This window comes from Euprymna scolopes, chromosome 28, assembly GCF_053919585.1.
Source record: "Euprymna scolopes isolate OS-2025 chromosome 28, ASM5391958v1, whole genome shotgun sequence".
Taxonomy (NCBI): Eukaryota; Metazoa; Mollusca; class Cephalopoda; order Sepiida; family Sepiolidae; genus Euprymna; species Euprymna scolopes.
The window spans coordinates 97926583-98070761 of record NC_136509.1 but is presented as its reverse complement, the minus strand read 5'-3'; the positions used below and the strand labels follow the sequence as shown (position 1 = coordinate 98070761).

Below are 144179 nucleotides of genomic sequence, written 5' to 3'. Positions count from 1 at the left end.
AATTGCTCCCAGCAATTTCGGATTTTGCTTAGAGTTTATAAGAATATCCCCAAGGAAAGAGATTTTGCTCCTATGAAGTAGTGAGGCGTATTTTGAAGTCAAACGGAACCATTGTAGAAATGATATAGAAAATTAATTGAGAATCCTAATCCTAACCCTAATCCTTACCCTAACCCTAACCCTAATCCTAACCCTAACCCTAATCCTAACCCTAACCCTAATCCTAACCCTAACTCTAATCTTAATCCTAATCCCAACCCTAATTCTAACCCTAATCCTAACACTAATCCTAATGTTAATCATAACCCTAACCCTAACCCCAACTCTTCTCCTAATCCTAACACTAACCCTAACCCAAATCCTAATCCTAATCCTAACCCTAACCCTAACCTTAATCCTAATCCTAACCCTAACCCTAATCCTAACCCTGATCCCAATCCTAACCCTAATCCTAACCCCAACCTTAATCCTAATCCTAACCCCAACCTTAATCCTAATCCTAACCCTAACCTTAATCCTAATCCTAATCCTAACCCTAATCCTAATCCTAACTCTAACCCTAACCGTTAGAATGCTCGAATCATCAGAACTATATTGGGGAATGGAATACAATTCATCTAGTTTTGCCATCGCTGCCAATCTACTTTTGACATGGTGCATTGTCTTGGTGAAAGAGCAATTTTTCTTCTTCATTTGTGACCGTTTTTTTTTTTTGCTTTTTTTTGTTTTCTTTTGCGATTTCTTTTTTCAAACGACAAAAAATTAGACAAGAAATGGGGACAAAAGTGGGGACAAAAATGCGGAAAAAAAGGCAGACAAAAAAATGGAGACAAAAATGGGAACAAACGATGGGAACAAAAATGGGGAGAAGAAATGAGAGCAAAAAACTGGAGACAAAAGAAAATGGTGACAAAAAATGGGGACATAAAATGGGGACAAAAAATGGGGACAAAAATGGGAACAAAAAATGGGGACAAAAATGAGGACAAAAATGGGGACAAAAAATGAGACAAAAAATGGGGACAAAAAATGGGGACAAAAAATGAGAAAAAATGGGGACAAAAAATGGGGACAAAAATGGGAACAAAAAATGGGGACAAAAAATGGACAAAAAATGACAAAAAATGGGGACAAAAAATGAGACAAAAAATGGGGACAAAAAATGAGAAAAAATGTGGACAAAAAATGGGCAAAAAATGAGACAAAAAATGGGAACAAAAAATGGGGACAAAAGTGGGGACAAAAATGCGGACAAAAAAGCAAACAAAAAAATGGAGACAAAAAATGGGGACAAAAGTGGGGGCAAAAGATGGTCATATTTAATGATATGAAGACAAACTGTTGACGCGTGAAATGCTGAAAACGAAAATTCGCAGACTTAACTCGTCAACAGAAAAAAGGAGAACGAAAATACAACCAATCGACCCACATAAAATAGTGGCTACCTATCTAATCAATATTCCTTTTAAATGGTTTCAGTACTATTAAAGATGACGTGTGTAAACACGCGCTTTGTTTTGCTTGCGAAAATCCAGGTCAGCATTGATGTGCGTTATCAACAATAAAACAAAAATCGCTATCGATCTTTGAAAGGAGGACAAGGACAAACGAGGATGCCTTTGTTTACATCTATATAGGAAAAAGGTGTTACTTTTTTATTTTTACTTTTTGTTTCTAAACAATTGTTTGATTTTCATTCGAGACTGTCATGGGTTGCTAATCCTTGTTGTCTGAAGAGGTGGGGCTGTTTACCTTGGTTGCAAACCGGATACTGTGAGTTGGCCTGGCCTTTACCTATCCTTCTTAATCAACCTTGTTAATCATAAATCGAACGGTGGCCAGCAAAAGAAAATTGCGTTATGCCAGCCACGCGACAATGGTTGTAAAGTATACAGGGAGTTCTTAGTACAGCAAAAAAAAAAAAAAAGAAAAAAAAAGATCAGCTTAAGAGGAAATGTTTATCCACGAAAAGGGGGTTGAAAAAAAAAATGAATGAGAGAAATTAATAAAATCTCTGAAAGGCCTCTTGAAAAGAGAAACGTCAGAAATGAAACCAATAAAAATTAAGAACGTGGAAATTTATATATTGAAGAGATAATTAAGAGAAGAAAAAAATGAGGGGTGCGAATTAATTGATACGTTTAAGTTATGAAAGACATCCAGCGGACCTGTAGTAGACGAAATTGCAAGGAACACAAGGAGAGGCGAATTCTCGCGGCTGGAGATTTTGAATACACTCACTTCCTGGCTTATCCAATCGTAAGCCAGCTCTCAGTCACGTGACCGAGTTTATAAAAGGTTAAACCGGCAACACACACACACACACTCACTCTCTCTCTCTCACTCTCTTTCTCTTTCTCTCTCTCTCCCTCTCTCTCTCTCTCTCTCTCTCTCTCTCTCTCTCTCTCTCTCTCTACCCAGATTTTGAACTGATAAGTCCGTGTGGAACGGGCCTGTTCACAACTTCTCTCTTGAGACTCAACAGAACTCATTGGAGTTCGACAGAGAAAAACCAACCACAAGCAAAGACAGACACCCTCTCTCTTTATCGCTCTCTCACTCTCTTTCTATCTATCTATCTATCTCTTTCTTCCCTCGTCTTCCAGTATCGACGATTTACCAGAAATAACTGTCAGTTGACACCACGAGAGAACCAACAGAAGTCCATGAAAAAACAAAAAACAACAACAACAAAAAAAAACAACAACATAGTCTCAAGAATGTTGGCGTGAAGGTTCGACCTGGCACAAATGTAAAAATGGAGAGCCAGTCGCCAGGGTAAAAGTTATCACAGGTATTTCTACTAGGCTAGTGGTTATCAATGGCTGAATGATCCGCCTGTAAGTTCCCAGATGTGCCAAGAACTTTATGCGCATGAATAGCATGAGGGATGTGTGGGGATATTCACATTTCTAATCTTTTAGTAGTTCTACCAACATAGTCCGCTCCACGCTAACAACAAAATTGATAAATGACAGAATTCTTTTGGATCTTAGGAAAACACACACACACACACACACACACACACACACACACACACACACACACACACACACACACACACACACATATATATCTAGTAGTAAGTTATAACAATGTATATGGGAATTAAGCTACACAGAATATTCCGCGTTTCATCCATGCTAGGATTCATCAGGCTTATGCCTAGCTCTACCTATGTATTGAGCACTTTTGAAGTAAATACTTAAAGTTTACGCATAAATTTAAATACGTAGATTAATTTATGTGATTAAATGAAGTAGTCATGTATATATATATATATATATATATATATATATATATATATATATATATATATATATTCTCACACCATTCTCAACGTCCACTGGAGCGACTATGCCACCAATGTTGAGGTCATCGAGCGAGCGGAAATCATCAGCATCGAGGCCATGCTGCTGAAGTCACAGCTATGCTGAGTCAGGCACGTCTCCAGAATGGAGGATCATCGCCTGCCCAAGATAGTCCTATATGGCGAACTCTCTAATGAGTGTCGTGACAGTGGGGCACCGAAGAAAAGATATAAAGACTCTTTGAAGAAGTCCCTCGGTGACTGCCACATTGACCACCTCGAGTGGTCTGCTCTCGCTGCTGACCGTGTTACCTGGCGATGTACTGTCCACCAGCCTGTCGCCTCCTTTAAGATCTCCCGAACAAAGAATCTGAGGGAGAAGTGCTGCAGGAGAAAGATTCGGGAAGCCTCAGCAGCCACACCTGACGTGACTTTTGACTGCAGCCGCTGTGGCCGAACCTACTTGTCCTGCATCGGGCTCGTCATCCACAAGCGTGCCTGTAGTCGACATGGAAAACACCCTTCATAGAATCTTCGTTTGCGAAGTATTGTCAAAATATATATATATATATATATATATATATATATATATATGTTATTAATCTCCAAATTCGAATATCCTACCGTTGGTGAGAACAAGTATCTATATTGCATGAGTTGCTACCATTAGTAGAATCATGTGCCTGTAAAATCCCAGATGTACTGAACACCTTATATATATATATATATATATATATATATATATATATATATTTATATATATATATATATATATATATATATATATATATATATATATATATATATGGATTCACCTGTCGATTTCGACGTATGAGCTTCCGCCACAAGGGGTAAGTTGCTCAGAAATTCACACAGATGATTTGTTAATAGTGGTGTAGGCTTTCTGTAGAACCAACCACTCTTTTTTGTAATACTGCTAACCTTTGGTGGTGCAGATTACTGAAACAGGACAGAATATACAGTAAACCGCAGGTTTTTTTACATCAGAGTTTCCTTCTCTAGATGCTTAACGAAGACTGAGGGTGCATCTCTTCCAGTGAATTAATGCGCCCCCAGATACCAACCTGGAAATTCTACAACTTGGCGTGTATGGCTGAATGGATTAGGTCCTTGCTAATGAAGCCAGAGTTGGCTTCTGTTGCCGGGTTCAAATCTATTGACTGGTGTTAATCGTGACACCCTGCACTGATGATTCCCGAAAGGATGAAACACTAGTGTCTGTAGGTATTTCATAATTATTATAGTAAATAATTATGTCAACCCTCTTTAAAAAACTTGTTTCTTATCATTGAGCACTTTCAGCTGAAGGTCCTGGATATGACCTTAAACTATATCCAGTGGTGAGGCCCCTGCTTGCGGGCTTTGGGGAGTGTTGAGCCACCCTCTAATTGCCATTGCTCCCAGGTCACTCTGACCCGGAGTGGTAGTACCTGTTAGGGTCCCAACTATGGGTTAAATAGAAACCGACTTAAAAACAACAAATATATTCTATTAAAAAAAATTTTCTTAAATATTTGGATTCGGCATTAAATAACCCGAAAAAGGTTGATATGCCGTAAAATAAAAACAACCAACCAACCAACCAACCAACCAACCAACTTTCAGTTGAAATAAAAAGTCGGTTATTATCATATAATGATTAGATCAATCTGACAGACGTTAAAAACATTTAAAAATAAATGCTTAAATTTCAACAATATTTCTCGCGGTTAACAATAGCCGAATGGATTAGGTTCTTGCTAATGAAGCCAGGGATGGCTTCTGTTGCCGGGTTCGGATCTATCGACTGGTGTTAATCGTGACACCCTGAATGAAACACTAGTGTATGTAGGTATGTAATAATGATTATAGTAAATATTCAAAACAATAAAAAAATATGAATTTTATAAGTTGATAAAACATAGCGTTCTGATTGGATGATAAAGTACTAAGTGAAATAACAGATGATGAAGATGTACTGCAGCAGTATTGTCAGCATCTTTCATGAACTTTTGCCATTGAAAAAGCTGTGTTCAAAATCGGTATCGTGTTTGCTTACAGTTATGGATGGTGGAAGGTTCAATCCCCAATTCGGGCGATACAAGAATTACAGTTGCGAATTACAGTCATGGTTGAAAGGATCGAGAGCATGCTACCCCCGTAAATGAAATTCATTTTTCCGTTTGAGATTCCGTGCAGTTTCTTGAGTTCGACTGAAAGATTCCCGAGTTCAACAAGATACACCTGAAGAAAGTGAGAGGTTCCATCGACCGAAACGTTGTCAGAATAACAAATAGTAATCCGAAGAATCCAAATAATAAAAGGGTGATTCCAAAAGTAAGCTTTTCTCGTTTTTTAACTAATGAACTAAAACGTTGAAGAGATACGAAGACAGGAGTGGTACTATTAAAACGAGCGACCTTTTCTGCTCCAGAGTTTTTCATCATAGTCTACACCATTCTCAATGCACTTTCGTTTGTCTTATATTATACCTCAGTCGTAAAACGTCCAGAGCGCACTTTGTCACTCACATCTCTGTCGCCATTTTGAAATCGATGATCCTATTTCCTAACTGTGCTAATATCAACTGCATCGGATTCGTAAAATGTTCAACAGATGCTGGTGAATGTTTATCGGTTCAATTCATTTCTGCATGACAAAGGTTGTTTTCTTTGAATCTCACGCAGTCAATATCTGCAACAGAGATATAAAACTTTCAGGTCATAAATGCATAAGGTCAGTCATCATAACAATTAAATTTGCAATCTCTTCTGATCTATTCGGGTGGAATAAAAATATGAGACATTACTTTTGGGACACCTCTCGTACAACTTATCAACCAGCAGAAATAGACATAGTATTGAAAGTATAATAAAGAGTCTAACTAATGTTGTATTTCGTATGTATGTCTAGTGTATATAAGGTACACGTTTTTCTGTAATCGATGCTCATGTATCGTCTAGTGGTTAGAATTATAAGGACAGTTACTTTTCTTTGTATATGGGGTGGTTGTACGTGTCGATCTGTTATGTGTATATCTAATAGTCGTTCTATATTTATGTGAGTGTTTTCACACATTCACGACAATAACGAACGGGACAATAAAACGGCCAGTCTTTAACAAAGACGAATAACACTCTTGTCTGCCTGACGCCCGACATGGTCACATACTTTATTTATTGTCTCCCCTTCCTCTGGCAGCAGACACCTGAAAATGAAAGCATCTTTTTTCTTTTTAATTTTCTTCCTTTGAAGATTGTAATGCTTGGTATGGGACAGCCAAACCAGCTGCCAGCATTGCCCCTTTTTTTATTGAAACCAACCGAGAGCTCTTTTTAGTATCCTCGCCGTTCCCTTAAGTGCAATTGTCTGGATCTCTTTTGCATTTAGTTCACCAGGAATATTAGTTAGGTAGGACTTCAGGTTCTTCTTCATAAGCCCTGTGGCACCGATGATAACTAGTATGATTGATATCTCCCTAAGATTCCAGTTTCTTTTCATATCATACATGAGACCTTGGTATTTGGTCGGTTTCTCTCTTTCAGCTTTGTTCAGACCGCCATCATTAGGAACACTCACTTCAACCAAGGTTGCAACTCTCTCTGACTTATTCCATATAACTATGTCAGGTTTCACAGCAGTATTTTCGTCTTCCGAATGGAACACCCAAAACGTTAAGTTATCATTTCCAGATCTTTATTTCCAAATGTTCCACGTCTTGGAGTCTGTAGTTCTTAACCTTCTTCCCTACATTTTTTTTAGTTGGTCAGTAGACGCTTCCATTGGACCACAGAGACAAAACCTGTCCGCTCTAATACAGTGGCTAGCTAACTCACAACTCATCTCCTCAACTTTCCGTTACAGACTAACTCCTGATTTCTCCTGACTTACGTGTCTCTGACGTCAGTCAGAGTGGACAATCTTGTTTGTCACGTAAGCCACATAATTGTTTACTAAACCAAATTCCAAACTTTGTTTATGCTTTTCTTCAATTCATAACATTTTTCCTTAAGCCAAAATCCCCCAGTTCCAAATATTTAAAGTAAATATTTTAACTAACATTCTTTTCTTTTAAAGCATTTGTCTGTATATTTTTTAACCTAAATAGTTTAACCTAAATGGCCACAACGTAACACATATACTACACTGTGATCTTAACCAAAGGGCCACCACATAAATTACCAGTCTAGCAACGAAGTACTGGAGAAATTATGGACTGACCCTTTTCGGGATTTTTCTCGGGTGATAAGGTGTTCGAATCTCGTGCGGATTACGTCGTCAGCAAAATGCACGCAAACAACGACTTGACCGAAATTCAATCTTCAATCGAATTTATGACTAAGTAAAGGAGAGATTTGTTTTTGTTGTTGTCATTAAAAACGTGGCATATCACGAGATTCAAATCTCGAGACATCTGTCGTTTTAGAAACTTACCTTTCGTCAACTTCTTGTTTGGCTGCCATTTAAACATTTCGCTGTTTCTTTCTAATAACCCCGTTATCTTTTTATCTATATAAATAAAACAATAGATGCATGTATGTGTGTGTGAAAATATTTAACCGATAAACCCGTAAACTACTGATCACATAACACTGAAATTAACAGGAAATAGTCATCATACACCAAGAATTGTTTATAACGATTAAAATCTTTGTTTGGATGGATAAATAACGTGTACAAAAATATGTCGACAAGTTGAAATGCAAAAAGTTCGTTTCAACTTGTCGACATATTTCTATTATTAGTTTTACGCATGAGCAAATTCATTCATAGCTTGAAGTGATTTAGTTTTCAAACTATCTGTCTATAGCTCAAACGGCTGGAGCGGTAAATGTATTGGTTTCGATTCTAGCTGATAACACTTTTGAAATCGGTACGGTAATCGTGACTCTTTGGACTGATTAAAAATACCGGTGTCTGTAGGTATTAAAAATACCTATAGTAATGATTATGTTTGCCACTTTAACGTACTTTATATGCCTGACAGTGTTCTTAGATAAGTTTTCTACAGAATATCTTTGTTAAGTATCGATAATCGATAATCGATAACCGAAATAATCCGATGAAAGAAGGAACAAGTGATTTTGACCAAAGTTAACACCTTATACAGCCTAACATTACAAGGAAATTTGAGAAATTTTATTATCACACAAGCCGAAAGGCTTGACATATAAAATCAACAGTAGGTTCTTTGATATGACAGAGGTGCGTTCGAAATGAATGTTCCTTTTTTACATTTTACTTTAGCACCTTAAACTTTAATGCAAGTCATCTTCTATAATATAAAAAGCAAACTGTGTGTTTGTATGTCTGCCAAAAACTTTCGACAGACACATCGGACTATGACAAGATCGGTAACGTTTTAAAGCTCGATATCTCGGACGACAAATATCCAAAAATTGTCCAAAACATTACTTCTTTCACCGTCAATTGGGCCGTTTTTATAAGAAATGGTCACTTTTTTGTCAACATTTTTGCAAGGTATTCAAACCTCGCGTCAATGACACGTCGCATAAAAGAAGTTATTTCAACTGCCCGTAACATCACAATCAGTGGGCGCATCGCTAAGACTGTTTGCTTTTTATTCCACCTCCGTTTGTTTTTTTCGACTTCCTTTTCCTCCTGAGCGTTACGGGTTCGAGCCTGCCTACTACTCCTAATTATTTTTTTTTTTTTGCTCAACCAACACCCTTACATACAACTCCAAACTCCGGGCAACGCCAGGCACCCAGGCTAGTCTATATATATAAAAGGCAAAATGTGTGTGACCATTTCGTGTATGTCCTCAAAAGGCTTTTCTCGCACACGGTTCCGAGGTCGTTACGATCGCTTACAACTGTTTATATGGGTCCTAAATAATAATATGTACGATTTGGGAAAGTGCGTCGCATCTAGATTTATTTACGTCGACTTTTACAAAATTATTGCTATTTTGGCTTCTCGCATGTTGATAAGGCTTTTTCGTATAAAAAGCGAAACTAATTGAAAGTTAACAACGAACAACGTTCTCGGCATTGCGCCGGGAAATGTCCAGAAGCAATCAGCTTTGATCAATGTTGTACATCAGACAATTGTTATTCAATCTGGACAATTGGGAGCTGGTTCCCGTCCCCCCAACATCTGTTTGGGGAAAAAAACAAAAGCAGTGACTTCTATTTGACCTTCTTAATTAGGTCAAATGGAAGCAGCAGAGTTAACTTTTATTGTGCACGCCTGTTTTTATAGTTCAATAAATAAATTCAAACCTGGGTATGTTGTATGTATGTCGCCTGGTTTTTTTTTTTTCACACATTAATTTCCAACTCAAGGGTACGGGTTCGATTCTCATACTTACCTACCAAAACATTTTTTTTTATTTAACTCCCCCCTCCCCCGGAGTTTTGATTTACCTCAAGACACCCGGGCATCGCCGCGTACACCCCCTCCCCGCTAGTCTATAAATATAAAAGGCAAAATGTGTGTCTGTGTGTTTGTATGTCTGCTAACAACTTTCGACACATGCGACAGATCCTGAGAAAATTGGTATCGTTACGAAGCTCCATCTCCCGGACTACAAATATCCAAAAATTGGCCAAAAGCATTCATTCCTTCACCCTCAATTGGGCCGTTTTTTACAAGTAGGGGTCGGTTTTTGTGTCGACATTTTCGCAAGTCATCATCTTTGGATTGATTACCTTCAATTTGCTTTTGACTTCGGATCAACTATTTTTCACTTTCTTTACCTCCTTCACGTTACGGCTTCAAGTTTGCTTGTCTTTTTAACACCTCTCTCCACCCGAGCTGCCTACTGTTGTTTTGATCCTCCCCTCCAAGGTTTCTTACCACACCATCTTTCCACACCTGTACAACGCCTGTTAACCCCGCTAGCCTATATATATATATATATATATATATATATATATATATATATATATATATATATATATATATATAAACAGAAAATTGTATATGTATATGTGTGTGTGTTTGTATGTCACACAAAATCTTTTGACAGACGGATCAAACAATGACAAAATTGGTATCGTTAGCAAGTCTGGTCTCTCGGATGACAAATATCCAAAAATTGGCCAAAAACATTAATTCTGTGTTGATTAACTGAGCCGTTTTTTCCAGGGGGTGGAGCAGTTTTTGCGTCAACATTTTTGCGAAGTCATCATACGCCTTTCAATGACTAATCTTATTTCGAACACCCACAACATCGAAAGTCACCGTGGGTGTGATGGCTAAACTATTGGCTTTTTTTTCACCTTTTTTTCCTCCTTCAGTTTACAGGTTCAAGCCTGCCTGCCTACTACTTTTTTCTTTCTTTTTTTTTTTTCAACACCTCTCTCCACCCGGGCTGCCTACTACATCTAATTATTTTTTTTTTATACAACTGGGTGTTACTTAATATCCTTACTACACCACCTTTCTCCACCTGGACAACGCTGGGTACCTCTGCTAATTATATATAAAAATAATTTTATAAAATCACCAGTAGGTTCTCTACGGTGCAATGTAGATTACAATGTATTATGAACTAAGTCACTACGAGAGGTATTTGAGCTTCCTTCCAGTGTACCACGATTAGTCCCCAGCTAGAGCAGGCAGTCAATTGATTTGATTGAAAAATAATCATCAGAATCAGGAAAAATATTAGAATCGTCCCATCACTAATATATATATATATATATATATATATATATATATATATATATATATATATATATATATTAGTGATGGGACGATTTTAATATTTTATATATTATATAAAATGGTATATATATATATATATATATATATATATATATATATATATATATAAAAAACGATACCGATACTGCACCAACCACACCGGGCGTCCTTAACTTCGTCGGATTCCACCCAATGTGACAGGTGTTCTTTCGATCGTACATTGTCCCGTAACAAGTTGGCCTGTTCATCGTCTTTACCCACTATGTTTTCATGGTAGGGAGCTTTGCCTCTCAATCAAATCATCTCCTACCCTGTGTAGGTAGTCTCCGGGTACATCAATTACTCCGCTGGTCCTTGCGGCTTGCTGCAAAATGAAGAGTCCTCACCACAAACAAACAGAACTCCGGTGTATAACAACAACAAACTATTTATTAATTTCATTACTTCATAACAGCTACTGTCTAAATTGAGGTGATTGACTATAGCAGTGAAACGATGTAAGACCAGACCAGTAAAGTCACAGATTTTCCATTAACACAGGGCTAGTTAACATCATAACATCAGACCCTGAGGGCTCCCAAAACGGGAGCGCTTGACCAGCCCAGCTGTTTGGTTTGCTGGCTACGACTCTTCTCTTTTTAGAATTCCTTTTTCTAAATCCAACCCCTTTTCCCCACTTATCCTTCAGAGAGTGGTTACAAAAACCCTTTCTTCTTCCTCTTAGAGCTTACCCTTCGTCTTGTCCATTCAGCACCTCTCTCTCTCTCTTTTATCCTATTAATTTGTACTCCCTTTTTCTTTTCTTTCTTTTGAACCTATCTCTCCCAAACCTCAACCCCCACCTGCACTGAGGTTTTTACTTATTATCAAATTAGGAGTGATTAGTCATTCTAGGTCGAACAATGCTTGGCGGCGACCTCTACCCTTGCCCCCCCCCATTCTAAGTTGTCAGCCTTAATCAGCTAAGGATTTCTGGATATCTTCATACCTCTTAACAGAGGTTTAAAAAATAACCTTTCATGTTAACAGATATATAAAGGCAATGCGATAAAAACAATTATTATTTGTTTTCTCTTTCTGACAAAATCCCATAGACATTTCTGTTTTGTCCCAATCAGACATAAACACCCCCCTCTTCTGCCCTCTCTTCCTCTATTTGGAAAACAAGACCATCTCTTTTGACGTGTAGATAATTCCAAATCTGTCTCCCTTTTTGAGGTAACACAACATCTGCTTTGCGTCTAACAAGCTTACAATGACACATCGGCAGCTGGTCCTATTTTCCTAGCTAAGGTTTTGCATCTCTCTGCACTCCTTCACACCATCCCATCCGGTCTACCCCCCCCCCCTCACCGCAATATGCACCTCGCTGCATGCACTCATGACACCAATTGTGTTTCATATATACAGTAGCGTCCAAAAGTTAAGGGCTAGTAAAACCTTAGCAAGTTTAACCATATATTTGAAACAAATACACACGAACAACAAAAAATTACTTCACAATTATATAGATAACATGTATATCTTCAATGGGTCATAATTTCGTTAGCCTACACTAAGTATTTTTTGAATAACTACCATTTTAAATAAAATTGTTCAAAATTTGTGTGTCCAAAAGTTAAGGGCTAACACAATTGCGGCTTTTGTCCTTGCTGTGAATGGCTGAAATTACCAACTAACTAGTATTTGGTAAACAAACCCTTGCTATTTATGACTTCTTGACACCTCTTGGCACAGGAATCCACCAACTTCTTGCAAAACGCTGGCGTTATCGCACTCCATTCAGCATGTAAGCACTGCCAGAGTTCTTCTTGATTTTTTGGGCACTGAAATTGAGCACGTTCACCAACTATTTTCCAGATATTCTCAATAGGATTAAAATCTGGACTCTGAGGGGGCCAACGTATCGTTTCAACTTCTTCCTCGTCTAAAAATGTTTTTACTTTCTTAGCAGTGTGACAAGGAGCGTTATCCTGCATAAAAATTGCAGGTTGATAGAGCGACGACCGAAGACTAGGAACTGCATGCTGCCGTAGAATCTGCTTATAAACTTCTGCATTTATTCCACCTTGCAGACGAATCAGTAGTCCACAGCCTGCAGCTGACATAACGCCCCAAACTATTACACTTCCTCCTCCAAATTTCACAGTTTTTTTCACGCACTTAACCTCCAATCTCTCACCAGTTCTTCGCCGGACATACGTGTTGCCATCAGATCCGATAACGTTAAACTTCGATTCATCACTAAAGTGCACACGGGACCAGTTTTCGGTTGTCCATACGTGTTCTTAGGCAAAAGCGAGGCGGAGTTTCTGATTCTTTTTGGAGATAAGAGGCTTCCTTGCTGGCACTCGAGATTGCAATCCAGAAGCATGCAACCGGCGTGTAACAGTTTGCCGAGACGCTTGAACAATAGACCTTTGCTTTAGTTCTCGAGATATTTTAGCAGCAGTGTTAAATCTGTCTTTAAGTGACATTTTAACAATAAGACAATCCTGTTGAGCAGTTGTGATTCGAGGTCTACCAGATTTTGGGGCAGCTGCCACTGATCCTGACTGCTTGAAATGTGCCACAATACGCTTTACTACACTAGGAGACCTTCCTACGGTGTCAACAATCTCAGAAGTTTTCTTGCCATTACTATGAAGATGAATAATGAGCTGTTTTTCTTCGACAGAAACGGGACGATGTTGTTTTGCTGCCATGTTGTACTAGTGCGATACAAGCACTCATTTCTTTTACTCAATTACAATAATTTTAATGTTCTTTAGTAAAAATTTGAAGTAGGATTATTCATAGTACCTGTCTGACACCTATACAGTACCTTACTGTTATAATAATTAAAGATTATACCGCCTAGCCCTTAACTTTAGACCACGAGAATTTGGACAAACTTTTGTGTTATTGGTCATAACTTTAAAAATATCCAACGGATGCTTATTAAATTTAGGCGAGACATGAGTGATGAGTATATCTATAAGTATATATGCATATTAAGTATTTTAAATGAACGGTTTTTCTTAAAAAGTACTTAAACTTGTCTTGAAACTACTAGCCCTTAACTTTTGGACGCTACTGTATATATATATATATATATATATATATATATATATATATATATATATATATATATATATATATATATATATGGATCTCTCATGAGTCGTTTGGTATACCATTTAATGAAACACGTGTATCTTTGTTATTTTAATTAGATTGAATTTTGGATAAGAACAGAAACTTCTACTTAGCAATCAGACGTACAAAAAGAAAAAGATCTAAAAAGCATTTCATAAAAGCGAATACACAAGTATCCGTCATTAACATTTGTAAGAGAAATACGTTCTCATTATTAAAAACGTGATTCTCGACTTGACTTTTCTGGCTTTAAATATTCCTGAATCATGGCCACAAGAAAATTGGTATTAATAGGCCACAAGAAAATTGGTATTAATAGAAACAATCGCAAACTTAAATCAATTTATAAAAGGATTGGCATTAGGTAAAGGGGCCCCACACACACCCACACACACACACACCAAAAGTACCCGGCAAAAGTACCCGTCGTTGACTGGGTTCAAAAACAGACTACAGAAAATGAACTCTGATTTATGAAAGTTTGATAGGTTATGAAAAGGAAGGGTTGTAAATTTGGGTTGAATTTTGGGGTATCAAAACCAAAGCAAAATATGATGAAAGTAAAAATAAAATAGATAAACCCCATAATTTATTATACCATACCTGTTCACACTGAAACACTTATCACAATATTCTGTGGATCTATATTAAAAAACCTTATTAAACTTTAACATATTTCCATTCTATGGAGGTCAGGCGTGAACGAACACCCAATAATTTTATTATACCATATTTCTTCAAACAGAAACATAATTATCAAAGTATACTTACGCAGATAGATATGAAAAGTCTTTATTAAAGTGTGTGCCTATTTCCATTCTATGGAGGCCAGACGAAAACGCAGACCCACAATTTTATCATACCATCCCTATTTAAGTTAAAACATACTTATCAAAGTATTATTATGTACATCTATATCAAAAACACTTGTAAACGTTTTTTTTTAATTTTTTAATTTTTTATTTCCATACTTTAGTCCAGGTGTTATATAGGGGGTCTTATTAAAAGAGAGAGTCTTATTGAGAGATGCTTTTTCTTGTGAGAGAGAGAGATTTATTTAGAGGGATGTTGAAGGAGAGACTTAGAGAGATAGAGAAGTTGTTGTAAGAGTTCTAAAGAGATAGTTCCTGTTAGGAGAGATTCTTATATATGAAAATGTTCATTTCTTTGCTTGTGTAGATTAGAAGGAGAAGAAAGCTCTTTGAGTGAGGACACAGTGTTCAAACAGTTCGGACATTATGATGTTGAGACGTGTATGTAAAGACATATAACACAAATATATAATACAATTGGACTTTACCTTTTTTTAAGAATCATGAACACAAGACGAGCTTTACAAAAAACACTTGATGGTTTATTCTTCACACGGCCGTGATTCCATCATCAAAAATTCAAAGTTTCACATTTTTTCTTGAAGTGACGTCTCGCTTCCAGACGTCTGACTGCCTCTGAGTTTTCTCACTGACTGTTTTCTAACTAAAGTTTTTCTCTATCCTAGAACTTTCTATTTTCCGTGACGTCATACACATGTTAAAACATGTGCATTCTTCCACGTGTCCTGTACATACGTGTCCAAAACTTTTCCTATTTCTACAAAAGGAATTTTAACCTATATTCAATATGTTAAAAACATTATCTTATAAGCTGCATTCTTTCAATTTAAAATTTTATAACAAACTTGAGAGTTCACATTCTTTCCTTGAAATATTTATCTATATTCTAAACAAATGTTTGTTTTACATTTTTAAATTCTCACACGTAATCTATTTCTAAACTAGATTACGAGGTTCGAATTTCGCCTATGCTCTTTCATTTTCATTTTAAACTAAATTCTCTATTTTTATACTTACATGAAAAGGGGACAGCCCTTATCACACAGGCGCGAACGCGGACCCCACAATTTTAATGAACCACTGTTCTGCCAGATCAAACATACCCATTCCTGTGTCTCGATACATCTTCTATCATTATATGTTATCAGTTTTGTAAAATAGTCAACCATATAGGAGCCTATTCGTGACACACACATACACACACACACGCACAGGCATTCAGCTTTATATTATAGAAGATATATATATATATCATTCAAACACTGAAGTGTTTTAATATATGGTTAAGTGACACTTTTAGTCATTTAGAACTGCTCCGAAAGCTTCACCGCCCACTCATTTTTCGACCAAATTTCAAACAATGATTATAGTTTATAGATCACCTTTTCAGCTATATTGTGAAAGAATTTTTTTTCAATTTTCGTTGAGTAAAACAAAAGTTATGATGAATTTACTGGTGTTCAAAAGCGTAAAAATATGTAAGGAGGTGAGCGACATTTTTTATAACTATAAAATAAGACTGAAATTAAACAAAGAACAAGTGAATTTATTGGAAGCCTGGAAAAAACATAGATTACAATAGAAAAATGCGAGCATGAATAGTAATATGCTTAAGCTTAAACATGGAAAAGTACAGGAAAAATTGATTATATAATGTTATAAATTAAATTAAAAAAATCTTAATGCTGCAATATTTTAAGTTGTAAAATTATATTTTTTTACTAGAATATCTTGTCCTTTTATTTTTCAGTTTTAACAACTAGTCCTTTACTTTTCCATATTTAAGCTTAACCATATTACTTTTCACGCTCGCATTTTTCTATTGTAATATATATATGATTTTTTATTTTCTTTATGTAAATACAGTCATATCTTGCTACGATGTGCAGACTATTTCGATCATTATATATCGATTTTATAAGGCAAGAATATTAAAATTTAAAAAGGTTTAAGAGCATTTTTAATTTTTGAGGAGATATTTATGCCGTGTCCGACCTGAGACATGGTTAACCATGAAGGGACTGACACATGAGCAGCGTTTCCCAAATTGCGAATAATACGATCTGATACTGAGTAAAACATTTGATCAACGAATAATTTTACGAAATGGATTCGTCAACTGGTCACTTCGTTCGTGCAATTTAACCTTATTAGATGTAGTGATGTTATTCAATATCCTTACTACATCACCTTTCTCCACCCGGACAACGCTGGGTACCTCTGCTAGTTATATATAAAAATAATTTTATAAAATTACTAGTAGGTTCTCTACAGTGCAATATAGATTATGGACAACGCTTGGCACCTCTGCTAGTTACATATAAAAATAATTTTATAAAATTACCAGTAGGTTCTCTACAGTGCAATATAGATTACAATGTATTATGAACTAAGTCACTGTGAGAGGTATGTGAGCTTCCTTCCGGTGCACCACAATTAGTCCCCAGCTAGAGCAGGCAGCCAATTGATTTGATTGAAAAATGATCATCAGAATCGGGAAAAATATTGGAATCGTCCCATCACTAATATATATAGCCGTGGTGAAGGCACCAACATCGGCTTATGTCGTTGATATTTACGTCCGCGACGCTGCTACAACGCTGTCGTCGCCTTTCGCCGGCTTTGCCACCCCGACCTTCGCTGACTTACATCTTGTCGCTTTGAAACACAAACCTCCACTGCCTGTTGACAACTTTTTTCAGTCCCCTCTCTCTATATACGGTCTATCTCTCTCTTTCTCTATACAGTTTATCTCGCTATATATACGGTTTAGTTCTCTCTATCTTTTCTCTCTCCTCTCTTTCTCGTCCATGAGCTTTTTCTCTTTCCTCTTCCACCCTTCGTTCACAGTATCTCTGTCTCTTCCTTCTGCTCTTGCTCGCACGCCTCCTCCTCCCTTTATTCTTGTTTTGTTTACAAAATGTGAACGAGCAGACAAGAATGGATCTTCTTGGTGCCAAAAAATGATACAGTAAATAAAATATACTGAAAATATATATCCTCTCGGCTAAAAATCAATAAAATAATTTATTATACATTTTAATAAATGTATCGGATGATTTATGTTTCATTACGTGCGTGCGTGTTAATTGCTCCAAATATTCGTTTCCGAAGCTCATCTAAGCCCTTGATTTATAGTAAAAATTTCACAGCCCCATTGATCCTTCCTTCGCTGGGTTCATTCTTTTCTTCAGTTAATATTCTAACTTTGACCGCTGATCAAAACAGGTTTTTTTACTGTCGCCGCCAACATCAGCTGGTGTCGTTGATATTTACCTCCGCGACGCTGCTACAACGCTGTCGTCGCCTTTCGCCGGCTTCGCCACCCCGACCTTCGCTGACTTACGTCTTGTCGCTTTGAAACATGAACCTCCACTGTCTGTTGACAACTTTTTTCAGTCCCCTCTCTCTATATACGGTCTGTCTCTCTCTTTCTCTATACAGTTTATCTCTCTCTATATACGGTTTAGTTCTCTCTATCTTTTCTCTCTCCTCTCTTTCTCGTCCATGAGCTTTTTCTCTTTCCTCTTCCACCCTTCGTTCACAGTATCTCTGTCTCTTCCTTCTCCTCTAGGATACTGAGGAAACATTTGATGAACGAATAATTTTACGAAATGTATCCATCAACTGGTCACTTCGTTCGTGCGATTTAACCTTATTAGATTATTTTCTTTGGGGATATGTAAATTCTTATGTCTATGCTGATAAACCAAACACAATAGACCACTTCGGATACAATATTCGATGCATTATTGATTAATGGAGTTTGTGAAATTTGGACCTCTAGATTATGCCATATATGCCTGAAATTATATTTAAATTATATGAAATTACATTTTAATCATATGAAATTATATATAAATCATAAATGTCACAAATTAATCTTTGGAATAAATCTCATATTTGAATAAAAATATTTTTCTGTGATTTTATTTTGATTTAAAGTTCGGCGCCTCTAAAAAAACATCCTTTAATAAAACGTAATTTCTCTGTCTTGCAAAATAAAAAATGATGTCTTAGTATAATCCTTTATCAATCTATCTAAATAAAATAATAGATGTATATGTGTGTCTGTCTGTGTGTAAATATTTAACCGATAAACTCTTAAACTACTGATCACATAACACTGAAATTAACAGGACATAGTAATCATACACCAAGGATGGTTCATAACGAATACAATCATTGTTTGGATGGATGAATAACGTGTACAGAATTATGTTAGCAAGTTGAAATGCAAAATGTTCATTTCAACTTGCCGATGGTTGGTTGGTTGTTTTTGTTTTATGGCATATCAACCCTTTTCAGGTTATTTAATGCCGAATCCAGTGATTTAAAAAAAAATTTTTTTAATAGAGTATATATTTTTTTTTTAAGTCGGTTTCTATTTAACACATAGTTGGGACCCTAATAGGTACTACCAGTCCGGGTCAGAGTGGACCTGGGAGCAATGGTAATTAAAGGGTGGCTCCACACTCCCCAAAGCCCACAAGCTGGGGCCTCACCATCGGATATAGTTTAAGGTCATATCCAGGACCTCAACTTGCAGAGATTTTTATATTAGTTTGTGCGTGCGTAAAACTAATCATAGCTAAAAATGGTTTAAGTTTTTTAAAATCTTATCTATCTGTCAAAAGCTCAAACGGTAGGAAATGCAGCTGGGGTGCTAACTGTTTTAGTTTCGATTCTAGCTGATGGCACCCATGTCATTTTTTTTTTTTTTTGGTTTTGGAATCAGTAGTATATATTAGGTACAATATAATAATCAGTAGCGAATTGATTATATAATAATATATACGAAATCTACATGAATTAAAATATATTTCAGTGTATTTTACGACCGGCAAGGTGCCCCCTCCCCCGCCGCTAGTCTATAATAAAAAAAAGTGTAATTTCTTGTTTGTCTTCTGATCTTGAACCTATAACTTTCTTTGCAAAAACTATCAGAGGTTACTAGGTTTCATCTGGATAAAAATCCAAAGACGTGTAAAACCTAACGAACGTGAACTGCAAATTCAGGATGTGTGTACCGGTTGCGAGTCCACTTGTACACCAGGTGTGGGTGTTGTATTATTCATGTTCGAAATTATTCATTCACTAACTTTCATCTCTTGTCTCACATCAATGCCATAAAAAAAGTTTTGCTGGTTAAATGTGCTTAATGCATGAATAACTGCCCTTTTCCTTCCCGTCATTTCCTTTGTTAAAAAGTAACGCCCCAATACCATATTGACTAGCGTCAGGGTTACTATTATTGCACCACTACGGTTGGCTAATTCTTTGAACTGAACAGATTATCCAACCCACAGCTCATTGTGTAGCCAGCAGACAGCTTGTTGTTTTGATACAAGTTGTTGCTCAGTGAATAGCGACGTCTCTCTATTCCTTTTTTTTTTTTCTTTTCTGTTGCAGTCATAGTCAGAGTGAAGCAACAGAAGCTGCATTGAATATTTGTTGGAGTTCTTACATTAGATCCATTGCTCTTTCTGCTTCGCATGTAGTCAGTTCTCTCTATTACCTCAACCATTTTCTCACATGTGAGGCTATTCTCTCTCTGTACCAATATACTACTAGACTAGGTATTGAACTCTGGTGTTATTTTGGAATTGGTAAATCTCTGTCCCGATGTGAGGGTTCTGGATAAAACGCAGAAACGTATCCGTAATTTGATTGGTCCGACCCTTTCTTTTTCACTGCGACCACGCTCTCATAGACGTGATGTTGCTAGTCTCAGTCTTTTCCATAAATACTATTATGGCATATGTTCTTTAGAATTGTTTGATCTATTCCCTGCTTCTTTTGTTCCAGCTTGTTCGACTCGTTGGTCTAGTGGTCTTCATCATCAATTTGCTGTTTTTATACCACGGCTTTCTATTCCAGTATTTTTTTTTCCAAGAACTATAAACTTATGTTATTCTCAAAGCAAGGAAGTTTTCCAACCAATGAAAATCGTTTCAACTCCAGAAACTAGAAAGTAGTAAGCAAGTAGGAACTCCCAAATTCTGGTCAACAAAATAAATTTTCTCCAGATTTCACCAGCCTCACCTGCATGGTTTATCCCTAAGAACGTATCCTCTACAAACCATCCCCGTATCCTTTTGGGGACGAGGATTGCAAGGCAGAAAGGATTCAATGACCTTAGATACCAGCATCTTTCATCTCACATACACGTTACACATTGATGAGAATCAGGGGAGCAGAAACGAATTGGTGCTAAGATCTATACAAGAACAAGGTGAACTAACATGCACACATACACAATGCCACGCTGCCAAATACTCACATAAGTATATTACTTATGCAACACACATTATTCTTTCATATGAACATATTGACTCGTAACTAATATTCACTCATCTTCAAGTGTTGTACTATGAACATGAAAATAACTTTTATATTTTTATTTCTTATATAAAAATGTTTTCTTATAAAATTTTGTATTTCTCCATTTTTTATTTACGAAACTCTGTCTATGTTTTAAGTAGCACTTGCTACCTGGTGACCTCCTCTATTCTTTTAAAGTTCCATTTATTTCCTGTATATATATGTTCTGTAACAAAGTGGTACGCTCTCTTGGTGACATAGCACATATGGGCGTAAGAAAATCAGCAGTGGCCATAGGATAGCTACTAGTGAAAATATTAGCAGCAGCAGCCGTTTTTATTTACCTGCTTGTAGATGTTTTTTCTTTTCTTTTTTTCAACTGTAGATGGTATTATACATAAATACTATGTACAGTTGAAAAAAAAGAAAAGAAAAAAAATAAATCAGGTAAATAAAAAATATTATTAAATTATTTATGATTTGTTTATTTGCTTACAACGATTGTACATTGCTGCATTGTCAAGTCTTTTTATTAGACAGACTTGTTGAAGAAGAACAGTATTCATACGCACTTGTATCTATAGCAGCTGTGGAAAGAGTTTCTGATGTGGAGATGTAGATTAGACATGAAAGGTTTAATGAAAAAGAAAGAGAAAAATGTTTACTGGATATGTGTGTTGGAGATAGTCGTGTATGGCTTGTATGTACTCATGCTAGCCCGGGGGTCCAAAGGATCCGAGCAAGGTCTGCTGCCAGCAAGAAAGAGAGAGAAAGAGAGAGAGAGAGAGAGGCTGTTGCCAGTTTCACGTTTTATACACTCTGTCACATGACTGAGAGCTGGCTTTTGATTCAATAAGCCAGGAAGAAAGTTAGATTCAAAATTTCCAGCCTCAAGAATCCGCTCCTGCAATTGTGTTTGTTGCAAGCATGCTATGATTAACAAAACGAAATTCTTACATAGAATTTATTTATAAAAATGTAATCATTTCCTGGCACCACGTTTTTTGATTTAGGTAATTCTAATTTATGACTTTGAGATAATGACTTTTTCTAAAAAAAAACCAAAACAAACTCTTATTCAACCCAAACAAGTGTTGCGGTTTAAATGTTGAAAAAAAGAACGAGAAGGCGTTTTCTACTCAGTGAAATGAAATATATATTAACAGAAAATACAGAAACGTATATTGATTGAGTGGAACTACGCTCAACTGGAAGGACTAAGTAAGGTTACAAGCCTCTTCTTCTGAGTCTCAGGTTCAAACTGCTCGATAACAGAAACTAGTTACCGGAAGTGACGTTAGGAATAGTCCATCATCAGAAACTGTAGGGACGCCACTCCAACAAGGCATACTTGGATGTAAGGGGCAACTATTTGGAACCATGTTTAAAGGGTGCTATGAAAGGAGATACAAGAGATGTCTGTTTATATTACACTGTTGGGGGGGGGATGCTTTGCTCAGGTGTAAAATATGCTTAAATATGTTATTTTAATTTGTCCAGATTTTGTATATATTATTATAGAGTCGTGATTTCAAAAGTAAAAAAAAAAAGAAGGTATTTGGGTGCCATCAGCTAGAATCGAAACCAAAACATTCAAAGTTGGTGACATTACCATTGTACCCACATGACACGCATATACACCAATTAAAAATTAAAAATAAATTAAGATAAATGCACAAAATATTTAACGATTTTTGCAATTTTTACCCTTTTTTGAACCCTTAAAAACTATTTTAACCGACTAAAGCTCCATAAAAGAATAGTCTGTAAAAAATCCAATCATTTGAGGCCCCTAGTGCCACTCTGTGACTTTTAGTTTCAGAGGAGATAGAGTTTGAAAATATGGAGATAGACGGACAGGCAGACCGACAGACAGTTTATATAGCCGTTTATATATAAGATTATTAACCAAGCAAAATGATGTTTAATATGAATAAGGACGACCTGATCCTAGCATGTAGGCAATTCATACTTGATCTAAATGCTGTTAACGAGAAATGAAATTATAAAATAATATATTTATCTTCAAAATGTTTTTTTTTTTCAGTAAAAAGATATTGTTTCTTTCTGAGAGTCACTTTTTTGTACGTATAAACCTATCTACAATTTGTACGTATAAACCTGTCCACAAATACTTTACAAATGTCCTTATGTCCAAGTTATTATTCAGAACTACACAAACAAAAAACCCGTTGCTAGATTATTTATTTTTCATTATATGCTACAATTTTCTTTCCTGTTTTCTTTTCTCAACTTGAGATGATTTATCGTTTAAACAGTCTATCCTCATTTCAATCATATAAAATATTTATACATATCTATAAAATGCGTACCCGTACCTATACTGAAGTAGCACTTGTCTTAGGCGGACTGAACAAGCTTACTCGAAAGGAGAAAATTTAATGGGAATAACTTCATTTCAATCATATACAAAGTGCCTGTGTGACACCATCGTGGAAAACTAACTTTTAAACGCTAACGTCCACATCTTAGTCATCTATTGAGTTGACAAATTCATGGCCCATCTGCTCCAAGCCACAAAGCTGCCCTCAAGTCCCCAAACTGGCACACGTCCATCAAAACTAGCTCCTACTACTCACCTGTAGATAAACTAACTTGAAATATATCAATCTCATTGTCCGGTGTTTTGTTGGTGAACAATTTTCTCCCTATCATCGGTCGATGAATTCATGGCCCATCTGCTCCAAGCCACAATCTGCCCTCATTTCTCCTAAACTGGCAACTACCCCTCTACTGTCACAAATTACAAAACTGACTCATTCCTAAAATTGTCCATAAACTCGAAATATATCAACCTCATTGTCTGATCTTTTGTTCTAGTTACTGCCTTGATTAACAATCCTATTTCAGCTTTCCTTTGTGTGCCTTGGTAAATAACTTTTCCCCATCATCTTTTCAATAACAATAACTGCTGATACAATTCTCTATCTACATAAGTGCCAGGCACGTCCAAGGATGTAGTATTGTTGCCACATCTGGGCAGGAGCTGCTAGAAAGACCTTGTTCTGCCTTGACAGAATTGACAATGGACTTTGTAGCCTTTTCTCTTCCCTGCATCCTCTTTCTCACAGAAGAGACATTGTGAGCCTGTCTGTTTTATTGTTATTTTCATGACAAGTGCTCGTCTGAGCTCCAATCTATGGTCTTCCTTTGCCAAACTTCCAGGAGAAACACTTGTTTAGCTGAAACTACTATCAATAATTCCCCCCACTCTTTATCTGTGCGGTAACCTAAACGTAGATTCCATGAACAAAGTTTCTTTCTTAGAACTGCATGACTGTGGAACTGTCTTGTTTGCCTGCTTTCAAGCTGACTACAAAATGGTTGTCTTCAAGTCCAACGTAAACAAGTTTTTGATGAGCCATTCCATTTAAGTAATCCAATTTACCAAATTTCCACTACTAACGAGTCCTATGATATTGTCCCATTGACTACTGTACACTCTTTAACCCTTATCCTTGAATGGCCTCTGGGCTTTGATAAGTGGTGATTCTGATGTAAAAAAAAAAACAAAAAAAAACCCAAAACATTTGGTTAGAGTAGTGGAAAATTCTATTAGAAGTGATTAGTTAGAGTTGGTATAAATATGACGATATATAAAGATACAACAACCAACATTTTGATTTATTCTAAATGGTAATTTCTACTACACCATATTACTACTAATAATAATGAGTTTTTTATGCGTTAGAAACTATCAAACAAATTTCAACCAAATTCAGCATGAAGCACTTTTAATGTAAACGTGTCTCATCATGTTGTGAGATTATATATGTGTGTGAAAGTAATCTTAAAAACGGTATATCCCAGATAAGGTTAACTTAGTGGAGAATTCCATTAGTAGTAAAAAAATCCCCAAAAAACAAAACAATTGGAGTTATATGATATCGCAGACAGGAAGTTTGAAATGAGACGTGGTGAAAAACAGAGGAGGTGTTTGTACCAAATTTTTATGTCTTCACCAAAGTGACACGCAATATGTTTATTTAGTTCTTGATAACCGAGAACTGGTCTGACTTTGTTTGGGTTAGGATTGTATCACTAGAATTCCTTCCACAAGCCACCATTTAACTTCATTATCGAAGTCACTGTTTTGTCTTTCAGTTAGCTTTGTATCAACGTTAATCTTCAATATTGAAGGTTCTGAAGTCCGCTTCTACTCAACAGCCCACCTCATCTCATCAAATTTCACACGGAAGTCCACGTCCATCACTTCACATTGAATTTTTTTCTTTAGTCACACTATTTAGGCGTATGCTTATAGCACAATCTTCTCTAATCTCCACATTACCATTTTCATCGATAATACCCCAAGTTGGTGGATAATATCCCTCAACACTTTCGATCACTTTTCCAGCACAATTGTCTCTGTACACAACAGTCATCCACATATTTCCAACGTCACGGTGCTAATTCCTCTGCATGCAACTTTCTGTCCATCCACTGCTCTTATGGTACTTTTGCCACTGCAATCACTTGAAAGATCCGATCAAATTAATGTGATAGTACAGTCAGTATCGACACTTTCTCTTGGGGCTCTATCTTCATTTAGCCTTGCATCAATGGCAAAACCACTAGACTTAGTTAGCCAAAGACGAGTGCGTTTGTTAAAGTTGGTAAAAGGACAAACAACTGTCACCAAATTCAGCATGAAGCATTTTTAATGTAAATTTGTTGTAAGATTATGTATGTGTGTATGAAAACAACTTTAAGAAACATTTTTCACATGAAATTAGAGTAGAAAATTCTGTTACAGTTGGTATATCACAACCATACAAAAATATCTTTAGTAACAAAAAATATTTTTATTCCAAAAAGCAGATGTTCAATTTATAAATAAAAAAAGACATTTTACACATTTTAAAAATTTTATAAAATGTATCCATTTTATAAAGTTTATGCATTTTATAAACTCCATAAACAAAGTTTAACATATAAAACAAAGTTTACGCATTTTATAAAATTTATGCATTTTATAAAATGCATGCAGTTTATAAAATTTATGCATTTGATAAAGTTTATGCAGTTTATAAAATTTATGCATTTTATAAAGTTCATGTATTTTATAAAAGTTATACATTTTCTAAGTTATACATTTCATAAAATTTATACATTTCATAATAAAAATTTTAGAGCTAATAACTAAAATTCTCATTTTCAGATCAACAGATTATTTCATTTTTATAGATATTTATTGCTGTTGTATTTCTTATAAGTTTCCAAGTCTTTTGCAGTAGGGGATCCAGCTCCATGTTTGCCGCGCCAAACATAAGTTGAGTAGATATCGTTGGAATACTTGCTGATTGGTGGTAACTCCACTTTATACATACTGTCCAATTTGAACGTGCTGATGACGTACCTAAAAGCAAAGATGAAAGATTTTGAAATAAAACATCTTTTGAATCAGAATTTTTTTTTCGAACATGGAAAAAAAAAAAAAAAAAAAAAAAAAAAGAAACAACTTTTTTTGAACAGAAAACAAAACTGAAGTGTTGAAATTAAAGTTTGCCTTTGAACTACGAAATACCGTTAAATGTCCGTGCAAAAAAGAACAGAAAGTTTTTCTTTAGCTTGCAATGTTCTTGGTACACGCAAAAATAATCCTTTTTCTTTTCCTGTTTCGACATTTGTAGAAAATCCGTCTTTCTTTCTTTCCTATCAGTCGGGTTTCGAGTTCGAGTGTCGATGACTTTTTACAATATGCACACGCCACCCTTGGACACTTGTTTCTATGACCATTGTCACAAAAACATTAAAAAAAATAATATTTTTAAAGAAAAATAATTACAGAAAAAACAGAAGGAAAACTTGTAAAAATTCCTCATCAAGTTGTCAAAATAAAATTCAAATATCGAATTACTTTTAATGTTGACATCAGGTTAAGCAGAAAAGGTTTTAAATGGCATCAAAATGATCAGATGCAGAAAGCGGATAATTTTTCAAAAAATCCTATATATATTACTACTATCATTATATTATGTTATCGCCCTTGGCACGTTGTATGCAGAAAAATATACATATATTATGGTTACACCTTCTCCTCCGTATATGCACATCATCTTCATGAGGAAGACCAAAGGTACAGTTGAAAATTTTGTTCTTGGAAAAAAAACAAAAAGAACTTTAACACATCACCCAATAAAGAATAAAGATATAAACTTATATTTTTCACATTAACTTTTCGTACCTACTTATGTGTGTGTGTAATATATATATATATATATATATATATATATATATATATATATATATATATATATATACATACATACTCTTTTTTTTTACAAGGTGGTCACCACTTATCAAGGCCCGGAAGCTACTCAGGGATAAAGGTTATTGTAAGTACAGTACGTTAGTGTGGATATTTAGAGTGTCTACTTAAGGGGGTAGTTCATCAGGAGTTTGTTTACGTTGGACATCCAAGTTGTATAGTCAGGAGGGAAGCAGGCAGACGGAACAGATTTCCACAGGCGTGCAGTTCTAAGAAAACTATACACACACACTTCAGAATAATGAAATGAAATATATCTACTGATATGCAGATTCAGTATTATTAGATGTAATATTTTATATAAGGCAAAGTTTGGACATTGAGCAAAGCGGGCAGTTTAACAGACTGTCCTCCCTTCACTGAGGAGAGGACTGACAGGTCTCAGAATGGCGACTTAGAATTAACCATTCAAACAAAGATATTCCCTTTCCATTCTTCTGCGATTGACATCTGGAAAGTGAATAAAAACTATATAAAACCAACCATTGTTCTTGGAAGTGAATGAATATTCGTCCAAAACAAGTTTCCAGCCTCCCCTCCAAGAACAAGATGAATTCCAGGTGGACAAGATCAACGATGCATGAAGTTAAGGTATGTCAAAAATACGTGTACCACACACACACACACACACGCAATTAGATATGAATATATCATAAATAGACTGCAATACAACAATTCTAGGGTTCAAACAGTGAAGAATCACCAACGAAGACATTTAGTGACATGAATATACACATCAGGATGAACCTTTCATCCCAAGTACACATATCAACATTTAGACGATTGTACAACATACTGTTTTGGTACCTTTTTGGTACACAAACAATCTAACACATGTCAGCATGATAAAAAAGGACATCAAATCGATGATGATGATTACAATAAACAAAAAAGTTTTAATAAAAAAAAAAAAAATCAAATTTTCGTAATGAAGAATAAAATATTACTTACAAGTCATTGTCTGCTTTTACTCTGTTTTTATTTGCGAGCGGCGAAGACTGAGAATGTGACTCGCCAAAGTTTGCATGCCTAAATCAAATTAATTGAAAATTATAAAAATATCAATAAAGAAAATAATGTACAGTTTTTTTACCCTTCCAAAAATTACTTTTCCATTTACAGTTGAAAATAAATATGGTGTCCATTAAAAATTTTTTTTTTTTTAAATCACATTGTTTAAAGAGTATTGGTGAGAGTATGTATTTGTGTAGGAGGGAGATTACCTCCTAGTTCCCATGAATGAATGCAATAAAATTTCCACCTATATGAAATAGGTTTTCAATAAAAAAGTTCATACAAATTTTTACATTCATTTATAAACATAGGTATTAATATGGAATCACTTATAATTTGTTGGCAAATCCACAAAAAAAATGTATTCTATATATAGGTTTACCCAGTGTTGCCTGGGGGTGGAGGAGTGTAACACATCTATTGATACTTTTATCTTTCTCTTCCCATTTCTTCTCCTCTGCCCAGTCCATTTATCTCTGGGTGGACACACACACACACAAATTTATATAAGACTAACAGGAGTACCCAGTGTTGCCTAGAGGTTTTATCATAAGGGTATTATATTATATTTTATCATAATATATCATATTATCATAAAAGTATCCAGCAACCAAGCCCCCCAAAAATTAGCCGCGGTAGCCAGGCTCGAACCTGTAACACTAAGAGGAAAAGGAAGTGAAAAAAGCAAATACTTTAGTCGTCTTACCTACGCAACTTGTGATGTCACAGGCCTTCGAAATAACGTTTTTTTATACGTACATCGAGATCAGCAGACACATGATTTTGCAAATATGTCAACTTAAAAACTGACCCCTCCTATCAAAACACGGTCCAGTAGAATTAATCTTTTTGGCTAATTTTTTTATATTTGTCATCCAAGAGATCGATCTTTTTAATGACACCAATTCAATTTTGTCGTTGCATGTGTCGAAAGTTTTTGGAAGACATACAAATGCTAACATGCATTTTGCCTTTTATATAATAGACATGCGGGGTGGGGGGGATGGGGGTCTCAGTGTTGCCCAGCCATAAAATACAGTTAAATATGATATTTTAATTTCATATATATTATAACAGGGCCAATTAAAAAAAAACAAAAAAAAAAAAAAACAAAAAAAAAAAAAAAAAAAGCGAGACTTGGGTGCCATCTTATCGTGTTATGAAAAGAAAAAAAAAATGCTGCACATAAAAAAGATGAGACTTGTAAAAGATAGAAGAAAGAAAACGTTATTAAAAGACAAAAAAAGTTGCACACTGGGTGCAAACTTGCAAAAGTTTATAAACGAACACGCTATAGATTGGACATCAATGTTATATTGCAAATTTAGCTTTTTAAAATGAAACAATAAATCGACTGTTTGTACAGACACGATTAACAAACAATCCAAAATTTTTACCTTCAAACAAAACAACATTTCTACATGAATTGATGAATTTTTCTAATTTTTCAATATTTTATGTCTGAGAGACCGCTCTTTCTAACAGTACCAGGTTCATGTCAGTTTGATGCGGATGACAAAAGTTTTTAGTGGACACACAGACACATAAACACACAGACAATTAAGACTTATAGAAGAGATTCCTTGTGGTATCAGTCTGCGTTTTCTTTCCAAATTAGTACATAATAACAGTGACCCCACCTACCCCAGACGAACCCCAGCCCAGTTGACCCTCCGAATAATGAATGAATGAATTTTGTCTAAATTTTAGATATTATTCATCCAGGGTAATGCCAAATCAACTTTGTGGATCTTTGTTTTGTAGTTTTTTTTTTTTTTACTTTTATCTGGACATACAGGTAAAAAAATAATAGGAGCAACTGGACTTATGAAAAAGAATTTCAAAAACTCTCAAGCAAATATACCCAGTGAATCAATTGCAAAAGAGATTCAAAGATGCAAAAGAGATTCAAAGAATTGCATTTAAAGAGACGGTTTGAATTTTTAAAAGGACTCTTGATTGGAATGTATGAGATAGTAAGTGAATGAAGATGCCCCACCATCATGCTCAGCTAAAAAAATAAGAAAATCGAAAGAAAAAAAAAAGAAAATTGAAAAAAAAAAAAGAGAAAAAACAAACAACTACTTTTTATAACGCTGATCAAGAATATACCAACTTTGTGGTTGTTTGTTTTGTAGTTTTTTTTTTACTTACTTTTAATTGGACATACAAACACACAGACACTTATATTCAGCATTTAACCGATTACTTCAGGGCAAAGGAATAAAAGATATTTACCTCTCATACATCCGCATTCCTCGTTTGGAAGGCTGATTGATAGTGAAGTCATATATCGATTGCGTCGTAGGAAATATATCCTAAGAAAGAAAAAAAAAGAAAGATAATTACAAACAAGAAATCAAATAATTCAAAGTCAACTTTTATTACTAGCAGGGAGACCCGACGTTGCCCGGGATTGAATCATGATCAATGAATGCTTCAAATTCCCATATTTTTGTTGTCATCAAAATCTGTGAAATCAACCATCTTTCAATCAAATAGATTGATTGCCTACTCTAGTTGGGAACCCATTTCCGTACACCTGAAGGAAGTTCACAGGCCTCCCCGCACGGACACAGTCTACAATACATCGTAGTTTACATTACATTGCACCGTTGACTATAAAATATATTGTGGACTCGGTCACATTAAAGTTTAAAATATAAAAGTCAAGTACCATACTTGAATCATGCTCTAAACGGAAACATTCATTTCTAATGCGCCTCTGCCATATCAAAGAACCTACTGTTGATTTTTTATATGTTTAGCCTTTCGGCTTGTGTAATAAAACTTGTGATGTTCAGCCGTGTAAGGTGGAAACTCTGGTCAAAATCGCGCGTTCCTTCATCGGATTATTTTGATTATCGATACTTATTGAAGACATTCTGATATGAAACTTATCTAAGAGGCACATAACGTACCTTTGTGAAGAAATTTCTAACAAATCAGCCCAGCTGTTTTCGAGTCCATAAGGAATGAACTCACAAAGTTCCTTTTATATAATAATAGAGATTTTCGTTCTTATTATTTATTACTACATATCATTACTATCTATATATCCATCTATCTATCTCTCATATATATATATATATATATATATATATATAGTGGAAATGGTAATTAATAAAAACTGAAGTGCTCAATACTGTTGTAGATCAAATATGCGTTTTATTTTTTTTTTTATTACCGTATCTTTCTGTTAAGTTACATTATTGTTTCAGCTACCCGGCCGTTTTTTTGGCCATCTGTAGCTTCCTCAGACTTAACAGAAAAATACAGTAATAAAAAATAAAACGTGTGTATATATATATATATATTAGCTTTTTTTTGGGAAAAAGAAATCCAGCAGAGTGCTCAATTAAAAGGAAAATCCAAAATCTTTCTGTACACAAAATACAATATATATATATATTTATTTCTATGGAAATATTCTTTATTCACTTATATTTCCATTTCATATATACCAAATCCTTTTTTAAGAAGCTCAATGTAATTACAGAGCATATAATAAATCAATGACAAAAGAAACAGATACTGTCAAGAACTGTAAGTGTCAACTGCATTAAAGGAATAAATTGTAAGATGGTCAACATCATGAAAATTGGAATATAGACTTATCATTTATTCATTATATATATATATATATATACACACACACACACATATATATACACACACACACACACACACATATATATATATACACACACACATATATATATATATACGCACACACTAATGCATATTGCTTTTTATTTTAGATTGAAGGACTTCGAAGACCACATACCTTGAAAGAAATGAGTTTGTTGCAAAGAGTAGAATTATCCGAGATGGAACTATCTGAGAGGTCCACGTCTCCTTCGATTTCATCGTTCTCGCTGCTACTTGCACTCTCTTCTAAATTCATCATATTTGAATTTGCAGACTCTTGCTTGGAAGTTGTGGCAGTATCAAGTCCGTTACTGGAAAGTAGATTTTTTTTTTTTTTGTTAGAAACAAGATATTAATTTGCACCATCACAGTTATTTCAAACAATCCATATTTATTTTTGTTTTTGCGATTGTTTTTGGAATATAAATAGATATACGAACATAAAAAAACCCTACAAGACATCAATTCAATACCTGATTCCCCGAATTATCCTTCTTGTGCACCTCCATATTTATTTACCAGCAATGCTTCAAGCAAACTACTTTTCTCTTACATTATATATATATATATATATATATATATATATATATATACACACACACATAGGGTGACCCCCCCCCCCCAAACGGGCCCCAACTCTAATTAGGCCCCGTTTCTTTGTGTTTTGTCCGAATGAAATGAAACTTTGGTCATAACTAGTCTATTATATTCAAAACATCACATCAAAACACTAGGGTCTTTGCCCTGTTCTTCAGATGCTGCACTTCCATTTCTTGTTCTCTTTCGGTGGAGGAGAAATCCTTCACGACTGAGACAATTTTTATTTTTGTACCTTTTCTCCACGTTAAAAAACGACCCTGGTGTCTAACTCTGTCCCGTGGGGAGGCATTGTAAATAGGTACAGCATATGTTCTAGATGGCCTCCATTTAGCTTTTGTTTTTTTTTGGATCACCCTGTATATATCAACCATATTTCAAACAGTATATATATAATAATTTCCACAGCCAAACAAATATGTATATATATATATATATATACACACTGTTTGAGATAATCAAGATGGCAGAAGTCTTAATTCAACTGACAGTTTCCTACAGTACTATAGTTTTCTAATACTCCTCCATATTTATTTACCAGCAATGCTTTAAAAAAAGTTTATTAATTCGGATGCTACAAGAAGCCCCCCCCCCCTCTCTTAACTGAATCGGTGGCTAACAACATAGACTGACAACCTGGGTGTGGCAAGTTCGAATCCAGATCGATCCACAGAAACACTTTCGCTTAAGGACAGCAATCTTCCAGTACATATCCTTGTAGAAAGAATTAATAGAAAGATGTTGCAATATGTTTTATATTTAAATGCTGCTCACCACAGCACTATGTGACACAAGAGCGAAAAAGTGGGATGTCAAGCTCGCCTAAAGGAGGGATACTCTCACTTAGCAAAAATTGTCTGAGCATTCCCAATCAGTATTACCTGGAAGGAGCGACTCAGACAGCAAGCAATGAACTTACCCCACCTAAAAGCCGGATGGTAAGGCCTGGGAGGATGGACCTTCTGGGTGATACCCAGACAGCATACTTCAGTCCAACAGGTACTGGATTAGTTCCTGGCTCCACACCTGTCGGGCAAACTGCCAAGAATGGATTCCTGACTGGTACTTTTCTGCCAAAGTCTCCAAGCAACTGCAGCAGCAAAGAGACTCATCCTACCATAATTAATGGGGTAAATAGTAAGAGGGTATGATTAAAGAAAATTGGAAGTTTCTACTTATAGACACTGGCGATAGAAACTGACCAATCAAATGGAGCCACATTCTGCGAGCAACCGGTCAGAAATTGGAATCACTCAACAAAACATACTAGCTATTTTAGAATTCCCGCACATAATCTTTTGTGTCCACATAAGAAGGAATCTTTTTGTCTGCAAAACTGTTAAAGTTCGACACTACTAATACACACTAGCTACCCACCAAAAACTCTACAAGATGGAACGATAAAGTTTTCACCCTAAAGAAAATAACACTGCAGCTTTATTTTAAAACTTTTATTGAAAAAAATCAATTCAGGTAATTCGATTATGTTGTAGAGCTGACATCTATTCAATGTAGTTGCCTTCAGCCTCAATCACTGCCTCAGATACGGGTTCGGTTTGGGAGCATGCCTTTTCCAAATGCGCCGGCGTAAATTTATCAAGTAGTTTTATTTTTATAAAGAAAATCATTTCTAATGATTAATGGGAATTCGTAGGCATTACGACATAAATCTATAAGTATGAATTATTGTTGAATTACCATCCTTGTTTTTTCTGATTTTTTTTTTCACATAGTAACTCCTTTGATACTCATAAAATTTGATTTTCTTATTTAAAAATAAAACTACTTGATTGATAAATGTGATGTTTGGAATATGCTATTTTAGCTTTGTCATGGGTACGTACATCATATAGATCTTTTTTACTCTTGTTTTTTAGTACAGGGGGAAATCTTGGACAATAGTAAAACTGATTTCTAAAGTAACCTATCTCGGGGCAGGTTTTTTTTTTTTATCTCTCTTCCTTTCATGTCCATTTTTAAGTTCATGTTTTACTTAATTTTCCTCTGTGAACTGGACCTTCTACCTCAACTGTCCTACATTTACTAACTCAAGAACTCTCATCTATTCTTTCAACATGGCCATACCATTCTACAGCAACAAGAGACAGGCAAAAGTAAAACTCACGCTTCCATTATTTTATCCTTTACTCCTCATATTCCATGAGAAGTAAATTAAAGATTGTTCACTTACAATGTGATTTTATTATTTGTATTGAACTATGTAGCACAATATTACTTTCTGAGTATTTATTAGTATTTATTAATTTATTTCAGTTGGGTTAGTTTATATTTCAAACACAGCGAACATTATTTTCATAAACTCATGATTAATGAACTCATATTTTATGCATGTTATTGGGTTTTCTAAACTAATTTTTTTTGCACCATCCAGAAAAATATCAGCTTTATCGAAATCATATTTGTTAATTAAATATATTTCTCATTTTGTGGAATTTCCATGGGTCGTGCTAGTTTTTAATAATGGTCATGTCAGAAAAATATATTTGTAACAGAGAGCGTGTGGGAAATGGCAGCAGGAGCTGTAGGATAGCGGGTTGGCAAAGATATTAGCAGCAGCAGCCATTTTGAGTACGTATGCAAATTGGCAAGAGTAAGTGGGCTTGTGTCAGAAAAGAAAAAAAAAAAAAAAAAAAAAAGGGAAAAAATGCACCACGTGGTGAGGAGTAGATAGAAAACGCGTGCTGGGCAAGATGAATGCTGTGGCCTCGCAGTGGCACCAAGAGACTTTTAAGCTGGTGTCGAGACAACAGGGTTTTGTTAATCTCCTGGCAGACAAAATGAACAGTTAGAAAAAACAAGAAGCAGATATTGTTTGGAAAGTAACAGCAATAAATGCCTTTTGCTAAAGCAGAAGGAAAAGCTGAGTCGGAGTTTCTTTATTTTTGCTTTGTTGTTCCTTTTCAATGGTTCCAGACAGCATAGGGGTCCGAGAGAGTTTTTCTTTTTTTTTTTTTTTTTTTTTTTTTTTTTACAAAGGAATCACCACTTATCAAGGCCTTAAGGCCACTCAAGGATAAGGGTTAAAGAATGTACAGTGGTCAAAAGGACAATTTGAGCCGTAACGAACACAGTTTGTGTGTAATGGCCATATTACATACTTACCCAGGATCTTCTAAAGGCCGATCAAGGTTTAGTCTCTGAGAGAACGGACTATAATCCGTTGCATGCTTAGGCATCACATTCCTAGCAAGAACAAAAGTGACAAAAATTAGTTCAATAGAGAAAACCATATATATACTTCAGAATAAAATTATCTAACAATCAACTGGTATGGAAACCTGTGATTATATATATATATATATATATATATATATATATATATATATTTTTCCCCCAAACCTCTGGTCTTGATGAGGGGAGACTAAAACTTGCTGCTATGGTTTCAAATGATCTGAAATAACAGCAAGGGGAGACTTGATTCCAAATATTTCTCATACATTTCCCCGCTTTTGGAAATAGGGTACGATTATGAATATCTCCAGTATCAAATAATCCTTATACACTGTGAAATTTACTTTATGTATGAAAACCAAAGAGGGGAGATATAACATATGAGAAATATTTGGAATCATGTTTGCCTTTGGGAAATATCAGATATTTTGTAATTCATATGCAAAACTAGGAAAATAAATGACTATGATTGAAACATTTTATGGCTGAAAAAAATGCCAAAAATAGACTCTGGATGATGGATGCTCCCCTTAATATGCGACCTTACGGGCAAATTTCACATTGCCCATTAGACAATCCAGGTCATTACCTTTCCAATGAGCCTTCATTTGTTAAATTCTGATCAATAGTTGCTGCGATTTTGAACTTATAAAATTGCCAAAAAAAAAAAAAAAAAAAACTCATTATGTTCATCAAAAAATATTTTACTGTTTATAGGAGCAAACAATGAGAACATTGAAAGGTCATACATTATGATAAAGAAATGGCGGCTCACCTCATTTGGACAAGCGATGAAGGCCAACTACAACAATGTCACTCGTTTTTAAATTAGAAGTTGCCTGAGAGTGTAACATAAAAACTCTTTGGACTAACATTTACATGCAATATGAACTGGAACAAATATATAGAAGATACTGCCAAGTTTGCTGCAAAGAAGGTGTGCTGTCTTTATTTGATTAGAAAGCTTCTCTCACATGCGAGCATCGTATATCTCTGCATTCGCCCATGCATGGAATATTGTTGCAGCATCTTGTCTGGTGCACTAATGTAATGGGTCTCACACCTTCCGCCAAGCTTCATTGCCATGTCTGATCACTGCAATGTTACATCTTTGTGGTTGTTTTACAATATTTCTGTGGAACGTGTTTCCATAAAGTTATCAAAATCATCAATTTTTAATTGAAGAACATAAAGTTGGTTGTCGGTTGTTTTTGTTTTACGGCATATCAACCCTTTTCGGGTTATTTAATGCCGAATCCAAAGATTTTGAAGAAAAAATTTTTTTAAGAGAATATATTTGTTGTTTTCAAGTCGGTTTCTATTTAACCCATAGTTGGGACCCTAACAGGTACTACCAGTCCGGGTCAGAGTGGACCTGGGAGCAATGGCAATTAAAGGGTGGCTCCACACTCCCCAAAGCCCACAAGCTGGGGCCTCACCACTGGTTATAGTTTAAGGTCATATCCAGGACCCCCATTGAGGGACTTTTACCCTTTGCAGGGGGGCAGTCGGCGTATTCTAATGCCCCACCGACTGGGCCAAGAACATAAAGTAACAACAAGACTTTTATTTTTTTTTCTATATAAGTTTAAAAAAATGTACAAACAAATAAAAATGAAAAACTGACTTTACCTCATCCTGGGAAATGCCAGGGACCAGTACAGCTGGCCTATCTATACATCTATAAAAGTGAGAATGTGTGTGTAAGGAGGACACTACTCAACCTATATACTTCACGAATTTTGAATCTACAGACTTGAAATTTGATATATAGGATATTCAGACATATGGAAAACTTTTTAATCAGTTTTCATCCAGAAAAAAAAAGGGCTGCTAAGGGATAAAAATTGAAAAATTGGTACGTGGGGGATCGTCAGATTTTAACTATTTGCCGTTTCACAAATGCGCATGCATGAATGGTTCACATGGCATGAAGCAAATTTTAATGGTTTAATGATAAGTATAAGTAGGTTTGAAAACACCTTTGAGATTGTGTCAAGCTGGCCTAATGGTTATCGTACTCGACTTACTGTTTTTAGGTCTTCGTTTTGATCTTTTTTTTTTACTTTACTTACAAGAAGAGAACTTTTTATAAAAAAAAAAAAAAAAAAAAGCATAATACTCGCATGCACATGTATTGATTTCTGCATTCATTAACACATAATATTTATGCATATTTTATGACTGGGCAACACCGGGCGGTCTACTAGTCTACAATAAAACAAAGTCTTACCTTATTGAATGTGTCAGAGAAAAGCTGAACAAGTCGTCAAGGAATGTTAGTTCGTAAGGGCGATAGTATTCGTAGAACTCGTCTACACATTCATCCGTGGCTTTCTTTTTGCTTATCTTTACTTCACCATCCTTGCCTTTTATTGCTGTCACGGGATAGGCGGGTCACGATATGAAATAGAAAAAATACAGAATAATATAATTAAATAAAATCATTACAAAAAAAAAAAAATATAAGATGTTACTAGCTGGCAGCCTGGCGTTGCTCGGTCATACAATATGCTTAAACACAATATTCTAATTTGTGCAGATTGTGTATTTATTATTAGGTTGTCGCATAAGTTCCCGCCATTTTTTTCTTTTAGGTAAATCAAAAAATTTTAACAGCAAAAGTAAGTTTGTGTGGGACTCTAGCTCCAAGTTTTTGTGTGAATCCCATCGACTGAAGATGGCGTTAAATTGTCGCAAAATCACACTTCATCTTTTCACCCAATTATCTACATGTCTGATAACCATCTTCTTTCAATAGAACCCTGAGTTGGTCTTCGTCTATCTTGATTGGTCTTCTGGAACGAGGAGAGTCACTGAGGTCAAAATTACCATGTTTGAATTTAGTAAACCAACCTCAAACAGTTCTCTCAGCTATAGCGTTTTCTCCCTATATGGCACAAATATCCTTGGTCACTTCACTCGCTTTTTGACCTTGATTAAAGGCACAAAGAAGGTGTCGAAAATGTGATTTTTTATCTACTTGACAATCCATTTGATGATTCTGAAAAATGATAAAAAATAATACGAGCAAAAAACGATGACCATTATCTTGTAGAACCGAATACGTGCTTTCTAAGGATATATAACATTTTGCCGAATATCAAAACATGTTTTGGCACAAAATTTTTATGAAACGGCGAGAACCCATGCAACAACCTGATATTATAGAATCAAGCCTCTATTGAATATTATATATTACAAGGAATAATTTGCCTGGTGAACTAATTCGCAAAAGCAAATTAAAAATTTTTTTAAATAATAATGATAATGTCATTCATTAAATTCCGTCTGTGTTTGTTTACAATATCATGTCAGCTGATATTTGGGCTTAACGATGACTGCCTTGGAGGGGCATAGGCCATCTACAACTTTTGTAGATGTTTTTATAGAGAGGAATTCTTTTTACAGGGTGAGGGTGCTGGCCCCACGCCCAAACTTCCCAGAAGGTACATACAGTGCCTAGCCTTCTCAAATGGTCACCCATCTGGTACTCGCCAGGCTCAATGTTGCTTAACTTCGGTGATCTGGCGAGAACCGGTGTGTCAACGTGATTGTGCCCTACACTCCCTGGAAAAGTCACTTCTGATTAATGTTTAATTTCAAAATATGCAAACGAAGAAATGATTTGTGGTGATCTTAAATCATACGTCTTCTTTTATTGTAAATTGAACTCATTAATTTAAATAAAATGGTGAGGTACACAAGGGCTTAAACAGGATATTCAATCTGTAGTCGAATGCTCTACCACTAAGCTATATCTCTAGATTAAAATAAATGTTTTTTTAAGAAGAAATTATTTGCTCGAATTTTATTATCTCCCTTTGCCGGTCTAATGTAAAATATTCTCTTGTAAAAATTATTCTTTTTATCTATAAAAGAGAAAAACTATTTTTAAGATCAGATTTTTTTTTTTTTTTGATTTCCAATATTTATCAGATAAATTTCTGTGCAAAACATATTTAAGAACACTGCCAAACATATAAATTGCGAAATTTGCAAAAGATATGAGGAAGGAACATCGTAAGAGATGTCCTTTTCTCTTCCCTGCAACCTCTATCTCATAGAAGGGATGTTGCAAGTTTGTCTCTGATGTATCGCTATTTTCATGGAAAGTGTTCGACTGAGCTTCAATCCTTGCCAAACTTTCACAAGAAACACTCGTCTAGCTGAAAACACTATCAATAATTCCCCCCACTCTTTATCTGTGCCTAAACCTAAACGTAGATTCCATGAACAAAGGTTCTTTCTTAGAACTGCACGCCTGTGGAATTGTCTTCCGTTTTCCTGCTTTCTGGCTGACTACAATATGTTTGTCTTCAAGTCTAACGTAAACAAGTTCTTGATGAGCCGTTCCATATAAGTTAACAAATTTACCGAATTGATTACTATATTGTCTAATTTCTACTGTACACTCTCTAACCCTTATCCTCGAGTGGCCTCTTGGCCTTGATAATGTGTTGATGCCTGTGTCAAAAAAAAAAAAAAAAAAAAAAAAGTCACATAATCCGACCAATCATCTCTAAAAATTAAACCCGGCAACAATTAAAAAAATAGTTTTATACTTAATTTGACAAAATTTCCACTACTTATGTTTATTACGCTATAATTATAGACAGATAACTTAGATAAATACTTTTACAGTTTTAACAAAAGGACTACAATAATATCATCAAGTTTCCACTGATGCTGAACGTCCACAGAATGGCTAGCAGCAATATATTACATATATAAAATGCCGATGTCGAATTTCTACAGCTACCACTAGTTATTATTCACTAGGACTTTTCACACAGGCTATCATCAAAGAATCTTCATTGAGAACAACCTGTGATATTCCTTGGAGTTTGAGTGACAACAAATCTTTTTTTTATTATTATTTATTTATATTTTTAATCAATTTTCACCCCAAACAAGTAGCCCCCTACTTTGAAGTAGGGGGCTACTATCCGGGACATAATTTGCAGGGGCATTATGAAGGGAGATGAGTAGCAAGATGTTTGTTCACATTACACTTGAACTTCTGGATATCAGTATAGTTGGGAAAGCAGAATCCCAGAAAGTAGTTCCAAAGTCTAGCAGTTCTGGGGAAGAAACTATTGGAGTAAAAAGCTTTCTTACACCTAGGGATCTCTACTTTAAAGGGGTGGGACTTCGTTGCTTGTCGGAGGTAGTTACGTCGGGGAGGTACAAGTGTTTGCAGTTCGTCAGAACATTCACCATTAAAGTACTTGTAGAACAGGCAGAGGGATGCAAAATTTCATTGATGGGACAGAGGTTGAAGCTTAGATAACAGCTCAGGACCTATCAGGTTGGCGACTCTCTTTTGAACCCTGTCCAGGAGTGAGAGACAAGCAGCAGATGCACCAGTCCAAATGTGACAACAGTACTCCATACATGGGCGAATGGTGGCCTTATACAGGTACAGGATACTTTCAGGCGTAAGTAGATTTTTAGCACGATAGAGAGAGCCCACCTCCTTTGCAGCAGCATTGGCAATGCTCTCAATGTATCTATTCCAGTTCATGTTCCCTGTAAACGTTAGGCCGAGGAGTTTGAAGGAAGTACTTTCAGGTAATGTGTTCTTGGCCATTGCTATTAGTGATAGAGAAGGTTTCTTGTAGTTATTGAAGGAAACAAGTTTAGTCTTGGCAGCATTAAATGTGACATCCATTTTTGTCCCCATTCCGCTACAGATTGGAGGTCATCCTCTAGTGTTTCTGCCATTTCCTTAGATATGTGTTCATTTGTTTTTCCCTCGTGCCTTTTATAGAGGGTGGTGTTATCAGTAAATATACCCATCTCTGAAACAATTTTATCAGGGAGGTCATTTATGAATATCAAGAATAATAAAGGTCTGAGGATCGACCCAGATTTCCAGTATTCACTATCTCTTTTGATAACTTTTGCAAATTAGTTTGCTTTATTACAACAGCCGTCCATTTAGCATTGATTTCTCATTGATAGCAACCATTGGTCTTCACTGGAATTTGAGGGGCAGGAAGCCTCTCCAAGGTCCCAGTGTTCTTTACACTCATCCTGTGGAGGTTTGGTTGGTACTTTCTATCCTCGGTCTTTCCACCCTCCTTGACCTTTTGATTACTTGGGATGGTACCAGTTTATGTTAACCCTACGATTTCATTATTATTAAAAATAATTAGGCCCACACAGTTGCTAACATGAAACATTTTTTAAATAATCACAATCAGCAAGTGTTTTAACTCATTTTAAATTGAATAATATGATATGAGTTGCCTACCTTAACTTTAAAAAATGTACAAAAAATTAGTTATCTTCAATGCGAGTATGATATGTTTTTGAATTTTTTAGATGAAGATTGATAATTTTTTATTTTATTTTTTTTACAAAGGAGTCATCATTTATCAAGGCCTAGAGGCCACTCGAGGGTAAATGTTACTGAGTGTACAGTGGTCAAAGGGAACATTTAGTAATCTTTAGTAATGTAAATTTAGTAAATTGGATTACTTAAGGGGATGACTCATCAAGAACTTGTTCACATTGGACTTGAACATGACCATATTGTAGTCAGCTGGAAAGCAGACAAACAGAACAGAGTTCCACAGGCGTGCAGTTCTAAGAGAGAAACTTTGTTAATGGAATCTACGTTTAGGTTTAGGCACAGATAAAGAGTGGGGGAAATTATTGATAGTGGTTTTGGAAAGACGAGTGTTTTTCGTGAGTGTTTGAAGTTCAGATGAGCACTTACCATGAAAATAAAGATAAAGCAGAGACAAGCTCGCAACGTCTCTTCTGTGGTAAAAAGGTTGCAGGGAAAAGAAAAGGGCATCCCTCACTAGGCTACGAAGTCTAGTTTGAACTCTGTCAAGGCAGGATAAGGTCTTCTAGCAATTCCTGCCCAGATGTGGACATACTTGGCTCTTATACAGGTAGAGAATTGCATCAGCAGTGAGATATCTACTACAGCAGTAGAACGATTCCACCATTTTTCCAGCAGCATTGGAAACGGATTTGATGTACAACCTTGTTGATGTATAACCTGACTTTTTTTAAATTTAAATTTAAAATTGCAGAACTATTCAAAGTGATAGTAGCCATTTGGAAAAAACCCAACTACGTTGTTGATTAACAACAAAAAGAGTTGATTGATTGCAGACGTGAACAACGTGTCACATGTGTTGTCACGCGAAAAGGTTTATTGATTACAGATAATTGGATATGGCAGACAATAGGAAAACACAAAACAAAAAGTTTCGGTTTTATTGTAGGCTAGCACTAGCAGGCCTATCCGGCATCGCCCAGGGCAAAAAGCGTAACATATTTCTATCAAAATTCTATCTCTCACTCTTTTACCCTCCCTTGCTTTCCCCTCCCACCTCCATCTCTCAGCACCCCTCTTTCTCCTCCACCCAGTCCATACCTCTCTCTGAACATTCACACACTCACTAATAAAATTTGTGTCGATTTAGTGTAAAACAATGAATAGTTTTTAAAAAATTTTTTTATGAATTTATTCCGGGAAGCATGATTGGTTGGTTGTTTTCGTTTTACGGCATATCAACCCTTTTAGAGTTATTTAATGCCGAATCCAAAGATTTTGAAGAAAAATTTTTAATAGAATATATTTGTTGTTTTCAAGTTGGTTTCTATTTAACCCATAGTTGGGACCCTAACAGGTACTACCACTCCAGGTCAGAGTGGACCTGGGAGCAGTGGTAATTAAAGGGTGGCTTTACACTCCCCAAAGCGCGCAAGCTGGGGCCTCGCCACTGGATATTGTTTAAGGTCATATCCAGGACCTCCGGGAAGCATGAATTAAGAATATACAAAGTTTGTGTGTCTTTATTAATTTATCTTATTGTGTAATGGCAGTAATTGCTGAGATTCAGAGTTCTTATCCCGTAGCGATTACCACCTGACGAAGGCCAGAGGAATAGTTGGCCGAAACGTTGTGAAACAACATCCAAGAAAGATGAAGATAATAGTCTGCAACAAAATAAATTAGCAGATCAAAGTTGTCTTTTAAAATATTTTCTGAATAAAACATGTATAAATACATTTGAAGCCAAAACTGCAATGCAAAATTTTTTATAAAATAAACGGGTGTTTATTCTTAAAGAAATATATTTTGGAGTAAGACTCCTTTATCAATCTTTTTTTTTCTCTCCTTCTTCGGCATGATGTAGTGGAAGATAGTTCGATGAAGAGTCCACGTGATGTTGTTAACTGCGGGGTTTTTATGAAGCCGGATAGGTGACGCGTGGTCGCGCATTTTGAAAATCTGGATAGTTATTTTTGTGAGTATCCGTTAGAAGTGTTGAGTGAAATTTGGAGAATAAAACATGTATAAATACATCTGAAGCCAAAACTGCAACGCGAAATTTTTTTGTCGAGGAAGAAGAGAAAAAAAAGAAAAGATTGATAAAGGAGTCTTACTCCGAAATATATTTCTTTCCGTTACTTCTGCATTGTACCGCCTTCTACAATTCTATTTATATTTCTTTAAGAATAAACACCTGTTTATTTTATAAAAAAATTTTGTTATGGGAGTTTTTTTTATGGGTACTACTGCCACCTGTACTTAGGGTTATAATGGTTGGATTAAAAGGAGGATTTTTTAAGGATGCTGTTACCACCCAGATTTAGGGTTAGAATTGTAAGGTTACCGGGGGGGGGGGGAGTAAGAGTGCTATTGCAACTCAGACTAAAGATTACAGTGGTAGGGTTAGGGTTAGGGTTAGATTACAGTGGTAGGGTTAGGGTTAGGGTTAGATTACAGTGGTAGGGTTAGGGTTAGATTACAGTGGTAGGGTTAGGGTTAGATTACAGTGGTAGGGTTAAGGACCAAAATTTTAGAGGTGATGTTACCCAGATTTAGGATTATAGTAGTAGTAGATTTGCTTGTCTATGCTATTGTGACAGGTTAGGTATTTTTCTGTGTGTAAAGGAAACGGAGTTGAATGTATTACGTGTATTACAGTTGGAAGCGTTACTGTAGTGTAAGTATTATGATGTGCACATATATCGAGTGTCGTTGTCGTCTTCTGTGACAGATTTGGGAGAAAGGAAGAAGAGAGTGAGGGAGAATTATTGCACAGGTGATAACAGGCAGCTACCTTCCCCTTTCCTACTCCCTTCTGTGGTGTTGCCTTTCCCTGGCCTATTTACCTTTTGCCTCTGTGTTTATTGTGCATTTAGTTTCGGATTTGTTTTGATTGCATCATCAGTGTCGCTCCAACCACTGTTGTTTGAGCGATTCTTAAGCCTTTAAAAATGAGTGTAAGAAAAAGAAAGTACAGCAATAATTTCTTAAAGTGAGGATTTGCTGACAGAGTTATTGCCAGTGTCGGAAGACCACAGTGTGTAGCATGTTTGGAAGTTCTTGTTTACGAGTTTATAAAACCAGCTAAACTTCAAAGATATCTCCAAACTAAACACCCTAACTAGAAAAAAATAAAAGTATTGATTTTTTTTTTAAGCAAAAAATTGATGTCAAAAGCTGCCGGCTTGATAGCAGTTGATTATTTCAAAACAAAAATTTAGCTGCAATTGAAACTTTACACACAATTGCATTAAAAATAGCATTCTACAAAAACCACACATAACTGAAAATCATATTTTTTCATGTTCCAAAGATATTGTACATCTCAAGCTGGAAGCTGTAAATAAATTATCACCTCTATCCATGTCAAACAATATGATAAAACTGTAGCCCTTGATATATTCCAGGCCTTTAACAAAGCATAGCATGAAAGGCTGCTAATAAAAATCAAATCATACGATATAACTCGACAAATACTAAATATAAGTAAATCCTTCTTAGACCATCCTGGTTGTGATTAATGGACGTTCATCCAAGCAGCATGACATTAATGTGAGATTACCTCAGAGATCGATCCTTGGACCACTATTATTCCTAATATTCATCAATGACCTCCCCGATAATATGGAGTCTGAGATTGGTATATTTGCTGATGATACAATGCTCTATAATAGGCATGAGGAAATAGATGTACACAAATCCAAAACAATGGCCAAATCCTTAGAAAATGACCTCCAGACCATAGTGGAATGGGGACGTAAATGGAAGGTAACATTTAATGCTAGTAAAACGAAGCTGCTCTCCTTTAACAATTACAAGAAGCCTCTCCATCCATTGATATCCATGACAAATAACCCCCTACCTGAGAATTCTTCCTTGGCTTAACATTCACAAGAAATATGAACTGGAATAAATACATTGAGGACATTGCAAAGGCTGCTGCAAGGAAGGTGGACTCCCTCTATCATGCTAGAAAACTACTCACACCTGAGAGTATCCTGTATCTCTACAAGGCTACTATTTGCCCATGCATGGAGTATTGTTGCCACATCTGGGCTGGTGCATCTACCACTAGTCTCTCCTTGGATAGGGTCCAAGAAAGGGTCTCCAATCTAATAGGTTCTACTTTACTGATATTTTTTATTTATTTTCCTCAAAAAATATTCGATCGAATGGGAGAAATTGTGCAGATTTTGTATTGATAAGACACCTGCAATGCTCAGTTGTAAGTAATTAAAGAAAGGAACTTCAACACTGCCTAATTCATCAACAAGTATTAGCTACCAAAACAATGAACGAGGATGAATTAAGGAGTACAGAGAGTCGAATGACTAGAAACTGAGAGAACACATAGAAGTTAAGAGGTGGTGTAAATTGCAGCATCAGTGAAAAGGAGTGCTGTTAATATTTATTAAGATTACAAGTTGTTTTGCTAATAAAATAAAGTTGATGTGATTAGTCGGGACCGTGTTGTTTGCTCAGCAGAATATGTGGGAAATAGCTGTGTTAAGGAGGACGAATTGGGAGGACAGAGAGTCAAGTGTTTGATAACCGATTTTCATTTAGATTGTATACGTGTTGAGCTTTTTTTTTTATATCTCGTATTTAAAAATTTCTCTAATTCATTTCATTTATATTATGTTTGGTAGTTTGTCTAAAACGCGATTTTATATATTATATCAATTTCTTTTTCATATATTTATTTGATAATAAAGTTTCAAATTGCATAAGCAGTATATGTAATGTTTTCAGCGTCAAGAAGTTGGAAAGCAGATTTGAGACGTTGAAAACCTAGACAGCAACAGCCGTAGACAAAGTTATAACGTTGTACTTCAAAGTTTCAAAACGAATGACTAGTTTGTGTAGATTTGCAGTGTGTAGAAGACAGAAAGAGAATTTGAGACACTGAAAAACGTAAAATAATTATAATATTTACTTAAGAGTTAAAATGAACAGCTTTGAACAGATTGCAAGTGACAATACTCCTGGGCAACGCCAGGTCTGAAGAGTTAGTGTTTAATAAATTGCGATGAATTAGCAACAAAATTTTCCACAGAATAATAACTTTATTAGACATCACAATGCTAGTTTGTTTATTGTTAGTGTAGTATGCAAAGCAGCCGGTTTAAAAAAAAAAAAAGAGTTCTGTCAAAGGGAGATAATTCTGGAAGCTTATCATAATACCCTTATCAAACAAATTTTTTTTTTTTTTCGTTATGGTAGTGAATTTGAAAATTGAAATATTGAATTTCAAGGGAAGCCGATGGTATCTACTGAATTTTCATGTTGCAGCAATGAAAATATCGAAAAATTACGAAAAAGATAAAACAGAAAATTAATTACTAAATAAAATCGTTTTTGAAGAAATTAGCAATTTAGCTTACATAATACTTGAAGGGAGGTAATTCATCTTTGTCAAAAACTTAGACCAATTCAAACTATAAGTTTTTTCCTTTGTGTTTATATCACGAGTGGTAAAACAAACATGGCCGAAATCATTTTTTTCGTTGAATCATGGAAATACATGTTTTATGTAATATTCAAGAAATATTTAACTAACTGTGACATGACAATTAGGTAGATGATATTTGAAATTGATAAAAACAGTAAGTAGTTATTGTTTTTAAATATAGGCTAATCTTTTTGGCTGTCGGATTTTGCTACAATGACGAAGAAGAACCCGAATTTGTTTAAGAATTGATTGACTTACCTTCTTCTAAGGAGATTGGTAAATAAAATGGAACGTTTGTGTCCCACCATTGGCAGTAGCTAAAAAAAAAAAAAATAAATAAAAAGGAAACAAAAAAAAAAATTAAAAAAAAAGAAAAAAAAAAAGGAAAATAAAAGATATTAATGAAAAAAAAAAAACGATAAAGAGATTAACTTTACATTATATCTCTACTTACATATAAAGGGCACATTGTGTGTGTGCATGTATGTATGTATGTGTGCTAGTTTATTCCCTATGGACTCCGAAAGCTGGGCCGATTTTTATGAAGTTTCACACAAATTTACTTTATGTGTCTGGCAGTGTTCTTAGATAGGTTTTGCATCGAAATACATTCAATAAGTATCAAAAATCAATAACTGAAAAAATTTGACTAAACAACGAACAATTCAATTTCAACCAAAGTTAACACATTTATAAAGCCTAAACTCACAAGTGCATTTGATAAATTTTATCACCGCACAAGGTTGGTTGGTTGTTTTTGTTTTATGGCATATCAACCCTTTTAGAGTTATTTAATGCCGAATCCAAAGATTTTGGAAGAAATTTTTTTTAATACAGTATATTTGTTGTTTTCACGTCGGTTTCTATTTAACCCATAGTTGGGACCCTAACAGGTACTACCACTCCAGGTCAGAGTGGACCTGGGAGCAATGGTAATTAAAGGGTGGCTCCACACTCCCCAAAGCCCACAAGCTGGGGCCTCACCATTGGATATAGTTTAAAGTCATATCCAGGACCCCCATTGAGAGACTTTTACCCTCTGCAGGGGGGCAGTCGGCGTACTCTAATGCCCCACCGACAGGGCCAACTGCACAAGGAGAAGGGCCTGGCATATAAAAAATTACAGTAGGTTCTTTGATATGACAGAAGTGCGTTTTAAATGAACGTTTACCGAATAGAGCAAGCAATCGATTTAATTGAAAAATAAAAATTTGTGATTTCATCAACTGTGATGACGATAAAACTATTGGAAGTGTGGAACATTTGTTGATCTTTATTTAATCTTGGGCAATGAAGGGTCTCCCTGCTAATATTAGATAAATATCATAAATTAGAGAAATACAGGTTTGGCTAAATCACACTGAAATGAAAAAGTTTGGTTTGTATTTAATTTGACGTTTTGTAAAACCAAATGTGATATGTTCGGAAATGAATGTCACAGTGAAAGTTATTTATTTGCTTCCCCACCGAGCAAATTAGGCACAAAGCCGTTTTTTAATGTGGGGGAGGAAAAACCAGCTCCCCCTTGGGGGCACTCTGGCAGGGTCCAAAATTAGCAATTGTCTGATATGAAGGGTTTGCCCCCACATTGACCAAATTAATTGACATAAAAAGCAATTGTCCGATATGAAGGGTTGCCCCCACATTGACCAGAACTGATTACTTCCTTTTCCGCTCCTGGCCTGCAGGCCAAGAACAGCCATCTGCGCCTGTCACAGTGAAAGTTGTTGAATTTAATGACACACAACAAATCAACAAACTAGCTTTATATATTACTAGCAGGCTGCATGGTGTTGCCCGGTCAAAAAAATATGATATTAACATATGACGTAACAGCTATGTTCCAAAATCGTGATGATCAGTAATTTGACTTAGGAGTTGTTGGTTGATTGTTTTACGGCATATCAACCCTTTTCAGGTTATTTAATGCCAAGTCCAGTTATTTTGAAGAAAAGGTTTTTAATAGAATATGTTTTTTTTTTTTTTTTCAAGTCGGTTTCTACTTAACCCATAGTTGGGACCCTAACAGGTACTACCACTCCGGGTCAGAGTGGATCTGAGAGCAATGGCAATTAAAGGGTGGCTCCACACTCCCCAAAGCCCGCAAGCTGGAGCCTCACCATCGGATATTGTTTAAGGTCATATCCAGGACCTTGACTTAGGAGTAAATCCTATACAAATATATGAACATATAAACATGACTAATCAGGGAGATCCGATGTTGCCTGGGATCGAATGAGGCTCAAGGAATGTTTCACATTTCCAATACTTTTATTGTTATCAAAATTCATTAAATACTTTTATTGTTATCAAAATTCATTAAATACTTTTATTGTTATCAAAATTCATTAAATACTTTTATTGTTATCAAAATTCATTAAATACTTTTATTGTTATCAAAATTGGTGAAATCAACGAATTTTCAATCAAATCAATTTAGCTGAACAAGTTTCACATGCCTCCCCACATCGACTTAGTCCATAATACATTATAGTCTAAATTGCACTCTAGAGAACTTATGGTTGATTTTAGAAAATTATTTTTATATAATGGCTTGAAGTTTAAAGTGCAAAAGTCAAGTATCATGGTTCAATTTTGTTCCAAATAGAAACATTCATTTCAAACGTACTCTGTCTTATCAATAAACCCACTGTTGATTGTATATGCCAGGCCTTTTAGCTTGTTCACTGGTTAGGTTGTATAAGAGTGTTAATGTTGGTCAAAATCAGACTGTTCCTTTTTTATTGGATTTTTTTTTTGATTATTGATTTTCGAGACTTATCAGGGGCATTCCGATACAAAACCTATCTAAGAGCATTTCCAAACACAAAGTATATGTGCGAAATTTAAAAAAAAAAAAAAAAAAAAATCAGCTCAACAATTTTGGAGTCAATAGGAAACGAACTCACACACATACAAAGTGTCTATTTTATGTAAGTAGAGATAGATCATTTTCAAGGGTACGCTTTCAAACAACACTCACCTTTTTCTGAGAAGCGGATATTTTCCTGCTGCATCAAGATTGTGAAGGTAATAATCAGTGGGCAACTCCCATAGATTCGGACAGGTATCGCTCGGGGTGAAGATGCCCAGAAATAAATTGATAGATTGTTGTTTTTCAGCATCTGTACAAAGAGATAGAGAGAAGATGAGGAGGATAAACAATGTAAGAAAAATTTGTCACATGACTCGTGTTCTATTTCATTTGGGGCTTTTGGTTGTTTCATGGCATATCAACTCTTTTTCGCTTGCCAAATCCAGTAATTTTGGAAAAAGATTTTATGCTTCAAATTGTTGTTGTATCCTGAAATATTTATTTATGCTGCTTGGTTTGTTTTATTTTGTACTAGCGAGGGGTACCCGGCGTTGCCCGGGTGTTTGGAGGTGTGTGTGGGGGGGGGGGGTTAAAAAAAAAAAGAAGTAAGTATGAGGATCGAACCCGAACCGTTGAGGCAAAGTTGTGAAAAAAAAAAAAAAAAAAACGTGCGACGTTAACCATTGCCCCACCGCGACATGCTTATGGAAACACGTCTGAATTTATTTAATTACTTGGATTTAACAGGTGCTCGTTTTAATGAGTTAATGAGGTCAAGTTTGACTGCGGGATTTCATTTACGGCTGAACGCCCCCCCCCCCCAGATGTTATTATAGGAAAAAGACTAACCCACATGCGGCGAGCGACAAATGTTGAATATTTATCTTCCCGAAATCGAGCAAATTAAATAGACAGGCGAGCTTCGTTGTTAACTGTGAGATATTACGATTTATATGCGATATGAAAAGTTTTAAAAAGTTGTGAACCGACCGACCGCTTCTCTGAAAGAAGCCTTTTGTAGACACACAGAAAAAGCGAACATACAAACATACATTTTCGCTTTTATATTTATAGATTGGAAATTTTTTTTTGTTTTTGACTTTGCAATTCTTGATGAGTCATCCTCTTAAGTAATCCTCCTTTTTTGATATGACCTCAAGAAAGATGCGTCACACTTTCCAGACCCAAAGCTAAGTCAAAAAATGTTTCTATCCATAACTTTTTCAAATCTATTTTGTCTTATTACTGCTAACATGTTTGTATTGCAAATTTTTTTTTTCTTTTCTGTTCTTATTGCAGCTTTGACTTAAGTAAAGTTAAGTTCCGAGTTTATCTTGTCTTGCTTTTTTTTTTTTTTTGTTCTGAAATCTTTTTTTGCCAAATATGCTATTAACCAATACTATTTTCTTACATTTAAAATGAAAAGAAAAAAATAAACGTCACCCATGAAAACGAGAACCTTCCCAATTAAAACCTTGAACTATTATCTAAACTCAAAAAAATGTAAATCAATACAAAACAATCTGACTTCACAAATTGATAAAAGTTCATTATTGGATTTTAATTATAAGGTGAAGCTCAAAGATTCAAACTCGAGATAGATAAAGTAAAAAAATAAAAAATAAACAAATAAATAAAAAAATAAAAGCATTAAACCCCCCCCCCCAACACACACACACACACACACACACCAACCTCCACCGTATCCTTTACGTACCTAGAATAAAATCAGTTAGGTTTGCTAGTTTCCATTCTTTTTTTGATATGACCTCAAGAAGGATGGGTCACATTTTCCAGACCCAAAGCTAAGTCAAGAAATGTTTCTATCTATAACTTTTTCAAATCTATTTTGTTTTTTGAAATATTTTTTTTTTTGAAATCTATTTTGTCTTTTTTTGAAATCTATTTTGGCTAACATGTTTGTATTGCAAATATTTTTTTTTCTTTTCTGTTCTTATTGCAGCTTTGACTTAAGTTAAATTCCGAGTTCAGAGTTTATCTTGTCTTGCTTTTTCTTTTTCTTCTGAAATCTTTTTTGCTAAATATGCTATTTTCTTACATTTAAAACAAAAAGAGAAAAAAAGTCACTCATGAAAACGAGAACCTTCCAAATTAAAACCTTGAACTATTATCTAAACTCAAAAAAATGTAAATTAATACAAAATAACCCAATTTCACAAATTGATAAAAGTTAATTATTGGATTTTAATTATAAGGTGAAGCTTGAAGATTCAAACTCGAGATAGATAATGCGAAAAACATCCACGCATTAATATAGGAGGGGAGACTATCTTCAAACAGCGCCCTAAATTGGTAATTGAGCACCGGACTTATATTAAGTAGATATTAATAAGTCCCTCGTACCTATTTTTTTTTTTTTTTTTTTTTTTTTTTAAATGGAGAGTAGATAATGCAGTGGATGTGTTATCGGCAACTCCAGTAACTCTCGCTTTTCCTTTTTTGTCCCTCAGTCCTCATTCAAATAAGTGATTTTTCTGACAAAGGGTGAAGAAAAAGCTGCTTTCCAGGTCGGTAGTACTTAGTGAACAGTAGTCTAAGATGTCGGAAATTTTTCTGTTTCTATGCCTATCCTTGTGGCCATGTTACTAGTAAGGGTGCTAGAGGTAAACATTTCATCTGGGCTGACGTTATCCGCCTGACAGTCAGGGACCCAAACCTTGGATTAACCACTAAGGAGGCTGTCCTATCAGCAGGTGCAAAGTACTGGGGCTGCTGTATTGCCATTTGGTGAATGGATTCTGGACCATGCAGTAGTCTCTGGTGGGGCCTCTCGATGCCATACTAGCGGGTAATTGTTACCGCTTTACCTTATCATGTGCTACAAAAAAAAAAATTTTTTTTTTTAAATTAAAAAAAAAAAATTCTGTCATTTTCTCTTACTTTTCCTCTCTATCCTGCTCTAACCAAGTATGCCGACCTGTTCCACAAATCCCAAAACCTCAACATGAAATATCTCCAGAAAAAAAAAAACACAAATAAACCTAGAACCCCATCCTCTAATGTAGACCCCCTACTACCATGTCTCCTTCTCCAACATCAGGGGTCTATATTCCAACCTTCCAGAGGTTGAACCCCAATTACAGGAGATGAAACTGGACATATTCTTTCTAAGTGAAACTGGAATAGGGCCAACCACTTCCCTAGATGAGTTCATAATTTAACATCTAAATCTGACCCCCTCGATCGTCATGAGTATGGAATATGTGGCTACATTAAAGATGGCTTCCGTTGTGGCAGGAATATCTTCAGAGAAGACTTTAATTTACCTTATATGTGCTTCCGGGTTGCACTTGCTTATTTCACTGCATTTATATTTGCCCTCTATTTCCCCCACAACAGCGGAGTTACTATCTTTAAAAGTATATCTGAAAAAATAGACCACATCCTATCTGCAAATCCCTCAGCTAACATTCACAGATGTGGTGACTACAATGTCCATAACGTGGGATGGCTGACCCACTCAAATAAGACAGATGATGAGAGGTTCTGTCATGATTTTGCCATTGCCTATGACCTCACTCAGATTGTTCGCGAGCCCACCAGTGTGCCTGATACTACCGGTCAGTATGCAAGCCTTCTAGACCTTTTTCTCTCAACTTCCCCTGAGTTATGTTCATGTTCCGTTCTATCTCCTCTAGGATCCTCTGACCACTCTGTTGTATCAGTTAAGATAAAAATGAAATGTGATAAGTCTTCAGACGTACCCCTCCACCGTACCGTATACTGATACTATATGTCTGACTGCGATAGCTTCTGTACATTCTTATCTGATCTACCCCTGCATTCCATGTTTAAAAAGGATGTGTCCGCTATAGTATCAGACCTGACCGAATGGTTAATTGTAGGCATAGACCAAATCATACCATCCAAAAAATTCCAACAAAAACCTAACAGCCAGCCATGGTTCTCCCCAGAATGTGCTGCTGCTATCGCGCACAGAAATCACTTTTTCCATAGTTACCAACATAATAGATGCACTGAGACTGAAGCTGCTTTCAGGACTGCCAGCAACCACTGTAAAAGAGTAATAAAAAATGCAAGAGAGCTATATGCTCAGTCTATTAAATCCAAAGTAGCTGATCAGCGGCTTGGCTCCCACCAGTTTTGGCATATAACAAACAGGATCCTGAACAGAAGCGTGCGTTCTATCTTAACTATCATCAATGGACCTGGGTCATCTCGTCAGCATCAGACAAGGCCAAACTATTTGCAAAGAACTTTGCAGCTAATTCTACCCTATGCGACGAAGGCCATCAACTCCCCATATTTCCTCCTATAACACACAACACGCTAGGTAACATACAAATATCTGTGCGTGAGGTCACCAAGCTAATCAAGAACCTTGATTCCAGTAAAGCAACTGGCCCTGATGGAATCCCAATTATAGTGTTAAAAAAGCTTCAATCAGAATTTGCCCCCAGACTTACAAAACTGTTTAAGCGTTGCCTTAAGGAGAAGTGCTTTCCAACACCCTGGAAAACCTCATCAGTATGCCCTGTATTTAAGAATTCAGGTGAGAAGTCATCTCCCTCTCAGTACAGACCAATAAGTCTCCTGTGTGTCATGAGTAAGTTGCTGGAATCCATATTAAATAGAGAAGTAGTCAACCACCTCAGCAGAAATAACCTTCTTAGTGACACGCAATAAGGTTTCCGTTCTGTTAGATCTACAGCGAATGTGCTAACGGTTATGTCTCACAGGATTAGCGAATCTCTCGACAAAGACTTCCTTTCTAGGGCAATTGCTCTTGACATATCAAAGGCCTTCGATAAGGTATGGCATAAAGGCCTACTTCACAAGATTTCCAGCTATGGTATAACTGGAAATGTTTTCTCAATCATTAAATCATTTCTCTCAGATAGGCTCATAAGAGTAGTGGTGTATGGGCAAAAATCAGAGGCCTGCAGTATTAATGCTGGAGTCCCTCAGGAGTCCATCCTGGGCCAAACTCTCTTCCTGATCTACATCAATGATCTCCCAAAACACATACTTAAATCATTCGCTGACATCTATGCTGATGACACGACCATCTATGGCAACACATCAAAAGCTGTAAATGACAAAGTTCTCTCTGATTCTCTCTCCTCTGATCTCGAGCACATGGTACAGTGAGGGAAGAGGTGGCTGGTTACCTTTAACGCATCTAAAACCAACTCCTGATCTGAAATGGAACACGTACATCAAGTCTGTTGCCAAGGTTGCTGAAAAAATGGTGGGATCCTTCTACCGTTCCAGAAGATATCTCACTACTGATGCAATTCTCTATCTATATAAAAGCCAAGTACATCCAAGGATGGAATACTCCTGCCACATCTGGGCAGGAGCTGCTAAAAACAGCCTATCCTGCATTGATAGAGTACAAAATAGATTTTGTAGTTTAGTGGGGGATGCCCTTTTCTCTTCCTTGCAACCTCTCTCCCACAGAAGAGATGCTGCGAGCCTATCTTTGTTTTATCATTATTTCCATGGCAGGTGCTCGTCCAAGCTCCAATCCCTGGTCCCCCTTCTCCAATCTTTCACGATAAACACCCGTCTACCTGAAACCACTGTCAATAATTTTGCCCACTCTTTATTTGTGCCTAAATACAAAACGTAGATTCCATGAACAAAGCTTCTTTCTTAGAACTGCACGCCTGTGGAACTCTCTACCGCTTGCCTGTTTCCCTCCTGACTTCAACATGGACGTCTTCAAGTCCAACATAAACAAATTCCTGATGAACCGCCCCCTTAAGTAATGACACTTTATCAAATCTCCAATACTAACGAATACTACAACACTATCCCATTGATTATTGTACACAAAATAACCCTTATCCCCGAGTGGCTTCTGGGTCTTGATAAGTGGTGAATCCAATTTAGCAAATTTCCACTACTAATGATTACTATGACATTTTCCCATTGACTACTGTACACTCATTAATATTTATCCTCGAGTGGCCTCCGAGCTTTGATAAGATGTAACTCCTTTGTAAAAAAAAAATAAAACAAAATAAAAAAAAAGAATAAGATTGAGTTTATGTGAAGGGGGGAAAAAACAAACAAAAAAAAAAACAATAACATTAATGTTTGGTGCATTTTAGGCCAGAAAGTGAGTACCTTCAGACAGCCTGATCTGGTGGCACCAAATCCTTCTGATCAGGTCACTTCAAGAGTTTGGTGACACAAAGAACCAATAATGAGCCCGAGCTTTAAAAAATGGACAGGAATGACAAGCAGAAAAAAAAGATGAACATAAAGAGAATCATCGTTTGTAGAAAGAAGAGGTTACAAAGGATAATCGACAGTTTAAATACCAATAGTACAACAATAGCAAATAAAAATTGGCTAATCTATATATCTAGAAAAGAGAATGTGTGTGTGTGTGTGTACATTTCCCTATCCAATAACTGTCAATTTTAAGTCTACAGACTCGAAATTTGATATACAGGGTACCGAGATTTGGGAAAATCGATGTGATCGGTTTTCGGCCAGAAATTTAGTGATTAAGGGGTCAAAGTTGAACGATGACCTTTGAGAACTCTACCAAACTCCTCCGACAATTTTCGGCCTAAACACTTGAAATTTTAGATATAGGTTCATTGGACATGGATCTAACTTAATAACTTAATTTGAGCCCAAAATAATAAATTTTAAGGGGACATAATATGGGTCAAAGTTAAAAAAAAATTGACCACTTTTTTTTTTTTTTGCTCAACATACATCTCCAAATACCCGGGCAACGCCGGGCATCCATGCTAGTCAGTTATAAAGTTTGATTTTTTATTTCATTTGTCTGTCAATATATTCTGGAAACTATTCCTGAATTGAAGAGAGTTACTGCAACCAAGATCAAGGCAGTGCCATCAGAAGAGTTGACAATATTTCATATGGTATGTAAGTGTGCGTTTTTTATGGAAATTGCTCCAGACAACACATGAAGCTGTTTAATGCAAGTAGTTAACATGAACAGAAGATGATCACAAAGACAGGCGATGCCTATTAATTCTTGGTCTTAAAAAGATCAAGATAGAAGGAAAACAGTCAGCAGGAAGAGAGTTCCACAAACCACTGGGATAAAATGCTGTATTACAACAACAGCAAATTGATGAAGACAACTAGACCAACGAGTTAAACGAGCTGTAACAAAAGAAGCAGGGAATAAATCAGATCATTCTGAAAAACACATGTCATAATAGTATTTATAAAAAAAACAAGACTGAGACTAGCAACATGACGTCTGTGAGAGAAAGGTTGCTGTGAAGAAGGAAGAGTGCAGCCAATCAAATTAGATACGTTTCTACATCTTATCAAGAAACTTCAAATAGGATGGAGATTCACCAACCCAAATCTGAGAAGAGCACTCACTCCATACAGGGTCCGGTAGATTTGTAAAGATAGGAAAAAAAGCCTCAGGTGTGAGAAAGTGTCAAGAAAGATAGAGAAAACCAGTTTTACAAGAAGCAAAAAGAGCAATGGATCTAATGTGAACTTGTGAAGAAAGAAAAGGCCAAGAAGTTTGATTTCTCCTCAAGAGTAGACAACCATGAAAATCTCAGGAGATAAAGGGACACACCTACAATTGCAATGCACATTCAAGATTGAAACTTGATAGGAAAAAATAATTTTTACATACCATTTTAATACATCGGTATTAAAAAATTCAATATACGATAGGAAATGAAATCCTGGAATGATTAGTTTATGCACTCCAAATTGAGACTGGGTATTTATTTCCTTTTCACTGCAAGATGTGACACAAGGCCAGATGGTAGGAAGAGTCAAATCAGCGCTTGTCAAGAAGGTGCACTCTGGTCTATTAAAAATTGCTTGGTCAGTTGTGTTGGGATTTCCTAGTGACTGTGTCTCAGGCAGTTAGTAATAAACTAATTCCTTGCCAAAGAGAGGAAGTAAGGCCTGGGAGGATGGATCTCTTTGATATTATCAAGGACCAATCCCTCAGCCTGACTGATAAAAGGTCATCGAAATGGCCAGTTTCTGTCAAACAGATTGTCAGGAGCAGATCTCCGACTGGTATATTTCAATTAAGGGTCTCTTGGCGACAGATGTTTGATGCACTGATCAGTTTGGATCTTACCTGAAAAGGCATTGCTGTAATATCTTGATATTGTTTGCACCAGGTCACGAGAATTGTACGTCCAAGTAGCAATTTTGCGATATCCTTTGATTCGGTGAACCAACTGAGAACCGCCATATTGTAGAGCCAGTGTATTACCTTGGTCTTCGTACAATTCCTCCAACATTCTGAAAAAGAAGGCAATTTTTTTTATTGATATTAAACTATCAGCATATTTCAGTTGTAAAAGAATATAGTTTGTCGTCAACATAATCAATAGATTACATACATACACACATTTATATATATATATATATATATATATATATATATATATATATATATATATATATATAATACAAGCAGGAAGACCCGACATTGCCAGGATTTAATGATGATCAATGCATATTTAACACTCCTATATTTTTATTGTCATCGAAATCCGCGAAATCGCCCGGGGGGAAGCTTCACATGCCTCAATGCAGTAACTTAGTCGAAAATGTTATTCTACATTGCACGCTAGAAAACCGACTGTTTCTTTTATAAAATTATTTTATATAAACTTCTTTCCAGTTAACAAAAAAACAAAAACATTACGTACATTTAAACATATTGTTGAAAAGCACAGGGTTTCTGTTTAATGACTTTCTTTTTTATTTTTGCCAATTTACATAATCTTTCTGTAGTATTTATTGAATATTTATATGTAGCGTCCATATGTTATATGTAGGGCCCATATGTTGCGTTGTTTCTGCTGGTGCTTTCTACTGAAATCTCAGTTGTCTTCAGTTATCTGCTGCTGGGTTTAAAAACGTGTGGCTATTTGTAGAAAAACTGTTTGGGGATATATGTTTATAACTACTTCATTTACTCACATAAATTAATATACGAAAGTATAATTTATGTGTAAACTTTAAGTAGTTACTTCAACAGTGCTCAATACATAGGTAGAGCTAGTTAGTAAGTTATAAAATATATATAGCGATTAAGCTACACTGAATATTCTGCGTTTCATCCATTCTAGGATTCTTCAGGCTTATGTGAGAATTTTGTGGTTGTCTTGCGTTTTTATACACACAAAATTCTTGCATAAGCCTGAAGAATCCTAGAGTGGATGAAATGCAGAATATTCAGTGTAGCTTAATCGCCATATATATTTTATAACTTACTATATATATATATATATATATATATATATATATATATATATATAAGTAGTCAAATGGATTAATCTTAATTTTATAAAATACAAGACTAGTAAATTAAAAAATATATCCATTTTGAATTTGGAAACAGATGAATCTCACAGGTAAGAAATTCATTTTTATAACATGAATAGGTTAGATAAATTAATTAAGAATAGGAAACTAGATCTATTATTTGTAACATGTTTTTTTTTTTTTTAAGATTAAGGGAGGTGGTGTTTGATCAACACTGCTGGAGCCATGATGTAATATACTGTTTTATTTTTAAATCCCCAAAACAGTATTTCATGGTAAACAACTGATGATCCCTTAAAAAATAAATTACTGGTACTATAGTGAATTCGAGAGAGCAAGTTGATACAGTGATTGAATGACTAAACGGTTTTCTAAGGAATGATAAAAATAAATTTTTTCTTTTTTTTTTTTTGGTATAGTTTTAAAGGTTAAAAATTTACAAAACTATATATATATATATATATATATATATAGTGCGGGTTTGTTTATTTTTACAAACATTATTGGCGACATGTTTCTGCTTTGTTGAAGGGAAATGTATCTATTGTTACTAGGGCATGTTATGTTACAAAAATGAGCGTATAGAAGCAAGAAGGACAAATGAAGAAATGTAGCTCAAACTTTTATTGAGGGTGAAAACGATCGTAGTAGAAGTGGTTGATATTGTCAGGATGTGTCAGTGATGGCGGCTGCAGTGAGAGTGATGGGAATATTGGTGGATATGCTGGTGTCGGCAGTGGCAGTGACAAATGTTGGTCAGCTGTTTGAAACAAAGAGGGTGTCGGTCAGCTGGCTCTGGGAATTGGTGGCGAAGGAGGGGTAGTCTAGATAGCTGTTGGCGATGTCGCTGGTGAGAGGTTGGTGATAGTTGGCTACTGCTGCTGCTGCTGGCTTAAGCTGCTGGTATTAGGTAAATTGGCCGAGGCTAGCTGCTGCTGCTGATTATATTAAGTGAATCGACGTTGACTGGCTGCTGCTGCTGACGGGACCAACCTCACTGCTCGTCGATCTGGCCTGTTCTGTCGCTTGTCGGAAAACCAACTGTATTACTATTCCTGTGGATGTAGCTGTAGACATGAGAGGCTCCCTGCATTGATATGTCATTTTCGTTTTAGATTTGTTTGTTTTCATGTTTTAATGTATTGCAGGGAGTCATCTGTCTGGGGTTTATATTCACTTGTCATATCAAATTGAAGCTGATAAAGTCGTGAATGTATTTGGATGAGAATTGTACTCTTACAGTGTTCCATGCGTTAATTATTTGTGATGAGGTACATGCAGGAGGGACATCAGCTGTGACGTTCGTGCTTTGAATTTGATTCTTGCTTGATGAATATTTTCCTCCAGCGTTCTTTGTTGAGATGATTTGTGAATTATGCCGTTGATATAGACATAGAACAAAATAGGTTTTGATGATGTCGTGTGTGTTTAGTAAGATTGCTTTGTTTGTGCTGATGAAACAGGGTTTGTCTTAGCGTCCCCATCGTTGTCACTATCACTGCTCCTGCTGATTTTATGTAAATATGGAGGCATATGTGATGTAACAGGGAGCTGATAGTGTTATGCCAGGACAATAAGAGCTCTTCCTAAGACATCTTCATAGCATGGACACACCAAGTTACACTACCCTCCCTTCCCCCCTACTCTCTTTCATTTTACTAAATTAGGTCTCTTTCTTAAATGAGCATTTAAACAGTGTTAATTGCTACATTGGATTCATGCAACACAATTGTTGTTGTTGGTTGAGCTCGCATGTCTAAAACAAAGAAATTATTATTTTTATTTATTTTTTTTTCTGCATCCTTTGAGATGAGGCTTTATAAGTTTTTATTTAAAAAAAAATTTTTTTTTTATTACATTTTCATCCCAAACAAGGCAAATTTCCACTTTGGTGCAGGGGGCTACTATCAGGAGCAACAACTACTGGGGTACTATGTAGGGATTTGGGCAGCAAGATGTTGGTTCACGTTACACTTGAACTTCTGCACGTCAGTACTGTTGGGGAAGCAGGGACCTGGAATGGGATTCCAAAGTCTAGCGGTTCTGGCGAAGAAACTATTGGAGTAGAAAGATCTTTTACATCTAGGGATTTCTACAGTGTGGGGGTGGGATTTAGCAGCCTGTCAGGTTTGTCGTGGGGGCACAAGTGATTGCAGTTCGTCAGAGCGTTCACCATTAAAATACTTGTAGAACAGGCAGAGGGATGCAACATTTCGTCGATGGGACAGAGGCTGAAACTTAGATGCCAGTTCAGGGCCTATCAGGTTTGCGACTCTCTTTTGAACCTTTTCAAGGAGCGAGAGACTAGTAGCAGATGCACCAGCCCAAATGTGACAGCAATACTCCATACATGGGCGAATGGTGGCCTTATAGAGGTACAGGATACTTTCGGGTGTTTGTAGTTGTCTAGCACGGTAGAGAGAGCCCACCTTTCTTGCAGCAGCCCTAGCAATGCCTTCAATGTAATTGTTCCAACTCATGTTTCCTGTGAACATTAGGCCAAGGAGTTTGAAAGATGTACTCTCAGATAAAGAGTCGTTGGCCATTGCTATAGGTGGTAGAGAGGGTTTCTTGGAATTATTGAATGACACTAGTTTAGTCTTGGCGGCATTGAATGTGACCAATCATTTTTGTTCCCATTCCACTACAGATTGGAAGTCTTCCTCTAGTGTTTCTGCCATTTCTTTAGAAATGTGTTCATTCGTCTTCCTGTCGTGCCTGTTATAGAGTGTAGTGTCATCAGCATATATACCCATCTCAGAGGCAATTTTGTCGGGGAGGTCATTTATGAATATCAGGAACAATAGAGGTCAAAGGATAGACCCCTGAGGTACAGTTGTGTATTCATTCTTTTGCGGATTAGTGAAACAACAACTATGAAGATGAGTCTGTAAAAAAAAAATGAATACACAAAGAAATCATTGATTAACCATCTCCTAGGACTTTGCTCAGCACTGTTGCATGTAAGCCATGGTTTGAAATGTATAATGCAGGTTAGGCAGGAAGTGACGCAACGTTAGAAAAGTAGATCCTATGGCAATAATAATTCATTCACTCAAAAGTTGATACAAACTTATCAACATTGGAGTATTTGCATAAAATGTACTGAATATCAGACATTAATTATGGGATGAGGCAATATAAAAAAAAAAAAAAAAAGAAAAAAATCTTGAAAATATGCGGTTTCTTACCTAACACAGTCAGTGTCATATTCCAGATTAGGTTTCGATATGATGCCCATTGCACATAACTGTGGAGAAACAATTTAAAGCAGGTTAGTTTCTTTTTTTTTAAATACTATATTAGTCCTCACGCGAAAGAGCAGGACACAAAATGTTTTAAATAATAATAATAGAATAACAAAGACTTTTGCTGGCAAGGACTACTATTGAGCGTAACCAGTTATGCAGTCCTTTTGAAATTTTCTTCTCTATTTTTCTCGTTATGTACTGAATATTTTTAATGAAACCTATATGAAATATGTTCCTTATTAAATTGTAAAGATTTTCTATTCTGAAAGAAATTTTTAAAAATTTAATCTAAAAAAGTTATTTTAAAGTTTTTATTAAAAAGATTCAGATTTTCTAATTATTCAGACATTTATGACAAAGAGGGAGTTGCAAAAAATGAGTTATGGTGTGAGGAGAAATACAAACTGAAATAGAGAGTAGGAAAGTTTTTATAAATACAAGCAAAACCACAGTCATTTTTTAAAAAAACAAATTAATTAAATAAAATATAATCTTAAAAAGATACGATACAAGTTAGAAAAGCATTTCATCCAAGGCACGAAAATTGTTAAACAAAATGTTTTTACGATAGGCTTTAAAAATAAAGGTACAAGATTCAATTTGAAATTTATTTATCTTCAAAGTGTACTTTTATAAATTTTACAAAGTAAGGTATTAAATTTTTATACCTTACTTTGTAAAATTTATAAAAGTGCACTTTGAAGATAAATAAATTTCAAATTGAATCTTGTACCTTTATTTTTAAAGCCTATAGTAAAAACATTTTGTTTAACAATGTTCATGCCTTGGGTGAAATGATTTTCTAACTTTATATATATATATATATATATATATATATATATATATATAGTATTAAAAAAAGCTCTTATTATATATAACATACAATTATAACAGACACAAACTATATATGTAGTTTTTTTTATTTTTATAGATGACAACCTTTAAATTAAAATCACAAAAAAATATACAAAGTTTGTTTAAAGGCAATTTTTGGTATTTATGATTTAAATGCAATTTTGAGCAACTTGTGCGTATGTGGTGCAACCTAGAGGTTCAATTTTCACAACTCTATGCATGAAATTAGGCTGTATTTTGACAATAACGCATCAAATGTCTTCCAAGTAGTTTATTGTGTCTGGTTTATCAGTATAGATACGAGACATATTCCCTAAGAAAATAATCTAATGAGGTTAAATAGCACAAATGAGGTGGCCAGTTGACAGGTTCATTTCGTAGAATTATTCATTTATTTTTTTTTTTTAAATATAATATCCATGTTTTATATATATAAATATTAGTCCTCGCACGAAAGAGCAGGGCACAAAATGTTTTAAATAATAATAGAATAACAATAACAAAGACTTTCGCTGGCGAGGACTACTATTGACCGTAACCAGTTATACAGCCCTTTTGAAATTTTCATCTCTATTTTTCTCGTTATGTACTGAATATTTGTTCATGAAACTTATATGAAATATGTTCCTTATTAAATTTTTAAGATTTTTTATATAAAGAATCTATCTATATTCTTTAATCCAATGGCTGTAGGTTCGATCCACAGCTGGGGAAAGGTGCTAGTCTAGCCACACTGATGAGTTGTGATACAACAAAACAGTACTGTATGTGGATGACTTTATATATATATTAGTATATTTGGGCAGCATTTTTTCTTTTATGCATGTTTCATTGAACAGCAGGGATAATTCTTGCGATCTGTCTTTTTTATTTAGCGGATCAATGTTCGAACGTTCTGTTTGAGTGTAAAACAAAATTCGCCATAGCTGCGAATGTTTCCAACTTTCAGGAGTTTTTTCAGGCAATCTTTACGGTGTAGAAGTGGGATTTTGCTTCTGGGTTAGTTGGGGGTACTAATGTTTAGAGGGTACAAGTGCTTCGAGTTCATTGGAGCACATTCCATTAAGATACTTGAAACACAGTGGCAATGGGACAGAGGTTGGAGTTTGGTTGATAGTGTGGGACCTATTGAGTTGGTGGCTTTTTAAATCCTGTCTAGGAGGAAAAGACAAGGCAGTTGCACCATCCATGATGTTGCAACAATACTCCATGCATAGGCGAATGACTTTGTACAAGTATAGGATACTCTCAGGCGTAAGTAACTTTCTAGCAGGGTAGAAAGAACCCACTTTCTTTGCAATGCCCTCGATGTAATTGTTCAAATTCATGTTCCCTGTGAATGTTAAGCCAAGGAGTTTGAACAAAGTATTTTCAGGTAGTGTATCATTAGCCACAACAATCAATGGTTGAGAAGGTTTCTTATAATTATTAAAGGAAATAAGTTTAGTCTTAGCAGCATTGAATGTTACTATTCATTTTTAACTCCATTCCACTACAGACTGAAGGTCTTCCTCTAGGGTTTCAGTCATTTCTCTAGATATGTGTTCATTCGTTTTTCCCCTCATATCTGTTATAGAGTGTGGTGTCATCAGTAAATATACTCATCTCGGATGCAATCTCATCAGGGAGATTATTTATGAATATGAGGAATAATAAAGGTTTAAAGATCGACCCTTGTGTCACATCTACATTTAAATCATGTTGTTTTGATGTACGACCATCGATGGCAACATGGATTTTTCTCTTAGTTAAGAATTTTATTAAATTGTTTTCTTTTTTTAACAATAATATTTGTTTATAAAGCCATTTGATGGAAGTGACGTCAGACAAATTTTAAGGTTCGGATGACCAACACTGTATATCACATAGCTTCTTTTGTTTTTTAAGCAAATATAAAAATAGAAGTTTTGGTAAATTTTACATAGTTTCCACTATAACATTTTCCTTTAAAATGATGACTTTTATAGGTTTTCGGGTATGCTGAAAACTAATATCACATTTAAATTTTCCACAAATAAGTAGTTTTCCGGATATTTAGCAATGTAATTATTTATGTTAAAAATGGTGGCCATTGTTGTACACACAAGCGCACATATTTTTGCCATAATATACTCACTATTCCATAGCTAGCTATATTAATATACTGACCCAATGGGTCATGGGTAATCTAGTTTGTTATAAAATGCAAAAACGAAAAAGAACGTTACCTGATAAGCAAGGGCACATTTCCCAACTGCAAACTGTGCCGTATTTGTTCGGTCCAGGCAGTCGACACAGTTAGTCCTCACGACACCGGTTTGACACTTTCCGTAATTAGTTTTGATCCCTTGGATATCTTTCAATCTGGCGAAACAAAAATAGGATTTCAGATTTTTCTATGGCAGAAATATGGGGCAAGTCAGAGGTAACGAGATGCTCAAATATTTATCTAAAAAACAATGCGGCATTTGCCCATCTGTTCTATGAAATACAAATGAAGAAAAAAATCTTTATGATATACATACCCTTGATGGAAAAATAAAATATCACACCAAAAGTCACATAAATTGATACAGCAGTTTGATTTTGGTGCTTCTTGGGAGAAAGGAGATGGATCGATTTTTTTTTTTAAATGTCATTTTAAGCAAAAACTGTATTACTTAATTGTCATGTTGAAAATAATAATATAATTATTTATAGTTAAAAGTAATTTTCAGGGAAAACTGGGGAAAATTGCATTTTTTGTAGATGTTTTAAAGTAGATGATGAAGAGTTCACATATAGGGGACATAACTCGGAACACATATTTTACATTACATGATAATGGCATCAATCTTGTGTGTATAGTGATAAACTTTTTTTTTTTGTAAAAAAAAGAAAACGGTACTTGTACAGTTTAGTCAAGACATTAAAAAATGAAAATACCGAAAAAAGTTTAAATTGTATGTATCCGTTATAGAACAAAGTTCTCCAAAAAAAAAAAAAAAGTAGTTTTTTTTTTACAGCGGAAAAACACGTTTTTATGAGAGCGCGTTGAAGGTGGCCATCTTGGATTTAAAAAAAAATTTGTTTGAATTTTAGAAATTACAAAGGGAGATAACTCCAGTTAAAGCGCTGACACCCCTCCCATCTCTAATACTAGCTTTTCTTCCTAAAAATCGAACATTTTGCTCGGTATCATAAATTGTTTTTTCGCTGTAAAAAAAACAAAAAAACTACTTGATGAAATTAAGTGAAATTTTTTTTCAGAGAACTTTGTCCCATAACGGATACATACAATTTAAACTTTTTTTTCGATATTTTCATTTTTTTAATGTCTTGATTAAACTGTACAAGTACAAAAAAAAAAACAAAAAAAAAAACAAAACAATAGTAATCTACTCAAATTTTTGTAATTTAGGATATATTACTATATTCAATATGACAAGTAATATTGCTTTTGATTAAAATGCCATATTTAAAAAAGTAGATTGTTGCCCTTCTCCAAGCAAGCACCTTTATTTTGTTAAAGAAAATTTTTAAACGGATTTTATTGTTTTCAATGCTTCTCTCCTCCATATATTAAGAATGGCTTTATAAAATCTCGCAAAATTGAATTATTTAGGATTATCTCCCTTGTCCTGCAAAATGATGTCAAGAGATTGTTTAGTCATAAAAGTTGGTTTTCTTTTTCAAAATAAAATTTGTTACATGATTTTTGGTGCACAATATTTTTTCCCAATCATAAAAATGTTCTTTTATTTTTGATAATTTTATTTTTTTAATGGAAATTAACCAGACACGGCAGGAAGACGATGTAAGGAACTAAAAAAAAAAAAACTATTTCAATGTCAAATCTTTGCCAACGATACGTGTTAGATGGAATAGATTCTGAAAACAGCAATTCTTCCCTCTTTGTCAGAAACATCATACATAGAATGTGAGGACTAAAGGACACAAAATAAACGCAGCGAAAGTTATGCAGATTCCGAAAGTAAACTCCAGATCCACTTTCTACTCTCCTTATTATCAAGCAGCGAGATGTTTGTTAACATTACATTTTTTTTTTATTATTGTATTTTCACCCCAAACAAGGACCAGTGCCACTTTGATGTAGGGACTATTATCGAGGACATAATTGCATGTCAGTACAGTTGGGGAAGCAGGAACCTGGAATAGAATTCAAAAGTCTAGCAGTTCTGAGGAAAAAACTATTAGAGTAGAAGGCTTTCTGACATCTGGGGATCTCTACTGTGAAGGGGTGGAATTTTGCAGCTGGTCGGGTTTGTCGGGGATATTTACGTTGAGAGGGTACTTGTAAAACAGGCAGAGGGATGCAACATTTCATCGATGCGATAGAGGTTGAAGCTTAGCTGAGAGTTCAGGACATATACGGTTAACGACTCTTTTTTGAACCCCGTCCTGGAGTGAGAGACTAACTTCTGCATTCAAGTACGGTCAAAGAAACAGGGACCAGGGATGAAATTCCAAATCTAGCAGTCTGAAGGAATAAACTATTTGAGTAGAAGATTTTCCGGCATCTAGGTATCTCTACAGTGTAGGGATGAGATTCATTACATTCAGGTGGCATATTTTCATTTAGGCAAACGTTATTAAATAACATGGAGTGGTTTTTTGTTTGATATAACATTTTTTTTAATGATTCAAGTTAATATATCAGTTAATATGTAATCATGAAAGAAAAAGGGAGATATGCACTCAGCATGATGAAAAGTGATAAGGCGTCATGACCTGATGATATCCCATCTGAATTGATAACAGTCCTGGATGAAATGGGAATTAAGGCAGTCACAAAATTACGGAACAATATCTATGACAGAGGAGAGATTCCGACAGATATGAAGAAGTCCATCTACATTGCGATCTCTAAGAAACTGGGCACAGCTGAGTGTGACCAACATCGTACAATCAGCATGATGAGTCGCCTCACCAAGATTCTTTTATGAATACTCATGAAAAGAATGAGAAATAAAATACTCCCAGAAATATCAGAAACACAATTTGGATTCATGGCAGACAAAGATACCAGAAATGCAATCTTCGCATTGAAAAACTCGTATTGAAAACTCATGGAAAGATTCATCGAAGTCCAGAAAAACATGTACCTCTGTTTCATTGATTACTCAAAAGCGTTTGACAAAGTACAGCACTCAGACTTGTTTGATATTCTGGCAGGGCTATACATTGATGGGAAAGATCTTAGTGTCCTCAGAAACATATATTGGGAACAGGAGGCAGCGATTAGAGTAGACAATGCCATCAGTCGATATAGACCAATCTACAGGGGCGTTCTCACCTCATATATTTAATATATGTAGTGGAATAATTCTACGAAATATTGAGAATCATGAGGGAATTAGTGTAGGTGGCCACAACAGCAACAACCTGAGACATGCAGATGACACAGTCCTTATCGCCGACTTTGAAGAAAAACGGCAAAAGATTTTAACAGTAACAGACGATAGCGAAACAGCTCAATGCAAAAAAGATAGAATGCTTGGTGATCTCGAAGAAAGCTGTTATACCGTTGATTGAGATTGTTGGACTGACTTCATCTTGGTGGTTATAGTCACAACGTTTCGGCCGTTTTGCCCTCCAGCCTTCATCAGGTGTCCTAGTGACATATGGCCGAGTGGTTCTAGATGTTGTATCAAAGTTTACAGTTACCCAAAGGTGCCGAGTTCAATCCTGAACGAAGGCAGTGAAAAGTAACATTCAAAACAGAGAATCAGCAACTATGTCCCAGAGCCTAGCTAGAGTTTGAACACGGTACCCCCGTAATAATAATAAAGGGTTGGGTTCGAAACTCCTAACAAACGGTTCCCCAGTTCGATACAAAACACCTGATGAAGGCCGGAGGGCAAAACGGCCGAAACGTTGTGACTATAACAACCAAGATGAGGAAGTCAGTCCGACAATCTCAATCAATGAAAACACCTCATCTCAAAAATACAGACAATTACTGTTATACCATAATTCAACATAACTTGTAAGGAATACTGAATCAGACAAGTAAACACTCTTACATCCCTTTGCTGTACTATCACCCTGGATGGCAAGTGTGACAGAGAAATCAGGAAGAGAATTGGAAAATCTAAGACAAATTTTAACAGCATGAAATGCAATTTTACCGATGATGCTATGAGAGCCTACGTATGGTCCATTCTTCTTTATGGATGTGAATGCTGGTTTGGTTTGGTTTTACGGCATATCAACCTTTTTTTTTTGGTTATTTAATGCTGAGTTCCAATTTTTTTTTTTTGTGGAATAGATATTTTAATTTAATCAGCGAATCAAATCAGACTTTTTGTATCATTAGGTGATGTGCTTCCTTTTTTTTTGGGGGGGGTGTAAAGTTGGATTGAATTAAAGTTATATTCTTTTATATAGATTTACTTTTTTCAGAAATGTTATTTTGTTGGAGTTTATTTTTTTTAATAGTTCTTTCATATTGTTGACATTGTAATAATTTTGCCGGATATGCGCGAGATCGCCACAATCCAAAAGAAAGTGTTTTACTGTAAAAGGTTCTTGGCATGCAAAACATTCTGGATGTGAATGCTGGATCCTAACCAAAGACACAGAACAGCGACTAGAAGCAGTGCAGATGTGGTTCATCCAGAGAATCATGAAAGTCTCATGGACAAAAAGAAAAACAGATGCAGAAGTAATGGACATGGCTGGATTACAAGAGATCCCTTCTCAATATCATCAGAGAAAGACAGCTCAAATTTTTCGGCGATATAATCAGGGCTGATGAACTAGAGAAAATGTTATGCGTAATGTTGTGACCCTTTTAGACTGTGATCATAGCGTAGTATCTGTTAACCGTGCCAAGTGGGGTCAATGGTCAAAACATTATTATTATTGATTTGAGTGACAGATGGTCGCTGGATCAGTTATTATGATTAGAAGAATAAACAATTAAATTGGGGAAGAGATGATCGACGTGTGAATCGCAAAAAGAATGTGAAAATAGAAAATAGATGTAAACATTATTTTGGGGTGAATAAACAAATAACTAGATGTAGACATTAGGTTGGTCTGAGGCACGTAATTAGGTGACGTAAGAGAACACGTGATGTAGTTAGTTTTGGAGAGATTCAGAGAGTTGAGATTTGACCACCAAAGCGGACAGACGTCTAGACAGGGGTGGACAGGCAGCTAGGAGCGGGCTGTAAGAATAGAAAATGTAGACGAACTGCAGATCCTGTGAAAACCATTTTAGACAGCTTTAATAAATTTATATTATAAAAATATAAAAAGTTGTTTTATGGTTTCACAAATAAGAACAGATGTCTCAATTGGATGGTGCTGATCGTTTCATGGTTTGCCACAGAGCAGCGGGAAGATAGAACTCTTCAAGAAAAAAGGTATGAAGCATATATTATTCTTCTTACATATGAACTGTAAAAATATCCGGTGTGATAAGTCTGATACAACATGACTCAGTTTACACGTCAATATCATGTTCTCCTGGCTAAAAAACATACATATGATTTATACATTTATTATCTATCTGTTAAAAGAACAATATATCACATCCACTAGATAACACATGACATGTTTTAATATATCTCTCTGTTAATATAATTTCCTACAATATACAACATACATTGATTTTGGTGTCCGTTGACCAGTTCGCATCGACGATGCGATATCAAACCTGGGTTATAGAAAATACAATGTGGAAACAGATCCTTAAAATGGAATGGAGATTTCGTGTCAAGAGAAAAAAAAAAGACAAGAAAACACATACGAACACAATAAATTATACGTTTATTATTTGTCTGTTAAAAGAACAATATCTTACATCCACTAGATAACACATGACACGTTTTAATATATCATCTCTTCCAATATAAATATAATATACAACATATGGAGTGGAAAAATATATAGAAACAAGAGCAGAGAAAGACAACACAAAACATTTACAGACAATTTAAATCAGATTTGCATTGAATAAAGAGGGCACCAACAATGAGCTCATGAGAAAGACCGAGAACAGGGAAGAATGGAGAGCCATGATCATCGATGTCCGCAAGACCAGACTGGACACTTGAAGAAGAAGAGTCTATCTACTATTTTTTTTATTTATTTATTTTTTTTTTTTACATGGGGATCACCACTTATCAAGGCCCATAAACCACTCGGGGATAAGGGTTATTTTGTGTACAATAATCGACGGGATAATATCGTAGTAATAGTTGGTATTGGAGATTTGATAAAGTGTCTTACTTAAGGGGGGCGATTAATCAGGAATTTGTTTATGTTGGACTTGAAGACGTCCAAGTTGTAGTCAGGTGGGAAACAGGCAAACGGAAGAGAATTCCACAGGCGTGCACTTCTCAGTAAAAAAGCTATGTTCATGGAATCTACGTTTTGATTTAGGCACAGATAAAGAGTGGGGGAAATTACTGACAGTGGTTTTAGCTAGACGGGTGTTTATCATGTAGGATTGGCGAGGGGGGACCAGAGATTGGAGCTCGGATGACCAAACTGGTATATATAACTTCCGAGTGTTACTTATTCATCGTTTCTTTCCTTTTTTGCAATTACTTTCGACTAGAGTCATCCAATCATCATCAAGTAACAACGATGCTGGGTTCCTCCTACAGCCAGTAATTTACAGCCTTTTAAAATAAATGTATGCAACGATGGAATATTTACTACTAGCACGACCTGTGGAAATTCCACGGATTGAGAAATATATTTAATCAACAAATATGTTTTGATAAAACTGATATTTTTCTGGATGGCGCTAAAAAAAAATATATATTTTTGACAGAAAAACCAATGACATGCTACAAATATGCATTTCTTAACATTTCTATGAAAATAGTGTCCTTCATATTTTAAATATAAAACTAACTCAAATGAAATAAATTAATAAGTACTAATAAATAATCAGAAAGTAATATTGTGCTACATAGTTCAATACAAATAATAAAATCACATTGTAAGAGACAATTTGTTATTTACTCCTTCAGTCGAGTACCTCTTGGTAGACAATGCTCTTCTAGTTTTGTCCGTTTCTTTCAGTGTTCAATTTTTTACGTAATATTTTGCTGACTTTTGAAGAACTGCTGCACATCGAAATTACTACAAGTTCCTTTCTCACACCATTACAAGAATGATCATATATTATTATGATATTTAGAACGAGGCGACATCAAAGGGAGGTCACTCTCATATTCTTGTCCGGGGTTGCCAGATTGGCCTCTTAAAAGCCAAATTTCACAAATTTGGCTTTTTTTTAAAGCAGCTTGGCCTTGAAAAATTGTATTTGGCCTTTTGCAAAGCATAACATACGAACTAAGGTTGGTTGGTTGCTTGTTTTTGTTTTACGGCATATCAACCCTTTTTCAGGTTATTTAATGCCGAATCCAGTTATTATGAAGAAACATTTTTTAATAGAATATATATGTATTTTTTTTAAGTCGGTTTCTATTTAATCCATAGTTGGAACCCTAACAGGTACTACCACTCCGGGTCAGAGTGGACCTGGGAGCAATGGCAATTAAGGGGTGGCTCCACACTCCCAAAAGCCCACAAGCTTGGGCCTCATATCCAGGACCAGACTAAGGAAGGAAGGAAGGAAGGAAGAAGGTCTGAAAGTGAATGTTAACAAGACAAAAGTGATTTTTTTTCAAAGGAACATTGTCAACATTTTAAGTGAAAGTGATTTTTGTGGAATGAACTAGATTTTAATTTGCGACACCAAGGTCATCAATCCGTGTCGTTAACCATTCGACCACCATGATATAAGCAAAAGTAATAAAACTTCTAAACAACTTCAATGATTTCGCCATCCAAATATACTTTCTCCACATCAGAGTTTTCATCCATCTTCATTATTTATAAACATCCAGGTATTTTTTTTTTTTGTTAAATAAATAAATAAAACTTACTGATCAGATTTCCAGAGTTCATCTTGTGGTCCTTGCGAATGGAAGAAGAAACCTGTCCGTTTGATGCAGTAGTTTGCAATTTTGCCCAGTCTCTCCATCACGTTTGAATCTTTCCTAGAATTCAAAAAGGTTGAGTTTTTTTTTATAGAAAAAAATCTTGCAATTAAAAAGAAAAAAATCCAAACATTAAAAGTCTTTTAAAAAAATATAAAACAAATAAAATTAATTCATTTCTGTGAGATTGCTCACATTTATAATAGCCCATATATGCATGTTTGGATCAAAGTCAAACATGTCTGATGAAAGCAGATTTCCTGAAATATTACAATACGAATCTTCCATATGACCATGCTGATGCAAATAACAACGCAATACAAGTATAAAATATATAAATAAAAATTTATAATTAGTCATATCTATTTTGCTAATAGCATTTCTATTGATGAGATGGGTGTCGTCAAAACCTGGTTCTTCGAGCAAAAGTCGGTAGAACAAGTAATGAAGATAAACTGACAAAAGTTTAAATAAATCTCAAGAAATTAAACTGTGACAGACATTCACAGAAGTGCCCGAGAACAGTGTGTGCATACTCTTACTGGACACTCTTTAAGATATGAACGTACACTCATCCAGGAGTAATTTACGGATAAAACTTAAGTCATTTGGGAGTGACTTCGTAGGTCGCTCTTATTGTTCGATTTCATATTGGCATTACTGATTGAGTCTGTGTTGATGTTATCGCTAGAGTTAGTATTTGCATTACTGGTAGAGTCCATGTCAAGGCTATTGTTCAAGTTTATAATGGTGTTATTGGTCAAGTCAATGTTAAAGTTATTCAGGTTTGTATTGGAGTTACTGGTCGAGTCAGTATCGATGTTATTACTTGTGTCCATATTGGCATTACTGGTCAAATCTGTTATTATTCAAGTTCATATCATTGTTACTGGTTGACTTCATGTTGAGGTAATTGAATGAGTGCACACAAAAACATGGCAACCAGTGAAAACCATATGAAATACAGACCTGAAGATGTTTAAAAAAAAAAAAAAAATCAACATTTTAAAGTTGAGTTTTAGTTTAGTTGGTACTCCAGCACACATCAACCATTAATTATTGCGCTTAGATTGATAAATGAAAAATTCTTTATGTAAAAGGGGTGCGAGTAGTCTTGTCAAGTGATTCCAATATGGGTTGGTTGTTTGGTTGATTGATTTTGTTTTACGGCATATCAACCCTTTTCAGATTATTTAATGCCGAATCCAAAGATTTTGAAGAAAAATTTTTTAATAGAATATATTTGTTGTTTTCAAGTCGGTTTCTATTTAACCCATAGTTGGGACCCTTACAGGTACTACCACTCCGGGTCAGGGTGGACCTGGGAGCAATGGTAATTAAAGGGTGGCTCCACACTCCCCAAAGCCCGCAAGCTGGGGCCTCACCACTGGATATAGTTTAAGGTCATTCCAATATGGGAGATCGATTTATTGTATTAGAAACTGTGCACACACTTAACACGGCTCTACATACAAATTTATCTTTAGTTGACCTTTGACAACTAAATATTTTTGTTTACTAGCCAAATAGGAAAGTTACTAGCCAATCCCACATGATTTTTAGAATATGACATGTTAGTTCTGTGACGAGTATGTACATAATAAAGATTTTTCTGTATATTTTTAAATAAATGTAATTTTAAATATATAACAAATTTTATGTTGATACTTGAAAGTATAAACATTCTAATTACTTCAGATATTTTTTTTAAACAGCCTTCGTTAAAAAAAAAAAAAGAAAGTATATTGTTATAATAAACTTTTATTGTTTAAATAATTTAACTTTGTTCGTTTTATATATAAAAAAAAAAAAAAAGTTGAAAAGATATTTTTCAGTCAGTAGTGAGCTTTGGAAGATTGTCAGTGAAAGAAATGCAATTGGCAAAAGATAAGCGTTTCATTATATCACTCACAAATGCGACTGTTTCTCTCACAATGTAGAGTCCTGCTTAAGTATACTAAAGAGATTTCATGTTAATTTAAAAATTGTAAATGTTGGGTTTTTGGGCAGCTTTCTAAAAACACAGCACAAAGAGGGTGCCGATAAGCGTTAAAGTAAAAGTTTATTTAATTTATGTCCTCCCAGTAGTTTTATATGGCCTTGATTGTATTGGACTAAACAACTAGCCAATCGCATTGATGTGTTTCAAAATCATGTAATACGTTTCATTCCGCCTGATCAAAAAAAAAAAAATCCACCCTCCGTCAAACTACTTCCTACCCCTTCTATTCGATAAACTCAAAAGTAAAATTCTTAAAATTTTTGACCATGTCAAACGATCAACAATTAGCCTATCAAAGTTATGCTTTAAAGGTAAGTTAGATGGCAAAAGAGGCAGAGAAGGTGGTAAGAAAATGTTTTTGACTGGACATCTCTCAACAGTTGGGCATCTATCAACCAATTTGCTCTGGATCAGAAGAAATAGCAAAAAATAAGTCACATGGGTTTGCAATCTACATCAAGTGGAAGACTCGACTCATGAAAAATGTTGGGTGCTGAAACTAAATTTTTTATTCGGGCAAAACCTTTGTAAATATCGAGTGACAAAATTTGAAGATAACCATAAATCTATATAATACTAAAAGTCTATGGATCTTGTATGTTTGCAATCAGATTTCCGGTTTTCAACATCCGGTTGCGCATGCGTAAATAGCAACGTCTTCAATCCGTTATTCCAAGTCCGGAATTTTTATATCGCTATTAATACAAACAATTTCATTTAATTTGATCAAATAGTTATTTATATATACAAATAATACATAGATTCATAGATAATTATAATATATATTATAAAATCTATTTATCTATGAATCTATTAATAATATGAAATATTACCCTATACAATTTATGGAAAGAAAACACCTCTCACTTTCCCTCTAATAGATTTCAACACTCCTACTCCCTCTGTTTTCGTTACGTACGCGAGAAATAGTTACGTGTATGTTTGAGAGAGAGAAAAAGAGAGCGATGTAACTGGATAGAGTTATCCCCCTTAACTAATGCAGACCTTTTTACTAGAGGGCGTTATTACAAAAAAATTTCTTTTTCTTCTTCCCATGTTTTTTAAAGTCGTCTGCTTACATTTCCAAACGGAAAGCTGAATCGGTAAATGCACACATTTCTATTACATTAAATAGTGTTTTCCTTTACACAATGGGTACTGAATGTTTGCTTAAATTAAATGAAAAAAGTTACATTTTATTTTCATTTTCTATTTAAAAAGCCATTATTAACATGTGGAGAGTGTTTTTTTTATTGTTCTGTACTTTCAACTAACAATTTCATTTAAAAGATGATATATCAAAATTTGAATTTAACTATAATAAGGATTATGATACCTGTTCAGTGCATATTTACCTATAAGTATGACCAACCACTTATAATTCAGTAACTGTAATTTAAAAAAATATAACAATTATAATAAACAGAACGACTCATAGAAATCTATCTATATTCTTTTTTCATTTTAATATACTTTCATAGAAATGCTTCTGTTATGTAAAAAAAAACTATTTTCTTTATGCCACAAGTGTCACGCTCCTACATGAATTCAATAGCTAATATAACGTACTGACCCAATGGGTCACGGGTGGTCTAGTATATGTATAAAATTATCAGAAAAGAGTAAATTTCAAGCGAGATTTAAAAAAGGCTAAACTGTTGAAAAAGACTAATTTTGCAAAATTTGGCTTCAAAATTTTTAATGGTTCTAAAATGGGTGATCGATTTACTAAAACGTTGCATTAAAAATTGAGCACTCCCTATAAATATTTAAATATTAACTTAAAAATAATTTTTGTTTGATAATCTAGTAGATTAGTGTCTATTCAATAATAATCCCTTGAAAAAAAAAAAAAAAAAGATGAAACTAAAAAAAAAAATAGAGAGGGGTACCGCTCGTACACGTGAACCAATGTGTTTCCTTTTCCCTATTAACAGCCTGTTATTTTCCATAGACAAATTCTACAAACAAATATTGTTTGTACGTACACAACAGGTTTGAAATTGTAGAAGTGAAGAACCATTATTGTAATAAAAAAAGGATTTAAAAAAGGTAAAAAAAAATAAAATGACTGTAGAGAAAAGAAAATTATCCAATTGTGAAATTTTAATACAGTTTTTTTTTGGGGGAATCATCACTTATCAAGGCCTGAAGGCCACTTGAGGATAAGGGTTAATGAATGTAAAATGGTAGTAATCGGTAATGGTGTAAAATGGGTAGAATTTGAGTATTAGGAAGTATTTAGGAAGACGGCTCAACACGAACGTGCAGTTATCTATAATATAAATCTCACCTGTCGGTTTAAATGTATGCATGTTCATTTAAAATTTTCGACAGAGGCGACGGATTTTCATGAGATTGGTATCGTTTTGAAGCTTGACCCTTCGGACGACAAATATCGCAAAATTGGCTAAAAAAATTAATTGCTTCACCCTCAACTGGGCACTTTTCTACAAGGAAGGGGAGTCGCTTTTTTTGCTGATATTTTCGAAAGTCATCCCCTCTTTTTGATTGACTAGCCTTAATTTAAACCTTTGCCACTTCCGGTTTGGTGATGGACGCAACAGCAAAAACGTCACATTTTTATTTTTCACATTCTTTTCCTCCTTCGTGGTACGGGTGAGAGCCTCTATGCCTACTACTACATTATTTATTTATTTATTTTTTGCTCAAAACACACCTCCACACACCCGGACAATGCCAGGCACCCAGGCTAGTCCCAAATAAAATTTAGCAGTATCAATCTAGTATTATCAAAATCATTGTGATCGTACCCAGTACAATCAAAAATAATTTAACAATATACTTGATTATTATGCCATTACCGCAAATGTAAAATTTGAAAAAAAAAAAAAAAAAAAAAAACTTTACTTTTTGCTGACACCAGCCATGTCGAAACCAATATATTGAATGTTATGGACTGGAGGTAAAAACTGGTTAAGGTAGTTGATAGCACTGTGAAATTCCTCTGTTAGAATACTTTCATGCCGTCGTTTCTCTCGCATCTGTAAAAATAAGAAAAAAAAAAACAAAAAAAAAAACAATTATATATACTATTGCTTATAATAGATCCTTTGACATTCTAACTTATTTATACAACAAGTGTGTTTGTTTGGTTGCATATTTTTGATAAGTATTGCTACAGATTGGTGAGTATCTTAGCTAGTATTAATATTAGTTCAAATACATTTGTTCAGTTGGATCTAACCTGATATTGTAAACAAATTATATTCTCGACAAAGATCATAAATAGAATACAAGTAGAACTGTACATGTTAAATATTAGTAGATACTTTAGCTAGTATAAATATTAATAAATAGGATGTATTCTAGACAAGGATCATAAACAGATTACAAGTAGACTTATGTATGTGAAATATTGGTAAATATTTTAGCTAGTATAATATTAATAATCAGGATATATTCTAGACAAAGATCACAGGTAGGTTACCAGTACACTTATGTATGTTAAATATTGGTGGATATATTTTAAGTTAGGTTTGACCTGGTGTTGTAAACAGGATGTATTCTAGACAAGGATCACAAATTGATTACTGAGACAGTGTTGTTGGATGCAACGCTGATGATGGTGATAATGATGAAACATTGTAAGGAAAGGTTGTCATAATATCAATTCGATACACCCACCTCCCACTTATTTGTGGATTTTGATAAAGAAGAACCGTTTTATTTCATGATAATTTCTGTTGACATAAACGTCCGTTAAAAAAAAGAACACTAGCTGAAAACCAGACGCTTCAAAATAAAGATATCTTCTAAAAAAAAAAAAAAAAAAAAAAAAAAAAATATATATATATATATATATGCCAGAAATGGCACCTCTTGATGATTTGGCAAGTGCATGTGGATAGACCTCCCCTGTGAAGTGGATAGACCTCCCCTGTGAAGAAAGGCCATTAACCAAATCCTGGATGGTCAAAAAAAAAATTATCCGTGCCACCTGAAATATAGGTCGGATGTTATGAGTTTCTTTGGATAAGGAAAACAAGATGGTTGAATACAAAGTCAAGTGTCTGTTGATCACCCGCAAAAGATAACCAAATTATTTGTTTTTACTCATACGAAATAGCAATTGGAAAGAAAATCCCTTAGTTATGCAAATGAAGGACGGACCCTCCCCACATAAGAGATGGTGAAAGGTAGGGACAAATTTGGCCTTTTTTAAAGCAGCTTCGCCTTTAAAAATTGTATTTGGCCTTTTGCAAAGCATATGATGGAGAGTCAAGGCAACAAACTCTCTTGTAAGGAGTGGCAGTAATCTGAAGAAAAGGAAAAGAGCTACGAAGACAAGAGCGATACCATTAAAATGAGCAACATTTTGTGCTCCGGTTAAGATTCAACTCATGTTTTTTAATCATAGGTGTGACCCTTTTCTTTCCGAGATGCCAGACATTCACCTACTATCTCATATGTTCCAAACAAGAGATCTTTTTAAGATTCTAACCTTTAAGTGCAATTGTTTAAATCTTTCTTGCACTTGGTTCACTGGGTATATTTACCAAATACGAATGAATATCCAAAGGATTTCAGTACTTATTGATTCAGTCACAGAAATGTCCGAAGAAGTTTATACCCATTCTTTACACGTATCATTTTCCGATATCGTTTCGGTAATACAAAAGGAAAAGAACTCACCTTGACTAAATTTAGTACAATCATTGGAGAACCGAAACGTTTTATCACGTCGTTAAAATGTTGTCCAGCCACATAAGCATACGGATCCGCCTGATCAACTGAAAGTGTTAAAAAAAAAAAAAAAAAGGTTCTTCTTCATTATAATAACGAAATTCGAAAATTGAAATATTGAATTTCATTATAATAACGAAATTCGAAAATTGAAATATTGAATTTCAAGGAAAACCAATCGTATCTACTTAATTGTTATGTCGCAGTAATAAACATATCCCAAAATTACGAAAAAACAATAAGATAGAAAATTAATGATTAATGAAAACAATTTTTGAAGACATGAAAAAATAGAGAAGAGCCAGACTCGCAATGTTTCTTCTGTGGGAAAGTGGTTACAGGGAGGGGAAAAGCGCATCACTTACTAGGTTTCGAAATCAGTTTTGAACTCTGTCAAGGTAGGATAGGTAGCTCCATGCAACTCCTCTCCAGATGTGGCAACAGTATTTCATTTTAGAACATGCTTAGGTCTTATACAGGTAGAGGATTCTGTCGGGAGTAAAATACCTTCTGAGGCAGTAAAATGATACAGCCATTTTTCCAGTGACCTTGGCAACAGATTTTATGTAAATCTTCCATTTCAGGTCTAAGGTGAAGGTCTGTGCCAGAAGTTTGTCAAATTTCTCCTTAAAAATAGTTCTGTCAAGGTTATGTTTATCCATCAGTTGATCAATTTATTGCTTCATCTTCTCCGAGCCATGACCTGCCTTCGACTGTCAACTGTTGTCAATTGTCACAAACTCAAGAAACTGCTTATAAACTATGAATATATATCTACCTTTGTTTGGTCCTTTGTCCCAAAATAACTGCCACACTTTGCTTAACAATACCATTTTAGCCTCCTTTTGTGTGCCTTTGTAAACAACTTCATATTCATTATTCTGCCGATAAACCCAATTCCTCCCTTTCTTCTGCCTTTTTCCCCACTTCCTAAGACTTTGGGAGGGGAGACAATATCGATCTTATCATGGCCACACGAAAAACTGCTCATAAACTATTCCTTTGTTTGGTCCTTTGTCCCAAAATAACTGCCACACCTTGATTAACAATCCTATTTCGTCTTCCTTTTGTGTGCCTTTGTGAACAACTTTCTATCTATTGTTCTGTTGATAGACTTATTCCCCCCTTTTTTGTCATACTCTTGTTCTCTTTCTCCCCACTCCCCAACACTTGGAGGAGGAGGAAGAAGGGAACAACAATTTCATGGGTGGATAGTATTTAATAGGCTCACCAGTTATTTAGAGAAAAGAACAAAATTAAAAAACAGAAACGTCATACTTACTAACAATTTGTGGTTTCGGAACCATCTTCGAAATATCTTGAGACCAAAAAAGAGGAATAGATCCTCGGAGTTGTATAAAAGACGAAACACTGGCTTTCTTCAAGAATGTCACAGAGGCATCGTGAACAATTTGTTCGGTCTCAACTTCATTTGCAACTGATCCCTTTGAATAAAACAAGCATTTACACAATCGTTCAGAATACCAGAGTTGATTGGCCAAATAAAGAATTTCATGGATAAGGACTGTCGTGTGTCTAAAGACACTAAATGCACAGTTTAATGCCAATATGGGAATTGTACACACAATTATTTGTGAGGAACTGAAGATGCGGAAGATTTGCACAATGTTTGTCCCAAGGATGTTCAAAGAAGATCATGGACTATTTGACCAAGATGAGCATCTGCTATGTAATAGGTCGAACACAAGAAAGTGTTGATCTATTTATTTAGTTATCTATTTCTGTACCTATCCATCTCGGCCTATCTATCGAACTGGAGAGATGAGATGGACGCGAGATGAATATGAAGAATATTTATAAGACCTGTCAAAATATGGTAAAATTACATTATAGACAGATTTATCGGAAGAGTTGGTCAGCTGATTGGATCTACGTGTGAGTATCGTGATCAGGTTAGCTGGAGATCAGAGAGTTGGAATTTGGATGTAAAGAAGAGCGGACGGTTTAACAGGTCGTTCCCTCTGCTGGGGATGAGAGCTGACGTGTGTGAAAATAGAGACCTAGAAGCAAACTACGAAGCAAAGATATTCACTTTCCATTCTCCTATGATCGACACTTAGAAAGTGAATAAAAATTATATAAAACCAATCATCATCTTGGAGTCAACGTGTTTCGTCCAAACAGGTTCAAGCATTCCCTTCAAGAACAAGATGAATTCCAGGTAGACAAGATCAACGACGCATACATGTATCACACACACACACACACACACACACACACGAATATATCATAAATAGACAGCAACAACACAATTCTAGAGTTCAAATAGTGAAGAATCACAAACAATAGACATTTAGCAACATGTATACACAGCAGGATGAACCCTTCGTCCCAAGTATGTATATCAACATTTAGACGATTATACAAAATACACCATTTTGGTGCCTTTTTGGTACACAAGTATATAACACATCAAGACAGTTCCTCACCTTCCCTGTAGTACATATGCAGTGTTTTATTTAAGTTAAATATGAAAAAATATGAGAAATATAAATGAAACAAAGTTAGAAATCATCTCTAATGTATGAGGTTTCCAGACTTTTAAATTCATATATATATATATAAGTGGGATTATTAATCAATTTGAAGACAATCGAAAAAAATAACAAAAATAAAATATAAAAATGTTATAGAGGTGAGTCCGACTGCTTAATCCCTTAAAATAGGGATTATGATTGTATTCATATTCATACAAGAAATGTATTTCACTGTCTGAAGAGTAGCTATTTTGGAATATTTTTAAATGATATAATATTTGAATTTGTCCAAATGATTACGAAACAATTGTAACGCATAAGGAAATGATGTTTTTGTTTCATATTTGGTTGTCTTGATTTTTGCAAATACACACACACATGTATACTCTTTCTTTTATGGTAAATATAATGACATAATTTTGGCTTTTGTATCATCTGGATTATTTACATTACTGTTCTTATCTTATGTGTTATTTGCACAACGTTTTGGTCGAGGTAACCTCCAACTAGTGATGGGACGATCAATACAATTACTGATTCCAATTCTTTTTAAATTTGAAAATGTAAGAGTTTTTTTTTTTGTGTGTGTGTGTGTGGATTACTGCAAAACCCCATGTAATATGTGCATATATGCACTCAGTGTTACCCTTGTTAAAGTTCACACTAGCTAACTTAATCACTATTGACATAGGGTTGCTAACAGATTGCCTGACGAATGTACATAAGTAAAAAGCTTACCAAACAGTTGGCGCCACGTTTCAAAAATCTCGTCCCAGCAAACTGGCTGGATCTGCGACCAATCAGCGATACAAAAATCGGTTTCCCAAAGACACATATATCTGCGGCAAGTTAAGGACGATTCACACAAAAGCATCAAATCAACAAAAAAAAGACAAATTTATGCGATAGAATTAAAGTAGGGATGGGAAATAAAAATGGAATGATTAATTCATAAATGAATGGGTATGTTTTACTATAGACAACAACATAAAATAAAAAATAAAAAAAGTGGTCAAGAAACAAATATATAACAAACTAGCAAGCTGCCCGGCATTGCCCAGTTTTAAAATATACTTAAATATAATATTTTAATTTATGCAGATTTCGTATTTATTATTATAGAGCCAATTTTCTAATGATTATTAAGGTGTACAGAATATATAGTAACGATTTCAAAAGTTCAAAAGAAAATATGACTTGGGCATTATCAGCTAGAATCGAAATCAAAATACTTAGTTTTCAAGCAGTATTGGCTACCTTCTGAGCTAAGGACAGATGGGTATGGAAACTTCATAAATTAATGCAGTTTAACATATATGTTTTTATAAAGAAAGTCATTTTCAAACAGTTAATGGGAATTTGTGTTTTGAATTATTGAGTTATCTCCCTTTTTTTTTTTTTTTTTAAAACTGGTTTCAAAATGGCAGAAAGACAGCCTTTTTGTTATAAAATTTGATTTTCTTATTTAAAAACAAGCCGAGCACATGGGATCTCCCCCCACGAGTGAAAAGTTTACTTTCACCATGACTAATGTTTGTGTAAAAATTAAAAAAAAAAAAAAAAAATCCAAGGCATGGCTATTGAAAAAAAGTGTGAACAAATGAACGATTTGGGAGAAATTTTACCCCTATAATGCCCCCTGGGGGGAGGGGAACCAGAATTATCCCAGAAAATCCGTTCCAACAGAAATTTACTTTCACCATGACTAATGTTTGTGCAAAGTTTGTAAAAAAATCCAAAGCATGGTTATTAAGAAAAGTGCGAACAAGTGAATGATTTGAGAGAAATTTTACCCCTATAATGCCCCTAGGGGGAAGGGAAACAGAGTTATCCCAGAAAATCTTTTCTTGCAGAAATTTATTTTCACCATGACTAATGTTTGTGCAAAACTTCAAAAAATCCAAGGTATGGTTATTGAGAAAAGTATGAACAAACGATCGGGAAGTGAATTACTAGGACCAATCCCTCCTTTGTTGGTGGACCAATAAACCTACTTGATCAATTTACTTGATTTTTGGAATATGATATTTTTGTTTTATCACGGGTACGTACATGGTAAAGATTTTTCTTTATTTTTGTTTTTTAATATGAAGAGGATTCTGAAAAAGAACGGAAGAATCTTAATATTTGAATGTGACCTTTCCATTTGAGTGTGAAAAGGATATTCACTTGACCAATGAAACCATGGATTATGTGAATAACCCAATCTGGATGCATCATATCTTCACACGGCTTTTGCAGAAAGGCATTCCACAAAAACTTATTGCACGGTTTATTTTTAATGCCGTAGATCACATCTGTTAAAAAGAAAATATATAAATAATTTTTTGTTAAAAAGTAAGCAATAGTGTTAGAGAATGGATCGAGAGAAAGAGGGAGGGAGAGAGAGAGAGGGAGAGGGAGAGAGAGAGAGGGAGAGGGAGGGAGAGAGAGGGAGAGGGAGAGAGAGAGAGGGAGAGAGAGAGAGGGAGAGGGAGAGAGAGAGAGGGAGAGAGAGAGAGAGAGAGGGAGAGAGAGAGAGAGAGAGGGAGGGAGAGGGAGGGAGGGAGGGAGGGAGAGGGAGGGAGGGAGGGAGGGAGAGGGAGGGAGGGAGGGAGAGGGAGAGGGAGGGAGAGAGAGAGGAAGGGAGAGAGAGAGGAAGGGAGAGAGAGAGAGGGAGGGAGAGAGAGAGAGGGAGAGAGAGAGAGGGAGGGAGAGAGAGAGGGAGGGGTGTAAATTATATTGAGACACATTGACCGGAAGTCAGGATCAGCTGATTGGATTGCGTGAGTCACGTGATCAGATTAACTGAATTGTGAAGATTTGGTTTGGATGTAGAAGGCGACGGACGGCTTTAGACGTCTCCTCCCCTTCACTGGGGGGGGGGGAGACGCTAACGTGTGTAGAAACGAGACCAAGAGTACCACGCAGCCAGAGATTCACTTTCAATCTTCTGCGAGACATCTGGAAAGTGAAATAAAAACTATAAAACAAATTCATCGTGTTGGAGTGAATGAAGCTTCGTTCAAAACAGGTACCGTCTCCCCTCCAAGACACGATATGTTCCAGATGGACCAACATCGACGACGCAGAAGGTATGTCTGAAAGTACATGACATGTCACACACGCATTCACACTTAAGAGCATATGAACATATCATGTAATAGAAAGACATTTAGACGATCACACAACGGTCCCCCTTATTAGAGATAACGCAACAATAGAACAAAAAAATAAGTTTTGAACGAGTTAAAATAATACAAGGTTATTGTAGTTTGCTTGAAACATTGTTTCATGTGTATATATAAGAAATTTAGGTTTATAAGAGGCAGAACAATGCAGAGATTTAACATGTAGACACAAACTGTAGCAACTTCATAAAGTGTGGGGGGGGGGCGTAATGCATGCCTCGAAAATATGTTCACTCTGTAGAAGACGAAAAAAAGACTAGTTAATTTGGAGATCAATTTCTAAAATCTATTTAGCAGATGCCAATATGTGAAATGGACATTGAATCAAAGCGATGATGATGAGGTGGTCATCTGATCTAACTCACAATCAGTATCACTATTCTGCAAAGACAGATTACTTCCAAAATCTTAAATGATCAATCATATCTTATCATGCCAATACTGGATCCATCTTTGGACATCAAATCTTGGTCGGTACTGTAATATCACAAACAAACGAACAAGCAAACAAACGAAAGAAGAAAAAATCTGCCTCTGCATTTTTTCACGTTTTAACACAATTTGTTTTTTCACGTTTTAACACAATTTGTTTTTTCACGTTTTAACACAATTTGTTTTTTCACGTTTTAACACAATTTGTTTTTTCACGTTTTAACACAATTTGGTTTTTCACAATTTGTTTTTTCACGTTTTAACACAATTTGTTTTTTCACGTTTTAACACAATTTGGTTTTTCACGTTTTAACACAATTTGTTTTTTCACGTTTTAACACAATTTGTTTTTTACTGTTTTAACACAATTTGTTTTTTACCGTTACTTTACGAACAATGCTTGCTTCTTGTTTTTTTTTTTAATGTTCATTTTGTCTGCTATGAGATTAACAAAACCCAGCCACCTCAACACCAGCTTAAAAGTCTCTCACCATCACCACAAGGCTTCACGCCCATCTCATCCAGCATACGTTTTTCTTTCCCCTCACGCCAGCTGTACACAGTCATTTCTCATTTTTGACTTTATACGTCTATCTTTTTTGACGCACACTTTACTTCTCTCCAACCACCTGCTGTTCTTTTATTTTTTTTTTTGTATCATGCAAGCTTGTGCACACTTTCTAATCTGCACAAACAGCTGCTTCTAATTCCTTCACTAGTCAGCTATTCTTTGGCTGCTGCTGCTGCAATTTTTACATGTGCTCATATACGCTCCATTACAAGTTGATCCATCTGTAATGTAGTCGTTACATGTTAACATGTAATCACACATTACATGCAGAGACCAGTCGCAAAGAAACAAAAAAAGAAATTCGACTCCGCCTTTTTTTTTCAGTTTTAACAAAAGGCATTTATAACCGTTACTTTCCAACAATGCTTTGCATATTGTTTTAAAAATCTCTTTCTCTGCTGTGTCGAACATGTACTTCAAAGTTTTTCATCCCACTACATGTCCATCTCATGCTGGCACCCACTTTTTCCAGTCCTCTGCCATCCACGTATTCTCGCTTTTCATCCACACCTGTTCATTTTTTCCTCCTCTTCCACCATTGTAACATCATATTGCACACCGGCTTGGTCATTTGCATATGTGTCATATCGCTGCTGCTAACATGCTTCAGCGACTGTTACACATCACTGCAGTCACTCATGATGTGTTTTATTGTCTCTGTGATTTTCACAACAGTAGTTGCTTGTTATTACTGGTCTTCACTTGTAGAGGATGCTGATCATCCTTCCAACCTTTGCTCTTATTCAATTCAAGGTAATCGAGTTGTTCTATGAGACAAGCTGGAAGGTTCTACTTATAGACACTGGCAATAGGAACTGACCAATCAAACTAAACCACATTCTGCTAGCAACCAATCAGAAAGCAGAATTGCTTCATAAAAATATTAAATCTTTTAGCATCCCGGCACATAATTTTTGTGCCAAAGATCTTTTGCTTTTTGCATTTTTTTTTTTTGCGTCCAAAATTTTAAAGTCGGAGACAAATACAGAACTTGTACAGAAAAGCTACCCATCGAAAATTCTCCTGAAATTAAATATGGTTTTCAATTGAAGAATCTCTCAAAATGGTAATTCTATAACGATGCAGGATGAAGGCTTTTGTTGGTCACAAAACTTGATTTCAATCTGTCTCTGCCAGATAGGTGTTTCCCATCGGTTTCTTGTTTGTATTTGAACCTAACAAAAGAAAGATGTAAAAATGTTTTGGCTTCTAATGAAGGTATAACTCCAATGATTTTGATGATCATTTTTATAACCACAGTTATATCAATCAACCAATCAAAAGCTTCAAAAGTTATAAAAAAATGTTGAATTTTGGATTCAATCAGTTCGCCGTTGGCCTCTGTCTCGAAACAACTGAAACGTGACTGCATTGATTCTTGGCTGCCATCTTTGTTACTAAGAATTACTGAACACTCGCAATTGTGACTGCATTGATTCTTCGCTGATTTGATTTACTGCCACCATCTTTGTTCAACATAATGTCTCAACACTTAACAGAAGAGGACTTCAAAGTCACAAGTTTCAAAACTGAAGATATCTCACCAGTGAGGAATTTCTGTCTAACCTTAACGGACATTTTATTTCTTCAAAAGACACACAAAGACATTGAATACAACTTATTATCCATCATGACAGTCACATTTACGAGAGTGACAGCTATCATATCTTATCATTCCAATACTGCATTCATCGTTGGATATCAAGATTACATTTGCCCTTTTCATCTCCCAACCTGTGCCACATCAGACTCTTTTCCTCGGACACATAGCCCCTCCCCCTGTTGAATTTCATCATCATCATCATCATCATTCCAATACTGCATCCATCACTGAGCATAAAGATTTACTCAGTGAAAATTGCTCTATCACTGCAGCCACTGAGGATGTATTCCATTGTCTATCTGGGATTTACACAAGGGCAGTTGTTGTTTGTTGTTGTTGGTCTCCATTTATAGAGGTTCCTTTTTTTAACAAGGGAGTCACCACTTATCAAGACCCGAAGTTTACTCGAGGATAAGGGTTAATGAGTGCACGATGGTCACTGAGACAATAGTGGAAATTGGGTAACATTTGATTATTCAAGGGGGACAGCTAGACAAAAACTTATTTACGTTGGACTTGAAGGTGACCATGTTGTACTCAGCTGGAAAGCAGGCCAATGTAACAAAGTTCCACAGGGAGGCAGTTCTAGAAAAACAAAGCTGCTTGTTGTTGTTGGTCTCCATTTGTGGAGGTTCCTTTTCTTTAACAAGGGAGTTACCACTTATCAAAGCCAAAAGGTTATTCAAGAATAAAAGTTAACCACCACAACGTTTCACTCCATCTAGAGATCCATTGTTGGACAGTGTTCAAGACATTCCTCAGATCCGCATTAAAACATGCGCTACTTAGGGCACAGTCTGTAAGGATGTGTGTGATAGTCTGCATGTTGGCGTTGCAGGTCTAGTGTTTTGGCAAGCTTTGCTCGGGTTCAGTTGAGTATTACCCATTGTTACTGAGAGAGTTCATAGCCTGCTGTGAGAACTTTTTTGGTGCTGGAAAGGACTCATTACCGTCTTTAAATAGCTCATCCTACCGGCACAGACAGAAGAACATTAGTGTTGTTTGTCCAAGATCTGAATGGTAGTCGCTGCAGCATGATATCCATATAAAGGATGACGATTGTTGTTGCTCTGCTCATCACACTTTACCTTCGCTATCAAATATCGACAAATCTGCAGTGGAGCAATTCCAGACATCCTGTAGACGGATGGCAGGTTGGTTAATTTTAGGTTGCCGGTAATGGTCCTGCATGCCTTGTTGAGATTGACACACAATGAAACTGCTCTACCAACTATCCCTGAAATGCATCTCATTCTAAACAACAAAAAAAAATGGTTACCTGTTTTCTTGGAATTGGCTGCTTTCTCTTTCTGCTCATCTTTTTTGGACTCCTCGTAAGAATTTTTGAATATCTGTAGAGGCGTCATATTATATTGCAAGGAATGAGTCAAGTCATAGCTATAACTGTAACAACAAAAATCCGAAAACAAAATTTTAATATTGGAATGAAAAGATGTTTTGTTGGGTTTGTATTACTGTACACATAGATTCGAAAAAGTTGTCAAAAAACAAATATATAATAAATAAATGTTATCAAAGGCAAGATAAATTACTTTTCTACCAAACTGGATATAATTTTCGTGTTTTTATTCAATTTAACATGTTTATTCAGCTCAAAAAGCATACAGTGTTTACCGATGTATTGGAAAATTCAAAATGGCGGCTGACTCTCTCTTTAACACGGTAAGTTCGGTAAAAGGTGTTATAAATAATAAACTAGACAAAATACTATTAAAAAACCACCGAATATATGTAAAGTTATGTCATGGTAACATATATTGAGTGAATTTCTAACAGTATTTTGTCTAGTTTATTATTTATTACACCTTTTTCCGAACTTACCGTGTTAAAAAGAGAGCCGGCCGCCATTTTGAATTTTCCAATACATCGGTAAACATTGTAAGCTTTTTGAGCTGAATAAGCATGTTAAATTGAATAAAAACACGAAAATTATATCCAGTTTGGTAGAAAAGTAATTTATCTTGCCTTTGATAACATTTATTTTTTATATATTTGTTTTTTGACAACTTTTTCGAATCTATGTGTACAGTAACACAAACCCGTTTTGTTTATTGAAATGCAATTCAATATTTTGCAAGAAAATATTGAATACTTCAAAACTTTTGAGATGGGGATAATTTTGTATCATTTCATCGACTATTCTCATCTTTGTTGCTATAGTTACACTATTCCAGCTGATGTAACCTGGATCTTCTTCAAGTTAATTTTTTTCAAAGTTGGGAACCCTCCAGTAGAATTTGGAAAATTTTTATGTTTAAACTGGATAAGAGTTAAAAAATTTTGTACGTTCTTACATTTGACAAGATTTCCGATTATGTTTCCGAATTTTTGAGATAAGTTCTAATTATTTGGATTCTTCTGACTACTGTTCTCACCTTGGTTGTAATTTTCATAACGTTTCAGTCAATGTAACCTCCGACCTGCTTCAGGTGTACCTTGTCAAACGCTGGAATCTTTGTCAAATTCGGAAATCTGCAAGAAGCCATGGCATAGTGGATAAAGTACTTGGCAAAATTCAGTTGTAAGTTACACTGCTCTGGAGGTTGAAGGTTCAAACCTCTGTGCGGGCAACACTCAAAATACAACTGCAAATTACTTATAACTTCTACATAGTCATGGCTGATGGAATAGGAGTATGCTATTCTTGTGAATGAAATAAAAGGATCTATTTGAAACTCCATGCAGATTCTAGAGTTCAATAGCAAGATTCCAGAGTGCAACAATACACTTGGAGAAGATCAGAGTTTACATCGATCGAAACATTGTGAAAATGACACTCAAGATGAGACCAGTAGTCTGAAGAATCCAAATAATATGAATAACTAATCCTCATCTCAAAAATTCAGAAATGTAATATTCTTAATCAGCTTTTCAAATAAACTAGTGACTTGAAATGTGTGATCAATTTACATTAAATTTATATACAAAACTAATCACTCACTATAAATTCTGAAATAATTGTTTTGTTTTCCAACAGGTAATCATCTAAAAAAAAAAAAAATCTAATTTTGCAGGGAGTGGAATCCAGCTGGGGGTACTCTACAAATTTATCAACAATTGAGATCTTTTGTACTCTACAAATTAACAAAAAAAATTTAAACTGTAGAATGTATTATTAGTATTGCATTTATCAAACGAAAAAATAGAAAGGATTTCCAAGTTCAAAAAGATTCAGAGAAAAATGAAATGTTACATCGACCAAAATGTTATGAATACAACAACCCAGATCAGAATAGTTGTCTGAATAATGCAATAAATTAAATGTATTATAATAGGTTAATGTAGTTTGCTTAAAGCATTGTGGGCGATGTATATACAAAGTAGTGTTGTGATAATTAATCGAAATTGGGAAAAATCGGAACTTTTTTGGGCATTGGAATCGGAAAACAATTGTGCCAATTTTCCAAAAACGATTCTTTCAATTGCTTTCTTTTTGTCTTTGTTTAAGACTTAATTTTCTAATGATAAAATAATAATTATAATAATATTTTGAACTACCAGTAAAACTCATATCTATAGCCCCCCCCCTCCCTACTTACAAGTGTATTTTTACGTTTGCAAAAAATATTGGCCAACTAAACCTCTAGCCTGCTTTGGGTAAGATTGAAACCGCTATCTTCAGATAATGCTCCCCTGAAACCATAATGATCCAATCTCTTATCCAATGCGCCATGGGCCCCAAAGAGCAATTAAGGTTAGATTGTGGCACTATTTCCTTGTGCCACTGTTTCTAACACACTCTGCAGCATGGACGGGTGATAAATTGTCCATGAGCGTAGAGATACAAAGAAATCCCTTCCCATAATTCCCTTGCTATCTTTCTGTCTCTTTCCTGCACGACCACCATGATGTAAGGACGCATAGCCTGTTTCTCCGTAAATGAGGGGGGGGCACCCCCTCCCTCAACACTAGTTAGGGTAGGTTAGTTAGCTTCGAAAAGCCTATCATCCAGTTTTAATTGTAAAAATTAATTGTAAATTGTTTTTTTTGTAATATATATTGTATCTCTAATGTAAAATAAAATAGTTAGTTATACCTTATGTATATTACAATTGTGTTACGTGTCGTTTTTCTTGTGTCTGCCATGAATGCCTTCATAAATGTCTTGTCAAAAGGCGGCCCTGAGGACAAAGAGATGAAGATTCCAACCAGAATGCCACCAGGGTGAAGAGATCATCTTGAGAAAAGAAAGGAGCCACACCCAGATCCAACATCTCAGGTATGATTTTCTTCTTACTACACAGACCCTAATGACTGGCCCATCTTCATGAGACCGCTTTCAGACATTTACTATAACACGTCTGTCGGTCACACCTCAGTGACCGGCTGATAGTGGTATAAGATTTTTTGCTTTTATAAATCTAAGTTTTCATTGTTATCTGGTCTTCCGTTGTCGGGTCTGTACCGAATGATATTATATATTACTTTTTTTTGGTTTAGTTGACCAAAAACGTAGTGAGATGACAACTATGGACAGCAGTAATTACTGAGGATACAGATACGAGACTCAGCATTCCTATCTCGTCATGGTTAATCACCTGAAGAAGGCCAGAGGATAAGTTAGCTGAAACAACTATGAAGATGGGGATAGCAGTCCACAAATAAATACAAATTACTCATTTCAAAGGATTTCAATAAAAATATTATAGAATATCAGTTTTAATCATGTAAAAATGTAAATCATTTTAGTAAAGCAGTTGCGATAAATCTAAATTATAATACAGTCGCCAGAAAAATATTTTTCCATTTTGCCAGGAATGGAAATTAATGAAGTATATGTGGTTTTGCAATCATTGCTTGTTCAAAATTTACAGCAAAAGTATGTAGTCATTAGTCCAGTCCAATTGGAAATATTTCCTACAATACATTTACAAATAGTATTTCCTTAGGAATCTAGAAATCCTCAGCAGATAATAGAAAATCTTGAAAAAAAAAAAAAAAAATTAAAATAAAATAAAAAAATAGCCTAGCCTTTAACAAAAAAAAAAAAAAGAAATAGAGTAAATAAAAGAAAAAACATTTTATCATAAAATAATTTTTAGTACCTCCCTACCCACAAAACCAAAAAGAATCCACCCCCCTTAAAATAGTAAGGAAAAGAAAATAGAAAAAATAAATGATTGAAACTGACCTAAAATAAAAATTGCTGGACAGATCAACATTTTGAAACATTTTCACATATCTGCAAAAAAAAAAAAAAAAAAAAAATGTCAATGCTAAAATATCAAGTTTGAAGCTAAACATCTTATGAAGGATAAAAAAACCATGTTTATATTAAAAAAATAAAAATGCAAATCCAGAATTCAACCTAATGTCATATTCCAAAAGTCATGTAAATTGATCAAGTATTTTTTTTTTTACCAAGAAAATCAAATTTTAAGACAAAGCAAGATATTTTGACCTGACATGTTTAATAAATAAGGGGGAGATAACTAATTTCAAACTACCGAGATCAAAATCAGCTGTGTAATGGCTATAATTTACTATTAAAAAAAAAAATCACTAAAAATCTTAAAAACTAATTTTCTATATAAAAATAACTATTTGATCAGTTATATGAATTTTGGAACGGCACATTTTTGCTCTGTGATGGGGATGCACATCATAAGAATTTTCTGTATTTTTTTTAAACGAGGTTAAATTCTGGATAAGAATCGAAACAAACTCAAATAATAATTATGTTTGATATAGAAATGTTTATTCAAGTTCTGGCATTTTGAACTTGCATTACTTTTTGACCAGATTTACAATGGCATCCAAAGTTCAATTAAGTATATATTTGGCCGAGTATAATTAAATAAAACAGTAATATATATTATATATATATATATATACACACACATACACTATTACAGAAAAGTCACTTTGTGTGTGTGTGTGTGTGTGTGTGTGTGTGTGTGTGTGCTAGTTCCTTCCTCATAGGTTCCAAAACGGCTAAGTCTTTTGCAAATTTCACACAAAGGTAATTTATGTCTGGCAGTGTTCTTAGATATGTTTTGTACAGAAATTCATTGAATTAATATCGAAAATCAAAAACTTCCGATTTTAAAAATAGCTTTTCTCTCTTTTAGATAAAAAGAATAATTTTTATAAGGGAATATTCTGCATTACACTGGCCAAGGGAGATAACATTTCAGCAAATCATTTCTTCTTAAGAAACAAAAAACAAAACAGGTTTATTATAATCTGGAGATATAACAGTGGTAGAGCATTTGACTACAGATTGTGATACCCTTTATATATATATATATTGCTCTTGATTTAAAATTTCCCATATCCTTAGGCTGTTTTTATGGTTATATACCTTATTTGTGGTGACTTTAATTTCCTTTTAACAAGTGTTATTTTTATATTTTTTTTATTTATTTATATCTGGTTTTATTATTTTTTATTTATTCCTTTGTTTTTAGTTTTTAGATTAAGGGTGAAAGAGGAGGGAAGTGCCATTTCATACTGTTAAGCTGTTGACAGATGGGAAGTGTTAGAATTCTATTAGTCTGGCAGCTACTTGTCAAAAGGAAATTAAAGTCACCACCACTAAAAGATATACAACCATAAAAACAACCTAAGGATATGGGAAATTTTAAATCAAGGGCAATAAATAACTTTAGTTGCAACTAATCAAACAATTGTTGGGATGAGAGGGGGGGGCAAGTTGAGGAGGCAGAGGGAGTAGACCTCGTAAATTGTAAAGTTTATGATTATATTTTATTTTAGTTTATGTATTAGACAAAGAAAAGAAAACCCCAATACAAACCTGCTCTCATCTGGATGCATATAATGTGTACCAATGTTTGGTATGTACAACATGCAGGTGTCTTCGACTTTATAAATTGTATGAGGACCAATCAGAGCTACACGATCACGCTTAGTAATAAGGATCATGTAATAGCCTTCAAGAAAACGCACAAAACCTGAAATGCACAAGAAATTAATTTTTATTTGTTAACATTGGACCATGTTATTGGCTGTCAAATCAAACTTAGCTTCTGACTAGCCAATTTGTATTAGTTATCATTGTGCTATGTTATTAGCAATATAATAACATACTTTGCTATAATTTATTTTCTTTTAAATTATTTATTATAGGGATCTTATTTGGGCCACGAAATACTGTGTTATTTTGAATATTTAGTCAGGGTTTATTGGTATGGGAAAGTATTCTTATGCCAGGTTATTCTAAAAAAAAAAAAAAAAAAAAAAAAACCTGTACAGGGAGATTGAAGACACTCGTAAGCATTCAAATTCTCTCGTTTAATACATTAAGTCGAATGATTTCATTCGTTAAAAATACAATTTTTAAAGATTAATAATTTATTACAGGAACAAATAAAAAAAAAATTGAGATCATAAATTTACCTGCAATTCCAAATGCTGAAACAGATCTGAAAAGTCCGGAATTGCCTTTAGAAGAAGTTGATTTTGGTCTATTTCCTGATTCGATCATGGCAAGAATTTTATGCACTTCATCGGCCGTGTATTCCACCTGTAGATAAAATAGTTTTAAATGAAAAAAAAAAACAAAAAAAAAAACAAAAACAAAATGAAACATTATTTGAAATTTCAAATAAACAATTCTTGTCCATAATTTCCCACTATCCAAAAACAAAAAATTTTTTTTTTTTTTTCTAAACTTCACTTTAAAAAATTTTTTTTTTTTATTCATTTCAGATATTAAAGTATCCATCATAATAGAAAGTGTTTTTTTTATCAGTAATCAGAAATGTCCTTGGTTTGTGTTGTCATCGAGATGGTGTTCAAATGTTGTACAAAGTGGAGAATTTCCCTTCAATTTGAACATTGTTCAATGAAATTTGGAAGCATCTTTTAGAAATTTAAAAAATGCCTTTGAAACCATGTTTAAAATGAAAATATAACTGTAGACTTTGCTTGCATCTTATCTTTGACAATTTCACAATTCCATCTTTTTAAAAAATGGGATGACAGGTGAATATATATATATATATATATATATATATATATATATGAACACAGCTCAGAAACTAAGGAATAAGGGTGAAGAGTCGTAGGTTTTGGTTTCGATTCTAGCTGATGGCACCCAAGTCATTTATACTTTTTTTAGTTTTGATCTCACTGCTGTATAATAATTGATAGAGAATTGTCCCTATAATAATACATTACATGCATGAATTAAAATATCATATTTCAGCGTATCTTATGAGTAGGCAACGCCGCGCAGCCTGCTAGTATTTTATTAAAAATCAGTAGACTTTTTAATATTTTGAGATGAGGATTGATAATTCAATCAATTCAAATAACAACCAAGATGAGAATAGTAGTCAGAATAATGAACATTATCAATCCTCATCTAAAAAATTATTTTAATGATGTTGAATGCAGATATCAATATTAAGTTTACAATGATATCCATAGTATTTAAAATTAAAAAAAAAAAAAAAAAAGAATAAAGAAAAAATCCAAGAAAATTTATTTGAAAAAAATTTAACAAAATTTTTCGTACCATATCATCCTCAATTACAAGTTCCCGGGATTCATTTCGATGAATTTTGAGCACTCGGAATTTATTTTTTTCATTGTTTGATCCCACAACATAGAAACGCTGTAGAAAAAGAAATAATAATAAAAAAAAAAAAACCAAATAATTATTAAAAAAAAATTTTAAAAATAAAACTATTAAAAACAAACATCATATGATAAAAAAAAACACCAAACATCAAACGATTTAAAAAATTATTTAAAAAAGACAAAAATCAATAAAAAACAAATTATTATAAAAAACACACCAAACAATTAAAAATAACACACCAAACTATTAAAAAAACAAACTAAAAACATCAAACAATATAAAATCCAACACAAATCAATTATTAAAAACAAAAAAAGATGTAGTAAAATACATAAATATTTCACAAACTATACTCCTGTAAATTCGTTTTTCTTTTGTGTGTATTGATATTCATAATAAAAACCCTCTTTTCTATTTATTAAAAAAAAATACAATTTTCTTATATAGGAGTTGTGGAATTGCATTCACTAGCAAACGATCTAGCTAATTTGCATATTCTTTTAAACATTCATTTTAATTAATTCCCTATTAGTTTTTTCGGTTTTCTCATGGGATGATCATCTTTAGTTACAGGGTTCCAAAAAGAGTAGTTAACCTAATAAGTCACGCACTATCAGCCAAACTACAACCTCTGTCCCATCACTGAAATGTTGCATTCCTGTGCCTGTTTTACAAGTATTGTGTTTCAATTTGGTCAGGCAAGATTCTCATTTTGCAAGCCAGCCATTCAACCTAGGAAAATGAGTACCATTTTAAGCTCCAAATAAAAATAAACCTTTGTTAATTGTTTTCATTTTTTATTTTAACAAAAGAGTCACCACTTATCAAGACCTGGAGGCCACTTGAGGATAAGGGTAAGTGAGGGAGTGAGTGAATGTGTTTGTTTAACGGCATTTCAACCTCTAAGGGTCATTTAATGCCAAAAACGTTTTGTTGATATAATAGGTTTTCAGTTTCTTGTAAAAATGTTTTAAGTTTCTTGAAAAGTTTATCTTTTGAAGCAAGATGTTTTAGGTTTTCTGAAAAATTGTTTTAGTTGTAAGAGGTTTGTTTTTCTAAACTGAATTTTACTTGTTTACTTTATAGGAGTTTGAATACATTTGTTTCTTTTAAATAGTTCATGATTTGTTGGGGTTCCACTTCTTGGAACACTTTTCTAATGTTTGTTGTTTTAAAATATTTCTTCTGAGTGTGTTTGTGTTTTCTACATTCTGTCAGTAGATGTTTAATTGTTAGTTGTTGGTTGCAGAGTGTGCAATTTGGTGTTTCCTCCGCTTTGATTAGGTAGGAATGAGTTAATTTTGTACGTCCAATTCGTATTCGGTTTAGTACAATTTCTTCTCTTCTTCCCTTAAAATTTTTTTGTTTTTCGTTTTAATTATTGGTTGATGTTCATGCAGTTTGTTTGCAGTGCATTTGTTCCATTCCTCTTGCCACTTGTTTTCTATATATTAGTTGATTTTTCTTTTTAGGTCTGTGTGTGGTATTTTAATTTTTTCCATTTGGTGGTTTGTGGCTTCTTTAGCCAGTTTGTCTGCCTTTTCATTTCCTGGGATGCCGACATGGCTTGGTATCCAGGCTATTATAATTTTTTTATATTGTTTTTTTTTGGTTATTTCGTTGTATTCTTGTATAATTTCTGTGATAAAAGGGTGTTTAGATTTTTCTTCAAAGGCCATGATACAGGATAGGGAGTCTGTACATATTATGAATTTTTGTTTGTTAATGTTTTGATATATTTGAGAGCTATTTTGATGGCCTGCAGCTCGGCTGTATATATTGAAGCCGCGTTGGGTAGTCGTATTTGATATTGATTTTGTCCATCTGTGCATGCTGCACTTGTTCCGTTTATAGTTTTAGACCCATCCGTGTATATTTCTATGTATTCTGCATATTTTTCTCTTAGTTTTCCGAAGTTGCTTCTGTTTGTTATATTATTTGTAATGTTTTTCTTGTAAGCAGTAAGTGTTATGTCGGTTTTTGGTTTGTGTAATGTCCATGGTGGTCTGTCGTTTATTTTTGGAGTAATTATATTGTCGGAGTTTTCATTGATTTGATGTATTATTTTTTTAATTCTGTGTCCAAAGGAGGGTATACTTTTTGGTTTCCCTGAATAAAAGTTTGTACATTGTGGGTTGAAGGTAGTTTTGTATGTTGGGTTTCGGGGTTGCTTTGTAGTTTTGTTGCGTATTGTAACGCTAGTTTTTCCCATCTTAAATGCAGGGGTAGTTCTTGGGCTTCTACATGCAGACTTTCCATTGGTGAAGTTCGATAGGCTCCTAGGCTAAGTCTTAAACTTTAATTCTGTATTGTTAGTAGTTTGTTTTTGTAGGATTTGTAAGTAGAGCTGTATATGGCACAACCATAGTCCAGTTTGGATCTGATATGTGAGCGATATATTTTGAGCATTGTAGCTTGATCTGCTCCCCAGTCTAGTTTTAATACTATTTTTAAGATATTTATTGCTTTTAAGCATTTTTGTTTTAATTTGTTAATGTGCTCCTTGAAGTTTAGTTTATTATCAAAAATGATCCCTAGAAATTTGTTTGCTGGTATTAGTTGCCCATCTAGTTTGAGCTGTGGGTCAAGGTGGTATTTTCGTTTCTTTTTCTTACAAAAGTGGATACATCAGGTTTTGCTTTTGGACATTTTGAATCCATTTTGGTTAACCCAAAGATCTATTTTGTTAAGGCAATGTTGCATTTGTCTTTCGATAGTTGGCATATTTGGTGATGAGCAAGTTATTGAAAAGTCATCAACAAATAGTGTTTTTTCGAATCTCACGTTAACATTTTTGATTATACCATTGATTTTGATTAGAAAAAAGGTGGCAGATAGTACACTACCCTGTGGTACCCCTATTTCTTGTGTGTATTGATCTGATGTTATATTTCCTAAGCATACTTTAAATGTTCTGTGGGATAGGAATTCTTGGATAAATTTTGCTAGGTTTCCTCTGATTCCCATATTATGAATATCTTTCAAGATTCCGTACCTCCACGTGGTGTCATACGCTTTTTCAATATCAAAAAGTTATGTACCTCCCATTGGAAGTCCATAAATATTGTGGGGGAGCATAGTGTTAGGTCGATAGCTGATGTCGTTCCTGTGCTTGGGTGAAGGTATGTGTGTGTTTTGTCGTTAAATATAGCTGTTTCGGGTGATTTAAGTAATGATTCAATGATTTTCCCAGTTTGGTTAATATTCTCACATCCCCACATTGTTATGGGCGTTGAAGTCCCCCATTAATATAAAAGGTGTGGGGAGTTGTGTTATCAGATCTTCAATTTCGGTTTTATTTAGTTTATGTTTAGGTGAAATGTAGATTGAACAAATAGTTGTTGGTCAGTGGAGTGTAGCTTTAATTGCTATTGTTTGAAGGTTTGTTTGGAGTTGTAATTTTATATTTGGTATCTGTTTTTTTTATTATAATTGAAGTGCCACCTGTTGGTCGGTTATCTGTGATCTGTTTGTTTGATTGTAAATGTGGTATCCTTTGAAGTTGATGGTGTTCGTTTCTTTTAGAAGAGTTTCCTGTAGGCCAATTATGCTGGGGTTATATTGTGCCATTATATGTTTGATTTCTTCGTAGTTTGGTTTTATGCCTCTGCAGTTCCACTGTATGATGTTTTTATTCATTTGCATAAATAAGTTTTTTTTTTTTTTTTTTTTTTAACTGTTTGGTTTTTGTTTTTATATCTAGTATTCTATTGATTTGTGTTTTGAGTGGTTTTTGTTTTGTGTTTACTTGAACTGTTTGGTTCCTCAGTCTCCATTTTCTGCTCCTGGTCAGTTCTGTTTTTGGAGTTAGATTTATTTCTGTGACTCGATTTCAATCAATTCAAATTTATTTTCATTTTCGATTAATATTATTTCTGTTTTTTGTTTGTTTTGGTTTTTGGAAAGAGGATTTGTGTTTTCCCGTTCTGTTTCCATCTTTCCAGATTTTTGTTTATCTTCTGCTTTTGTTCTTGTTCATGATTTGGATCTTTCATGGTTTATTTGTGGTTTTTGTTGTTTGGGTTCTTTTTTGTTCTTTGGGACTTGAGTTTTAGAAGATACTGGTATTTGTTTCTTGTTGTTTTCGTTTTGGTTAGTTTTTAAAGTTTCAATTAGATTTTTGAGTTCAGAGATTAGTTTAAGTAGGTCTTGGTAGTGGGTTTGGTTTGTTTGATTTTAAATTTTTGTGATGTCTGCGTAAGTGTTTATTTTTTCTCGAGAGCTTGCTATTTTCCTTGCTTCAGGAAATAATGTTTTGTTTGTATTTTATTTCAGCTATTTTTCTTTTTTGAAGATTTTGCATATTTTAGAGTATGCTGGGTGTTTTTCTTGGCAATTTGGGCATTTTGTTTCGTTTGGGCATTCACTTTCAGTGTGGTTAGGTTCTTTTAAGCCACATTTTCCACATATTTTCTGTCCTTTGCATGTTTCTGTTATGTCCATATTTATGACACTTGAAACATCTCAGAGGGGCTGGTATATATTGTTCTACTTTTTCTATTGTATATCTGATTTTTATTTCTTTGGGAATTTTTGGTGTATTGAATGTTAGTACGTAGGTTTTTGTAGGTATGGTTTGACCATTCCTTTTTATGTTTATTCGAACATGATTGATTACTTCCTGTTTTCTTAGGGCATTTTCTATTTCTTCTGCTGTAGCCAAGGTTAATTCATGGCTTTTTATGACACCTTTTGATGTGTTTAATCTCTCATGGGAAAAACTTTTGCATTTATAGATATGGAATTTTTCCATCTCTAAGATGTTTTTTGCGTCTTTAAAGTTGTCTACTGTTACAAGTAGATTGCTATTTTTCATTTTTTTTGCTGTTTTTGGGTTGCTGTTTTGAGAGAATTTTTTCAATTAAGAATGGAGACAGATCGCTGATCTTTTTTCCTTCTAAGGTTTCGATTACTATGAATCTTGGATATTTTTCTTTATCAATTATTTCATAGTTATATTCTTGCTCACTGTCTGAGCTGGTTACGTCAGAGTGGGTTCTTTTCGATTTTGTTTTATTTTTTTGAATTCTGGGTTTTTTGTTTGGGTTTATTATATCCATGGAAGTTTGTTTAGATTTTCATCTCTTTTGCTCCCCACCCTCCTCGGAGCCCGAAACTGGGAGATGTTAGGGGGGAAACCCATTCACCCTTTCATCCCAGGGATACAAAAGAGATATACTCGATTGGTTGAGTTTGTTCCATCATTTCCTGTTTCCTCCTTTAGTTTCTTCTTTCCCAGTTTGATAGAAACGTTGGTTAGGGAGCAGTTGTGTGGTTTTTGTCTCATCAATTGATTGGCCCTTGCCATCGCCTTCTAACACTTACCTGGTTTGTCTATGTTTGTAGCAATAAGATGTTGTATTATCTTTAGATTAAATTTGTTTATTTATTTTTTTTTTTAAATGTAATAATTGACATTTTCAGTGTAAGTGTTAGGGCTTGACATGACTAGCCGATTGATCGGATAAGGCCTTTCCGACTGCCCGTCTAGCCTAGTACAAGGCCAAAGTGGAGTGTTGCAACTGATACCTTTATTTTCCCTAAGCATCAGTTGCTCAGCCACCAGGATCCTTTTCCTAGGCAACACGGGTTGCTACCCACAGCCAACAGGTAGCCCATTGAGGGACTTTTATCTTCTGCAGGGGGGCAGTCGGCGTATTCTAATGCCCCACCGACAGGGCCACTCGAGGATAAGGGTTAATGAGTGTACAGTAGTCGATGGGAAAATGTCATCGTAATCGTTAGTAGTGGAAATTTGGTAAATTGGATTAAATAAGGATACGGCTCATAAAGAACTTGTTTGCGTTGGACTTGAAGACGACCATATTGTAGTCAGCTGGAAAGCAAGAAAATGGAAGACAATTCCACAGACGTGCAGTTCTAAGAAAGAAGCTTTGTTCATGGAATCTACGTTTAAGTTTAGGCACAGATAAAGAGTGAGAGAAATTATTGATAGTGGTTTCAACTAGACAAGTGTTTTTCGTGAAAGTCAGGCCAGTGGGGAACCATAGATTGAAGCTCAGATGAGCACTTGCCATGAAAATAATGATAAAGCGACGTCTCTTCTGTGGAAAAAAGGTTATGAAAAGAAACTGGAACCATAGGAAGATATTCATCATTCCAGTAATTATAGGAGCAATTAAACTCATTAAAAAATTTTTTTTAAAAAACTACCTGGTAAATATACCTGGTGAACCAAACGCAAGAGAGATTCAAACAATTGCATTTAAAAGGATGGTTAGAATCTTAAAAAGATCTCTCGGTTGGAGTGTGTGAGATCGCAGGTAAATGTCTGGTATCCAGTAGGATCCACCATCCTCAGCTTGAACAAAATAAGAAAATTGAAAAAAAAAAAAAAGAATCAAGATTATTCTGTCTCACATGACCATGTTCAAGTCGCCATTGTTTGGGATGTGGTGCAGACCAAAGAAGAAGGATACACAAATTGATATTAGTAACGACTGTACTAACAACAAAAGAATAAAAAGATTACTTACTGCTTTGGTCTCGTAGAGAACCAATTTCTGCATGTTAGAAATGAGGGGAATTTCTTGAAACACTACCATCTTTGATTCTGGCTGTTATTTCAAATCTATTCAGCCATGTAGATTCAGATGTTAGTCGAAAGTTCCTGTTATAAAAATTAAAAAAAAACAATACAGAGTTAGTAAATAGTGGGAAAAGAAAGGGGAAGCGACAGAAATTTTTAATTTCAAACATTAATGAATGAACAACCTCATAAAATATAATGAAAAGACGAATGATATGTACGAACAAAAATAACATCTTTTTGTGCTTCTCTTTTGTTTCCGAAATTCTTATGAAATGGCTCTGCTCTCGATGAGAAATCTATTATACTAGTGGACGTTGCCCGGTTATAAAAAAGAAAAGAAATTGTGACAGCGAGAGAGGAAAGAGGGGTGTTGCCCAGTCATAAAATCCAAATATGATATTTTAAAAATTGCAACAAGGGAGAGGGGAAGCGTTGTTGCCTGATCGTAAAAAACAACAAAAAAAAAAAAAAAAAAAAAAAAAAACCATGGGACTTAGGTGCCATCAGCCAGAAGCAAAACCAAAATTTTGTGAGCAAAAAAAAAAGAAAAGAAAATGCCACATGCGAACTCATAACTTAAGTTAGTAAGTGAACGCTTTATTGATGGGACCATGAGGGCACAGTGGTTATTACGTCACAAATTTAGCTTTTTAAAATGAAAGAACCAAACAACAGTTTGTGCACATGTGGTTTGCAAGCAACGTTGAAAACAAAAGTTTTTATCTGACCCCTGCTTCAAACAAAACGACATCTCTACACAAAATAATTAACAGATAATGTCTGAGAGATCGCTTTTTCTAACAGTGCCATATTCGTGCCTGTCTTATGTGGATGATAAAAGTTTTTAGCGGACACACACACAGAGTTCCCCTTTAATTAATAAACTAGCGGAGGCACTAGCATTGCCTGATCGTAAAAAGTAAAAATTGTGAAAACAGAGGCGGGAGGGGGGGGGTCAGCATTGCCTGGTCAAAAAAAAAAAAAAAAAAAATTGTCACAATGGGGGATAGGGGGAGGGGTCATTGTCCAGTTGTAAAATCTGCTTAAATATGATAAATTGTGACATGGTGGCGGTGTTGCCTGGAAAAAAAAAAAAAAAAAAAAAAAAAAAAACCATTCAGGTGCCATTAGCCAGAAGCAAAACCGAAAGCAAAATTTTATAAGCAAAATAATGATGTGTGCTGAGTGCGTACTTGTATAACTGAAGTTAATAACCAAACACTGATGTGCCGATAAAAAATTTAGTCATTTCAAATGGAAGAAAATAATGATTAGAGCAAATCGCGCCAAAAGCAATATTTTTATTTGATCCCCTCTTCAATCAAAACGATATTTTTACATGAAATAATGGACGATTTTTGTCCAATTTTTCAATATTTTTTGTCCAAGAGGTCGCTATTTCTAATGCTACCACATTCGTGCATGTATGATGTGGACGAGAAAAATTTTTTTTAGTGAACATACACAAACACAGACATTTTCCCTTTATATAATAGATAGAAGATAAAGGGAAAAATGTATGTGTGTATGGTCAACTAAAAATCTAAAACTATAAAACAAAGACCCCAAAAGTTTAAACATTCTTGATCAGCATTACTTTGGATGAATAATATCTAAAATTAAAAAAAAAATATTTAATCTCTGAGTGGGTTTCATCGGTGATATTATGTACTCTGTAGTTTTCTTACACAGCACTACTAATGCATCTTCTACTGACTTACCTCCCTTCCATTATCACTAATCCGGGATGACAAAACTATTTAGATAAGCTTAAGTTAACATCACAAGATGAGATGATTGAACAGGAGTTTGATTCATATTTCACATCAAAACAAAGAATTTTGTAGAGAGCAAAGGTTGTTATTGTTATAAATAACTAGCAAAGATACTAACACTTCACACGGGACTTTGCTGTACACTTGGGTATCCGCTTCACAGGCACCTTTGCAGTAAGTGGATGTTATAAGAGCCATCAATTCAGCGCCGCCGCAGCTGCAATTGAACTCACTACACGAGTTTGTAGTAATTCAAATTTTGTCAATAGCTGAATACTTGATGCTTTGCCAGGGCTATCAAGGGTATTTTTTATCGTGACGCCATCACATAGATGAGGTGCCTACCACAGCTTAAGAGAGTTCCATCTACCCTCGAGAGAAAGGATAGACCGTGCCAGTTTCTCAACCTGGTATTTTACCTCGAGGTATATACAGTGCCTCGCCTTCCCAAATGGTCAGCCATCTGGTACTGGCCAGGCTAAGCATTGCTTAACTTCGATCTGGCGAGAACCAGTGTGTCAACGTGATTGTGCCATATAAAAGCAACCATTGCTTAAGGTGTTTAAAATTTTTAACTACCTCTTGAAGTGACTGAAATCCAACTATGAACTTTAAAGCAAATAGCTTATGTCAAAGTCGACACTTATATTGTTACACATAAAAATTGAAACAATTACAAAGAATCAAAAAGAAGTAAGCCAGCGTCATGATGGCAGCCCCCATGATTGTGGCGAACCCCAACTTGGTGTGCACCATCCCTTGGTTGGAAACCATCATCATGTTAGTTTTGGTCATGATCGGTCCAGTGCTGTGGACTGTAGGAGAGTATATATACATAAGCTATGACCTTGGAAAATAGTGTGCTTCATCCCTAAGTGGAGGGACCATCATGCCAGATTTGGTTATGACTGGTCCAGTGGTGTGGGCTGTAGGAAAGTTGTACACACACGAATACTACTACTTTTTATATATATATATATATATATAATTAAAATAAAGAAATAAAAAGCCCTTCATTTTTTAAGAAATTTTTAATCTGCAAAAATTTTTAAGTATAGGAGGAATGGTTTCAATATTATTTTGTTATTAATGCCTGGGATGATAAATTAATAAAAATAAAATTTTTAAAAAGATTAGGTGCTTGTGTAGAATAGTGAATTTTGAAACAAACGCATTTTCAGGTGAAAACATTATTACGTACTTATGTGTCATGTCGAAATTAGTATAAATTCAAAAACTTATGAAAAAATGATCAAATAGAAGATGTGCAAGATCTAGTTTTTATCAAATCAACGGCAACAACGGTTTAACATTTTGCATTTTGAAATGGCGAATTATCAAATTGAGCGATTACAGTTACCTCCCCTGGATTTTGAGAACTTTTCCATATCAAAAGATAAAACTATAAATCGTTAGTTCTATTTTTAATTGTAATTATTTTTCTACAAGACATTCCTCATAATTATTGAAATTTCTACTAATTTTGACATGACACGCAAATATGCAATACTGTTTTCACCTGAAATGTGTTTGTTCCAAAATCCACTATTCTGCACAAGCACCTAAAGTCTTTCATTAACCCTAAGTCTGGGTGATAATTCAAGAAACTTAATGGAAACAGTACCAGCAAAGTGGGCGTAATGCGATCCGTAAAAAATCAATTCATAGTTTACTAGCAACGTCCCGACCTTAACCTTGAAAATAGTGTGCACCATCTCTAGGTCGAAGATTGTCAGGTTTGGTCATAATCGGTTTAGTGGTTTGGGCTGTAGGAGTTGTACACACGGAAACACATACACACGAACGCTACTACTTTATATATAGAGAGATGGGATCATTGGTGTGTTTCTGAAAAACAAAAAACAAAAAAAAAAAACAGCAGTAACTTTCCTCTTTCCTTTCCAAATAACAACCAACAAACATAATGGATGGTTGAAGGCTACACCGACTGAAGCATTGCACAAATAACACTTAACAATAGTCCGATCAATACAATTAATATAAAAATTTAGCTCTCATCTAAAAAAATTCAGAACTTAAAAAAACGTGTGCATGTGTAGTTTTTAAATAATATTTTCAAGTTATTCATTTTTACAGTATCTTTTTTTTACTAAATTGTTAGGTGAAAGTACAGAATAATTACAAAAATACCATCCCCATGTTACGAATAGCTTTCTAAATAATAACATTATTCCAGCACGGTAACATAAGTGCATAAGTATAAAAAATAGCGGGCATGACATTAATACGGTCTAGTGATTAAAAGGCGTTGGCTAATAATCAGTTTTAAACCACAGTCTCTTCTGGAGGTCGAAGGTTCAAGCCTTACTACAGGCAATAAGAACTACGAATAACAAAATAATTAACACTTCTATCTAATCATGACGGAATTAAATAAATGGCTTTCGTTAAGATTAGCACTTCTTTATTTACAAAGCCATTTGGCGGAAGTGACGTCAGAGAAATTTTAAGGTACGGATGACCAACACTGTATTTACTGTATAGTGCCCCCCTTTTTTGTGAGTTGAATTTTCCCCTCACATCAAAAACCGACCTTGTATCTAAATTTGCCCTCGTGGGGAGGCAAGTAAATAGAAATATAAAGATAGAAGTTTTATTTTAAATTTTATAACAAAATTTTAACCTTTATAATAAAAATATGTTCATGAACTGCTTTTTTTTTTTTTTTTTTTTTTTTTTTTAAATCAAACATCAGGTGTTGGTATTTAATTTTTTTTTTTTTTTTTAAATCAAACATCAGGTGTTGGTATTTAATTTTTTTTTTTTTTTTTAAATCAAACATCAGGTGTTGGTATTTAATTTTTTTTTTTTTTTTTTAAATCAAACATCAGGTGTTGGTATTTAATTTTTTTTTTTTTTTTTTAAATCAAACATCAGGTGTTGGTATTTAATTTTTTTTTTTTTTTTTAAATCAAACATCAGGTGTTGGTATTTAATTTTTTTTTTTTTTTTTTTAAATCAAACATCAGGTGTTGGTATTTAATTTTTTTTTTTTTTTTTTAAAATCAAACATCAGGTGTTGGTATTTAATTTTTTTTTTTTTTTTTTTAAATCAAACATCAGGTGTTGGTATTTAATTTTTTTTTTTTTTTTTAAATCAAACATCAGGTGTTGGTATTTAATTTTTTTTTTTTTTTTTTAAATCAAACATCAGGTGTTGGTATTTAATTTTTTTTTTTTTTTTTAAATCAAACATCAGGTGTTGGTATTTAATTTTTTTTTTTTTTTTTTTTTTAAATCAAACATCAGGTGTTGGTATTTAATTTTTTTTTTCATCAAACATAAAAATAGAATTGTTATAAAAATATTTATGAACTGGGTTTGTATTACTGTACAGTGTACACACAGATTCGAAAAAGTTGTCAAAAAACAAATATATAACAAATAAATGTTATCAAAGGCAAGACAAGTTACTTTTCTACCTAACTGGATATATTTTTTGTGTTTTTATTCAATGTAACATATTTATTCAGCTCGAAAACCATACAGTGTTTACCGATGTAGATCTATTGGAACATTCAAGATGGCGTTTTATTCTCTCTTTAACACGGTAAGTGTGGGAAAAGATGTTATAAATAAAAAAACCGGATAAAATACTGTTAAAAACTCGCTCAATATATGTTACCGTGACATAGGTTGACATATAATCGGCGGGTTTTTAATAGTATTTTGTATAGTTTTTTGTATTTATAACACCTTTTTCCATACTTACGGTGTTAAAGAGGGTGTGAGACGCCATCTTGAATTATCGAATACATCGCCACATCGGTAAACACTGTATGTTTTTGGAGCTGAATAAACATGTTAAATTGAATAAAAACACAAAAAATATATCCAGTTAGGTAGAAAAGTAACTTATCTTGCCTTTGATAACATTTATTTGTTATATATTTGTTTTTTGACAACTTTTTCGAATCTATGTGTACGGTAATACAAACCCGAACTTTTTTTTTTAAAACGTTTATTCGGTCCGAAAAACAAGTAGTGACGAGGAAAGAAGATAAAAATGACCACGGCATCTTTGAAGTTTCGATAATGGTTTAACAATAAAAATAAAACAAAATACGGTCAATGTGCACTGGTTGTCCAACCTCCAAAGGGTGTTTATTCCGAAAGCCGTTCTTAACATGAGAAGGTTGGGGGATGTTTATTCCGAAGGCACTTTCTTATTTTCAACCTCCCCGATAAGGTAAGTCTTCGGGTGGTCCCCAGTGCACATTCACCCAAAATACTGTTAGAAACCCACTCATTAAATTTTACCGTGACATTCATTTGTTATATATTTGTTTTTCATTTTTTTCGTACCTATGTTTATTGTAAAACAAACCCTAACGTTATTATTTAAAATCGTATTCTTAACATGAACAGAAAGGCTTTGTTACCTATTCTGTACTTCCACCTAACAATTTATTAAGCAAGAAATAACGTAAAAATTGAATTTAACTTGAAAATCTTACCTCAAAAACCGATAACTCGGTTCGTAAACTGCAGAAGTAACGCTTCAGAAAAATAATAAACATCCGTTTCGTAATTTCAACTTCATAATTTTCCGAGGCATCGAACGAATTGCAATATTTAGAAATTCAGCAATAAGCAGGAAATGGACGTAAATCTCGAATACAAAAAAAAAAAGTCACGAGATGTCTCTAATAAAAGTAAAAATAAAAAAAAAACTTACGGAATTGCAAATTAAATCATAAACACCGTGACAAGAAAACACCGGAGTGAAAATGTGGCCAAACAAATGTTTCGAAGGGAAGTAAGTCTAACCAACTTACACATTTTTTTTTTTCCTTTTAATTTTTAAACTAGCTGATTTATCCGGCGTTGCCCAAGCTTATAGAGAATTAGGCGATTACACATATTAACCTTCAAAAGTGGTCTACGTAAATATAAGGGCTGTTCACATGACCTGCTTACGTCACAGAATAAAGTACAATAGCCACAGTTCAGCTTCAGCGATAGACGACTATTTCGAGAATAGTTATTTTTGCTTCAGTTCTCAAAGAAATTGCCAAGGGATTTATAAAACTGATCCAAAAGTGACTATATTAGGTGAACAGTGAACACATATAGTAACCTATTTGAACAATTGTTTGATGTCTACGTCATGATACCATCATAGGAAATAGACGGTGACAGCTAGGCAAAATTACTAAATTCGTGGCCTTCGTAATATATGTCATTATATTAATATTACGACGGCCATGCTAAATCACGATGTGAGTTTATTGAAAAAAAAAAAAAAATCTGTGTAGGCATTAAATTTTTGTTGTTTTTTTTTTTTTTAAAATATTATTATATGAGAAAACATTTAGAAAAAAAAAAAAAAAAATCGGCGGCACTGCATGAGAGTGGCCACACCCTAGAAATGCGTGTTTTTCACCTTTTTTTTAAAAACTCCCCCCCCCGACGATTATCATAAATTATATACTTAAGTATCATATTAGCAGAAAAAAAAAATTGAAAAAAAAAAAAAAAACAAACAATTCTATGACTTTTAACTAGGGGTTCACTTTCTCGTTATAACGTTCTACTACATTGCTACCTGACTTACTGTCCATTTAAAAAAAAATTGAAAAAACAAACAAACAAAAAATTCAAAGAAGGAGGTTCACTTTCTCATAACGTTCTAATCACGTGAAACGTCGGCAAAGAAATGGACAGTAAGTCAGGTAGCAATGAAGTAGAACGTTACAACGAGAAAGTGAACCCCCCTTAATGACTTAAAAGTCATTATTTTTTTTTCAATTTTTTTCCTGCTAATATGATACTTAAGGTTTGTAATATATGATAATCGTCAGGAAAAAAACGTGTAAAACACGCATTTATAGGGGGTGAACACTCTCGTACAGGTCCATCAAAAAAATACTACTGGATCAATTTGTGTGATTTTTTAAATATGACATTTTCGACAAAACAAAACAAAAAAAAAAACATTCAATGACTTTTAAGGAGGGGGTTCACTTTCTCATTATAACGTTCTAATCATGTGACACGTCATTAGGTAAAACGTTAATAACGAGAAAGTGAACCCCTTCTTAAAAGTCAGGGAATTTATTTTTTTCAATCTGTTTTCTGCTAATAAGGTACTTAAGTCTGTAATCGATGATAATCACCGGAAAAAAATTTAAAAAAAGGTGTAAAATACGAATTTTTAGGAGGTGGGCACTCTCGTATAGGTCTGCCAAAAAATCTATTGACAAATACACGTTTTTAAATATGTAAACATTGAGTAAAAAATGACAAGTTATCCAAAATGTTCGTCTCATTTGGACCATATTGGATAACTTTACCAAATGTTTACGTATTTAAAAAGCATGTATTTCTCAATACAAAATGTGTATTTCTCAATAGATTTTAACTTGAAAATATTCCTCATAATAATATTTAACAACAACAAAACATTAATCTCGACACAGAGTTTTTTTCTCAATAAACTTATGCTGTGATTTAGTGACATTGCTGGAAGACTACGTTGAAAAAAAGTAAGCTTCTATCTGTATTAGAAGGCCTTATACTGAAAAATTCCCCTTAGATATTGAATAACCCTCATATTATATATATATATTAGCGGAGGTACCCGGCGTTGCCCGAGTGTTTGTTTCCGGGACGGGGGGGAGTTTTAAAAAATGTTATGGTAGGTAAGTAGGAAGGATCAAACCCGGAGTCATGAGTAAAAGTAGGAAAATAAAGTGTGAAAAAAAAACAAAAACATCTGCAACGTTAACAGTTCGGCCACTAAGAAAAGTCCATTTCAGTTGTTTAGGAAAAAAAAAAACAAAAAAAAAAACGACTACGGTAGGTCGGCGCGAACGTGAAAATATAATGTGAATTGTCCAGCACGCTAACCACTACGCCACAGAGCACTGCAGCTTAGTTTAGTGATTTTAAATAACTTCACATGAAAGAACTACGAAGCCAAACCGGTGTTCTCTTCTCAACTGTTCCTTGTGAACGATCCCCAAACGGTGTTAAGTGGTGGCAGAGGGAGGAGGAATTTATTAGATAGAAAATATTTTACCACTTCCATTGATCTTAACCGATTTTGGCCGTGCCTTCTCAGCAGAAAAAGTATAGAAATCTAAGATTATCGAGGAATTTGAGAAATAATAAGCCTATAACACACCTCAGATATTGTTCTGCCGTTTGTGCATATTATATTTGCATGAAATATCTTGATTTTTAATCCTATTAAGGTCAAAATCCGACGGGAATAAATGAGTTCATTTTATTTATATAGAAGAGAAGATATATATATATATATATATATATATATATATATATATATATATATATATATATTTAGTAGAAATGGTAATTAATAAAAACCAGAAGAAAGTGCTCAATACTGTTGTAGAGCAAATATACGTTTTATTTTTTTATTACCGTATTTTTCTGTTAAGTTACATTATTGTTTCGGCTACACGGCCGTTTTTTGGCCATCATGAAGCATCCTCAGACTTTTACTTACGTGAAGCCGAAACAATAATGTAACTTAACAGAAAAATACGGTAATAAAAAAAATAAAACGTATATATATATATATATATATATATATATATATATACATATATATATATAAATTATTATATGACTTATTATTATGGCCCTCTACTTTTATGATGACCCTATAACTTATTATTACAACCCGAACCAAAATACGTAAGCATTCAGCTGCCTATCCATCTTATCCACTTTTATCCTCGAGTGTTTTTAAGTCTAATTAAAGGGTGACTCGTTAGTACTCCCCCATCAAAGAAAACCTGATGAGAATAAGAATATTAATTGCATTGTTTATTTCTTTTGTCTATACTGAATATATATATATATATATATATATATATATATATATATATATATATATATATATATATATATATATATATATATAATGTCACTCATTGTTTCGATTGTTTTTATTTTTACTATTTTTGAAGCAGAGCCAGTGAAACCTTGTCGAGGTTACAATCTGTTACACAAGAATTCATTGTTCATAGTTTTTTTTGTTTTTTTTTTTACTTCATACAATAAATGTTAACAGAGAACTTGTACACTCATATTCTGTCAGTACATGAAACTAGCAGTCTGCCCGGCATTGCCCGGTCGCAAAATACGCTTAAATATGATATTTTAATTCATTTTCATATTTATTATTATAAAGCTCATTCTCTATTGCTCATTAGATTGTACCTAATATATGTCAGGTTGACAAGAAAGTTCTAATGGTTTTTAACTTTTAAATTCAGGTGAACATATCTCGGCTCAAACAAAAACTTTATTGATCAAAATAAGCACCATCAGAATCAACACACTTTTGCCAACACAAAACCAAATGTATTCATGCAAAAAAAACACAACAATTGCAATTTTACCAGGAGCATAAAAATCATGCATTCTAGTCGTTGGAGGCGTTTTTGATATCCCTTAGGTTTTTTAAGCATTTCCATGCAGAAAGTTGTTGAGATACTTGAAAAAGTGGTAGTCAATAGGTGAGAAGTCTGCAGAATATGGTGGATGAGGCAGAGTTTCGTAGCCCAATTTATTAAACTTCTGCAGAGTCGTTTTAGCAATGTTTTTTTTTTTTTTTTTTTTTTTTTTACATTTTCACCCCAAACAAGGTACATTGCCACTTTGATGTAGGGGGATACTATTAGGGATATAAGCTACAGGGGTACTATGTGGGGAGTTGGGCAGCAAGATGTCGGTTCACATTACACTTGAACTTCTGCATGTCAGTACAGTTGGGGAAGCAGGAACCCGGAAGGGAATTCCAAAGTCTAGCGGTTCTGGGGAAAAAAAACTACTGGAGTAGAAGGCTCTTTTACATCTAGGGATCTTTACTGTGAAGGGGTGGGATTTTGCTGCTTGTCGGGGTTGGCATTGTCGTGAAGGAGAATTGGACCTTTCTTGTTGACTAATGCTGGGTGTTGTCAAAGTTTTTGATGCATTTCATCAATTTGTTGACAGTAATTTTCCACGGTAACAATTTTACCAGCATTCAAAGAACTGTAATGGCTGAGACTGATCGCAGACCACCAAACAGTCAGCATGACCTTCTTTTGGTGCAACTCTGGTTTTGGGAAGTGTCATGGAGCTTCGTCGGCGTCTAACCACTGAGTTGAGCGTCGTTGGTTGTCGTGAAGCACCCACTTTTCATCACAAGTCACAACCGGGTTAACGAATGGGCTATTCTTGTTGCATAAAAGAAGGGAAGACGACATTTCATGATGGCATTTCTTTTTGTTGTCGTTCAATTCGTGAGGCATCCGTTGATCAAGTATTTTTGTCTTCCTAATCTCTCTCAAATGGTTGGAAATCGTCGTATACATTAGTCTATTAGGTTGATGCAAAAAAAAAATGTTCTCATACGGTTATTCGTGGATTGGCTTTGACTAAAGTTCTTAATTGATCGTTGTCAGCATCCGATGGCCGTCCACTACACTCATCATCTTCAAAACTCTCATTGCTGCCACAAAATTTCTTAAACCACCATTTTCCTGTGCATTTAGTAATGGTTCCTTGGCCAAACGATCCGTTAATATCATGAGCTGTTTCAGCAGCTTGAATTGAAATAAGAAAATTGTGTTAATTTGTTTTTTTTCCATCTTGTACTCAACGTTCTGAAAATTTTATTTTTGATGATATTGTTGTGTCTGTATTAATAACAACACGAACGCAGAAAGTAAAGGTAAAACAAATATATTAAGACGAAAAGAAAATACATATTTACAAAGGTGCAGTTGTAATGCAGCTGGAAGATTGTCCGGCAGAGGGCGTGTTAAAGTCTTTCATGGCGCAACCGGCATATGCGTCTTGCCTATCTGGCGTTCGAACACAGCTCTCCGGTCTTGCTGACTTGATACCTTTATCAATATCTTGTTCACTCACGTATGCTAATTAGTGGGCGTCTCCACATCAAAGACATAATTGTTTTAAAACGATTAGGAAATTTAAATAATTAGATAGAGTAAAAAACGCTCTTTAAAAGTATAATATATAAAGTAAAGGTATTATAATGAAATCTTATTTGAAAATATATCATTTGAAATCAAAATTAAAAATTCTGCAAGAGCTTTCTTCTCAACCTAATAGTTGTGCCCCCCACTTGGTGTGGCACGGTCATAAAATACACTTAAATATAATATTTTTACTCATATGGATTTCGTATTTATTATTATAAAGCCAATACTCTATTGATTTTAAAAGTTAACAAGAAAATAACTTGGATGCCATCAGATGGGATTGAAACAAAATATTTAGTGCTCCAGCCTTAGTCATTACCATTTGAGCTATCGACAGTTGTATAAGACAATATTAAATTTTAACTGAATTTAATATATATAAATGTATATTGGTACACTTTAAGTCGACTTACACCTGCCAAGTTATATTTTTTTCAATTTTGACCGCTTCGCAGCTATTTTTATTTTATACAGAAAAGCCAAAAAAACACATGTAGACCAAAAATATCATGAAAATAGCGTGTAAAGTCGCCTAAATTAAAGATACACATAACCTCGCTTCATAAATCAGAGATATTATAATCTACGTAGCATATAAAAACTTCTAAGAAACAGTACCCCCATCCGAGCACCCCACCACAAAAGCCTTTGCTGAACATACACAAAAAATGTATGCACACGTACACTAGCACACATTTTGCCTTTTATATATATATATATATATATATATATATATATATATATAGCTAGCTCTCTTTCTCTTTCTCTCTTTCTCTCTCTTTATATATATATATATATATATATATATATATATATATGAAAATAAAATAAGAGACATGTTACATTTAATGGATAAACCTACTCAGACTATATATATATATGTATAATTATAAAACTCAAATGACCTTGTAATGATGTATGTAACCCACTTTCCAGTTTACGACATCCGGTTGCGCATGCGAGCATGACCTGCGCACTGAAATATTAACGTTATTATTTCGAAATTATTATTTAACATGGGAAGAGTGGGGTTTAAAATAAAACAAAAACAAAAGAACAATTGGGACGCTGAAATATTAACGTTATTATTTCGAAATTATTATTTAACATGGGAAGAGTGGGGTTTAAAATAAACTAAAAACGAAAGAACAATTGGGACGCTGAAATATTAACGTTATTATTTCAAAATTATTATTTAACATGGGAAGAGTGGGTTTTAAAATAGCTTAAACATAATACAGAAATGAATGGTGTAAAAAGAAAAAAAAAGAAAAGAAGATATATCAAAATTTGAATTTAACTATAATAAGTATTATGGTATCTGTTCAGTGCACATTTACCTATAAGTATGGCCAACCACTTATAATTCAGTAACTGCAATTTTTTTTCCAAAAATAATTAATTACAATAAACAGAACGACTCAAAGAAACCTATCTATATTCTTTTTTCATTTTAGTATACTTTCATAGAAATGTTTCTGTTATGTCAAAAAAAAACAAACTATTTTCTTTACGTCACAAGTGTCATGCTCATACATGAATTCCATAGCTAATATAACATACTGACCCAACGGGTCACGGGTAGTCTAGTATATATATAAAAGTGATAACAACAACAACAATGATAATAATAATAATAACAATAATAATAGCATGTGCGTTATTTATTTATTTTCTGTGTCACATTTACGTCCAAGTGACTGTCATTTAATTGCTATAGACTTCCATTTTGTGTAATAAATAATTTTACAAAGAATTCTTTATAAGTTTTGTTTTCAGTTTTGATTATAGCTGAAGGAACTCAAGTTATGTATATATATATATATATATATATATATATATGTGTGTGTGTGTGTGTGTGTGGTCGGCGTTGATGAGAGAAGACGAAAACAAGTGGCGATTTACAAATCAATAAGTACATACATATATTTTATATATACATATATTTATTCAATTGTATTAAATACAAATGTCTTACTTGTTATGTCTGTGACAATATCCATTATATTCCAGGAAAAAAAAAATTCCCCTTTTCAAATGGTGGACGTGACAGATCGATTCAAAACATGCTAGATGATGGAGCGGAAAATTAATTCATTTTCAACTCCACTACATATCAATTCTCTCTCTCTCTCTCTCTCTCTCTCTCTCTCTATATATATATATATATATATATATATATATATATGTATATATATATATGAATGAAATAAAATATACATCAAGTGCGCTCAAAAGTCAAATCACAACGTAATATTAGGAAAATAAACAAATATTTTACTTGCTTGAATTTATAATTTAAATATATTTCAGAGTTCAAACTCCATCCTCAGTATGATGGTTTCTTTCTTTTTTTTTTCTTGCCATATTGTAAAGTTGGTGAAAGAAAAGTTTGTTTGTAAAGATTCACGCGTTGTCTCTCAGTGGTTGTATTTTGAAATGTTGGAATGTAGCATTGGCTACACTAGATTAACGTCAAGGGTGTGAGTTCCATTATATTGAGGATGGAGTTTGTACTCCAAAATATATTTAAATTATAAATTTCAAGCAAGTAAAATATTTTTCTAATGTTGCGTTGTGATTTGGCTTTCAAGCACACTTGATGCGTATTTTATTTCATTCAAATTAAATCAACGTTTCTATAATGGAACTCACACCCTTGGCATATATATGTAATTATACTTATACATATAGACACTAGTGTTTCATGCTTACGTAATAATCAGAGTAGGGGGAACAATTCCTGTCGTTCATGAGATTTGAACCCAACCATAAAGGTACCTTACCTTTGCTCCATTTGCTAAGTCTATACCTCAAGACTACCAAACAATTGTCACGGGAATGAATGGGAGTAAAGAACGATTAAACACAGAATTTGGGCGATTACATTATGACAATCTATAGTGTTATGTGTGTGTGTGTGTGTGTGTGTGTGTGTTTGTGTGTGTGTGTGTGTGTGTGTGAGTTTGTGTGTGTGTGAGTGTGAATGTGTGTGAGTGTGAATGTGTGTGTGTGAGTGTGAATGTGTGTGTGTGAGTGTGTGTGTGAGTGTGTGTGTGTGAGTTTGTGTGTGTGTGAGTGTGAATGTGTGTGTGTGAGTTTGTGTGTGTGTGAGTGTGAATGTGTGTGTGAGTGTGTGTGTGAGTGTGTGTGTGTGCATCATAATGTGTATAAGATTTACTCGAAAACAGCAATTACCTACTTACGGACCTATCTGCATTCTATTTTAAAATTTTCTTAATTAGTTCATTACGAACCGGTAATACCTAATATGGTATTAGCCCTTGGTGAGATTATTACGGTACATTGATGTGTACTTTATTTTATTCAAATTAAATCAACGGTTCTATAATGGAACTCACATCCTTGACGTATATATACATATATTTTTTCATAAGTTTTTATTTCAGTTTCGATTCAAGCTAATGCACCCGAGTCATATGGATATACATATTTTTTATGTTTAAAATCGCAACTTTATAACAGATAAAAATCGATAGAATCATAACCTTATAATAAGATATACGAAATCTGCAAGAATTAAAATATATCTAAGCATACTTTATGACCGGGTTACGTCAGGTGACCCTACTTGCTTAGATAAATACTTTTGCAGTTTTAACAAAAGAGCTACAATAATACCAGAGAGTCTTCATTTCTACTGACTATCTACAGAATGCAAAAATGTACATATATACGGCATAATCGCGTTGACACACCAGTTCTCGTCAGATCACCAAAGTTAAGCAACGTTGAGCCTGGTTAGTATTAGATGGGTGATCATTTGGGAATTCTAGGCGCTGTATGTGCTCTCCGCTTATCTTAGCATTTGTTTCCAGTCGTCCTGTACTTCACTTTCCTCTGGTATTTAACAGTGTCGTCTCAGGAGAGGTGTGGTTGGAGATTGCGCACCTCCTGCTACAAAAATTTCACGCGCAAGCAACCCTTCATGGGTATCCAGAGTCTATCCAAGATTGAAGGAGCTTGCTTTGCAAACACACACACACACACACACACACACACACACATATATATATATATATATGTTTGCATATATATATATATATATATATATATATATATGTTTGCATATATATATATATATATATATATATATATATATATATATATATATATATATATATATATACTAGCCAGAAGATCAGACATTGCCCAAGATTGAATTACAGTCAATGAACGATCCACCCTTCCATAGTTTTATTGTGATCGAAATTGATGAAATCACCTATTTTTTTTATCGATTAATTAATTACCTATCCTGGTTAGGGCCCATCTGCAGTGTACCGGGAAGAAACGTCATAGACTTAGTCCACAATACATTATATATATATATATATATATATATATATATAGAGAGAGAGAGAGAGAGAGAGAGAGTCATCCACATACAGTACTGTTTCGCTGTTTCACAGCTCATCAGTGCGGCTAGACAAGCAACTACCTATTGTTATATATATATATATATATATATATATATATATATATATATATATAAACAATATAACAAGCTATTTACACGCGTTATATTTATGTTCGATCTCTGTTAAAAAATTCAGCTGTTTATTGAAATGAGCGATCAAATGTCTATGGTTTATTATGCTAGTGTCAAATTATATTGAATTTGATTAGATCACACCACATTTTTTTTGTTCAGAGAGAAACAAAAACACTGAGTTTTTTTTTTCAAAAACAAAAAAGTGTATTTATCACTTTTCATTGTTAAACAAACCAATTAAAGAGGAAAAATTACAAGACAAAAAATTCAGTTACTTCCCCTTACTGTATTTGTACGAGTTGTCTTCCTTAGAAATTGATTTGCTGCATGAGGTATATCCCTTAATATCATTACTATATAAATGCGAGTTATCTCCCTTGTAAATAGAACTATAATATAATGTGCAAATTTTTCGTAGATTCTTTACAAGAATTTATTTTTAAAATTCAGACTTTTGTAGTTAAGTTCTAGAGAAATTTCACATAATAGCCAACAACAAAAAACATGTGTGAAAATGTAAATCTACTACAAATAAATGGCAAGGTTACTATTCTACCTATCCCCTTAAGTTTTTCGTTTCTTAACTTTTTTTTTGGTGATATTTATATTTACCCCCCCCCCTTGTTTTTATTCATTTAAAAAGAAAATACAACTTTGTTATATATGGGTCGTTGAATTGCATTCATCTGCAAAGGATTTAGCTAATTTGCATATTCTTTCAAACATTCAATTTTAATAATTCCCTATTAGTTTTTTTTTCGGTTTTCTTATGGGATGATCATCTTTAGTTAACTATTACGTGTGTGTAATTATATTCATGCAGATATTCTACATGATTTATACTTGCGTAATATTTGCGTAAAAAGCTTATAGTAAATGCAAACCTCTGTCTATATATGTTTATGAATGCGTATATATATTTGTTTAAAAAAATTTTCCTAGCAAACTCCTCTGTCAGTTTTTGGTCTACAGACATGAAACTTAATATATAGGGTATTCGTACCCATACGAAACTTTATATTTGAGATTTAGCCGGGGAAAATTGGTGCAAAAGTGTGTAAATAAAAAAAAAATGGAATTTGCCAGGTGTAGGTCAAACAACAGCATTATGAATATGCATGAGTAACGTAATAGCTATTGGTTCATATCTTAATTTTTAGCCTTGTAGTAATGTCTTCATAGCTCAGGCACCAACATCAAAGGAAAATGTAAATCGTAAGCTAAACGTTTTGGTTTTGATTCTCGGTGGTGGCGCAAAAATCATTTTTTTAAAAAACTTTTTAAATTATGAGTGCAATATAATCTATAATAATAAATCTCACCTGTCTGTTTAAATGTATGTATGTATGTATGTAGACTGAAAATTGACAGAGTAATTTGGTAGGGAAATGTATGCAGACAGAAACACACACACACACACACAGACAATTTACTTTTATAGATATATATAGATAATTCATTGAAAGTTGTTCATAAGGATCAATGTTTATTTGATTCCTTATTAGAATTGGAGTTCAGTGAAAACAATTGGAATATTTCAATGAATAAAGTTTATACAGATTTGCAGACGATAATAAGTCAATGAGTTGTATGTGTCTGTGTGTTTGTTAATGTTTGTGTGTGTGAGTGGAAGGAAATGTTCCAGAGATAATGCCCACAGCGGACATCCAGCAACACTGTTCTGCACATTCGGGTTGACTGGATTCCACAAGTTTATTGTAGAAAAATTTGGCTTGTAAAAAGTTAAGGTAGCTTCCAGAATCACCATTTTAAATAAATTCAGAAAGTTTTCTGATTGTTCCAAAATATTATTATTTATATTTATTTAGGGTAGTGTATGCACAGACGATGTGTCTACAAATGCGTTTATGCATTTTGCTTTTGTACGTGTTGATGTGTAAACATTGACCTTTACAGATGCATAAATATTTGAATATTCCATTACTTTTATCTTTATAATGTTGAGTTAGTAAATAAGTTAACTACGTTATAGTATATCTTTCGTTTTGGTCTATTAGTCTTACTGGATTCTAGAACAAGAATTTATCTAGTCTGGTGGAGTATCCAGCTTAATGTTATTACTATAGAAAACAACGCTTAGAGAAGCTACATTAATCTTTGTATAAGCCAACGTAGGATGACCATACAAAGAGGATCTGATTTGAGCTTTGAATACTATATTATTTTGAATATTTAGTCAGAAATGACTTGTTTTGTTTTCAAGACTTTTTCAAGTTAGGTTATTGTCATGAGATCAAAACCTACCTGCATCATAGACTCTTCCAGTACTAACATTCTCAGGGGGCATTATCGTAATACTATAGAATCAGCAGGAGTACCAGTAGTGTGCAGCACGTACAACTACCCATATTGCACACCACTGGATAGTAAGCTCCGCTTACCCTTTATCCTACCCTTGTAGCCATTTATGTTAATATATCTCCCTTACACCTAATCTGTGTTCGGTGTTTTCCTTCCATAGTCCCAACCTTGGGTCTACACCAGTAACTATTTTCAGTGATGGGCAATGTATTTTTTATATTGATGTTCTTTATACACAAGATATATTTCATAAATGACTACATGCACCACAAACACATATGTAAATTCGATGGCAAAACAATTCTTTACTAAACACGGAAAATAATTATTTCTTTTAGTTTTGCAGTAAAAATGTCTTAATTTTATTTTTCCTTCAGTCGAACTTCTCAGAAGTTAAGGGACCCCCTCCTGGGGCTAACACTTGAACTCTATAAGAGATACATAGATATTTGAATATTTGATTAAAGTTCTCTACATCTCAAACACTGAGCTAGTAAAGAAGTTGAGACCATTACTTTTCCTCTCCACAGTTGACCATTTAAATATGTTATAGTATACCTTTCTTGTGCTCTCTTGGTCTTACTGGATTCAAGGACAAGAATTCATCTAGTCTGGTGGAGAATCTAGCTTCGTGTTGCTAGTTGAGGTAACATCACTTGGAAAAGATGCACCATTCTTTGTACAAGCCAGTGTTGGTTAACCATATCGAGGAGATCTTATTTGGGTAGAAAATATTAAGTGATTTGTGAATATTTGGTCAGGGTTTACTTTTAAAGAAAAGTGTCCTCATGCCAGGTTGTCCTGACAAATTCCTGTAGAAAGGGACCTTAGACACTCGAGGATAATGTCTAGTAGACATTCAAGTTCTCTCTTGTTGATATCTTTTAAAAATTTTCTTATTATTTTACTCTAGCTTAAAATGGTGCATCCTACCGGATGCCAAACATTCACCTGCTATCTCAGATATTCCAACCAAAAGATCTTTTTAAGATTCTAACCGTCCCTTTAAATGCAATTGTTTGTCTCTTTCACTTGGGTCACTAAGTATATTTGGCAGGTAGTTTTTGACATTATTTTTCATGAGTCCGGTTGCTCCAATAATTATTGGAATGATGGAGATATTCCTAAGACTCTAGTTTCTTAAAGACTCGATCTTGGGCAGCCATTATAATCCTCTTCTCATCACAGTAGAGCGATCCTCTTTCTAGCCAGTCTAAGGAGTCTTCTTTAGCTGTATAGTCTTGAATGAATTTATCCAGAAAATACTTGTGAAGTTGTTGGTTGGATCATTCTTCCAGTTTTTATTTATTTTTTTATTTTTCTTCTTTTTACTTCTGGTGAATAAATCAAGAAATCAAGAACCCTCTTTGCTCTCAGAAATCAAGAAATCCCTTTAGTCAGACTAACACTTGATCTCTGCATGAGATACATTGACATTCGAATATTCCATGAAAGTTATCCTCTACCCCTCAAACAGTGATAAATAACAATTTTCCTCTTCCCAATTGACCTTTCACATGTTATAGTATATCTTTCGGTGCTTATCTACAATTGGGCCGATAAAAAAATTTTTATTCAAAAAAATCTTTAAAAACCTTTATGATGTACAGGGTGACAAAAAAAAAAAAACGGGCCCAACTCTAATTAGGCCCCGTTTCTTAGTGTTTTGTCCGAATGAAATGAAACTTTGGTCATGACTAGTTTATTATATTCAAAACGTCACATCAAAACACTAGGGTCTTTGGCCTTTTTTTCTCTGTTGACTGTAAAATGCTCAGAAAAACAATTGAATGTCCTCTGTTTTTTTTGGGTCACCCTGTATGTACCTACCACCGCATGAAGATGTCATATTCCCAAAATTACGTAAATTGATCAAGTAGTTTATTTTTTAGGATCAAGTAAAGATTAGATATCCCATAGCAGAAGACAAAGATTGTCGAACATTTCAAGTGGCACTGGTTGTTCGACCTTGACATTGCCGTTGGTTGTTTGTAAACACGTCAAATAGCAAACATGTTCGCGAGCAAGATTTAAAAAAGAAACTATTAATAATAATAATAATAATAATAATAATAATAATAATAATAATAATAATAATAATAATAATAAATAAATGGTAAATTTTTACGACGTGCCCCACTCCCCAGCATATTATAAACACTCCAACCTCCCTATGTTAAGAACAGCTTTCGGAATAAACACCCCCAACCTCAAAAGCCGTTCTTAACATAGGGTGGTTGGGGGTGTTTATACTATGCTGGGGCAGGTCGTAAAATGATACCAAATAAATAAATAAATAAACCGACGTTATAACTGAGAATTTCGGATGATATCAATTAAAAAATACATAATTAAAAAAAAAAAATTAAATAAAATTATTATAACCAAACTTTTTAATGGCAGAAACAAATATAAAATAACTGACTTGTTCGGATTTTTGCGACCAAGATTAATTTTCATGTACAGTTTATTATTTTTTTTTTTTAATTTTTCTTTGTGCGTTTTTACTACAATTCAATATTTATTTAAAGTGCGATGTATGCAAGTGGTCAGTGAAGGAGAAGAAATCCTTCTAGACCGAGGCAATTTTTATGCATAATAAAATCACAAGTATAAACAATCGAGATTTAAAAAAAAATTATTCACATATCTTTTATAACTTTTATTTTTAAAAAGATGAAGTGTAGTATCGCAAGATACAAATCTTTTTATAATTTTCATTTTTATTTACCCCCCCCCCAAAAAAAAAAACTTGCTATTTGCTTACTTCTCCATAAAGACAAATTAAGTGCAAGTAAGTTTAGCGTCCGACATTTTCAGTTTCTACTGTTTTTTTAATTAATATAGTTCATTCTTTTTATTTTTTTTATTTTAATTATAATAACCATTATTATTATTATTATTATTATTATTATTATTATTATTATTATTATTATTATTATTATTATTATTAGTTTTATTAAAATTCTGTAAATATATTAAAAAAACGGACTCAGAAAGACATCCATTTATTTTAATAAATTTTATTAAATGTACGTTCGTTTTGTTACTTACACAAAAAGTTTTGGGTAAATAGAAAAATGTTTTTTTTCTTAAAAGTTTTGTAAATATTTAATATTGAAGAAAATGTTTTGTAAATATATATTTTTTCGTTTAAATCTTAAAAAGTTTTGTAAATATATTAAAAAAAAATTTGCTCGCGAACATTCGACCATGTTTGCTATTTGACGTGTTTACAAACAACCAACAGCAATGACAAAGTCGAACAACCGGTGCCACTTGAAATGTTCGACAATCTTTGTCTTCTGCTATGGGGTATCTAATCTTTACTTGATCCTTTTTTTTATTTAAAAAAAATTGAATATTATGACACATTTTATTGTAGAAAAACTTGACGCCATGTTTATTTTGAATGATACGCTACTAACGACACCATTTGGGAATCACGAGAATGTAGGGTCAACAAGGGCAAACAATCGACTTTATGCACCCACTTTATGGCCATCTATTTGGGTGCGGAGGGGTGTGGCAACGTACAATGAACACAATTTTACGTGTAACGAGCATCCACACGTTCGCCCCCCCCCTCTTCAACAAGAAGTCTGTGTTTACATTTTTGGGTGGGTGGGGAGCAAGACACGTAAAAAAGATGGCAAAACCCCTTTTTTCTAAAGCAAACAGGTGGACATAAAGTGGGTGCTCATTATACATTAAATTAGTATAGAAAAATAATTTCCCACTTTTTTAAAAGTAACATTTCTTCATATCTTGGAAACTACTCGTTTGCTGGAATGGGTGAAAAGTTGATTATCTGCCCTTGTTGATCCTACATTCTCGTGATTCCCAAAAGGTGTCGCTAGTAGCATATCATTCAAAATAAACATGGCGTTAAGCTTTTCTACGATAAAATGTGTCATAATATTTGATTTTCTTAAATAAAAAAAGAAACTACTTAATCGATTTATATGATTTTTGGAATATGACATCTTCATGCGGTGACAGGTACATAAATCATAAAGATTTTAAAAGATTTTTCGTGAAATAAATATTTTTTATAGGCCCAATTGTAGACAAGCACCTATTTTTCTAGTGTTCTCTTCGTCTTACTGGATCACAGGACAAGAAATTATCTAGTCTGGTGGAGTATCCAGCTTCATGCCGTTAATTAAGGTAACATCATTTGGAGAAGGTGCACTATTTCTTGCAAAAACTTTTACAAAAACTAGTATGTTTTAGTCATATGCAAAAACTAGTATGTGTTAGTCATATGCAAAAACTAGTATGTGTTAGTCATATGCAAAAACTAGTATGTGTTAGTCATATGCAAAAACTAGTATGTGTTAATCATATGCAAAAACTAGTATGTGTTAGTCATATGCAAAAACTAGTATGTGTTAGTCATATGCAAAAACTAGTATGTGTTAGTCATATGCAAAAACTAGTATGTGTTAGTCATATGCAAAAACTAGTATGTGTTAGTCATATGCAAAAACTAGTATGTGTTAGTCATATACAAAAACTAGTATGTGTTAGTCATATGCAAAAACTAGTATGTGTTAGTCATATACAAAAACTAGTATGTGTTAGTCATATGCAAAAACTAGTATGTGTTAGTCATATGCAAAAACTAGTATGTGTTAGTCATATGCAAAAACTAGTATGTGTTAGTCATATACAAAAACTAGTATGTGTTAGTCATATGCAAAAACTAGTATGTGTTAGTCATATACAAAAACTAGTATGTGTTAATCATATGCAAAAACTAGTATGTGTTAGTCATATGCTAAAACTAGTATGTGTTAGTCATATGCAAAAACTAGTATGTGTTAGTCATATGCAAAAACTAGTATGTGTTAGTCATATGCAAAAACTAGTATGTGTTAATCATATGCAAAAACTAGTATGTGTTAGTCATATGCTAAAACTAGTATGTGTTAGTCATATGCAAAAACTAGTATGTGTTAGTCATATGCAAAAACTAGTATGTGTTAGTCATATACAAAAACTAGTATGTGTTAGTCATATGCAAAAACTGGTATGTGTTAGTCATATGCAAAAACTAGTATGTGTTAGTCATATGCAAAAACTAGTATGTGTTAATCATATGCAAAAACTAGTATGTGTTAGTCATATGCAAAAACTAGTATGTGTTAGTCATATGCAAAAACTAGTATGTGTTAGTCATATGCAAAAACTAGTATGTGTTAGTCATAGCGAGGAGATTTTATTTGCGTAGCGAATTCTATGTTTTTAGTCAAGGTTTAATTGTAGGGAAAAGTATCCTCATGCCAGTTTCAGACAAACCCTGGCACAGGGAGACCTTAAAAACTCGAAGATATTGTCTAGTAGGCATTCAAGTTCTCTCCAGTAGGCATTCAAGTTCTATATATTTCCTTTTGTGCAAAGTGATACATTAGAATTTTAGTACGAAATAGATTTAGATTTCTTTCACTATAATTTCACGTTTCTTTTATTTATGACTTATTGAATCGGCCATTTGATAAAACTTGAAAATAAACACTCATTTAACTTAAAGACCGGTGTTTACTTATGCATACAGACGCTTATATTAACCGTGTATATTACTAGAAGCTTGGAAAATTTGAAACAACATGAATATGTATGATCGATTTCTATGCAAACCACATAAACCTCAATAACTGAAACAGTTCTAAAACAATTTTTACGAAATTTCAATTTCATTTCGTTTCTGAATTTTTGCGATGAGGATTAATCATATTATTTAGATTCTTCTGACTACTGTTCTCATAATTTTCACAACGTTTCGGTCGATGTAACCTCCGACCTTCTTCAGGTGTATCTATTCGAACTTGGGAATCTTTCCGTTGAACTATAGGACCCATGGCATGATTGATAAAGTACTCAGTGAAATTCACTTCTTCACGGTGAAATTCACCATTCTTCTGGAGGTTGAAGGTTCAATCCTCAGTGCGGGTGACACTCAAAATAAAATTGCGAATTACTAAGAACTTCTACCCAGTCCTGGTTGATGGAACGAGAACATGCTACCCTCACGAATTAAATAAAGGGTTCCGTTCGTAATTCCATGCAGATTCCGGAGTTTGACAGAAAGATTCACGAGTTCAACAAGATACACCTGAAGAAAGTCAGAGGTTATATCGACCGAAGCGTTTTGAGAATAACCCTCAAGATAAGAATAGTAATCTACAAAAATCCAAATAATCCGAATAATCAATCCTCATCGAAAAAATTCAGAAACATGCCATCTCTTTCACAGACGCGAACCAATGGTCCAACGACTGTAATTGAGAAGAAGTTTTCTTAGCAAAACATTTTAGGAAGAAACTAAATGCAGATGTGGACCAAATATTTAGAAAATGCTGCTTTCTACTGACATGGAAATCCTGTCTTCTATGGTCCGCTATAACATCATTTTTCACTTTGCACTCCTTCCTCTTTTTCTTTTAATTATTTATCTCTTATGACGTCATCCATTTTCAAGTAAATATGTGTTATTTTCAATTGTATAGAAGAACTGATCAGACTGCGCAATCTATACTCTTACATGTTTATTTATTTTTTGTGTTGATATTCATATTAAAAACCCTTTTTCTCAAAAGACTTTGTTCTCGATGGACCATTTTTTTAACCTTGCAAAATCAAGTTGGACAGTTTTGTTTGCTAACTTGAGCCTAGTAGTGAAATCTGGTGAGATCTGGTAGTTGGTTCCGCTAAAGATTCAAACTGGGCATAAACAAGTCACATTATGAAACATATTTCGATAATTATATTTTTTTTGTGTTGATATTCATATTAAAAATCCTTTTTTCTCAAAAGACTTTGTTCTCGATGGACCATTTTTTTAACCTTGCAAAATCAAGTCGGACAATTTTGTTGGCTAACTTGAGCCTGGTAGTGAAATCTGGTGAGATCTGGTAGTTGGTTCCGCTAAAGATTCAAACTTGGCATAAACAAGTCACATTATGAAACATATTTCGATAATTATTATATTTTTTGGTGTTTAAGATTCACCAATTTACAAGTTTTTTTTTCAATTCAACAATTGTCCACACAGATAAAGATGTTGAATTACGTCTGATAAAGGAAACTGCATTTTTAAGAACGTAGTCACAAAAGTTAACCGCATAAAAAAAGTCGCTTAAAATTAAGAGAACAAAAAAATGAGTGTGATTAGTTTGAAAATTATACAGCGACTAATTTAAAACCGTTGAAAAGCCCGCGAATGCAACAGCTCCCTGCAAGAGGAAAGGAGCGCAGCCACGACCAACCAATGGTATTGTCTTAAATTCATGTTATTTCTGACATTATCTAGTCTGATGTAGTATCCAGCTTAGTGTTGCTACTAGTGTTGGAACGATTAATCAGAATCGGAACCGGGAATCAGAAAAATCTGAGCTTTTTGGGGTATCGGAATCGGTATCGGAAAAATTTGAACCTATTTTCCGATGGCAAAACCGATTCCTTAAATTAAATTTTTTATTTGATTTTGGTTTAAGAAACATTTACAACTGCTTGTAGTAATAATAAAATAATAAATATTTATTGATTTCAACTACCAGTAAGACTGAAATCTCTAGATCACCCCCCTCACAAGTGTGTTTTTACGTTTGAGAAAATATGTGTACATTTAAGATGCGTCTTTACAGTAATCGGGGAAAAATAACAATTTTATAGTAAAATATTTAGAGATTTATAAAGAATTGGAATCGGAATTAGTAATTGTATCGGAATCGGGAATTTAGTATGGAATCGGTAATTGTATCGGAATCAGGGAAAATATTGGAATCGTCCTATTGCAATATTTTTTTTTAACTCTAATGGGGGTGTGATCCTGCACAGTCGGAAGATTCTATTTAAAAACGATACTGCTAAGAACTGACGAATCAAATTAATTCAGGTTTTGCTACCAACCAATCAGAAACCAGAATTGCTTCATAAAAATTAAACCTTTTTTGTTGCAACTTCGGCATATGTTTTCTTTGTGTCAACACGGGAAGAATCTTTTGCTCTGTAGCTTCCAACTCTACTGTAGTCAGGTGGGAAGCAGGCAGACGGAACAGAGTTTACAGGCGTGTACTTCTAAGAAAGAAGCTTTATTCATGGAATCTACGTTTTGATTTTGGCACAGATAAAGAGTAGGAAAAAATTTTTGACAGTGGTTTCAGCTAGACGGGTGTTTTTCGTGAAAGATCGGCGAAGGGAGGGGGACCAGGGAGTGATAAATAAAAAACGGCACAATTATATTAAAAAAAAAAACAAAAAAACCAACGCTTACGCAGATTTTGTGTGATTTGAAAGCCTTTAAACTGTCTATGCGTTTTATTTTGTAATTTAAAATTAACACATTGATTAATGAAAAATAAAATGTTTACTTTTTCAGCAGATATTGTTTTCGAAAAGAAATAATGCAGAATGGAGTTTTCAATAATTAAATGTGTTTTGTTTTATAATTTAAAATTTAGAAACATTGAACAATAAAAATAAAACGTTGGTTTAATTTTACAGTAGATAAACTTCTATTTACACTAAGTGAGGTACCGGAGTCCCTTTTAGTAATTACATGGTTCGAGAATGTAAAGTGTTGAGACATTATGTTGAACAAAGATGGCGGCGTAGTTCAGATTAGATCCTGAGTGTAATTGGCAGTAACCAAGATGGCGGCCAAGAATCAAATGCGGTCCGTGACGTAGTTAACGGTGAACTACTTGAATCCAAAATTCGACAATTTTTATAGTAACTTTGGAAGGTTTTTCATTGGTTGGTTAGCACAGCCGGTGGTTATAAAAACGTTTGGGGAATCCATTGGTCTCATACACCTCTAGGAGTCAAAAACAGTTTACAGAGAATATTTGTAAAACTAAATGGCAAATCTTTAAATGCGTTATTTCGAGGATTGTAACATCGTAAGTTCGCCGTAGGCCAGTCAACTAAAGCGTTTCCATTTTTGTGCCGCAAATAGGTCACAAACCAAAATAAATTGTTTTTGCCTAATTTCCCAATTGTATTTTTTTTGTGTATATATATTGAAAAATTTTTGTGTGTACTTTAAACACTTATAACTAATATTAAATGTTTTGTTTTTATTTTTACACGAAACATAAATTGTTTTTTGCTTAATTTTTTCCAATTTGATTTCCTTTTAAGTATACATATTGAAAAATGTCTGCGAACAATATTTCTTTCAGAATTATATAACAACATTCTGTTTCTGTTGTCTAACATTAAAATTAAAAAAAAGTTTACATTGTTTCAAATTATAAAGTGTCCAATTCATTTTGTTTATAATATAAACAAAATTCTGTATATATTGTTTAAAATAAATAATAATTGTTTATTATTAAAAGAAAACGTTCTGTTTGTATTATTTCTTTTTTCTGCTTATTTAAAAATGTCACTTTCTGAAATACCGTTTACATGTTTACATGGTAACGCACAGGAATTGAGTTCCTTTTTAAGTGATAGAGGGTTCGAGAGTATTTTGCCACCTAAACTCTTTTTAAGTGATAGAGAGTTCGAGAGTATTTTGCCACCTAAACTTCAGTCTTGCCAACAAAAATACCATACCCTGAACTATACCCTGAACCATACCCTGCTCGCCAGATTAGTACGCATGAGCCAAACGACACTGCAACCACCAAATTTTTTTGTTTGTTCATAGTATTTGCGCGTGGGAATCCTGACAGCGATTATCAAAGTTACATTTCGGACAAATTTTGTGACAACCCGATCTCCACTCACGAAATGGGGTGTCTATTCTGGAAGTCGTTCTAAACATAGGGAGGTTGATGGTGTCCATTCTGAAAGTGGTTCTTAACATGAGGAGGTTGGGGGTGTCTATTCCGAAAGCCATTCTTAACATGAGGAGGTTGGGGGTTGGGCAGCTACAACAATAACAGCCGTACTTTAATTTTTTATGCAGGAGGAAGGCATGCTACCACCAGGCAATGTCGGTTAACGGGTCCTGCTAGTTTTGAATATTTACTCAGTTTCCTTTCAGGAAAGGTGTCATGCCGAGTTGTCCCAACAAAGGCCTGTACAGAGATAACATAGAAACACAAGGACAGTATCTAGTAGGTATTCAAGTCCCTTCTAGTAGGCATTCAAGTTCTATATATTTAATTTTGTGCAAAATGATATAAGAGCATTAGAGTTTTAGTATGAAATAGATTTAGATTTTTTTTTACTATAATTTCACGTTTCTTGTTTGAATTTCTTTTGCACTTAATTCACAGAGTATATTTGCCAGAAAGTTTCCATGAGTCCAGTTGCTTCCATAATTACTGGAATAATAGAGATCTTCCTATGATTCCAGTTTCTTTTCATATCATACATAAGACTTAGGTATTTCGTTATATTTTCCTCTCAGTTCTGTTTAACTCAGCATCATTCGGGACACTAACTTCTAATATTCACTTTTTAATTTTACTTCAGTGAAGGTTCGCAGAAATCAAGAGCCCCCCTTTCCTGAGGATAACACTTAATTTCTATATGAGATACATAGATATTCAAATATTCTATTAAATTTCTTCTTTATATCTCAAACACTGAGTAAAGAAAGTTGAACATAATTTTCCTCTATGCAATTGACCATCTAAATATGTTACAGTATATCTTTCTTGTGGTCTCTTGGTTTTACTGAATCCTAGGATAAGAATTCATCTAGTCTGGTGGATTATGCAGTTTCGTGCTGTTAATTAAGGTAACATCATTTGGAGAAGGTGCACTATTCTTTGTCAAAACTAAATTCTATGTTATTTTGAATATTTAGTGAGGGTTTAATTGTAAAGAAAACTATCCTCATGCCAGGTTGTCCTGACAAATTCCTGTACAGAGAGACATTAGACACTCAAGGATATTGTCTAGTAGGCATTCAAGTTATTTCCTATATTTCATTTTGTGCAAAATGATACAAGATCATTAGAGTTTTAGTATGAAATAGATTTAGATTTTTTTTTACTATAATTTCACGTTTCTTTTATTTATAGCTTATTGAATCGGTCATTTAATAAAGCTTGAAAATAGATACATTGTATTTAATTTAAAGATCAGTGTTTGCTTGTGTATACAGACGCTAATATTTACAATGTATATCACTTGGAAAATTCAATACAAAACAAATATAGAATATATGTATGATCGATTTCTATGCAAATCACATGAACCTCAATAACTGAAAATGTTTGTACAGGCGTTATTACGTTTCACATATACTTAAATGTTTATACATACATTATCACCTTTCACGCATGTATATTCGTATGTACATTATTACGTGAGGTCTAGAAAATTGAATACAAAATAAATATCTGTATAGTCTATTAATATGCAAATAACAAACTTCAATAGCTCAAACGGTTCTGAACAAATATTTGTCACATTCAAATTAGGTAACTAGTACAATGATTGGTTGGGAGGGTTTTATTAACCTGTCGTTGAGTTTCTTTTATTTTTGATTTTCTCTATTTTTGCAAATCACGTAAACCTCAATAACTGAAACAGTTTTGAAACAATCTTTATGGAATTTAAGCTTCATTTCGTTTCTAAATTTTTGAGATGAGGATTGGTTATTCGATTTATTTGGATTCTTCTGACAACTGTTCTTATCTTGAGTGTTATTTTAAGAACGTTTCGGTCGATGTAACCGACCTTCTTCAGGTGTATCTATTCGAACTTGGAAATCTTTCTGTCGAACTCGTGAATTCGCAAGGACCCGTGATGTAGCGTAAAAATTATTTGGTAAAATTCAGTTGTAAATTTACACTCTTCTGTAGGTTGAGAGTTTAATCCTCAATGCAAGCGGCACTCAAAATACAATTGCGAATTACGTAGGACGTCTATCCAGTCTTGGTTGACGGAACAAGAACATGCTATCCCCATTGATTAAAGGAATCGTTTTATTCGAAATGCGGTGCGGATTCCTGAATGCGACAGAAACATTAACAAGTTGGACAACATTACACCCAAAGAAGTCGTTTTGAAAATAACATTCGAGATGCAAAGAGTAGTCTGAAGAATCCAAATAATACGAAATATCTTGAAAATTGAATGAGTTTTATTTCGCCACAATATCCAGAAATGATGGAGCGTAGTATTAGAACGGATACTACACGTTAATCTTAGCCAAGTGGCCAAAAAATGCAAATTAAGAAATACTATTGAAATTAAGTTTTGTATTCTTTTAAAGCAAAACTTTTCATCACCAAACAAAATAATTTTATTTGCTATTAATTTCCATGAACAGAGTTTGTTTTCAAGAAGCTTCCACACAATTGTTTCCATGTAGGTCGTTTTTACATCTAGTTGCAACAATAACGTCAGAAACTGACTTCAGAAATTATGCCGAGGAGAATTTTATGGGCAAATATGGACGGATCATTTTGAACTTGTGAATTTGCAAATCACGTGTCATGCTTGACAGAACGAGAACATACTACCCCCATTGATTGAATAAAGGGTTCCGTTAAAAATTCCGTGCATTTTCCCGAGTTTGACAGAAAGATTAATGAGTTTGACGTGGTCGGAGGTTACATCGGTCGAAACGTTGTGAGAATAACACTTAAGATGAGGATAGCAGTGAGAGGATCGCACTAACCTGATTCTATTTTTTTTTGTTTTGTTCTCCCATTCTCCATGAATCTGCAGAAAATTGTAAATATTTGTTGGTTGGTTGTTTTTGTTTTACGGCATATCAACCCTTTTCAAATTATTTAATGCCGAGTCCAGTTATTTTGAAGAAATTTTTTTTAAATAGAATATATTTGTTTTTTTATTTCAAGTCGGTTTCTATTTAATCCATAGCCAGGACCCTAACACGTACTACCACTCCGTGTCAGAGAGGACCTGGGAGCGATGGTAATTAAAGGGTGGCTCCACACTCCCCAAATCCCGCAAGCTGGAGCCTCACCATCGGATATAGTTTAAGATCATATCCAGAACCCAGTAAATATTTGTAAAGATTTAGAGAATTTTTATAATTAATGTGTTATATATTTCGCATCAGCCGATTATCAAATGTGTCTATTTGATTTCTAAAAATCAACCGTTGTCATTTTTCAATTTATACACTCGTTGACGATAATAAAAACAAGTTGAAACTAATGACTTTTCTTTTGAATAGGTGCATACATGTACTGCAATAATTATTAAGTTTTTAGTTCTTATGTTTCTGCGAACATTAAAATCTATATTTCCTTTTATCAACTGTTTGTCTTACTAAACCCTTTTTCATTCCAAGCAACGATAATAATATAAAAAAAATTCCAATTATTCTCTGAGGAATATATTTTTGTCTCTGATGAATTGTTTATTGAACTTCTGCTATTCAGCGAAACACGTGTAAGATTTACTTCATAAAAATATGAATAAAATAATATAGCAGATAACTAAATACATATTTTGGGTTTGGGACTTTTACTAACACACACAGACGCACACACACACGCACACACACACAGACACGCACACGCACACGCACACGCACCCATATATTTCATTAAATAAAATAGACGTTTTTGTCTACTAATTCTATTTTTGTTCTTTTCCAACTTCCGAATAACGGTCTTCACTTCTGTCAGGAACTGGCTGATGTAATCGTCATATTTATCGTAAGTCAGAGTACTTTCCAATCCTTCTGGATTCATCGTCAGGAGTAGATTAATCTGTGTCTATATATCACCTGACTAACCAACATTCCTGTCCTTTGTCCAAATTTAGGAATATTTATTTTTTGTCAATAAATGTTAATAAAATTAACAGAAAAAATGCCCCCAATCACCCAACAAAAATAAAAAATGACATTTTTTTCACCCCCCCCCCAAAAAAAAATGTTGATTTAGCGTTTCAACATTTGGACAATGCTCATCTTAATCCAGTGATTGCCGGTCGAGCCCGAGCCATAAGTGACAAAATCTTCCTGAGGATTCGGGTAAAATTCTGCAAAAGTACCAAAACATTTTCAAAGAATATCACACATTTGAAGCGACGGCAGTTGGTTTGGACGCATGTTAGAAGCAAATTGCCGACAAGTCCTGTTCATCATTCCATTGAGTTCGTATTGTTTAGTTCCTTTAGTTGTTAGACAAAGTAAACACTTAATTGACCTTAAGCCTTACCATAACCCTAACCACTCGTATTTAATATTGGATTTAACCCTAACCACACTTTCAACGGTGGCCTTAAAAGCTACACAAACAAAGTTGCGTGATTTATTTCGATGGAGAAGCTTATCCATTATCACTTTTTGTCGGGCACAGCCCGAGGCTTTTACACTTCCGCTCAAAACGACCGGAAGTAGACTCTCCGTTAAAACGACACGATGATCAGAAAAAAGGTGCCACCATTTAGACATACGCTACCATTAGAAACGTTTAAACTGGTCAGCACTTAAATGCGTGGCAATTTTGGGAATTCACGTTGCTATATGTCTCTCCTCTTATCTCGGCATTCTCCTTGTTGCTACTGGACTCAAGTAGTATAAATTCAGGAGAGATGTAGTTGGAGATTGCGCAACCCTTGCCTCACAAATACACACAGTTACCTTACAAGGGGTATCCATTGTCTTTCGAGACTGAACGGAGGCATCGAATCTTGTGGTGGTCCCTTTTTAAGGTCCCAATTTTTTCATTTTGGACACACAAGAGTAAACTTCGCGGCTACAGTCTTTTTTTTTTGTGTCTCTGCACAGTTGATGGCGTCGGAAATAGTGATTATGTCTTCACGTCGGGATTACTTAAGTCGTCAAATACAATGACGCCACCCACTAAAATGATTGATATTTTATGACGCAACAGGATGACTTCACCCATAAAACGACACAGAGTTGTAAGAAAAAACTGTGACGTTATATGGTAATTGAAGTGAGATTGATAAAAGAAGTTGAGGAATATATTATTTAATTGGAATTCATTATTGAGATAAATCTCCTGACTGCATTCGCTGCAATTACTACTACGGAAGGCAGTAATTGCAGTGAATGCAGTTAGGAGATTCAGAGTTCCTATCCGTTGCAGTTACCACCTGACGAAGACCAGAGGAATAGTTGGCCGAAACTTCGTGAAACAACTAAGAAAAGATGAGGATAATAGTCCGGAATAAAAAAAAATGATAAGTTGGGGAATGTCAGAGAGAGAGAGAGAGAGAGAGAGAGAGAGAGAGAGAGAGAGAGAGAGAGAGAGAGAGAGAGAGAGAGAAAGAGAGGGTCACAATCAACGTAAAAATATTTTGTGTAGTCAAAATATACAAGAAAAAAGCCATAGGTAAACAAACGTTGAATAAGTCACCTTTATTACCTTTACTTGTATATAAAAGGCACACTGTGTGCGTGTGTTCACTATAGACTTCAAAACGGTTGGACTGAATTTTAAAAAAATTTACACAAATATACTGTAGGTTTTTTTTGAGTGTCTTAGATAGGTTTTGTATCGAAATGTCTCCGATAAGTATCGAAAATTCATAATCGAAAATATCCCATCAAAGAAGGAAAAGTTCGATCTTTGATCAAAGTTAACATTTTTGTACAGTCTTGTAGCACTTCTGTGTCCAAAATTAAAGTGCATAAATTCGTTTCTGTGCACCGAATTTGCGCAAGCCCAAATTAATCTAAACAAATGATTATATTTTGGACCAATCGGAGAAGTTTCAGAATTTATTCGAATTAGTCTTTGTGGGAGCCGTCAAACCCCTTTAAAAGAGCCAGATTTGTTTTCAATAAACACTTGGGACCAAAAATTCGAACAGTGCTATGCCTGATTAATCGCCACAATCCTTAACTCACGTGATCATGCACTGTCACGTGATCATACACAGTCACGTGATCATGCACTGTCACTCGCATATTCACACACACACAATGACTTCCACCCTATAGCCTAACATCACAAGTGCATTTTAGAAGTTTTATCACCGCACAAGCAAAAGGACCCGGCATATAGAATCAACAGTTGGTTCTTTGATAAGACAGGGGCGCATTCGAAATGGATGTTTCTGTTTAGAGCACAACTGAAACATGATACTTTACTTTTGTAATTAAAACTTTAATTCAAGCAATTGTATAAAAATAATTTTATAAACTCAACACCAAGTTCTCTACAGTGCAATGTAAACTACAATGTATTGTGGACTAGATCACTACGCGGAGGCATGTGAAAGTTTATCCCAGTGCACCGCGATGGGTTCCCGACTGGAGTAGGCAATCAATCGATTTGAAGTATGAGACATTCGTTGATCTTCATTCAATTCCGGGAAACGTCGGGTCTCGCTGCTAGTGTGTAATAGATCTCGATATATGCCATTTGTTGATTTTGTTCTCGACATTAGGAAAACATTTTTTTTAATTCAATATTACCTTTAATCAATTCGATTTTGTTTGTTCAGGCGTTTTCTGCTTCAGAATGAGTTCGGAATTTGATTGATTATCGATGTGATTTTCGATACAGATTCTCCATTCAACTTAAAACGATAAAAGCTACTTTGATAGTCATGGTTCGTTTCATGTATGTTTTGAGGACAGTGACGGCGTCTTTCACGTGGTTTTTGTTTTACACGCGAGTACTTTTAACAATATTTAGGGTTTTAGTTTCGTATATTTTATGCTTTATCAACCCCTTTAAAGGGATTACTAGTTGGCTGTACAATACGCTTAAACATGATATCTTGATTTATACAGATTGCGTATGTATTATAATAGAATCAACCCTCTTATTGAATATTATATATTACGAGGAATAATTTGCCTGGTGGACTAATTCACAGAAAAAAAAACAACAACAACGAAAAAACAAAAGCAAAAAAACAAAAACAAATAAATAAATAAAAAATAATATAATAATGATAATGTCGTTCATCAAATTCCGTTTGTATTTGTTTATAATATCACGTCAGCTGATATTTGGGCTTGATGATGAATGCCCTGGTTATGTCACTTCTGATTAATGTTTAGTTTTCAAATATGCAAACAAAGAAATGATTTGCGGCGATTTTAAATCGCGCCTCTTCTTTTATCGTAAATTGAACTCATTAATAAGAAAAATAAATAAATAAAATGGTGAGGTACACCCGGGCTTGAACAGGTGATCATTCGATTATTGGCAATACAAGAGAAACAATTGGCAATACAGAAACAAAACGAAACAGTTAAATTTAATGAAATATTTCGAGGAAAAACAGGAAAGAGAAAAGAAAGAAATGAATGAACAAATATTGGAATGGAAAAATGCAGAACGAACAAATATTAGAATTGAAAAAATTACATTTAGAGCAACAAAACCAGTCAGGTAAAAAATGGATTTGATAACGTAAGTGTTAGTGAATAAGGACAGTAGAGAAGAAACCAGCTCGACTTTTTTCCAAAATGCGATCTGGTCAGCTATTAATACATTTTACTATGCTTATGAGGAAAACCTAACGTTTGAGACATATTTCAGAAGATTTGAAGACCTTTTTAAAATTGATTGCAGTGCATGGACTAATCAAAAGAAGGTTCGTTTATTGCTACGGAAGTTATGTACATCCAAACATAACAAATTCGTGGACTTTATTTTACCAAGAAAAACCAACGAATTGTCATTTGACGAGGCAGTCAAAATGTTAATGGAGTTATACTGTCCAAAAAGAAGCCTTTTACATAAAAGATGGAAATGCACGAATCTTATATGTAAGGAGAGTCAGGATTATACGACTTTTGCATCTATTGTTAATAAGCACTGTGACGATTTCAAATTGTTGTCATTAACGGCGGACAATTTCAAATGCTTAATATTGACACAAGGTTTGATAGCCACAAAAGACGCCGATATAAAACGCCGTGCTCTAAATAAATTGGAATTAGAACCTGATTTGATGCTTCAAAAACTGGCTGAAGATTGTCAGCAGTTCGTGGCAATGAAGAAAGATTCCCGAAACATAGAGGAAGCAGGTATCGCTCACAAAAAAAAAACACGCTTAAAAATTAAAGGACACCCGTCCACCAGCAATTACCAACCAAGAGGCAAAAAGAACCCTTCACAAAATTATCAGGATAGAAAAATCCTAGGACCCCTTGTAACAAATGTGGAGGACCTCATGTCAGTACTGAAGGCAAATAACATGTGACCCATGCAAGCGAGCAGGGTACAAGGCCTCATATTGCAGAGCAAAGGTAGCAAAAAAGAGCTACGTAAAAACTACAAAAATGGACCCTTAACCCACAGAGAACATAAGGAAATATGTAACGGTGAGAATCATAAATAAAGAAGTAAAACTGCAGCTCGATTCAGGGTAAGATTTATCAATTATAAATTTTTACACGTGGAAAAGAATAGGAAAGCACACGATGACAAAGATGAATAAAGTCGCAAGATCGGTAACTGGTGAAAAAATGAATTTTGAGGGTGAGCTAGTTATTGATGTGTCACTAAAAAGAACGACAAAAAGCTAAAAGTGTTCGTTATAAGGAACGCAACGAAGTTATTCGGGACCGATTGGATTCAGGAATTTGAATTATGGGACTCGCCAATGAGTGATTTTTGTCACAAAGTCGAAAACCCAACGGCCGAAGCCAACAAACTCAAAAAAGATCTTAAAAAATCTTTCCCAAGTGTTTTCTCTGAAAAGCTTGGATGCTGCACAAAAATAAAGGCGAGATTCGAATTGTTGGATGAAGCAAAACCAATATTCAAAAAGCCACGGAGCGTGCCGTTCGCTTCAAGGGGGAAAAATTGAAAAAGAATTGGAAAGACTAGTTAACACTGGGATTTTAACTCCTATTAACTACAGTGTGTGGTCAGCCCCCACCGTATACGTGAAAAAAAATCTAAAGAGATTAGAGTATGTGCGGACTTCTCAACCGGATTGAATGTGGCGCTCAAGGACCATTACTACCCACTACCAAACGTAAACGAAATATTCACTGAGTTAAATGGCGAAATTTTTTTCCAAAATAGACTTAAGCAAGGCGTACATACAAATACCAGTAGAGGAAGATACCTCGAAACTTTTGTGCATCTCAACCCACAAAGGGCTTTATAAATTCAATAGATTAGCATTTGGCATAAAAGTAGCACCTGCAATTTTCCAACAGGTAATCGATACTTTGCTAAGCAGTTTGGATTTCTCAATAGGCTATCTGGATGATATTCTTATGCATAATCAAAATAACATAGAGATCATGTATTTCAAGTGTTTGACAGAATAAAAGAATACGGATTCACATTAAATGGAAACAAAATGCGAATATTTTTTGGAACGAATTAAATACCTGGGTCATATAATAGATAAGGACGAGAGAGAAACCCGATCCAGACAGGTCCACAGCTATAAAAGACATGACAGAACCTCATAATGTAACTATAGTGCAGAGTTTTTAGGGCTCGCGAACTATTATCAAACGTTCATTAAGAACATGCATGAATTAGTGCGCCATTGAACTATTAAAACAGGACGAAAAATGGGACTGAATGCTTGAGTGTCAAGCAGCGTTTAAGAAATTAAAAGATGTATTAACGTCAGATTTATCCCTGACTCATTTTAATCCGAAACAAGAGATTATTGTCGCAACTAACACAAGTTCTTATGGGATCGGGTTGTGCATTTTACACAAGATGCCTGATGGGTCCACTAAGCCGATCGCTAATGCGTCAAGAACTTTACTTCCTGCCGAAAAGAAAACACTGGGGATCATATTCGGTGTTACAAAATTCCACCGAGACCACAAGCCGTTGGCTCTAAAAAAGGTCTGCTAACTTATACAGCCAACATACTGCAAAGATGGGGGACCATTCTACTGAATTACGATTTCAGTATGGAATTTCTTACATCTGCGAAGTTAAGTCACGCAAATGGATTGTCGCGATTAATCCCGAAATCAAAGGAACCGCTGGAAGACACAGTAATAGCGTCACTACAAAGTGAAAATGACTATACACAAATACTATGTAATACGATCAAGGAACTACCAGTGACTTTGGGAGATATAATAAAAGAGGCTGAAGTAGATAGTTTCATCAAAGAAATGAAACAAAATTTCAATCGGATGAATCGGCAGCGGAAGTTTATTCTATGTGCAATGATGTACTGTTGTACAGAGAAAGATTAGTAATCCCAGCTGCACCACAAAAGAAAATTCTAAAGGATTTCCATACGGGGCACCTTGGGGCTACGCGAATGAAGAGCCTCATGAGGTCTTACGTTTACTGGAAGAGTATGGACACTGATATAGAAGGCACGGTAAAATTGTGCAAGTGATGTGCATTGGCTGCAAAAGCGCCTCCAATACAATTTAGCCCGTGGCCTAAAGTGGACCACCCATGGCAAAGAATACACGTAGATTATGCAGGCCCACTGGATGGAAACTATTATTTAATAGTGGTAGACAGTTTTTCAAAATGGCCTGAGGTATTTCGATGTAAAAGGCCAACGACGGATTTTACAATCAGTGCTCTTCACGAATTGTACGCTAGGTTTGGTGTGTTTGATTGTCTAGTGTCAGATAATGGCACACAATTCACACAGCAGATTTTAAAAGCTTCTGCGAGGATTTCCAGGTTAACCACATAACGACGCCAACCTATCATCCCCGATAGAATGGTCAGGCAAACAGGTTTGTAGACATGCTGAAAAGAACCCTGAAGAAGGCTAAAGGAACGCCATCAGAAAAGGTGCTACAGCAGTTTTTACAAGTTTACCGAATTATGCCTAATGAAAGCACTCCATCGAAGATGTCGCCAGCAGAGTTAATGTTCGCGAGGAAAATTAGGCCGGCCTTCAAGAAACGTTTGTCAAAAACAGGTGAAACCGACAAATACTATAGTTCATGAAGAGAGGTATTTACCTAGTAGTGAGGTATTTTTCCAAATACACAAAAATAATAATACGATGTGGGAACTAGAAAAGGTCCAGAAAAGGATCGGGCGGATGGCCTACATTATCGAAGGTCCACGATTTACGCACAAGAAGCATTTAAACCAAATTTGGAAACGTATCACAGCTGACAAAAGACAACTTCCTGCTGAACAAGAAGAGGTAATGGACCAGATATATGATGCGTTCGACTTGGTAACACCACAAGCAGCCGGACAACGCCAGTCCTCCAGAAAAAGGAAACTGACCGATTCAATAGAGATCAACCCCAGGAAAAAGAGCTATACGATCATTCCAGGGGAATGAAAAGCTCGGGAGGGGGTGTTGTGGGGACAAATCACACCTATTTGAGAACTGTGGAATCAACCAGTCCTATGAATACCACTGGTTTCGGAGACTAAATGGAGACATTCATACCATGTTTAACCGCATGCTACGAATACGTTCCTCTCATACCACTTTAGTGGCTCCTGTATTCTTTATGATAAATATATTCTATACACTTTACACTACTTGTGGTTTCTTTCATTTGTGACCCCTAGCACGGGTCTACAACATTTACCAACCATGTGAAAAATTTTAACCACAGCTGAAAGAACAAATTTATCACTTTCTCAATAGTCGTGGACTACTACTTTCCAAAAAGAATGCCAAAAAGAGAAAAGGAATGCATGATCTGTTTTACATAGACCAAAAAATC

The 144179-nt window shown here is 34.4% G+C and overlaps 1 protein-coding gene and 1 pseudogene across 2 annotated transcripts; one reads left to right on the top strand and one right to left on the bottom strand.

Annotated features, from left to right (window-relative positions):
• Positions 1 to 26085: 26085 nt before the first annotated feature.
• Positions 26086 to 110682, bottom strand: LOC145249744 (polyphosphoinositide phosphatase-like). 2 transcript variants are annotated; one of them, XM_080111656.1, is made up of 24 exons: positions 110520 to 110682; positions 103990 to 104123; positions 97427 to 97525; positions 96304 to 96430; positions 95702 to 95858; positions 94076 to 94126; positions 90203 to 90327; positions 85313 to 85444; positions 83886 to 83986; positions 81932 to 82094; positions 80599 to 80696; positions 78814 to 78947; positions 73887 to 74000; positions 66201 to 66336; positions 63079 to 63137; positions 58689 to 58855; positions 50762 to 50903; positions 48037 to 48095; positions 38259 to 38403; positions 35957 to 36037; positions 32373 to 32547; positions 30824 to 30903; positions 28523 to 28600; positions 26086 to 26659 (listed from the first exon to the last, which is right to left on the bottom strand). In XM_080111656.1, the coding sequence occupies exons 2-24, from the start codon at positions 104056 to 104058 to the stop codon at positions 26482 to 26484; spliced, it is 2670 nt and encodes an 889-aa protein (XP_079967782.1). In that variant the 5' UTR covers positions 104059 to 104123; positions 110520 to 110682; the 3' UTR covers positions 26086 to 26481. The 2 variants fall into 2 exon arrangements, with proteins under 2 accessions (XP_079967782.1, XP_079967783.1); XM_080111657.1 differs by having other exon boundaries at positions 110299 to 110567.
• Positions 110683 to 119498: 8816 nt separating this feature from the next.
• LOC145249950 (5S ribosomal RNA) lies at positions 119499 to 119615 on the top strand (annotated as a pseudogene).
• Positions 119616 to 144179: the final 24564 nt, after the last annotated feature.

Excerpts from the sequence above, each read along its gene's own strand:
- LOC145249744 (XM_080111656.1), bottom strand. The coding sequence starts at position 104,058 with ATGGTAGTGTTTCAAGAAATTCCCCTCATTTCTAACATGCAGAAATTG. Across the intron at positions 58,856-63,078 it reads TATGACACTGACTGTGTTAG|AATGTTGGAGGAATTGTACG; the intron begins GTAAGAAACCGC and ends CTTCTTTTTCAG. Across the intron at positions 28,601-30,823 it reads GGAATGCGGATGTATGAGAG|GCATGCAAACTTTGGCGAGT; the intron begins GTAAATATCTTT and ends AATTTGATTTAG.